Source organism: Panicum virgatum, chromosome 5N (assembly GCF_016808335.1).
Source record: "Panicum virgatum strain AP13 chromosome 5N, P.virgatum_v5, whole genome shotgun sequence".
Lineage (NCBI taxonomy): Eukaryota > Viridiplantae > Streptophyta > Magnoliopsida > Poales > Poaceae > Panicum > Panicum virgatum.
Window position 1 is genome coordinate 24,848,464 of NC_053149.1, and position 143,002 is coordinate 24,991,465.

At 45.1% G+C, this 143,002-nt stretch overlaps 8 protein-coding genes, 1 long non-coding RNA gene and 1 pseudogene across 18 annotated transcripts; 5 read left to right on the forward strand and 5 right to left on the reverse strand.

The window, feature by feature from the left end:
* Positions 1-32,695: 32,695 nt before the first annotated feature.
* Positions 32,696-33,315, forward strand: LOC120676968 (glutaredoxin-C1-like). The gene has a single exon (XM_039958314.1). The coding sequence runs from the start codon at positions 32,806-32,808 to the stop codon at positions 33,115-33,117; it is 312 nt and encodes a 103-aa protein (XP_039814248.1). The 5' UTR covers positions 32,696-32,805; the 3' UTR covers positions 33,118-33,315.
* A 7,708-nt stretch (positions 33,316-41,023) lies between these two features.
* On the forward strand, positions 41,024-41,990 carry LOC120675957 (glutaredoxin-C1). The gene is made up of 2 exons (XM_039957159.1): positions 41,024-41,602; positions 41,745-41,990. Exon 1 carries the CDS (start codon positions 41,183-41,185, stop codon positions 41,492-41,494), a length of 312 nt encoding a protein of 103 aa, XP_039813093.1. The 5' UTR covers positions 41,024-41,182; the 3' UTR covers positions 41,495-41,602; positions 41,745-41,990.
* An 11,541-nt stretch (positions 41,991-53,531) lies between these two features.
* Positions 53,532-62,671, forward strand: LOC120674367 (cullin-1-like). Of its 3 annotated transcripts, XM_039955549.1 has the most exons (19): positions 53,771-53,910; positions 54,030-54,129; positions 56,299-56,484; positions 56,601-56,648; positions 56,726-56,929; positions 57,008-57,085; positions 57,208-57,297; positions 57,377-57,457; positions 57,533-57,595; positions 59,933-59,968; positions 60,051-60,137; positions 60,238-60,387; positions 60,480-60,535; positions 60,623-60,905; positions 61,023-61,166; positions 61,248-61,466; positions 61,550-61,717; positions 62,111-62,191; positions 62,314-62,671. In XM_039955549.1, exons 1-19 carry the CDS (start codon positions 53,771-53,773, stop codon positions 62,320-62,322), a joined length of 2,223 nt encoding a protein of 740 aa, XP_039811483.1. In that variant the 3' UTR covers positions 62,323-62,671. The 3 variants fall into 3 exon arrangements, with proteins under 3 accessions (XP_039811482.1, XP_039811484.1, XP_039811483.1); XM_039955548.1 differs by having other exon boundaries at positions 53,532-53,910; positions 62,111-62,671; XM_039955550.1 differs by having other exon boundaries at positions 53,758-53,914; positions 62,111-62,671.
* A 1,491-nt stretch (positions 62,672-64,162) lies between these two features.
* LOC120674369 lies at positions 64,163-67,188 on the reverse strand. 2 transcript variants are annotated; one of them, XR_005675069.1, is made up of 3 exons: positions 66,314-67,186; positions 64,810-64,912; positions 64,163-64,556 (listed from the first exon to the last, which is right to left on the reverse strand). It is a non-coding gene; the product is annotated as an uncharacterized LOC120674369 (long non-coding RNA). The 2 variants fall into 2 exon arrangements; XR_005675068.1 differs by having other exon boundaries at positions 64,163-64,912; positions 66,314-67,188.
* A 1,331-nt stretch (positions 67,189-68,519) lies between these two features.
* LOC120674436 lies at positions 68,520-73,317 on the forward strand (annotated as a pseudogene).
* Positions 73,318-85,735: 12,418 nt separating this feature from the next.
* LOC120672247 (probable potassium transporter 3) lies at positions 85,736-89,187 on the reverse strand. The gene is made up of 4 exons (XM_039952562.1): positions 88,967-89,187; positions 87,681-88,479; positions 87,380-87,550; positions 85,736-87,287 (listed from the first exon to the last, which is right to left on the reverse strand). Exons 1-4 carry the CDS (start codon positions 89,039-89,041, stop codon positions 85,894-85,896), a joined length of 2,439 nt encoding a protein of 812 aa, XP_039808496.1. The 5' UTR covers positions 89,042-89,187; the 3' UTR covers positions 85,736-85,893.
* Positions 89,188-107,146: 17,959 nt separating this feature from the next.
* LOC120675755 (protein SRC2-like) lies at positions 107,147-108,828 on the forward strand. Its single transcript, XM_039956964.1, has one exon. It carries the CDS (start codon positions 107,255-107,257, stop codon positions 108,125-108,127), a length of 873 nt encoding a protein of 290 aa, XP_039812898.1. The 5' UTR covers positions 107,147-107,254; the 3' UTR covers positions 108,128-108,828.
* A 51-nt stretch (positions 108,829-108,879) lies between these two features.
* On the reverse strand, positions 108,880-111,036 carry LOC120675757 (glutathione S-transferase 4-like). The gene is made up of 6 exons (XM_039956970.1): positions 110,912-111,036; positions 110,307-110,385; positions 110,034-110,169; positions 109,688-109,885; positions 109,563-109,611; positions 108,880-109,466 (listed from the first exon to the last, which is right to left on the reverse strand). The coding sequence occupies exons 4-6, from the start codon at positions 109,835-109,837 to the stop codon at positions 108,997-108,999; spliced, it is 669 nt and encodes a 222-aa protein (XP_039812904.1). The 5' UTR covers positions 109,838-109,885; positions 110,034-110,169; positions 110,307-110,385; positions 110,912-111,036; the 3' UTR covers positions 108,880-108,996.
* On the reverse strand, positions 110,714-118,926 carry LOC120675756 (NU+ prion formation protein 1-like). Of its 7 annotated transcripts, none has more exons than XM_039956967.1 (13): positions 118,542-118,926; positions 117,699-117,747; positions 115,438-115,482; positions 115,274-115,331; positions 114,196-114,271; positions 113,890-113,991; positions 113,744-113,806; positions 113,590-113,658; positions 113,074-113,118; positions 112,553-112,681; positions 112,375-112,482; positions 112,239-112,305; positions 110,714-111,674 (listed from the first exon to the last, which is right to left on the reverse strand). In XM_039956967.1, exons 4-12 carry the CDS (start codon positions 115,306-115,308, stop codon positions 112,270-112,272), a joined length of 663 nt encoding a protein of 220 aa, XP_039812901.1. In that variant the 5' UTR covers positions 115,309-115,331; positions 115,438-115,482; positions 117,699-117,747; positions 118,542-118,926; the 3' UTR covers positions 110,714-111,674; positions 112,239-112,269. The 7 variants fall into 7 exon arrangements, 4 of the variants coding, with proteins under 4 accessions (XP_039812901.1, XP_039812902.1, XP_039812903.1 ...); XM_039956968.1 differs by lacking the exon at positions 118,542-118,926 and adding an exon at positions 114,659-114,745 and having other exon boundaries at positions 117,699-117,719; XR_005675473.1 differs by lacking the exons at positions 115,274-115,331; positions 115,438-115,482; positions 117,699-117,747; positions 118,542-118,926 and having other exon boundaries at positions 110,714-111,533; positions 111,612-111,674; positions 114,196-114,392.
* Positions 118,927-132,430: 13,504 nt separating this feature from the next.
* Positions 132,431-132,811, reverse strand: LOC120674686 (NADH-quinone oxidoreductase subunit I 2-like). The gene has a single exon (XM_039955824.1). It carries the CDS (start codon positions 132,809-132,811, stop codon positions 132,431-132,433), a length of 381 nt encoding a protein of 126 aa, XP_039811758.1.
* Positions 132,812-143,002: the final 10,191 nt, after the last annotated feature.

A 143,002-nucleotide genomic window follows, 5' to 3' on the forward strand; every position in this document is an offset into this window, starting at 1 on the left:
GAAACGTTTTGACTCTTTAAGAAAGTTGGAATGACTTACCACTTGGAAGAGAAAATAATGTTATAACTAATTGGCAGAAAAATCATGTTTAGTTCGTTCAGACTCTGAATCAAAGAACTTTCCTAATGAAAGAGTAAAGGAGCAATTTTGCCGTTTTAAATCCTGTCACAGGTGTTGCTATTTTACTATATCGTAGCTAGCATACTTGTTCGGTTGGCTGTGGCTGATGGCTAGTGCTGATTTGTTATGAGAGAACAGTACTACTGACTGGCTGGTAGCTGGTAGCTGGTGGCTGGTGCTGACCTATTATGAGAGAACAGTACTGCTGGCTGGTTGGCTGACAAGCCAAGCGAACACCACGTATGTTTGAGGGTCTCTGTGTTTTATCATACAAGTACTTAATTTAGATTAAGTGAACGATATTCTAGTTACTGGTTACGTGTGAACCAAACGTTTCCCATGCCGAAGGAGATCAACTTAGGGCCTGTTTAGGTACCAAATTTTTTTGGGCAAAAAATTTTGGCAACTTTTACAACACTAATTAGGAGTATTAAACGTAGACTAATTATGAATTGAGCAAAATATTTCAGAGGTTTAGTTACCCATTGCTTATAATTATGGACACATGCATATGAATGATTAAGTGTCATCTGCTGCTTGACCTAGCACAGAATGGGTTCAGAAACTCTTCACCTCTCTCAATTCTTACAACTCGTCGAGTCAAAACCTCAGTTCTTCCAGACACATGCATACTGTTGTGTGCTTATGAATGATTTGACAAAAGCAGGGAATGACATGTCAGCGAACCATTGAAACTTCTTGAAATGGAATTGATTTTCTGCCTGTGTGTGTGTGTATATATATATATATATATATATATATCTCATAACCATGTGTCACATGGTTCTTTTTCGAGTAGCAAGTTAATTATAAGCTGCTACATATCGAACCTCTTGATCATGGCCGGTCCTGTGTTTATGGGGCTCAGGGCGAGAACCTAAAGTATGAGGCCCCTACTAAAATAAATATCAAGTTTATTTTTAATTATTTGGTGAAACTGTTGTATGAATAGAGACATAGTACTATAACAACAAGCCAGGATTAGTAGCAATTTTAAAGAATCAATATTAAAATTGTATTCGAATAAAGAAGGTAAGAATGAAGTAAACGTACCATAATAAGGAACTAAAAGCTAATCAATTGGAGACTAATCTAGCCATTAAGGGGTGCACACGTTTTAGGTGGGCAATTGTGAAAAGCACGCAGACAATGCATGATGGAAGAAAAAGAATGGATTAGTAGTGATATGAGCAATAGAAAGGGTGATTGGGTGAATTTGTACCGGCTATTTGCTTGTTGAAGTTGGATATTTATATGTATGTATATATATACTAGTAGAAGTATACTGGATTGGGGGCTCTTGACAGTTGACATGGGGCCCTGGGCGGTTGCACTGGATGGTTATACTCTTGATACTCTGCCTGGAATCGGTACCCTCTTTGAGATGCTCCTTATCCAAACAAAAGGCCAACTCTATATAGCAAGTATCGAGATTTAGCAAAAAAAAAAGTTAAATTATAAAAGGCGACTTTGGAGCGTGGCATCGCATACCAGGCGTATCTGATGAGGTGTGAGGGCGGCCTTTTGGTGTGGTTCTGGACATATAGGATAAGATCTAGTCATTGAGGCCACTGGCACGCGATATATATGCTAGGTATTGTGCCTCTTTATATCGAATTTGTCTCCCTCTTCCATGCTGACTCAAGATTCCATGCATGACTCGGCGCCTGTGGTTTTATCTACCATCATAGAGCTCGCTGACCTTACGAATCCGTACGGTGATGTTAACACTTAACGGTGATATCCGGTTTATACTAATAAATTACCAATACTACACTAAAAAACCCCCATAGTTTTATTTCAATTGAAATTTAGTTCATTCCACACTTTCATAGACGTGCCGCACAAAGGACTGAAAGATTAGGAGTGAATAGTCCAACCACTACGTGTCAATATGCAGTGAGATTGGCATCAAAAGCTGGCTGAAAGCAATGAAACTACTTCAACTTAATTAGACACCACTACTCCAAACTGTTACTTTAACAAAATTCTGTCCTCATCTCTACTCTAATAACCTAAGAGCAACTCCAACAGATTCGCTAAATGGACTTGGTTAGGTAAGAAAACAAAAATACGGTGAAAAGGTCATTCAACAGACTCGCTTTCATCTCCGCCAATGTATCTCCTTCGACATCCCCGGACGCTTGCTAGCCATATTTGCCGAGCCCGGCAACTCGGCATCCTCCCCAATCCCGCGCTCCTGATCCTCATCACCAAACTTATGCTAGTTGTTCCCAGCTCCCACCCTCGCCCTCGCGCCTCGTCCTGCTCATCATCATTTTCCTCCCACGCCGCCATCGGCTTCACCCACGACCGCTGCCCCCGCCGCCGGATCCTACCGCCCTTGTTGCGCTCGTCGTCCTCATCGCGGTGGCCGCTGCCCCCGCGTACTACCTCACGCGCTGGAGAGGCACCGGGCCACCTGCGCTGTCGCGCATCGAACATGCGCTTTCTTCCACCTCGGGCTCTAACTCCAGTTCTACCTGTCCGGAGTTGTCCGAGTGCAAGGGCAAGCCTGGGGCCAATGCGAATCGGGTCTCCGGCACCACCGCCAATGTCAGTGTTTACCGCCAAGCCTGGTCAGGGATACTCTTAGCAGTGGGATTGTAGGTAGGGTTCGACTGCTCTGGAACTCGATGGTACAAGGAACACAAAGATTTAGACAGGTTGGGGCCGCGAGTTGCGTAATACCCTATGTCCTGTGTGATTGCTTGTATTGCCTTAGGTGCTGATGTGTTTTGGAGGGGTCCCTGCCCGCCCTTATATATCCGGGGGATAGGGTTACATAGAAAGTCCTAGCCGAGTACAGTTGGAGTCCTACTACAACACAATCGGTTAGTTTCCTTTGTACTGCAGCTAGTTTTACGCCTATTCGAATAGTTATAAGAGAGGTAAGGTACATCCATGAGTTATCCCTTACTCTAGAACATTCTATGCCTATAAGCAGTCCCACTGCCCCGGGTCTGACAAGCCCCTGAGCTCTTCGTAGCCGAGTCCTACAGGCGTCGAGTACTTGGCAGGGCGTCTTCGAGGACTCCAAGTAGTCAGAACATCTTTGTTGTTGCTTCTAGGCCTTCCTTCGGGTATGTCGAGTAGTTCTACAAGTACTTGTGGTTGCTCTGAGGCTGTGAGGTGCTCATGCCCCCGGAATCTTGACCATATATGGTGCGCGAAGTACTCGCGCTCCATATGGAGTAGCCCCCGAGCCTTAGGTTGAATCGCAGAATCAGGCTGAGGGTCACTTCAGTCTTTTTCCTTTATTATTTTTCAAAAAATTTGAAAAATAAATCTCTGATGCACATATCCCGTAGCCCCCGAGCCTTAAATCAAAATCCCGTATCTTGCGGGTAGCCCCCGAGCAGAAATTTGGAATTAAGGATCTAAGACGTGGCATCAGATTTTATTTCTAAGAATATCTACAGGTTTAATCACATCAATATCCGAAAAGACCCATTTTTCGGGTAGAATCCCAGAAAAATGATAAGATTGGATATGCCACACTGATTGCACCCATAATATCCTCAAAAAATAAAACCCAGGATGTTTATCTCTTTACTGTACGCTCACATGGGACTTCACTGTTCGGAGAATTTGCATTATTGCACCCATGAATGCTGCCACTGTAGCATCATAGGTTGTCCTCCAGTAAGGCCCCATGCGGCTATAAAAGGTGGGTGAGAGGTCTTTGCCAGAAGCACCAGCACTCTGAAGCTATGACTTACATTTGGTGTTCTTGCTATCGCCCTCGTGAAATTTTGTGTAGTGCTTTCCAGCAAAAGATGCTAGAAGAGAGCTTGTGAGTGACAAGAGAAGTCCCTGCTACCTCATCCTACAACCCTGCTTCTCTTAGTGGATCTATGCTGGACATCATATCCTTGCATATTCCAATAAGGCAGGTTCTCTGTAGACAGGTTGCATCTAGTTATGTCATACTCTTGGGGTTCCCAGGTTGTGAGTACCCAAGAATTGACATCTCTGGTAGAGAGACTTAATCTTATCACAATGTATTCAGGGAGAAGGAGAAATTCCTTTGCAGGATGCTACAAGAGATCTTGCGAGGCGATTACTATAATCTGCCTCCTTACTCTTGAAACTTTTCTCCCAGAATACAAGTATCATTATTCCCTTGATGGGAATAACAAGTTTGTACTTTGTCACGGCCTCGGGCCGATCTAGCTGCAGCAGACTTCGCTCAGGAAGCCAAGAAGTTTGCACACAGACCCGAGTCGTTGTACAGCTTTTCGAAGAAAGTACTCGAGTTGTAATATCGACTAGTTGTATTGTATCGAGTACTTTTCCTTTATTCTGGAATGTAATCTCAGTAGAAGGAAGTTAAGGCGAGTAGTTGTCAAGGGATGTGAGTGTTTTCTTTTTCCGGAATGTAATATCAGAAAATAGAAATGTCTCAAAAAATCCCTCTTTTACCGCAATTGGTAACTGACTATTACTCTTCTGGGTATTTACCGCTATGCCACCGCTGCTATTATAAAATAAAATGGTAAACTAGGTTTTACCCCACCGGCCGCCATTCCTAAATTTTTACTATTTTTAGATCTGTTTTTGCTCGTTCCTCCAAGTCTCCAGATCTAAAGCTCCTTGCTCTCCCTCAATCCCAAATCCTTTAGGGTTAAGCCATTACATGCGCGTGAAGCGCTCTGTAGACTTCCGGATGGCCCCCAAGAAATCGAGCAAGTGCAAGGGAGTGTCCGCAGAGCCAACCCACGCAGAAGGATGGACACCCAGTAAGTGTTCAAAATCTGATTTGGAGTCCCTTGTTAAGCAGGGTTTTTTATCAGCAAAATCAGTACTCCATTGGCGTCCTGCCTTGGGTGAAGATCATCCGTATGAAAATACGGGCGAAATTGTTGCTTTTGCCCCTTATTTTGAACGGGAATTAGGGCTCCCATGCTCTAATTTCTTTTCTGGGCTCCTGTATTATTATGGGATCCAGCTTCACCATCTCACCCCTAACTCTTTTGTTCATCTTTCTATTTTCGTACACTTGTGCGAAGCATTTTTGGGCATTGAGCCTCATTTTAATCTTTCCCACCACCTCTTCCACCTTAAATCCCAACCTAACTCCACTAGATTGGATGTAGTCGGTGCAGCAGGTATTCAGCTTAGGCAAGGGATGGATAAGGTTTACATCCCCAACAATCTATCGCAGAAAGTAGTTGATTGGAAACCGAAGTGGTTTTATGTTGAAAATCAAGGGAAAACCCTTCCAACAATTGCTCCTGGACCGCCCATTATCCGGGTTGAATGGTTGAAAAAACCCTTGGATACTAGCCAGATTTCAGAATTGCTAAAATTGATAGCAAATCTGAAGCAAAATCGGATAACTGGAGAGGCTGTGGCCTTTGACTGGAAGAAGTGTAGAATCCAGCCCCTCCAAGCTCGAGTACATTTTGGCTTTGAATATCAAGGAACAAGTGATCCATCTCGGTGCTCAGATAAAGAGATCTCTAATGGAGAAGCTCTGCGCCGGGTGCAACAACTTTTTGAGAAGGTGGAGCATGTACCTCACCTACTCGAAACATTCTCAGCTCTGAATCCTCCTAAAGAGGTATGTGAGAAGTAGTCGATGTGATCATTCGAGTACTTTTGTTGTAGATGTAGCATATTTGACAACTTTCTTTTTCCTTTTGCAGGATGATGTAAATGTGTATAGGAGCAGTCCTCCTTTGCCAGGCATATTTCTCCCCTCTCACCTTGTTCCCAGCGCTTATGCCCAGCCCTCGCCTGATTCTGAAGATTCTTCAGAGATTGAAGGCTTTAGTTCTAACAGCGAGACTGATAATGCAGAGGCTGGGGAAGCAGCCAGAGATGATGGCAGGGGGTGTAGTGCCAGCCCAAGCGAAGATACCCAGGTGGGAAACCCGAAGGGTACTCGTTCGGTGGTGAGGAAGCGTCATAGCTCCTCGCAAGCTACCAGCAGCAGGTGAGTAGCTAGTTGATTGTGATTGAGTACATTGTCTCAAGTTTAGCGATTTGCTTTCCTTGATTTGTTTTTGCTTTTTCAAGTCCGGCGGCTAAGATGCCGCGGACTACATCATCTGGGGATGATACTGTGGTGGGAAAGACTGTCCCTTCCACCACAGTGGACTCGTCAAAAGGGACTGGGACTACTCGATCGGCGAGTAGTTCCAATGCTAGTGACGCCGGGAACACGGGTGGCGGTACCGTGATCATCAGGCCGCCCCCTAAGTTTGGCGTAAGAAAGCTTGCCGTCGTAAGGGCATCTACGTAAGTTTTCTTGAAACTTGATTGTAGAGCTGACTATGTATCGAGTGCATTTTAACTGGTTTGTCTTTGCAGTGATGCACTCCTAGAGGCAAGGGGAGAAACTAAAGATGATTCAGCCCCCAAGCCGACAGCGGAGAAGCCCCCGAATACTCCAAAAATGGATGCTCGCGAGGCGGAGGAGATGGTGAATTCTATGATGCGAAGTTCGCCACTCCCAAATGCTGAAAGGAGCGATGAAAAGTTCCCAAAGGAGGATGGAAGCGGAAAGCTTCCAAAGGAGGGAAGAGGCGAGAAGCTTCCTGAGGAAATCCCCACATGTAAGCTTATTATGCCTTGTACTGAGGGAGTACTTCCCTTTGTTTTTTCTCTTGTTTGATTTTGTAACCCAATTTGTCCTCTAGATTCTCAAAATCCAGGGAATATTGTGGGAAGAGTTGAGGATTCGCCGCATACAAAAGCGGTGTCTGTGGTGCAGGAGACTACTTCCCAGATTTCATCGGAAGTGCTCTACCACAGAAAAAGCTGAAACTTGCTCACAAGCTTTTGGGTGTAAGTAGTCGAATGACTTCGAGTACATGTCAGATCGAGTAGTAGAAACTGATCTTTGTTTTTGTATTTTTGGCAGGAGGTGTTGGAGCAGGGGAGTAGCCAGCCCCGGGATGACTCGGAGCTAAATGCTCTGAGAGAGCAGGTGGAGAAGCTCTCGTCCGAGAAGGCTTCTCTCCAGGAGAAGAATAAAAGGCTCTCCATGGCCATAAAAGGTTAGTCTTTAGCATATATAATGCGGTCGACTAGATTGTTCTGCCTGGTATTTATGAGTTCTTTGTTAATCGAGTACACAGCCATCTCAAAATCATTAAAGATTGAGGGAAGCTTGGTACTGGATCTAATGATTCTTATGTACCGAAATGCAGATGAGATCGAGAAGCTTAAGAAGATCAAGGAGGATTCTGACCGGGAGATGGTAACAGTCCTCAAGCAGCTCAAGGACCTGTCAGAATCCCGTGACTTGATGCAGCAAGAGCTTGAAGAGCTAAGAGATCTAAAGGACACTGCTCAAGGTGTGGCGGACCTTGTGGAGATCCAAGAGTGGAATGAAGATGACCCGCTCACATTGGCGAGGTAGCCTCGTAAAGTACTTGAAAGCTTTGAGAGGTACGTCTCCACAACCACCCGATAGTACGTAGGACATATACTCGGGTTGGTGAAGTCCTACTGGCCACGTACTCCACTTGATCCGCTCGGGGAGGGTGCAAAGGCCGATTGTAGTGATGACCAATTTGGTCAGTATCTGAGAGAGACCTCCTCCGTAGCGGATAAGATAGTGGAGACTTTGAATAAGTCCGGATCTCTTTGAGTTTCTTGTAAAATGATTGGCGTTTAGAGCCTCAAGTACTCTGTGTGTGTACAAATGTTTTAATTTGTGTATGGTCGAGTACTTTGTTTATTTGAAAGGATTACGCGATCCTTTGATCTGTCGAGTAGTAGTAGATAGAACTTCCTAGGTTCTGGCGGCATCACGCCTACTCGATCTTGGAAGTAGATACAAAGTGTTGTATCCATTGATGCTATAAGCAGGGTGGACTCAAATTGAGTCGAATAGTTTGGTTCTATTCAGAACTCTAGTGCTGACCGGTTAGGATTGAATCCTATGGGATTAACCAAGTGGGAAAATCACTTTTCAAGTGAGTGGTTAGGCCGTAGCCTATTGCGCATTTCTTTTTGGAAAGAAACATTTAGAGCTAGAGCAGTGCTCTTGTGAATTTGGTTGTCCAAGTAAACGGGGGACTCTCGTTAAGTACTTGGAGAACCAGGAGCTTTATTGTCATTATGCTCCTTGATTGTAGAGTAATTTTCAAAGTTGACTGGTTAGGATATACCTTATCAAGTCACCCAAGTGAGAAAAACTTTTTGAAAATATCCACGATCTACTCAAGCCAGCGAGTAGGGTGTCCTTTACTCAAGGACTGGATTGGTTTCCAAAATAGACCTGTTAGGATGAACTTCGTCGAATTAACCAAGATGAAAATATTTTAGAAATATCCAACACTTACTCGAGCAGGCGAGTAAGGTGTCCTACCCAAGGACTAGAGTAATTACTCGGATAGACCTGTTAGGATTAGCCCCGTCGGGTTACCCAAGATGGAACTATTCTAAAATATCCAAAACTTACTCGAGCGAGCGATTTCTAAGATAGTGTTGTCGGTCGAAACCCACCGGTGAGCAGCGACAGGCAACACGAAGAGCCGGGAGGTCGCTGGGGCGCTGGCAGGCACTGCTCCCTCGTTGACGGCCCGCAATTCCGTCACGCGCCCGGAGGTTCCGTGGAAAACCGGGCGTGCCACCTGACCTATACCCGATCAGGAGGGTGCGAACGTGTTCCAGACAATTTCCTGCATACAAAGACACGTGTAAACATAAGTCCGAGCCGTGGTCGGCTCCCCGGGACGACTCTTGCATCGGCTTTAAAGAGCCGATTGAGTCCCGGTGTCAGATTGGATCTGATTGTATCCAGATATGATAAAAATAAGCAAATAACTGTAAAGCTGCTTCAATTGAATCTAATTAATCTAATCCACGAAGGTAAAAGCTTCACTGCTAGATCGGAACATCCTACACGTAATTGGGCCTAATGAACGTAATAGATAACTAAACCATAACCCAAAACAGAGGCCTAAGAACTTGCAAGAGCCGATTCCCGGAACGATCCCTATTAAGGCTAAGATAAAGCATCTACTACATCACCGGATCATCCAACCCGTTTGCAAGGCCTAACCTAGCAGATATTACGCCAACTCTTAGAGATAAGAGCAAACCATAATAGATTAGATCTACTAAACAGAAAAGAAGCAGAGCGTTGTCTCTGTGCAGCTAATTCTATGCGACAAGAACTAGCATAAGATTGAAACGTGACTACACAGAAACAACATGATATTCGTAGATGATGAGCAATGAAGCACAACAGATCTACTAAAAGCCATGCTACGAACATCAGGATAACTAGCATTACTCTCCATCAAAAATGCTTCAGTACGAGTAATACCAAGGTAAAAGCAAGAATAAGGCTGCCCTGATCGCGAGAAGCGATCAGGGCAGCATGGCGCTTACTTGGATGAAACCCTAGGATTAGGGGTGGCGATGCGCCGAGATTGTTGTTTGCGAGACGTGATGACGTTCTCTCCTTCATGAATAACATAAGGTACATATTTATAGTCCGGAGACTTGGGAAACAATCTAAACTAATATTGTCCCGATCGGACTCTATCTCTAATCTTAAACTAAATCTAAGGATACATGGCCCATATGGCCCAAATGCTCACGCAGGAGCCGATTTACAAGCCTTTTTAACCTTCTGCTTTAAGCCCATCTTGCTTTCGGCCCATAAATTAACCCGGTTAATTTACGGCGATAACACATGCCCCCCTGGTTTTGGCAATGATAGTTCCAAAACCAATCCGTCGCTTCATCTTCCCATTAATGCCCATTAAACACACTGTAACCACCAAGAAAGACGCAACGTCTCTGCAACTGGCTCTTCGTAGAATGTGAAACTGCCGATCCGTCTTCCATCTTTTTGCTATTTAATCTCACCCTGAATCGGCTCTTTTTCACAGCGAACTCCTTCTCCCTCCCAAAGCCAGTAGCGCAGAAACCCCAACCCTTCACCAGCCATGGCCATCTCTTCCTCCTCCGAATCCAACTCCTTTGGAGACTCTTCCTCCCCCTCTTCTCCTTCTTCTTCCCCTCTCCCTGCTTCTTCCATCGACTCCATTCCGGAGAGTCGGGAGCCGACGCCGGAGTGGGACCCAACAGCAGCCTACGAGGCACTGGCTCCTCTGCACTGGGATGCAGAGGAGTTCGACTTCGGGTTCGTCTCTGAAGAGGACGAACCCGAAACTGAAGGAGAAGAAGACCTCCAGTTCCTGTTCCAAGAGGAACTGGAGAGCAGCGAAGACGACGCCTTCTCCTGGGAGGGAGCCGACCCCTCCGAAGAGATCGACACTTCCTCCAGCGACGACACGGCAGCAGGAGGAAACCCCCACCAATTCCTCAAAGCCCCCACGGAGGGGAGCGAAGAAGGAAGTAGCAGCGGCGGCGGACGAAGCAGCAGCAGTGCCGATGACAGCGGCAATGGCAGCAGCGACGACGACGATGACGATGATGACGACGGCGGAGACGCACCGTCGCGAAGCCCGAAGCGCCATAGGCATTCAGATACCTATGACTGGTAGATGTAGGTAGCATCGTAGGGTAGGATCACAAAGCCGAAGGATTGATTCCTTTGTAAAATCGGCTTTCCTTGTAATGCCCTTTCTTCTTATGAAATCGAATTTCCTTCAATTCCATGTGTCTTCGTTTACTTTCCAAAAAGCCGATGGCAACGCATCAGGCTTCTATAAATATCCGAGAGCCAACGAAATTCAAACTAGAAGCAACCCGCACAAGAGTAGAATATCACTTCCAGCTTGAACCGAACTCGACGAACTCTCAAATTCGAGCGTAATTCGAAAACCAAGCTCTACAAATCCGAGCAAGAACTCTCCAAGCAGCCGGAATTCGAATCAGAGCCTACAGCAATCAAACCCTAAGTCAACAGATCTGAACCATGGCAGATTCTGCAGCTCAGACGACAAGCTCTGCAATCGATGATGTGGCAATCTGCGGCCTGAAGGTAATATTCGGCCTAATCCTTTAGTTTTCTTCAGCTTACTAAGCTTCTGAAACTAAAACTCTGAAACATGACACCATACGCATACTTCTGAATTTCTGAACTTCAGGTGTCAGACATCCTTCTGCCGCATCCCTCCAATCCAAAATCTTTCTGTCTTGGCCCACAAACCCATGAAAACCCCATAGATTTGATCTCTTGTGAAGCAAATAGGATCCCTTTTGTGAGTCAAAACATCGATCTGAACCTCTGGGCCGACTACTTGAGGGCCTGGCCTAATCCCCCTGAGAGCTGGATTACATGGTACAGCAATGTAGCAAAAGCTCATATGCCCTTATGGCAGGACTTGAACATAGCCGATACACTTAGTTTATCACTGTCACCCCTTGACAAAGACGAAAATCTTCTAAAAACCATCGGCTATTTCTGGTCTGATGCTCTGAATTGTTTCCTCTTTAGTCATGGACCCATGACCCCTACTCTGCTGGATGTCACCATGATCACTGGCCTAGACATTAGCTCTCCTAATCCTGCTGCTCACAAAATGGCAGAAGTCCCCTTCAAACTTTCTTCCAAGGTTAACTGCACAAACTGAGCCACTTACATGAGTCAGCATATGAAAACAAAAGACCCAGTGACTGAGAAGGAACACACAGCCTTCTTAAATCTTTGGCTAAAATACTTCATCTTCTGTGGTCCTTCTTTAGCTCCAACTAAGAACTATCTCCCCTTGGCCTATCACCTGGCCCATGGCAATCACACCAGCCTAGGCAAACTCTTCCTTGGAGAAACCTACAGATATCTCCATTTGATGACATCCAACCTGCTTAACCACAAGAAACTGAGAACTGGAGGCCCTTGGTGGTTTATTTAGTTGTGGGCACAACTGTACTTCCAGCACCATATTCCCCACTTCCAAGGCCTGGCCAAGAACTCCTTCCCTGATGAAAGTGGCAAACCAATTAGATGTACTAGCTACGACCAAGCTTTATTTAATCTCCCCGGCAGTAAACTGAATTCAGCAGATGCAGCAAACTGGTTCAGAGTCTTCTACAAAGGACTAGATAATCCCCTCTATTTCTCATTTACTGAATCTGAATCCTTTGAAAACCCAACTGCCTTCAGACTAGATAGTTTTGCCGATGACGACAGCACTCGGCATCTGTATTCTCTGATGATTCGACCTGGCTTCCTCCCTGTTGGCATCAGCTCCTCTAATAGAATTATCAAACCAGGTTATGAGTCTTACCAACCAGTCATAGCAGCTCGGCAATTTGGCCTAGGACAGGTCCCTCCCCACTTCCATATTCACCACTTGGTGGAGAGCAGAGCCAATCTGCCTGATGGTCTCACCAGCTCAAGATGCTACAACATGTTCGATAACCTCCACATTCCAATACCAGCCGATCTGTTCTTCACCTCCTCATCAATCGGCTTCAGCACATGGTGGGGAATGTGGAAAACACATGTATTCAGGAAAGCTCTAGGTCCTCGACTGCAACAAATTGATCCTGAATATGTAATCCCCGAGGAAGAGGTACTGAATTTATACATTCATCCTTCTAAGTCCTCCATCCTTTACTTGACTAATCCTGCTCATCCTGTTAGCAGCAACAGGATGGTCCAGAACCTATGACCAGCAACGGGGAACCATTCCACTTTCTTCCAACTGCCCCTGATGTACTCTTCTGCAAGGAATCACCAATAATGAAGGAAGTGATAATGACTGTTCAGCCAGACTTACTTCAGTCGGCTTCCAAACGAAGACAAACTTCAGCAAGCGTTGCCCCCCGAGTCTTGACCAAGAAAAGGAAGATGATCACGAGGCGAGTGATCAAGAAACCAGCACCAGCTTCCCCAAGTCCATCAGAGTCCAACACCAACCAGGTAACTCATCTTTCTAAAACTTCTTTATTTCGTACACATGTACTCTGGTTGACTGTAATTCTATTCCCAGGACGCAGCTGAAGACATCTCCAATGCAGAAAGCCCAGTACAACATGAGATGACTGCAACTCTTACAGAGGCAAACGAGGAACAAGCCGATACAGTCGACATTTTTGACGTCAACACCAGCTCTAACAGGACAGTTGCTCTTGAACCGCCCAACGCTTCTTCTTCAGAACAGGTAACATTACAAAACTAATTTTGAACCAGCCGATAGCTCCATAAATGCATCTTGATCTAACTCCAGATATGTCCATAGGGCTTTGACATTTCAGGTTTGCTTTCCTTTGACCCAGCATCAATGGGTCTGACTGTCCCTGGAGCAAAAGCACCATCTTTGCAGCAATCGGCTAATTTGGCACATCAGCTTCGTTTCATCAAGGATCTACTATCTGCTCCGATTACTGCTCTGGTTGATGATTCCAGCAATATAAAGAACATCTTCGAGCAAATAGAATCCCAACTCCCGGAGCCATTGCAAATCAAGCTTTGGCCAGCCAGCAATCTTCCATTCTTCCGGGTAGAAGTGAATAAAGCACGACAAAGAATAGAAGCACGTCGCTCTCAAGCTTCTCTGAAAGCTGACATTGCTCAAAAGTGCAAGGCCCTCAACCAGAAGAAGGCAGCTCTAGATATCAAAGCTGACGTGTCTGCCAACATGAACCGACTCGACCTCCTGAAGAAAGAACTAGTAGAACTCGAAGAAAAAGTTCGTACCACCAAGAAACTCATCCAGGCCGAGGAAACTTCCATCGCAAACTCCGAACAAGAAACTCAGGAAATAACTGAGCAAATACAAGCAGAGTTTGTAGAGATCAGCACCTTGAGTCGGCAGGTAGTTACAGGCGATGACAAGGATGACGAAGCGATAATTGCAAGAGCTGACGCCGTACGTGCAGAAGCCATCCATGCCATAGAAGAATTCCTGAACTAGTAGAACTATTCAGAACATTTGACGTTGCCTGTAAAACCTGAAACTTGTACTTGTTTAAAAACATCTTAAGTCGATGGTTACACATCGGCTATCTTACTTCTCATATGTATTTTTCTAGCCAACTCAACGTGTTAGCCTCTCATTAATTTTTTTTACCGTCCAACTCAACGTGTTGGCCTATCATAATAATTTTTTTTACTGGCCAACTCAACGTGTTGGCCTGTCTTTTTTTCTTTTTTTTTACCGGCCAACTCAATGTGTTGGCCTTTCTCAGTATAGCCAGATGGGTCTCATCGGCTCGTGTTACTCGCTCTCCCACATGCTCGGGAAATACTTCTTGAGATGTTGGCCATTGACAGCAACAGGAAACTTGACGCCGTCCAATTCTTCGAGCATGTATGCATTCTCAGGCAAAACCTGATCAACCTTGTACGGCCCATGCCAAGTTGGAGACCATTTACCAAACTTTTTATCTTTAGTTCCCAATGGCAATAATGCCTCCCAAACCAAGTCTCCAACCTAGAAATCCTTAGGCTTGACCTTCTTGTTGTATACACGAGCAACTTTAGCCTTATTTTCCTTGATCTTCTCCAGCGACCAAAGCCTTAGCTCTGTCAGGTCCTCCACATTATCGTTCATCAAGGCTGCATACTGTTCAGCAGATAGATCATTCTGAAACTCAACACGCCTTGATCCGGCCGTGATCTCCCATGGTAGCACAACACCCTGGCCGTAGACTAGATGGTACGGCGATGTCTTGGTGGACCCGTGACATGAAATACGATGTCTTCAAGCATAGTGGGCCAGTAATAACCCGATCGCCTAATCAGCCACTTCATCTTATGAGCCGATTGGTGAGTACCACAGGCTCCTTCATGAACCTCATGCAAAAGCCGATTTGACTCTGAAGGTCCCAGACATTTAAGTAGTAACCCTTCCAAGGTCCTGTAGAACATGTCATCCCCTATCAAAACATACTCCATGGCCTTGAGTCTAATCCTTCTGGGTGCCCCCCCCGAGCCAAATCCTTCAAGTAATTGAAGATATCGGCTCTCCAGTCTCCGAGTTCTAGAAACTGAACCTCCACATCGACTCCATCGGCTGTCTCCTTGTAGCCAGAAGCCATTTGTGCCAAATCATTGGCTTCATTGTTCAGAGTCCTGCGTATCCAGTGGAAATTGATGTACCTGAATCATGACATCAACTCACGGCATTGCATCCATATCGGAAAAATAGCCTCGCTCTCGCATCTATATTCTTCCGTGAGCTGAGAAATCACCAACTTTGAATCTCCAAAAATTTCCACCGCTTCTGCTCCAGCTTCAAGGAGTAGTTCCATCCCTTTGCGAACGGCTTCATATTCCACCAAATTATTGGTGCATGGGGCAGTCATCGTGATGGAGAAGGAGTAAGTCGCCCCTTGAGGCGATACCAACAGAATTCCCACACCGCATCCATCATCACAAGCCGATCCGTCAAAGAACATAGCCCAAGCACGAATGAATAGCGCAGCAATATCAGTACTGATCCTGTCTGCAACAAGATCCGCCAGTGCTTGTCCATTGACTGCTTTTGCAGGCTGGTATCGGATATCGAACTCTGACAATGCAAACATCCATTTTCCAAGTCGGCCTATCAGGACAAGAGCCGACGGCATGTGCTTTATGACATCTGATTTGCATATGACAATTGTTTCCGCCGAGAGCAAAATATGACGAAGCTTTGTACATGTAAAGTATAAGCAAAGGCAAAGCTTCTCAATTTCTGGATACCTAGTCTCGGCGTCTAACATGCGCCTGCTGAGGTAGAAAACCACCCTCTCCTGGCCGTCGTACTTCTGGATTGACACTGAAGCAATGGAAGTGTCACCCACGGATAGGTACACGTGGAACGGCCTATCTTGCTGAGGAGGAACCAATACTGGAGGCTTTGACAAATATTCTTTGATTTCATCGAAAGCTTGCTGCTGTTCTGCCCCCCAGCGAAACTCATCATCGGATTTGATCTTCACCAAACCCATGAACGGTTCAATGCGTCCAGACAGATTAGAAATAAATCGTCTGACAAAGTTAATTTTACCGATGAGCTTCTGCAACTCTTTCTTTGTAGTAGGTGGCTTCATCGTCTTCACAGCTTCTTGACTCTTTAGGCCGATCTCGATTCCCCGTTCATGCACCAAGAATCCCAGAAATTGACCGGCCGATTCGCCAAAAGCGCACTTCTTTGGGTTCATTTTGAGCACAAACCTTCGAGTCCGCTCCAAGACTTGACGCAGATCTTCTAGATGCCCCCAGCTGATTTGGATTTGACTACGACATCATCAATGTAGATCTCTACCAATTTGCCGATGAGATCATGAAAAATGTAATTCATGGCACGTTGTACGTTGCACCAGCATTTTTCAGTCCAAAGGTCATTACCAAGTACTCGAACAAGCCGACCGCACCTGGTGCTCTGAACGCGGTTTTGTTCACGTCTTCCGGGGCCATGAAGATCTGGTTATAGCCAGCATTGCCGTCCATAAAACTCATCATTTTGTGGCCAGCAGCTGCGTTGATCAATGTCTCTGCAATAGGCATCGGGTATTCGTCCTTCGGCGTCGCTCTGTTGAGATCTCTAAAATCGACGCAGACACACCATCGGCCATCCTTCTTTTGTACCGGTACCATGCTAGAGATCCATTCTGCATACCGGCATGGCCTGATGAATCCAGCATCCAACATCTTCTCCACCTCTTTCTTGACTTCTTCTAGAACTTCGGCTTTCATCTGACGTGCTCGTTGCTGAAACGGCCGAAACCCTTTCTTGAACGGGAGCCGATGCTCGACGATGCTTCTATCCAGACCGGGCATCTCAGTGTAGTCCCATGCGAAACAATCCCGGTACTCTTTCAGCAGTGCAATCATCTCCTCTCGCAAGACCGGATCCAACTTTTTGCTAATAAATGTCGGCCGTGGCTTATCCCCAGGACCGATGTCAACTTCTTCCAAATCGTCAGCTGACGTGAACCCGTATCCTAGCTTGCCGTCGTCTGAAAAACCAGCTGCGAACGCAGGTGAGTCTTCGTTATCCACAAGATCAGCGGCAAACGCAGGGAGATGACAAGAAAAATTATTTGGCCAACCGCGTGGGCTGGCCGCTTCTATACTTCTATCATCATTCGGCACCAAATAGTCGATGAGTGGCCAACTGCCAGAGCAGGCCATCGTGTGTACATAATGTAACAATTCCAACCCCGAACATGATTTTTCTATTTTTTGGGGCCGGTCGCTGGGACCGGCCTCTCTATCTCTATTACATCCCATGACATGCCAGGATGTGTCTACTCTGTGAGGCCAGTGGATAAGACCAGCCTCAGTCCGTTTTTTGTTGCTTCAATCCGATCACAATCTTCCAGGGCGATCCCTGAGATCGGCTCTTGCCCTTCTGCATCCCAAGTGTTCATATCTGCGAGAGAGACCTCACTGGAGTCATCTGCACGGACCACCTCCACTTCATCGCCATCTCATTGGACGAGATACTGATGAATTGTGGAAGGGATACAACAGTTGGCGTGGATCCAATCCCTCCCAAGCAATACCGTGTATGTACTCTTGCTGTTGACGATGAAGAACGAAGTCGGGATCGTCTTGCGGCCCACCGTCAGCTCCACATTAAGAACCCCCATTGCCCCTTATGGTTGTCCGTTGAAGTCATTGAGCATCACATTGGTCTTGATCAGGTCAGCAGAAGAACGACCCAATCGGTGCAGCACAGAGTATGGTATCAGGTTGACTGCGGCGCCAGTGTCGACCAACATCCTGTTTACAGGCTTGCCGTCGATGAAGCCCTTGAGATACAATCCCTTCAGGTGCTTATAGCTTTTCTCCTTGGGCTTCTCAAAGATGATTGGTTGTGGGCCAAGATCCAGCTGCGCGATGGCCAATTCTTCCGGTTGGGGTGCCCGAAACTCCGATGGGAGCATGAACACCATGTTCACATCAGCCGATGGCTTCTCATCGGCTTTTGTCTGCTTGGGGCGCCACTCTTTTCTTAGGGGGCGCCTTTCCTCCCTTCGCGGTCTCCTGACTTGCTCCGCGAGATCCGGACGTGCCTTCCTCAGCACGTCGAGGTACTTTGCTTCTGCCTCTTCCAGATTGCGCAAACGCTGCACTCTGCGCTTCTGTGAGCGATTAAGCCCGTCAGGACACCACCGTGGGTGATGGTACCTGTCTTCTTCTTCTGGCTCGGAATCACCCCTGGATGGCCACCTTACATGGTCATCTTGACGTGTTTTGGGCCCTAAGCGCTGGAACATCGATGTCTCGTCCTGCTGGCGTCCTCGAGGCCTGCACTCCAAGCAATCATCTATGGTAGGCAATCGGCTCATGCCAGAATTCCAACAGTACCTAAAGAACGGGCAGTGCCAGTGGTCGCGTATAGCCTGGCGTCTCCCCAGTGTCCTTCCTGTGCGGTGCTCGTACTCATCCTCTTCCGATTCGTATCGGCGGCGCAACTTGTACTGGTACTGGTACTTTTCCAGAAGTCGATTAGAAGCTGGAAGCTGGTTGCGGATGTGATGCACTTGCTCTTCAGTCACATGTTGCTGTTCTAGCTTGTGTTCATCCTGCGGCCGTTTGCCAGAAGCGGCCTCTCTCCTCTGCTTGTCATGGCGGCGCATGGGTCCCACCATGTTGATCTGGAATGCCAAATCCTGGCCCTCGGACCCGAAGTCTGACAGCTCCACAACATTAGCTTGTGGGAAGGGCTTTGTGTCAACCTTCATCGTGTGTTGAGCCAGGATTAATCGGCCTTGCTCGATAGCCGATTGGATCTGACGACGTAGCTCCTTGCATTCACCCGTGGCATGAGTGAACGAGTGGTGCCATTTGCAGTACAGCCTCCCCTGCAGCTCTTGTGCCGTCGGTAGCTTGTGATTCTCTGGGAGCTTCAGCTGTTTTTCTTTGAGGAGCAGATCAAATATCTGCTCCACTTTGGTCACGTCGAAATCGAAGCCCTTCACAAGCCCCGGCTGCTTGATCCATTTGCACGGGACGGGGTATGCCCCCCGAGTCCACTCTGCTACGGCCACTTCTTGCTCCTCGCCAGAGTCATCAGATTCCTCCGCCTGGGCCATGTTTACATGGTGCTTGAACTTGTCCTGGTACAGCTCAGGATGGTAGTGTTCATATGCTGTAAGCTTCTGCACCAGGTGCGCCAGAGACGTGAACTCCAACTGAAAAGTCAGATCCTTGATCGGCTTAGCGAGTCCTAGAACAGCCAAATTGACTGCCTCCTTCTCTGTGATGCGCGATGAGTAGCATCGGTTCTTGACTTCTCTGAAACGTTGTATGTACTCCGACACAGTCTCTCCTCGCTTTTGCCTGACCTGGGCGAGGTCGGCAATTCCAGCTTCAGCAGCCTCTGAGTGGTACTAGGTATGGAATTGATCTTCGAGCTGCCTCCAAGTTCGAATTGAATCCGGAGCCAATGACGCATATCATCCAAAAGCTGGGCCTGTAAGGGACTGGCCGAAGAACCGGACCCTCAACGGATCCGACACTGAGATCATCCCAAGCTGCGTTAAGTATCGGCTCACGTGCTCTATGGAGCTGGCTCCTTCTGACCCGTTGAATTTGGTGAACTCAGGGAGCCGATACTTGGGTGGCAATGGGATCAAGTTGTAATCACTTGGATACGGCTTGGAATAGCCGATCGCTTTCCTCTTGGGCAAGATGCCGAACTGGTCTCTCAGTATTGCACTGACCTGCTCCACACTAAGAACTCCTAGGGCCGATGGCTCAGCACTCGGCCCAGTAGCGTACTTTGCCAGCCACGCTTGTTTCTCCGCGTCTGCTCCAGAAGCTCCTGGGTTTACCATCTGCACCGAGCGTGTTGGATTGACGCTGTCAGGGATGTATGCGCACGTGTAGCCGTGCGGGATCTCCTTGGGTGGCTCGGTGAGGAATTGACCTTCTCCAGGATCGCCGCCGATCTTGTGGACGACGTAGATCGGCGAATTTTGTGGTCTTAGGGCCGCAAATGAGAACGGCAATTGCGGCCTAGAATGCAGTGCGTCTTCCTCTGTGTGACTCCCCAGGGTTGGTCCCGATGGAGAGTACTGGTTCTTGATTATCTCCTGGATGACGCGATGCTTCTTCAATTCTGGTGACCACATGCTAGTTGATGAAAAATCGGTTTCACTCACTTTCCTGGCCTCACATGATTACGCCACCTCTGATCTCATCTGACAATGTTGTCGGTCGAAACCCACCGGCGAGCAGCGACAGGCAACACGAAGAGCCGGGAGGTCACCGGAGCGCTGGCAGGCACTGCTCCCTCGTCGATGGCCCGCAATTCCGTCACGCGCCCGGAGGTTCCGTGGAAAACCGGGCGTGCCACCTGACCTATACCCGATCAGGAGGGTGCGAATGTGCTCCAGACAGTTTCCTGCATACAAAGACACGTGTAAACATAAGTCCGAGCCATGGTCGGCTCCCCGGGATGACTCTTGCATCGGCTTTAAAGAGCAGATTGAGTCCCGGTGTCAGATTGGATCTGATTGTATCCAGATATGATAAAAATAAGCAAATAATTGTAAAGCTGCTTCAATTGAATCTAATTAATATAATCCACGAAGGTAAAGCTTCACTGCTAGATCGGAACATCCTACATGTAATTGGGCCTAATGAACGTAACAGATAACTAAACCATAACCCAAAACAGAGGCCTAAGAACTAGCAAGAGCCGATTCCCGGAACGATCCCTATTAAGGCTAAGATAAAGCATCTACTACATCACCGGATCATCCAACCCGTTTGCAAGGCCTAACCTAGCAGATATTACGCCAACTCTTAGAGATAAGAGCAAACCATAACAGATTAGATCTACTATACAGAAAAGAAGCAGAGCGTTGTCTCTGTGCAGCTAATTCTATGCGACAAGAACTAGCATAAGATTGAAACATGACTACACAGAAACAACATGATATTCGTAGATGATGAGCAATGAAGCACAACGGATCTACTAAAAGTCATGCTATGAACATCAGGATAACTAGCATTACTCGCCATCAAAAACGCTTCAGTACGAGTAATACCAAGGTAAAAGCAAGAACAAGGCTGCCCTGATCGCGAGAAGCGATCAGGGCAGCATGGCGCTTACTTGGATGAAACCCTAGGATTAGGAGTGGCGATGCGCCGAGATTGTTGTTTGCGAGACGTGATGACGTTCTCTCCTTCATGAATAACATAAGGTACATATTTATAGTCCGGAGACTTGGGAAACAATCTAAACTAATCTTGTCCCGATCGGACTCTATCTCTAATCTTAAACTAAATCTAAGGATACATGGCCCATGTGGCCCAAATGCTCACGCAGGAGCCGATTTACAAGCCTTCTTAACCTTCTGCTTTAAGCCCATCTTACTTTCGGCTCATAAATTAACCCTGTTAATTTATGGCGATAACAGATAGATGTTGACGCTCACTAACGACCATTTCCAGGCGTCAACTTGATCAGAAAATCATGAGATTTTGCATTTCTTACACGCATCCTTATCCAATAAAGTTCCTAAATCACACTTTACCTTTTAGAATATGCAAGTTGTGTTTTCAAGCTAACATGCAGGTTACAAGCACACTTTGGCCAACACAAAATCACAGAAAATATCAGAGTACTGATTCAGGCTCAAATGGACCAAGTGAAGCCCAAGAACTGAAGCAAACCCTGCTGGGGTAGGCCGTGCCTCAACTTTAGGACAAGGGGAGACCAAGACAAGCCCACTCCAGGAAGTTGGGGGCGGTTGGCGGCCCGGGCAGGCCGACCGACTTACCTGGTCGGCCGGCCAGGCCCGTGGGCCCCACCGCCTCAACCAAGGCATGTGGTGCTTCCCTGTTGGCTCACAACGTCGGTTTGGGGTGCTGCGGCTAGTGGCTCCCTGCTATAAATAGAAGGGGGGTAGAGAATGGAACACACACACACACACACCACACACCTTTCCCTCTCTTGCATTCCTTGCATAGTCTTTAGGCTTAGTGGAGTTTTGGAGAATTCTAGAAGTCATCGAGTCGCCGGAGTTGTTCGAGAGACTGGTATGGGTTCATCTCTAGCTCTCTCTTGTAATATTCGATCATTTGTAATAGAATTAGACTATGGTTACCGATATCTGCTTGAAGTATATTCTGAGTTATCGAGTATATGCTTCTTGTCATGGTTGCGTTATTATTCAATGCTTGCATTGCATGATCGCCTTGTGCTGGAGATGGTTAGTCTTTTGTTCTTAGAACTCTATCAACTGCTCCAGTATTCGTATGATTGCTCTAGTGTGATGTCTGTCCATCCGGAGGGTAGGGGCTCCACGCGGGACACTAGAGTATCCCTTACTAGTGTAGACATGGTGTCTAGATTAGCTAAGAGTTGCTGGATGTCAACTATACCCACGGTTTGTAGAGGTAGCCGGCAGGTGGTGACAGCCCTGTCCGTGCCTTTTAGTAATCCTCCACATTCGATATGGGGGGTAGGAGGTACATAAAGTCGCCGGGGTGTACAGGCTCCTCCTGTTACTTCGATAGCGATCTCCCTGTTGTGTAGTTTAATCTCTGACGAGCTAACTAATGAGAAAGTGTAGATATAGCTAGCCTAGCACAGCTGACTCGAGCCCTGACTTTTACCTTGCTCCCGGCCTAAAGTAACCTTTATTCTTTTATCCAAGAGAGTAGTTTGTGTGTGTGTCACACTACCTCCTACCATGTTATTATCTTACCCCTGTTTATGCATGAGAATATCCAATCTAGATAGAGCTCACCAATTGATCTATATATTCTCTCACTCACCGCCTTCCCTGCGGAAATATAAATGACACCCCGGTATACTCCTGGGTAAAATACTACAGTGGTATTCCGTGCGCTTGCGGACCTATTCATGGTTCATGAAATACTGCCGTCCCAAATTGGCGTCTGCGGGCGTCATCGCTAGGTGACGTTGGTAGGCGCCAACAAGCATTTTTGGCGCCGTTGCCGGGGAAGGCACAGAGTGAAATATATGGACAGAGTTGTGAACAAAATCGAAATTGGTATTCGCTTGCTAAACAGGTTAACTTGGCTTTGTTTTCTTGTCTTCGTTGATATGAAAACAGGGTAGTGTATGACCGGTTTTGACTTGCCGCAAAACTTTCATTCCGATCCAGAGTCACTTTTGAGGAAGACGTGAGCTCGTCTCGTATCACCTCGGAGATCACTCTCGGCAGTTGATCCAGTCATCGCATCATCGTCAGCTCCTAGAGCTATGGCCCAGAAGACACTCCGTGATTACTCTGCTCCGTCTGCTAGCCAGGTCCCGACCGAACCCGAGGTTAACACCGGAGGAGAAAATTTCGAGATCAAGACGGGTCTCATTACGATGGTGCAGGCCAGCCCATTTTGTGGCAGGGCCAATGAGGATGCTAGTGCTCATCTCCAGCAGTTCCTGGATCTCTGCAGTACTTTTGTTATCAAGGGTGTATCGCAAGATGCAATCCGGCTCCGTCTGTTTCCATTTTCTCTCTTGGGGAGAGCGAAGCAATGGTTTTATGCTAACAAGGCTACTGTGGATACTTAGGACAAATATGCCAAGGCGTTCCTCTCGAAGTTCTTCTCGACGGCAAAAACAATGCTCTTCGTGGTAGGATTTCGAACTTCCAGCAGGCATCAAATGAGTCAATTCCGGAAGCTTGGGAGAGGCTTCAGAAGTATATTCTGGCGTGTCCGCACCATGGAATGGATAATTGGCTCATTCTACAGAATTTCTACAATGGGTTGACACAGTCATCTCGTGATCATGTGGATGCCGCTACGGGTGGAGCTTTCTTCGCGCTGACCATTGAAAGAGCTATATCATTGATCAAGAAGATGGTTTCCAACCAAGGTTGGAGCGATGATCGCCTCCAACCGTGCCAGCGAGGTATGCACTCCGTCAAGGAGGCCGACATGCTCGCTATGAAGATTGATCTCCTCCTCAAGAAATTTGAGGATTCTTCAAAAGATAAGGCTCAGATGCAAACACTTCAAGCCTTGGAAACTCGCATGACGTGCGAGGTCTGCGGGAATGTTGGACATTCGGGCGACAATTGCCAAGAAACCCAAGAAGAAGCTCTATTCCTCAATGGCAGCAATGGGTTTCGTCCACAAGGAGGTCAGCGGTGGAATCAACCACGCCCATATTACCAAGGAGGTAATGGGAATTCGAATTCTTTCGGTCCTAACCAGCCTACCTTGAGAGATCTTGTCTACGGCCAAGCGAAGATCAGTGAGTCCCTTCAGAAGAAGTTGGCCGCTATGGACAAATCTATGGATACCATCCATGCCAAGATGGACGGATTCTCCACTGCCATCAAGAATCAGTTTAGTTTCAACAAGATGATTGAGACTCAACTAGCTCAAGTGGCTGCTACCATGCCCCCTGCTTTGGAGAATGTTAAGGCGATAACCACACGAGGAGGTAAAACTACTCAAGACCCGCCTTATCCTAACCATATTAACAGGAAGAAAGCAAGCCCGGTGGCAGAAGAACCACCTCGGGAGGAGGAACCCGAGAAGGTTCATGAAGGGAAGACGGCTCTGCATGAATTTTATGATACCCAAGTATTGTCGTTGCCTATGAGGGCAAGGAAGCCAAGTACAGATGAGCAGTTCAGCCGCTTTGTTAAGATAATACAACAAGTGAACATCAATGTACCCTTGATGGAAGTGATGAAGGTTCCGACCTATCCTCGTTATATCAAGGACATAATCAACAACAAGCTACCACTGCCAACTACCGAAGTAATCAAGCTCACTGAGGCATGCAGTGCAGCTATACTTCAACAATTGCCCTAGAAGAAGAAGGATCCAGGATTCCCAACTATCAGATGTTCGATAGGGGCACAGAACTTCGACAAAGCCTTATGTGATTTGGGAGCCAGTGTTAGTGTGATGCCGAAGGCGGTCTTCGACCAACTCAACTACACAGAGTTGACACTGACACCCATGCAGTTACAATTGGCTGACTTCTCAGTATGGCACCCAGAAGGAATCGCTGAGGATGTCCTCGTGAGAGTACGGGACTGTTTTGTCCCAGTCGATTTTGTGGTACTTGATATGGATAATCAGAAGGAGACTACTCTCATTCTAGGATGGTCGTTCCTCAATACAGCAGATGCACATATTGATGTTGGGGCCGGAGAAATCCGACTCCATATCAATGGTAAAGAGGAGAAATTTGATTTTCGACCCAAGAAAGAGCAATGCTTCATGATCCAGGTCAAATTTGGGCCAAGTCCTCAGAAAATCAAAGAAGTCGAAGTCACAACCTCTCAGAAAGATAGTATTATACCTTTTATGAAGACACTTATGAAAGAAGATCCAGAAAACTCAAAAAGGTCTAAGAAGAAGGGTAAATCAAAGGATCATGTTCCTGCGCCGCCTACGCCACCAAAGAAGACCAAGAAGGTGTGGCGCAAGAAGAACAAGACGTCATCGACCGCTACTACTTCTCCAGGTACGAACGAAACAACCTCAACCTGATCAGGTATGGAGAAAGGTCCTGCTTTTTGATCCTAAACTAAGAGCTAGCTTGGGGAGGTTCCCTCCCCTAAGTCAACTGTATCCCTTTATTTGCTTTTAATAAAAATTTATAAAAACTTCCAAAAATAAAATAAAAATTTATTGCTTTATTTCCCTTTTCCATGATGCGGTAAGAATGTTTTAACTCCCTTTTGATAAGTGGAAAGGATGAGTTTTGCTTTGCTCTATCATGTCTGTTGTGCCCAGTTTGAAAATAAGAGTTCTCTTGAGTTTATATTCGTTGGTTATACAAATATCTTGCCAATAAAACCTGAAAGTTTCGTGGGTTGCATATGCTTGACCCGAGTCTAAGTTGTTGTGAGTTCAGATATGGTAAATAAGGTTATGCTAGCTTGTTCTAGTGATGCTTGAAGTCTGGAGTTGTTTTCGAAAAAAAATTAAAAGGCAAGTTTCCCAGCGATATGCAATGTCCTACCAGAGCCATATGTCATATTCCATGAAAAACCCTTATACATATGCTGCTTAATATTCTGTTGAATTTTGTCAAATTGGGTGACCCTAGTAAGATGCTCTTCATGCTTTCTCGATCATAAGCACGAACACGTCCCATCCATTTGTTATATTCCTACACTGGGAATTAGCACCACCATCCACTTCACATCTATAAATGCTCCATGTCTTGGTGATCTCTCTCGTAGAACATTCCTAAAATAAAATAAAGTCAGATTATGGTTGCCCTAAAAAGAAGAGAAAAGATGGCATGCCAAAGAAGCGTGACCCAAAAAAAAGAGAGAGAAAAAAAGGGGGTAACCATGTCTCAAAAAAAAAGAGAGCGACAGGGATGATTCGAGAGAGAAAAGCCATTACCTCAAGGAGTAAGCCATATTCATCCATCTATCCATCCATTCATACACTTGCACTTTTTGATCGAGATTGCATGACTTGTTTCTCCATGGATCCTCTCTTTGACTTTACAATAAATAGAATATAAGTGTGCTCTGTTCTTATCCTACCTTGAGCTCCACAAAGGCTTGTAGTAGTAGGGAAGATCAAAGGCAAACACTGCCCTGGTAAGGAAATACAAGATGAGTGCCTCGAGAGAGTTATCCTGGAGCTTTGCTATGTTTTCAAAAAATCTTTCAAAAAAAGTGTCTCCAGATGGATTGAGGATCTATGAACAAGTAATGCTTTATGCACCATTCTAACTCTCAACAGCCCAAGACATGGAGACAGCTAAAAAGCCCCATGAGGGAGTAAGGTAATTGAGCAAAGGTATGCGAACCAACTTATTTAAGCTTGTAGATGAATCTCTTTGGTTCAGACTATGACATGACAGGTAAGGTACGAGTCAAAGTGATTTTCTGATCAACAACTTGATTTGTCCTACTTTGCTCGGGACGAGCAAAGGACAGCTTGGGGGATCTTATTGACGCTCACTAATGACCATTTCCAGGCATCAACTTGATCAGAAATCATGAGAGTTTGCATTTCTTACACGCATCCTTATCCAATAAAGTTCCTAAATTACACTTTACCTTTTAGAATATGCAAGTTGTGTTTTCAAGCTAATATGCAGGTTACAAGCACACTTTGGCCCGACACAAAATCACAGAAAATATCAGAGTACCGATTCAGGCTCAAATGGACCAAGTGAAGCCCAAGAACTGAGGCAGGCCGTGCCTCAACTTTAGGATAAGGGGAGACCAAGACAAGCCCACTCCAGGAAGTTGGGGGCGGTTGGCGGCCCGGGCAGGATGACCGACCTATCTGGTCGGCCGGCCAGGTCTGTGGGCCCCACCGCCTCAACCAAGACACGTGGCGCTTCCCTGTTGGCTCACAACGTCGGTTTGGGGTGCTGCGGCTGGTGGCTCCCTACTATAAATAGAAGGGGGTAGAGAATAGAACACACACACACCACATACCTTTTCCTCTCTTGCATTCCTTGCATAGTATTTAGGCTTAGTGGAGTTTAGGAGAAGTCTAGGAGTCATCGAGTCGCCGGAGTTGCTCGAGAGTCTGGTATGGGTTCATCTCTAGCTCTCTCTTGTAATATTCGATCATTTGTAATAGAATTAGACTATGGTTACCGATATCTGCTTGAAGTATATTCTGAGTTATCGAGTATATGCTTCTTGTCATGGTTGCGTTATTATTCAATGCTTGCATTGCATGATCGCCCTGTGCTGGAGATGGTTAGTCTTTTGTTCTTAGAACTCTATCAACTGCTCCAGTATTCGTATGATTGCTCTAGTGTGATGTCTTTCCATCTGGAGGGTGGGGGCTCCGCGCGGGACACTAGAGTATCCCTTACTAGTGTAGACATGTTGTCTAGATTAGCTAAGAGTTGCTGGATGTTAGCTATACCCACGGTTTGTAGAGGTAGCCGGCAAGTGGTGACAGCCCTGTCCGTGCCTTTTAGTAATCCTCCACGTTCGGTATGGAGGGTAGGAGGTACATAAAGTCGCCGGGGTGTACGGGCTCCTCCCGTTACTTCGATAGCGATCTCCCTGTTGTGTAGTTTAATCTCTGATGAGCTAACTAATGAGAAAGTGTAGATATAGCTAGCCTAGCACAGTTGACTCGAGCTCTGACTTTTACCTTGCTCCCGGCCTAAAGTAACCTTTATTCTTTTATCCAAGAGAGTAGTTTGTGTGTGTGTCACACTACCTCCTACTATGTTATTATCTTACCCCTGTTTATGCATGAGAATATCCAATCTAGATAGAGCTCACCAACTGATCTATATATTCTCTCACTCACTGCCTTCCCTACGGAAATATAAATTACACCCCGGTATACTCCCGGGTAAAATGCTACAGCGGTATTCCGTGCGCTTGCGGATCTATTCGTGGTTCATGAAATACTGCCATCTCAAATTGGCGTCTGCGGGCGTCATCGCTAGGTGACGTTGGTTGGCGCCAACAATAGATCTGTTAGGATGAACTCTGTCGGGTTATCCAAGATAAAACTATTCTAGAAATATCCAAAACTTACTCGAGCGAGCGAGTAAGGTGTCCTAAACAAGGACTGGAGTAATTTCTATGATAGATCTGTTAAGATGAACCCCATCGAGTTACCCAAGATGAAACCATCTTAAAAATATCCAAAACCTACTCGTGCCAGCGAGTAGGGTGTCCTAAAAAAGGACTGGAGTAATTTCTAAGATAGATCTGTTAGGATGAACCCCGTCGGGTTACCCAAGATGAAACCATCTTAAAAATACCTAAGACCTACTCGAGCCAGCGAGTAGGCTATCCTAAACAAGGACTAGAGTAATTTCTAAGATAGATCTATTATGATGAACCCCGTCAGGTTACCCAAGATGAAACCATCTTAAAAATACTCCTTGGAGTAAACCACAGCTTAAGGAACTACTCGATTGTTGCTCTATGTTGTGTAAAGCTTGTGGAGTACTGTTAGATATGGGGTATAGGTCTGATGAGTGAGAGCAAAGTAGTCGATTTGTAGGGAAACCAACTTTTATTGAGGACTTGTCGTGATTACAGCAATTGTAAAGTGACAGACTCTGACTCTTACGACCTACCCCTTGCTCGTAGTTATAAGGACGTGACCAATGGTTTACATAGCTGAATATGAAAAAATATTCGGGGGTAATTCTAGTCGTTCTGATAATCGACTAGATTTTGGGTAAAGCTTCATTCACCAAGGGCGCCCCAAAGGCTTTGCGGAGTGAGTTGCACTCGAAGATCATGTGGGAGCTCTTGGGGTGCATGAAGCACTTGCGTAAGAGCATTTTGTTGATCTTGTCTCCTCCCAGAGATGTTTCTCCATGGTGTTGGGTGCGAGGTTTACCCTGAGGGTGGGTGCTTGCCGGCTTACCCTGAGGGTAGGTGCTTGCCGGCTTGCGCTTTTTGAAGGATGCAGAGGCATGCGCTGGGATGCGGTAGTTGGAAGAAGGGCTGTAAGCCTCTATTTCCTCACGCTCCTTTCTTCTTGAGATGATGACATTACATGCGTCGCGACCAATGTTGATCATGTTGCGGAGATCGCTATTGGAGTAGTCGTAATTGTCGCCCTGCTGTTCTTGTTGGCGGTTGGCAACACGCTGGCATCTGAATGCCCTTTTTTGGTTGAGCAGGTGACGACGCTCGTAGAGATCCTCCGCTGCGGGCTGCTCTTCCAGTTGGACAGTTATTGTAACTGCTGGAGGAGGTGTAGGCGGATCTTGCTTGGTAGCAGCTTGGACTTCTGTGACTGCAGGGGGAGTAGTTTCCATATTGTCGGAAAGGTATTCGTCATAGTCATCAGAATTGTAGTCATCGAGGTTTAGACATTCCATCGAGTCACCCTCTGATTCGTGGACTTTAGAGATGCGAACCATGAGGATTTCTCGGCAGAGATCCTGAACTTCTTGGTCTTGTTTGCTTGCTGACGGGTCTATCGGGGTGCCTTGCTGGAAAGGGAGATTTGTTGGCTGAGGGCTGAGAGCCTTGAGAGCTTGGGAGTGTGTCTCTTCTAGGTGCACTGTCCATCCTTGGGGCGTTGCATATATGACCAAGTTTAGGAGGGAGTCCTGATCGGACTTGGAGTTCATAGTCGAGTTGGATTCGACTTCCTTACTGTACTGGATTAGATCATCCAGTTCATCTTCCGAGTTGTAGGAGTACTCGGAGTCAGAATCAGTTAGGCCACCGATTTTGGAATATGTGTGCTTTGGGTGAGCGAAAAGCGGGATGCCCATCTCTACGCGGAGGGCATTCTCGTTCATCCAATGTAGCTATGATTGAGTGGGAGTTAATCCTACTGGCTCTTTAACCTAGGGCTTGTCGAAAATCGACTTGCTGGTTTGTTTAGGAGCTTTGGATTTTCCCTTTTTAAGCTTGACTAGTTCCCAGAGGGTGTCTGCCATCTGGGGTGGATGGGCCATGGCATCCATAAACAAGTCGACGTTGTTTGACCAGTCCTCGAGATCGTCGAATGGTTCAAAGTTGTCGAGACTTTCCATGAACTGATCAAAGTCCTGATCGAAAAGGGGATCATAAGTATCAGTTGGTTCAGGAGTCCACTTGTGAGCAGGTTTCGGTGAAGGACTCTGGGGTTTCTTGGAAGGAGACAGTCCCATCCGAGCAAGCCGGGGGTTTGCCTCTTCGAGTTTTCCGCGGAATTCTCCTCCTGAATTCTTCTTCTTGCTTTGCAGAGTGCTTTCAGCTATCTTGATGCAATCGATGAGTTTAGAATCTACTCGATCGATCGCAGAGAGCATATCTCCTGACCGTTCATGTGGTGGGTTCAATGTTTCTATGTTCTGTTGTGTTTTAGATGAGTTGAGAGCGGATACTGTGAGTTTGATGCACCCCTCTATCAATCGTGAGACCTGATCTAATCCATCGAGTAGTTCTGAGTGGACGATCTTAGGGCGTTTGATTGACTTGAGATAAGCCACGTATTTTTCGAGAGTTTCAAAAAAGTGGAGGTTTTCGGAGTCAGAATTTGTATCGAACTCAGCTAACTCGTGAATTCGAGTTGGAGTTAACACGTTTTCTGCGATATCCGAGTCAAGCTCAAGTGGAGCTTGTTTCCCATCGAGTTCTGCAACCATGCAGGTTTCAGCGGATTGGTTGGTGGTTTTCGATTCAAGTGTTTTAGGCGCGATGAGGTGGCTGGAGAAGCCGCCCGATCCATCGGCCGTGCAGGCCCAGGAATCGAAAACAAGTGTTGTGCCCTCAGGCATGTTGTTGGCGTCACTTGATCCGGCCATCGAATTCGCTGATGAACTCGTCGAAGCCCCTACCTGGCGCGCCAGCTGTCAGTGTTTACCGCCAAGCCTGCTCAGGGATACCCTTAGAAGTGGGATTGTAGGTAGGGATCGACTGCTATGGAACTCGATGGTACAAGGAACACAAAAATTTAGACAAGTTCGGGCCACGAGTTGCGTAATACCCTACATTCTATGTGGTTATTTGTATTGCCTTATGTGTTGATGTGTTTTGGAGTGGTCCATACCCGCCCTTATATATCCGGGGGGACAGTGTTACATGGAAAGTCCTAGCCGAGTACAGTTGGAGCCCTATTACAACACAATCGGGTAGTTTTCTTTGTACTACAGCTGGTTCTACGCCTATTCGAGTAGTTACAAGAGAGGTAAGGTACATCCATGAGCTATCCCTTACTCTAGAATATTCTATGCCTATAAGCAGTCCCGTTGCCCCGGGTCTGACAGCCAGCACCTCCGACGCGCCCAGTTCATCCTCAGCCGTGAGCTCGGTCGAGTCGCTGATAAGAGGAAGTCGGCGGAGGCTGTCAGGGCCGCCGGCCGCCAGCGCCGGCGCGGCGGGGGTGGACATGGGGTGGTGGAGCTGGTATGAGCTAGAGGTCGCACCGAGAACGTGGTCGGGGAGGGAGGCTATGGCACGGTGTACTTGCCAGCGCTGAGGTCATCGCCGTCAAGGACCTGTTTGATCAGAAGTGAGATACGGACGCTGACGTGGACCTCTTTGGAATATGAAGATTCCAGTTTGCTAGTAGGTTGGTTCACCCCTCAGTTTTGGAAGCTTCATATTTTTTTACCTAGCCTCCAACTCTCTATTTTTAGTTAGTATTATGCCTAGCCTCTTGGAGATGCTCAACATTTCATTTTTCTTCAAGTTCTGGGTTTCTTCGGTGTATATGTAACAATCTGAATGCGAAAAGAAAGAGCTCTGTCCCTCAAGCAGAAATAGAGGCTTGGTTTATTTGGACCATTCGAGATGGAGCAGCGGAACTGTTACATTAACTGGGTCATGTTATTCTTGGTATTTTGTTATTGAAGAAGGGGAAAATGGGAAGACTAAAATATCAAATGGATCTAGCAAGTTGCTGTGTACTCCTAGTTACATCTTATTCTGATTCCGTAGCTGTGTTACTACTGTTACAGAACAACTTTGACACTTTGTTGTTTACCCAACTTACATATCTAGCTAGACTACTAAATGAACATGCATGATCTCTTCATTATCTCTCCTCTACAAGACTACATCTCATTCTCTCTTCTGACTTGTGGAATAGGATAGCCTAGAACTCCAGAAAAGTAAGATCCCCAAGCCTTATCAACATCCAAGAACGATCCGCCGCCTCGGTATCAGGTTTCTGCACCGATGTTGACATCCAAATTAATATTCCATATTCCACACTAAACCATCATGTGGGTGTCGCAAGGAAGACGCCTGGCCATTATCCAAACACTTCCTGCACCATCTCTCGCCTGTCGGGTCGCCGCAAAATCCACTCCTGCCATCACATCTCCATGCCTATATAAACCTGGCCTCTCCCTACACCCAGTCATATGCAAAGCAACCAAGCACAATCTCAGATCATCTATCCTACATTTTCAACTGTCCAAGTTTTTTTCCTACAACAAGACCACCTGATCGATGGACCGGGTGACGAGGCTGGCATCGCAGCGTGCAGTGGTGATCTTCACCACGAGCTCCTGCTGCATGTGTCACACAGTGACGCAGCTCTTCCGTGAGCTCGGGGTGAACGCGACAGTGGTGGAGTTGGACGAGGACCCTCGGGGAATGGAGATGGAGAAGGCACTGGCGAGGCTGCTGGGCCGCAGCTCCGGTGTGCCAGCAGTGTTCATCGGCGGCAGGCTCGTCGGGTCCACGGACAAGGTCATGTCGCTCCACCTCAGCAGCAACCTCGTCCCGCTACTGCGCAATGCGGGGGCACTCTGGGTGTAGCTTAATAGGGCCTTGTGCTCTAAGTCAGCTGATGATCCAAATTAAGGGCTTCATCAGTATTTTGTAAGAGTACCTGATAATTTGACGAGTGAGAGTGTTTCCTTCCTGATATGCACTGGCCATGGACAATTGGACATACATGTGACCGATGTAAGAGCTTCGGTATTGCTCGTTGAATCTGGCCTTCAGTTCGTGGCATATTTGTATGTTCTTATTTGTATGTTTATCTGCCATTTTCCCCAAAAACGTCCCATGATCACCGCTGCGAGCAGCGCCAGCGTACCCAGTTAGAGAGCATCTCCACCAGTGACCCAATCCCCAATCCAACTACCGTATTAGGAGAGTAGATAGAAACTAGTACTCTAGCAGTCTCTCAAAACCTTCCCCTTTTCCCAATAGTTATTAAGACATCCCAATAATTCACCTCCTCTCTCCCTAAATAAAGGGGAAGTTGTGACTCTCCCAACAAAGTAGTTGGATTGGGATAAAGTTATTGGGAGACTGCAAAAGCAACTCCCACAATAATCCTAAAAATGTTATTGGGGCATCTCCCAATACCAGTTATTGGGAAAAGATTATTGGGAGACTTCCCAATCCAACTACCGTATTAGAAGAGTAGATAGGAAACTAGTGCTCCAGCAGTCTCCCAAAACCTTCCCCTTTCCCCAATAGTTATTGGGACATCCCAATAATTCACCTCATCTCTCCCTAAATAAAGGGAAAGTTGTGACTCTCCCAATAAGATAGAGTTGGATTGGGAGAAGGTTATTGGGAGACTGCAAAAGCAACTCCCCTAATAATCCTAAAACTGCTATTGGGATATCTCCCGATACCAGTTATTGGAAAAAGATTATTGGAAGACTAGTGGAGATGCTTACAAGTAAAACATACATTTGATCACTTTCGCGACCAGGCACTCTGTACCTATAATTTCTTTCATTCCATATCATCCATTGGATGAGGCTATAGTGAAGGTTAGAACTAGTGGTGAAAATAATTTTCACCAGCGGCTCGTTGTTGGGACCGGCGTTGAAAATGGAATCAGTTATCACCGCCGGTCCTAGTCACGGATCAACATTGACAATGGGCTGGCAGTGATAATCCATTTTCATTGCCGATCTTTTACCGCCGGCATCTAACCGGTGGTGAAAAATAAATATGTAGTAGTGTGGAGCCAGCACCAGGTAGGATCCCCTGCATAGACCCCCCATGGTTGCAAAAGTGTCAACCAGACCTCCCTGCTATATTAACACATCCAAATTAAGTGATCGATGGTTTCCATCTCCAATCAGCATAGCGCGCAGTTGGCGTGGTCCTGCATATTATGTCTACGGAGTCTCTGTTCGCTGTCCAGCACCTTCCATCACATGATCTTGGCCTCAGGAGCGGAATACTGCCCAAAGAAAAATGCTCTGTACACATAGTGCCCAACTTCACGGTGCTGGAAAAGAGTACACCCATTTCAATATTGATGGACATCGCGTGTGGCCGTTGTGATATGGCAGAGATAAGAGGCCATTTCTGTTAGGTGCTGGCCAAATTCTGGGCAAGATATCAGACCATCCTCTACATTGCACAACGGAGGAAATTATGGGAGTGTATAAGTTAGTTGTCTTGCAACAGTTTGCTTCAATATGTGGTTGCACCCCTGTATGGTGGTTGCGAGTAGATAATCATATGCCCCCCTCTTTTTGTGAGCTTTACAAGCCAAAAAGTAAGTAACAGAACCTAGCCTAATATACATATGTTACACAGAAAATATTGGCCTAAACATAATGCTTGCAATAACACGTATCGGCCATCATTGGCTTCATGTCACACGCTGGGGTAGTATTTCTTCAAGTATCTTCCGCTGATAGCCTTGGCAGACATTCTCCTTGTAGCGTCTCCACCATATATGAATTTCTGAAGATAACCTTGATGATCTTGTATGGACCCTCCCAACTTGGCGACCATTTGTCAAACTTATTGCTTTTCATCCCAAGAGGCAATATTGTCTTCCAAACCAGCTCACCAACCTTAAAAGATTTACCTTTTACCTTTTTATTGTACGCCCTTGCCACCCGAAACTTGTCTTTCTCAATCTCCATTAAAGCCTTCAAACACTTGTCGATCACCACATCAATGTTCTCCATCATCACATCATGGTAATCAACAGAGGAAATGTCACTTCGTTTAGCCAATTTATAAGCGTCCAGATTTACCTCAAAGGGTAAAACGGCCTCTTGACCATACACAAACTCAAAAGGAGTGACTTTAGTAGCACCATATCGAGATATACGATAAGCCCATAATGCTTCGGATAACACTTCATGCCACCTCTTAGGATTTTCTTCTTAATAAGTTTGATCAAATCTTGTTACTTGACTCGGTCTGACCATTGGCCTGAGCATAGTGTGGAGATGAATTGAGCAACTTAATCTTATAAGGTTCGGTAATTGCACACACCTCCTTCCATATCTATGAAGAACCTTGATCTGTCATCAAAGTTTGTGGTATAGCGAATCTATGAATAATATGCTCCGTAATAAACTCAATCACCTCTCTATGTGTCATGTTCTTCAAAGGAACTATTTCGGTCAATTTAGTGAAATCATCCATCGCAACTAACATGAAGCGATGTCCCTTTGAAGATGGGGGATCAATTTGTCCAATAAAATCCAACCTCCTACCTTGGAACGAGCATGGCTTAATAATAGGATGCATCAAGACAGTGGGCATCAGCTGCAAATCACCAAACCGCTGACATTCCTCACACCCTTTGTAATATTTCAACCAATCGGTCATCATAGTAGGCCAATAAAAACTGGCTCTTCTAAGCAACCACTTCATCTTGGGAGTAGAATGACGAGTACCACAAATGCCTTCATGAACATCGCCCATGGCAACTCTAGCCTGATCTGAATCTTTGGCAGTTCGATGATAGTAGCCATCATCGATCAAAACATATATGAAGGCTATAAGCCGAATATTTCTCTCTGCGCCTCGACCATGATCTTTTAAATAGGCAATTATAGGAACCCTCCAATCCAGATCTTCGATCTTGATGATTGAACCTTCTTTCTTAGCCGAATTGGTGTCATCATCAGTTCGGGCGGTCATACCGGTCTCCTGACCGGTCAGACCGATCAGGGCGGTCAGACCAGTTTCTGCGATCGGTCGGACCGGCTGGTCTAGAATCTGCAGCTTGGCTTTTGTTTGTGTTGGCTTTCGAATGTGAAAATATTTTCTCACAACAGCACAGCCAGATGCTTGTTGAGCAAGACCATTAGTCTTTCCATTTTTCTTCCCTCGGTATATGTCTTATAACAAACTCATCAAAGGAAGAGATAATATCAATGCCAAATTCTGGCAGTAACTAAAAGTGCAATCTAGGATATAAAATGAATGTTTCTAATCAAATACAAAAAGAGACTTTTAATTATAAGGTACAATAAGCACTAGATTTTTGATTTAACACGCAGACAAAAAATTTCACCAATTAATAAGATCTAAATTAGAAGCCAAAGTATGTATTCATAAGGTCATCACACATGGTCTGCAACAAGCGCTGAAATACATCAATCCAATGTTTCAATTAAACACATATTGAAGAAATGCTATGGTGTATTGTGGAGGGGAAAACTATGAATATGGATAGAAATCAATACAGAGTAATTGGTGAATTTATCACAACTGAAATAGAGCTTAAAGAATACCTATAGGGGTATTGTATTAGAAATTAACAAAAATAGAGGAACATCAAGCAATGTTAATATTTGCACCAACACAAATTAATAGGCTAGGTATTGCATATTGGATTATCCTTTTAGGGCCTTCATGTTAATCGTCACATGACAAGCTAGAAAAGAGACAAATTCTAAAAATTTCTTTCAATATCAATAACATACAACCATCAATTCGGGAGACTGCAATCATCATGGATAATAATTACCAATTGATATATTATATTGTTTTAAAATTATCCACCTCTATCATTAAAAGATAATGTAACATAACCCTCCTAAATCTATATCTAAATTATCCAGCCCCACCACTACAAAAATAATCTAGAAATTTACCACCTAATATGCATCTAAGTATCCATTTCTGCAATTATACATGATAATATAAAATAACCACCTAACCCTAAATTACTGACCTTTATCATTAAGAAACATAATAAATTTGCATATTAATTACCCAAACTGCTATAATTAAAAATAATCTAAGTTAACTTGCTAATTTCCATCTAAATTACCAATACCATTATAAAAAATAACATAAGTACTCCTGCATCTATTTTTTCTAAATCATTCACTGTTACCACTATACTATATCAAAAACTAACTAGTATACATGCGTCCATGAGAAAACTTGTTTTACAAATCTAAATGGTATTTTTTTCTTCGAAGATATATTTTACCATAGTTCAACAACCATGACAAAACTTGTTTTACAAATCTACTAATGACACTAACAATGTATTTTAGACAATATTTGTACTCGGTAACAAATAATATTGTTAATTGATACTTTGGATGAATTTATGCATTTGACTGAAAAATTACAACTTACCTGCATCAGTATATTAATTATATGGAATCATTTATTTTGAGCATTGTAGTGCAGACTACAACACATGGTTTTACCATTCTAGTAACTAAAATTGAAGGATATGACCTAGAATAAATGTTTCTAACAAAATGTGGAAAGAAAACACTAATTTTCTGTGTATTAAAGCTGGTCTAACAGAAAATACAGTTTGGCAAAATAGAATATGAATGCATGGAGAACGACTAGCAATAAAATATATGGACTATGAACACAGCATAGGACATGATGAGTCCATTTGATCGTTCATGTTCTCTCATCGTTCAGGATATCATTTGAGTGAAACCGAGTCCATGTTATCCTAGAATGTTGTGCTAGTGATCGGGTAGACCAGTGCCTTTGCCAGATTCGGCACTTCGAAATATGCGTGGGACAAATGTCACAGCCACGATCACCTGTGGTTTGAGGACTCATCATATCAGAATTCTAGACAGATAAGGTAATTAGGATAACTATTAAAAAGTTCCATCATTTATACGTTTCACAAACATTTTCTAAGATTACTTATGATTGAGACTTGCATTAGGAAGAGACTGATCTTTTTTCTTAATGCGAGTAAGAGGACTGATATCATCTACAATCAACAAAGGATCAGTTAAAGAGAACCCTGTGCCCCTTAAGCCCTTGCATTACACCACTGCTGTAAACCTTCACATGCAACTCACCGCTACTCTATGCTACCATGATTTTGAAGAGATATCTTAACACTTTTTTTGTTTCACTGCAATTCTACAAATCTTAGGTTCAGAGAATTAGCTATCATCAAGAATTGTTCTTGATAAGACCTCCGCATATATGCTTTGTGAATTGTCCCGTCTATGAAGGTTAGGCCACCGAAGTATGCCCTACCTCTTCACTCACTCAAAAAGACGCCTTGAGATATAGCTCATAGATGTGAGGAATACAGAACAAAATCTGTACAAAATGTAAAAGGAAAAATAGAAGAAAAAGGCTCAAAATTTGCGTTCACTTGTTTTCTCCATAGACTATTGTTTAGGTCAATTCAATGTCTACCTCAATGATTTCTTGTGATGCCCGAAAGTCTCTGACTTCGTTTGACAGCAGTTGGCACTTCTCTGCTATTCAGCAGTTGACATTCGAAGGTACATCTGTGAATGTGATATAAAATTAAGTATTGGATCCGATGTGAGAATCTGCTAAACAAGATTGGTAATTTTTATGATGCTCAGTGACAACACGGTTGATACCCGAAAATAAAACGAACATGGTTGAAGGGGTCATTTCAGATGGCTTCTCCCAAAATGGCTTCACCGGTTAAGCCAAAGCTAGTGAATTCACCTAGCTTCTAGTTCATTTTACCACAACTTATAAAACGATTTCGCTCTACAGTACCTCAATTTGTGCAAAACAGGTGAAGCCAAATTAAGTCAGTAAATGCCCTACCAAACGGTTTCGTAGTTTCTATTCTTTCCATATTTGAACATTGCATGCATAAGTCATTTGAGTGAAGTCATTTGAATTACTAATTCCAAGTAAATATTAATTCCTAACTCTGCCAAAAATCTACTTAAATGTTATCTGCGATTTGACCAAGCACAAGCAGTACATGGCTTCAGAACATCTCTCCCCCGGTCCATGTACTCCCTGATGAGTTCAACCGTACAAAAGAAAGTGAATATTTTTTCTACCCCATGATATGGACTCCTACTTTATGCATACAAGTGATTTGACCAAAGCAGCGAATGTCTTTCCGTTGAGATTCTTGAAATTTCTCTGCTACAGAATCGATCTTCAATTTTAAGTACCACTGTTGCCTGTAAATATCAACACCCATGTGCTACTTGGTTCCTTCCTTTCTAGTAGCAAATTACAAGCTGCCACATATCAGATCTCTTGATACCCACTTTGCCTGGAATCCCTACCCTCTTTCAGATGCTCCTTATCCATACAAAATGCCACCTCTATGGCCAGATAGCAAAAACTTTAAAATTAGAAAAGGCGACTTTGTAGCACGGCATTGTATACCTCTCCATGTCTCTGATGAGGTGGGGCTTGGTTAGATGCTGAACAAACAGGATAAGAGCTGGCCTTAGAGGCCATCCCTAGTTTCTTCTCCATTCTGACTTGGCTTGACGCTGACCTGATTCTTGGGATCGATGGGTCACGTACGCAAGACTAGGCAACTGTGGCATTGGCCGTCATATCAATCTCGCTGACGTTACGAATCCATATAGGGCGGATTTTATCTGAATGTGAAGAAACTGAAGTCCACTTGTAAAGTGACATCAGCTTTAGTAAATTACCACAATTTTACATGAAGTATATCAGGCTGTAAGTAGTCGTCAAACAGTACAATTTCTAAAGAACTTCAAATTCACGCATTCCGATCCAGGCTCCACAACCAAAAAGGATGGTTGACAGACAAGTAGTCAAGATCCAAGTACCACGTGCCACATATGCATTCAGATCAATATGAATGAAACTGGCACAAAAATATGGCAGTTTACTCTGAAATGGCACCCGGCATCCTAACAAGGTACGTATTCTGTCCTAGTGTTATGTCACACTCCCTCTGTTCCAAAGACTGTAATACTACCTTTATCCAAGTTAAACCATCTTAAGCGATTGACCAGATTATATAAAATTCCAGTATTTATGATATCAAATATAATATGTATGATTAGATTCATCATGAAATATGGTTTCATAAGATAACTGTTTAGTGTCATAAATATTGACACTGTTTTTATATGGAGGGGGTGCTCTACTATGACAATTGTTGATCTTATCAAAAGGAGTATTGGTATCTTTTGGCTCTTATGCTTATGTGAAAATTGTCTTCATGCTATAATTTTTGGAATTTTGGTATTGAATAAGATGGGAATATAATTGCAAATGTATTGTATCTGTTAATTATTGTGGCGATTAGCTTATTCAGCTTCTGATGGTTATGCCTTATTCTTATATTACTCCATAGCTATAGCTTTCCTTGTATCTTCTACACAGCTCATCCAACCTCACATATGTAAGAAGACTAGATGACCATGATCTGTCACCCGGAATCTCTCTCTCTCTCTCTCTCTCTCTCTCTCTCTCTCTCTCTTCCTACATATATATCCATCTCTTCTTCTCTCTCTTCTTACTTGTCGAATGGGATAGCAGAGAACTAAAAAAACAAGAGCCACATCTCGATCGGTATCAGGTGCATTTCTGTTGCCGCTCAAATATTCCATATTCCGCACCGAACCGATCTGTGGTGTCGCAAGAAAGAGGCTTGGCCATTATCCAGGCACTCCGGTATCACCTTTCGCCAGTCAGATCGCTTCAAACTTCTCTTGCCAATGCACATGTCCACGCCTATATAAACCATCCTCCGTTCACCCAATTCTAAGCAAGTAAGCAAGCACACCTACTACTCAAAGCATCTTATAAGAAGCTCGATCTTCTCGCTCGCCTACATTTTGTTCCTCAACTCTTTCAACTTCCCCGTAGAAGATCACCTTCCTGCTCGATGGACCGGGTGACGAAGCTGGCTTCTCAGCGTGCGGTGGTGATCTTCAGCATGAGCTCCTGCTGCATGTGCCACACGGTGACGCGCCTGTTCCGCGAGCTCGGGGTGAACCCGACGGTGGTGGAGCTAGACGAGGACCAGCGGGGGAAGGAGATGGAGAAGGCGCTGGCGAGGCTGCTGGGCCGCAGCCCCGCCGTGCCGGCGGTGTTCATCGGTGGCAGGCTCGTCGGCTCCACCGACAAGGTCATGTCGCTCCACCTTGGCGGCAACCTCGTCCCGCTGCTGCGCAATGCCGGCGCGCTCTGGGTATAACCTGGCGCCGGCTGCTCTGAGTCACCTCACACACTGGAATAACTGTCGTGTGTGCTTTTTATCAGGAGACGGAGGAAAGTAACTGAGCAGGCCTTTTTTCTGCACTGTAATAATTTAGGGAAAATTCGATTCATGCCACTACAACTCCGTGAAATTGGGTATCACGTTCAAAATCATGCCACTCAATGGCATGATTTTCAACATGAGATCCAATTTCAAGAAATTGGAATGGCATGGATCCAACTGACCCAATAATTTATAGAAGGGGTGAGTGTTGGATCAGGGTCTTTCGTGCTGTATCGATGCATATTTTGATATGTTCTGCCTCTTTTTGTCGTCCGTATCGAAAGTTTCGTCAGATTTAGCAGTTTGATGTGGAAAATAGTATGAAACTGCAGCCTAAAGTGGCAGAGCTAGGATTCCTCCGCGTATGCCCGTGCACTGTTATGGAAAGAATTAGTATAAATATATCGGATACATATAATTATCTGTTTTTGTTAATTTGTAAGGATCTATGTAATCGAGTCATCAACAGGATGCTGCTGACTCGCATACGGACCAAACCAAAAATTTAAATAGAAATTTGTACTTGATTTAGAAATAGATATAGACTAGGAATTACTCTCAGGCCTTGCAACTAGAGGTGCAAACGGATGTCCCTTAGGGTATCTATTGCCCCTTTTTAGTTCAAAAATTTATAGTAGTTTCTCAAAATGAGCTCTCACTTTGAAAAACAGTACAAACTTTTGAACTAAAGAGTGATAGAGGATACCCTACGGGCACCTATTTGCACCCCTAGTTGCTACGGATAGAGTTGGTATAGTATCGGATACGTATAGTAGTCATTTATGGAGGACTAGTCCGACTTACATATAGGGTGGATTAAGTCTCATCTATCAATGACACAAAATTAACCAAACTAATAAGGACCAATGTAGCAGGGTTATGACCACTACTACAATAATCTTTTCTGAGATGGTTGAAAAAGATTTTCCGAGGCTGGCAACCCCAACCGTCTCGGAGCAAACATCGCAATAAATGGAGTACTTTTCGAGACGGTTGCCTGCCCGCCTCAATTAATCGAATAGAAAAAATAAAAAGCCCGACAAGCCCATCGGCCACTGCCGCCGCATCCCTCCATCGTCGTCGCTCGCGCCCCCGCCGTGGGGGCCCCCCTAGCTGGATCTGCCGCCGTGGGGGCTCACCTGGCTGGATCCGCCGCCGTGTCTCGCCGCCACCGCCATTAACGCTGGATCTGCGAGGGAGAGAAGGTGAGCGAAGAATCTGAGAGACGAGAGAGGTGAGGGCATACCAAGGAGGGAGCCTCGCCAGCATCGGATCCGCACCGCAGCGGCGCCGCCCTGTTGCAGCCCCGGATGGAGGGGAGGGACCCGTGCTGCCGCCACCGTGTCCGCCGTCAGTTCCAGCCCCGCGCAGGATGGGAGGGGGAGGGAGAGAGAGAGAGTTTGAAAGCGGCAGGCGGGGCGGAGCGAGGATTTATAGCGTCTCGGTTTAAAGATATATGGCGGACCGTCTGCCCTTACGGGGCGGACCGTCCGCGAGATCGGACATCCGAACCTCTGCATTGTAATTTCAAACGTCCGATCTCGCGGACGGTCTGCACCCTAAGAGCGGACAGTCCGCCACAGGCTTGTATGAGATTCTATTGGGCTCAGTCTATTAACTGATTCGGTTCTTTATAAGGAGTCTGCCTCCGAAAATAGGGATATTAACCGAGGCGATCATATTAATGGTGACCGTCTCGGTTAATGGATTTTGAGAGGCGGTTTTTTAACTGCCTCGATTAATAAGAAATGATCGCCTCGGTTAATGCCTGCCATTAATGGAGACGGTTAGATTTTCTGCCCGCCTCGGAGGGTGTTGACGCTTGTTAACGACCAATTCTGAGCATCAATAATGTCCAAATAATTGGATGAGCTTGCATTTCTTACACTTATGTTGCTAATAAATCACCGAATTCTACATATCCTTGTTGAATTTTTAGTGTAGGTTTTTGGCTGAAATGAAGGGCAACCACACCCTTTGATCCAAGGAGCAAAAGCGTCATCCAATCACGCATCGCCACACAGTCATCACATGGATTGGAGGGCCCACCAGTGAAGAAAACCGACGTTACAAAGGTTCTGGCATGTGTCATTGCAAAGGGAAGCTTCAAGATCACTGCACAAAGGCGGTGTCTAGTGGCTGGGCCCACTGGTCGGCCGACCAGTGAGTGAAGCCACTGACCTTGCTCTTTGGAAAGAAGCTTCTTGGTGATTACCTTATGGCGGTTCAACATGCCACATGCGCAGAATCAAGGCCGAGCTGCTAGTTACTCCCCTCTATAATTTTTTTTTGAAAACGCAGGAGAGCTGCGCTTCATTGCATTAGAGAGAGAAAAAGGTCCCCATACATCTCCCACCTCTCATACGGGGACCAAATAAGAGAGATGGTTACAAAACTAAAAAACCAGACTAGCCTATGGCAAAAAAAAGAACATGACTAGAACACCTTGATCAAGAACCTAGATTACATTAGCCAAACCTAGGCCCTGCAGCTTTTTAGCGCCGGCCGGACACCAAAGGTTATGACGGTAGGCGGCGCAGTGGCGAGGAGCTGCCGTGATCGGTTGGCGCGGGGCAGGGCGAGCAACTACGTTGCGGTCGGCGTCCGGGGCGCAGGCTCGACGGTGGCGTTCCTCGGCTCGTCCTCCTTCTCTGTTCCCGGGGCGCGACGGCGGCTTCGGTACGAGGCCGCGGCTGAGGCTGGCGTGGGTCCTGGCGCGGTGTCTTCGGCATTCGGACCCCGCGGCGGGGACTCCGACGGTGGCGGCCCTGGTACAGGGGCGCGGCTGCGGTGGCTGCACGCGGCACACGCGCGAGGCAGGCGGCGTCGCGGGCCAAGCGCGCAGGGAGGCGGCGCACGCAAGGCGGTCAACGGCGTGCCCTCCCCTTCCGCGACGGCGTGCGTCCCTTCCTCCTCTCTTTCTTCTCCCCAACCTCCGGTTCCCTCTGTTGCTTGCCCCGCTCGGCCCTCTTCTCCAGGTGTGGCGGCGGCTCCAGGGGAGGAAACTCCTAGGCTTCGGCGCAGGGGCTGCGGCGGCTTGAGCTCTTATAGGCGGCGGCGGCGGGTTAGGGTTTTCACGGAGCAGGGCGAGCGGACGGCCGAGAATCGTCGGCGTCCATGCCACGGACACGAGGGCACGAGGCGCGCATCACGGCGCTCGGCGAGGCGCGGTCACTACTACAAAACAAGTCTTTGTTCCTGGCCATTTGTCCCGGCAGCCTTTGGGCCCGGGACAATAGGTGGCTTTTGTCCCGAGTCCAACGGCTAGCCGGGCCAGCGGGGGGGACGGGGGCCTTTTGTCCCGGTTGGAGACACCAACCGGGACAAAATGGGAGCCTTTTGTCCCGGTTGGTGGTTCCAACCGGGACAAAAGGCCCGCGTAGCCTTTTGTCCCGGTTGGAACCACCAACCGGGACAAAAGTCCCCCCTTTTGTCCCGGTTCGTGCCTCCAACCGGGACAAAAGGCCTTGCGCCCCTTATCCCCTTCTCTCTCCCCCCGCCCGAGCCATTCAGCTCACTTGTTTTCTTGCTGTTCTTGGCTCGGGATAGAGGAGTTCTTGCTCATTTCTTCACCACATTTGTGAAGATCTTTGATTCCCCGTCCATCCATCTGCTCTAAAGGTTTGGGGCTTGTTTTTCTCTTCTTCCTTGGCTTGTATAGCTCATTTCATACTTTAGAAATAGAGAAAATGTGTAGCTAGCTCATTTCTTGGACATTTAGCTAGCTAGATTGCATATGTAGGTGTAATTTCTTTTAGATTTAGATGAGTATATGGATAGTAGAAATTTTTAGAATGAGTGTAGATACTTCATGTGATGTACTTGTATATATGACCATATTGTGGATATTGCATATCTTTTAATTATTCATGTTATGTAATTTTCTTTTAGATGTATGATGGATATTGCATATCTTTTAATTATTCATGTTATGTTACATTTAGTTTAATTTAGGTTTGATATATTTTATTTATTCGATACGTGTAAAGAATTCAAATCGATTTATTTAAAATGCAGATGGACCGGCAATGGATGTACAATGCTGACCGACGTTCGAAAGAATTCATTGATGGCCTGCATTATTTTTTGTCTGTGGCTGAGGCAAACAAGCAGAATGGTTTTATGTGCTGCCCGTGTGTTCATTACAACAATAACAAGGATTACTCATCTTCAAGAATCCTACATAGCCACATTTTCGTAAATGGTTTCATGAAAAAGTATGTTTGTTGGACGAAGCACGGAGAACAGGGGGTTACCATGGAAGACAATGAAGAAGAAGATTTTGACGACCACTTTCCCGGGAATGCTGAAATCGGTGCATTCGATGACGATATTCCCATGGAAGAGCCCGAAGTAGATGTAGCAGAAAATGATCCCAGCGACGATCTGGGGCAAGCATTGCACAATGTGCAGGCAGACTGTGAGAGTGAAACAGAGAGGTTGAAGTTCCAGAAGTTGTTAGAGGACCACCATAAGTTGTTGTACCCAGATTGTCAAAATGGATTTAAGAAACTTGGCACCACCTTGGAGTTGCTGCAATGGAAGGCGACAAATGGTGTATCCGATAAGGGATTTGGTGAATTACTCAAACTTGTTAAAAAAATGCTTCCTAAGGACAATGAATTGCCTGCCACAACGTATGAAGCCAAACAACTTGTTTGCCCTTTGGGACTGGAAGTGCAAAAGATACATGCATGCCCCAACGACTGCATCCTCTACCGAGGCGAGTACGAGAATTTGGATGCATGTCCCGTATGCAGTGCATTGTGTTACAAGATTAGAAAAGATGATCCTGGAGATGTCGAGGGGGAGCCTCCCCGGAAGAGAGTTCCTGCGAAGGTCATGTGGTATTTGCCTATAATACCACGTTTGAAGCGTCTGTTTAGAAATAAAGATAATGCTAAGTTGATGCGATGGCACAAAGAGGAACGCAAGAAAGACTCGATGTTGAGACACCCCGCTGATGGGTCGCAGTGGAGAAAAATAGATAGAATGTACCCTAAATTTGATTTGGATGCGAGAAACATAAGGTTCGGTTTGAGTACGGATGGCATGAATCCTTTTGGTGAGATGAGCAGTGGTCATAGCACTTGGCCTGTGACTCTTTGTTTGTACAATCTTCCACCATGGCTCTGCATGAAACGAAAGTTCATCATGATGCCAGTGCTTATCCCGGGTCCAAAGCAGCCCGGAAATGACATTGATGTGTACCTAAGACCATTGGTCGAAGAACTCTTATTGCTCTGGGGCGATTAAGGTGTACGGATGTGGGATGAATACAAATAGAAAAACTTCAACCTACGAGCATTGCTGTTCGTAACGATCAATGACTGGCCTGCTCTTAGTAACTTGTCAGGACATTCGAACAAGGGATACAAAGCATGCACACACTGTTTAGATGATACCGATAATATATAGTTGACTCACTGTAAGAAGGTTGTATACATGGGTCATCGTCGGTTTCTTCCCATCAGGCATGCGGTACGAAAGAAGGGAAAGCATTTCAAAGGCCAAGCGGACCACCGAACAAAACCGATGCACCGTAGTGGTAAAGACGTCTTCAACATGGTAAAAGATCTAGAAGTTGTTTTTGGAAAGGGATCTGGTAGCCAACCTGTTCCGAACGAAAATGGAATGGCGCCCATGTGGAAGAAGAAATCTATATTTTGGGAGCTACCATATTGGGAAGTCTTAGATGTTCGTCATGCAATTGATGTGATGCACCTCACGAAGAATTTTTGCGTCAACCTGATAGCATTCTTGGGAGTGTACGGAAAGACAAAAGATACAGTAGAAGCACGTCAAGAATTGCAACGTATGGAAGAACGAGATGCCTTACATCCACAACAGCGAGATAATGGACGACAATACTTAAGTCCTGCCAGCTATACTCTTAGCAAGGAAGAGAAAGAAACCATGTTTGACTGCTTGAGCAGTATAAAGGTTCCATCTGGATACTCATCCAATATAAAAGGAATCTTAAATTTGGCAGAGAAGAAATTTACAAATCTCAAGTCCCATGACTGCCATGTGCTTATGACCGAACTTCTTCCGGTTGTGCTGCGGGGGATTCTGCCTGATAACATCCGGTTAACCATCGTGAAGATATGTGCCTTCCTCAACGCAGTTTCTCAGAAGATAATTGACCCGGAGAATTTGATAAAGCTGCAAAATGATGTTGTGCAATGTCTTGTTGGCTTTGAGATGATATTTCCACCATCTTTCTTCAACATCATGACACATCTTCTAGTGCACCATGTCAAAGAGATTGATATTCTCGGACGAGTATTTCTACACAACATGTTCCCATTCGAAAGGTTCATGGTTGTATGTATTAAATTTCCAAAAGGCGAATTCTACTATGTAATTAAGAACGAATATACCTATGCAAATATGATGGAGTATGTATGTATTATATATATAAGCACTCCAATAATATATATGTGTATATATATATTTATATAATATTGGTCCTAGACATTTTCATATGTAAAGGAATTCACATGTATAGATATGTGTATACATATATATATATATATAAGTGAATTAATTTATATATGAAAACTATCTAGGACAAATATTATATAAGTAACTATATATATATGTATATATTAGTGGAGATCATACACACTGAATTCCAATACATAAGTTTAATTGAAATGCAAAAGTATAATTGAAATAGAAAAAGAATTGAGAAAAGAAAAACATGAAAAAAAGAGACCTTTTGTCCCGGTTGGTAACACCAACCGGGACAAAAGGGTGCGCCAGCCACGTGGGCACTGGCTGCACCTTTTGTCCCGGTTGCCACACCCGGGACAAAAGGGCACCCCCTTTTGTCCCGGACAGGCGTTCCCGGTTGGGAAACCGGGACAACAGCGGTTTCCCAACCGGGACAAATCAACGTTTTTGTAGTAGTGGGTGCCAGGGTCTGCAGGGCCACAGGCGGGTGCGCGCGCAGGAAAAGCGGGCGGCGGCATGGCTGACGTGAGCAAGAGGCGCGGGCGAGGCCGTTGCCTCAGCTTGTCGCGACGCAGGGGCGGCACGGCGCGCTTTCGAGGAGGAGCAGGGGCGGCGTGCGAGACGTAGGCGAGGCGGAGGGGAAAGGCGTACATGGCAGGGGCGCCAACAGGGCGGGCCCGCCTGTCATAGAGAGGGAAAGAAGAGTGTGAGGGGAGGCGCTGGGTTGGGCTGGCTACTGCGCTGCTGCAGGCTGAACTCGGCCTTTGGCCCTGTTTGGGAAAGCTTTTGGGAGCTTTTGTTTCTCCAAGAAGCTCCAAAAGGTAAAAGCTCCCCCAAAAGGGTCTGCTGTTCCCAAAAGCAAAAGCTGAGAAAGCTCATTTTACATTGGGAATCGAAAAGCTCCTCTGCACCAGCTTCCCGAGCTTCTACGGGCAAACCGTTATTTTCTTCTTTCCCCGTCTCTTCTCCTCCATCTGTCTCCGCCGTGCCGCCGTCGCCGCGCCCACCGCGTCCTCCCTCGCCTGCCGCTGTCGCCGCGTCCTCTCTCGCCTACCACCGTCGCCTGCCACCATCACCGCGCCTCGGCTGCTGTCGCCGCCTCGCCCGCCACGTCCTCCCTCGCCGGCGGGGGCGAGCTCCCTGGGGCACGGTCGGGGCTCGAGGCCGGCGGGGGCGAGCTCCCCTAGGCGGCGCGGCCGGGGCTCGGGTCCGACGAGGGTGAGTTCCCCTGGGGGGCGCGGCCGGGGCTCGGGGCCGGCGGGGGTGAGCTCCCCTGGGGCCGCGTCCTCCCTCACCTGCACCGCATCCTCCCTCGCCCCGAGCCGCGGCCATCGCATCCTCACTCGCCTGCCGACGCGTCCTCCCTCCCCTGGGCGGAGACGACCGCTGCTTGCGGCCAGTGGGGGCGCGCTCCCCTGGGCAGCACGGCCGGGGCTCGTGGTCGGCCGGGGCGAGCTCCCCTAGGCGGCGCGGCCGGAGCTCGTGGCCGGCTGGAGCTCCCTCCCCTGACAGCCATGGCGCCCGAACTCCCTCTCATGCCGATAAGCTCATTTTGATAAGCTCCCCCAAACAAACATGGTCAGCTTTTCTGAAAACAGCTTTCTAGAAAAGCAAGCGGAGCTTTTCGGAGTAGAGCTTTTGGAGAAGCTGCAGCTACCCCAAACAGGGCCTTTGGCTGTTAGGCCGAACTGGGCTGGCGCTGGGCGGCAAGCTAGGCTGGTTTTGGGCCAGGTTAGGGTAGGCTGGGTTAGTTTTGTTAGCTTTTGAGATTGAATTTGAATGGCCCATTCAAATTCAACTCCACTCAATCCAAATAGAGGAGAAATAAATTCAAAGTTAATTCAACTTAAACAAGGCAGATGCGAATTAAAATCCAAATAACTATAATTATTCCACACTAGCAATTTAATTTCTTTAATCAAATTTGTAATTTTTAATTACTAAGAATTTTTAGAAAGGCAGAAATCACCCTTACGTGGATTTAACAACTGCAGCCCAGAATTATTTTTTTGAAATCACAATTTTTGACTTCTTAATATTCCGGAAAAAAATCCAGGATGTTACACCTCCGGCATGAAAACCATGCATAGCGATGGAATATATGGTAGTATAGGATTAACAACTAATGAATTCTACAGATGCTGGTTTGAAAATGTATGCAGGTGAATTTGAGCCAAATTGAAGCTAAGTGGCAGGTCATGGTCCAAGGTACAAATGTTCGACAAACGAAGTGCTACATGTGGTGTCATATGGATCAAAGGGCCCACTAGAGCAAGAAAACCGACATTACAGAGGCTTATGCACGTGCCAAGGCCAATGGGACCCACCTGGAAACTTCCTGGCCAAAGGCGGTGGCCAGAGGTGGAACCCACTAGTCGGTCGACCAGTGGTGCCTCCACCGACCTTCATCTTTGGCCTGTAGCTTCCTAGCAGTTTCCCGACGTCGGTTCCAAATGCCTCCCCTGCTGCAATTGCCACGTGAAGGCCTCATTGCTCCTCCCTATAAATATGAGAGGGGGGCTAGAATAGGACACACGCATCTCACACCCTCACCTCTCATTCTTCACTTGGAGCTTGGGAGTCCTTTCTAGGGGCTTAGGCAGCCTAGGATGTCAGGAGAAATAGGAAGAGAGTGAGGAGAAGTTGAGGAAGTGCCGGGTCTGTCGGCATTCTTCTTTGTGTTTTACCTCAACGAATGCTTATTGGTATGTAAGTTATCGGTCTCTAAGTATTCGTGACTATTTCATTTTCATAAATTAAATTTCAACTTTAGTTAGTAGTTTTATATTGTTTACTGAATTGAGTGTCTACTTAGTATTATAGTAGTTATCTTTAGTGTAAGACTCCTGATAGAGACGGATGTTCTTGTCCAGGACTATATTTAGTAAACGACAGTGTAGGCGTGGTGCCTAGGCTAGAATTTACCGTTCGATTGTTGTGCCTCCCATGGTTTGTAGAGGTAGCATGCAGGTGGTGACAACCCTATTTAGTGCCATCGTAATCCTCCATCTTTGGTTGCATGATAGTATACTATGTCGGAACTTCTGGTTTGACCAAGCGAAGTTGGCGCCCGACGTTTACAGCTTATTCTTAGTATGATCTTACCTTGAATCTGAATAGTTCTCTCTATCCATTGATCCTACTGGTGTTGTGCCCTTGGATGAGCCTGAACCTTAGATATCGTACTCACGTTCTCTTGGATTCGATAACCCTACTCTGAGGTGAAAGATACAACGGTATCCGTACGCTTGCTGATTCTTTTGTGAGATTCAGTATATCAGTGGGCCGCTTTCTGGTGCCATTGCTGGTTAATCTAGTAGCGATGATAAGAAACACCAACATTGTCGCAGTGCTCCTATTCGGCGGGAACTTGTCGTCCGCGCAGCCGCCGGCTGCGGCTATCGCGGTGCACATTGTCGCCATCGCCATTGACAAGGCCAAGAGGAGGATGGTGGGCAGGAGGAGGGCGGCACCATGGTGCTGCGTCAGGGAGGACATCCATTTGGTTCTCGGGAAGACGGGAACGGTGGCGTGCGGAACCAATACGCTGCAAGCCTCGTTGACCACGGCGTGATGAGACTTGCCGACCATGGTGATGTAAAGGAAGTCGACACGGTGGCTGCAACTGCGGCTGAGGACATGGACACATGGTTGATTGGAGAAAGAGAAGGCAAGTGACAAGGATTACGGAAGATATGGAATGCTAGGCATAATTTTTGGCAGCTGAGGTAGAAGATCAGGGGTGGTCTATTGTGAACCAGGTTCAGATACGAAGGGGTACCTGATAGATCTAATCGTGGCCATTGACATTTCATATGAGGGTTACGAGTGCATCTTCTTTACTCGACCGCGATTGCTTGCGGCTGCACCCTCGGAGCTTCATGTTTTGGATGGGCTACTCCCTCCGTATCTTCACTGAACGTTGCCTGCATTTGCTCCATGTACCATCTTCTTCTCTTGGATCTTCTGCAGTAGCAGCCGGCAATGAAGCTCTTCCTTCTTCAGCTGCTTGTATTGCTCTTATGCTTCGGCTTTTGACAGTCTTGTTACCATCTGAGGGGCCGAAGGGTGCACTGCCTCGGCCGCCTAGCGTGCCTTCTCCTTGGCTTCGGCGATGCGAGCCTCAGTCCTTCGCATATATCTTCCTTTCCCAAGTCATCGAGGTTGACTTTGAAATCTCCGTCCGTCACACGTGGTCGATGGACACCTCTACGCTGTTGGGGTTGCCGTTCGCCTACGGCACGGCGGCGAAGTTCGGAGATATCAGGGCCTCCCCTGAAGTTCTGCCGTTGGTCTTCTTCTTCGGTGCTATGTGGTGTGTTGAAATGAATCACGGGTGTGCGCCAAAAACTATTGGTGGAAAGTACTATTTGGGATGAAGGAGCACCACACCGGCCTCGAGAAGCGCTAACATGAACCGTAAAGGCACCATGACAGCTTCGGTACTCTGAACAATGCTCTTTTTGCCTTGTATTCTCCCCTCATCAGTTTCAGTGACTGGGATATTTATAGGGGAGGTTCCCCCTTCAATAGTTACTCCCTCTGTCCCAAAATAAATACAATTCTCTGATTTTTAGAAACTGTGTTTGACCGCTCGTCTTATTCAATTTTTTTTTACAAATATTATCACTTTTGTTATGACTTATTACATCACTAATGATATTTTAATAATATTTTATTTGTCTTATAATTTATATAAAAATTTTGAATAAGACAAGCGGTCAAACATAGTTTCTAAAAATCAAAAAATTGTGTTTATTTTGGGACGGAAGGAGTACACATTTATACCCCTAGATTCTCTTTACACCTCAGCCACCCGCCTACGCCTACTCTTCAGAAGACGCATCGTTTGCCTGCCTTCGGTGGTCTTCACTCTTCAGCAGCACCCTTGTTCAGAACATGCGGTGGCGAGCTCCTTCCTTCACTTGTCCTTCGGCTCCCCTCCGAAGGTGCCCTGGTCCGGTCAAGTCTTTGGTTGTCTTCATCGGCACGGCTCTTCAGTCAAGGTCCGAAACTGATGTTCCCAACATGATTTTTATGTTGCATTAAGTGCTTATTGATGTTGAAAGAAAATCTCTTGTTAAATTCTATGAACTTTGATGTTGCATCTACTGATTTTGGATATTGGTATTTTTTTTTCAATGTCGCACTAAGCAACTTTGCTTGTGGAGATTACATTATTTTCATGTGACAATCGATCAAATTTGATGTTGCAATTACTTGGAATGTGTTGCGGCGAGAATCTTTTCAGCGGAAACGTTGCATAAACATCCATATATTAGCGTGAGTTTTTATATGTTGCCGTGGAAAGTTTTTCACTGAATTGAACTTGTGGCGGAATTTTCTCTCTAAGCATATATTTATCGTATGTTGCGCGCAACATGAATCACATATGGCGTTGTGTCCAGCGGGCGCTAGCATCACCGGAAAAAAAAAACTCCCTGCACACGAATACCGCCGGTCACTTCATTTCTGCAATAATAATAGCAAAATTAAAAAGAAAAGATAAAAGCGGCACAAATCAGAACAGCAATTTCCCATTACCCTCTCCTCTCCCTTCCTCCCCCCTTCGCCCCCCGCTCCTCCGCCTCGCGTCGCGTGGGAAGCCACCGCCCAGGCTGCGAAGCCAGCGAAGCAGCTCGCTACCTTTCTACCTACCTCTCCCGGCGTCCGTCCCCAGCCGCGGATCCGGCTTCCCTCTCCGGCGGAACCCCTTCCTGCGCCGGGCCAGGTGCGGAGGGGGGGAGCGCGATGGCGACGCACGAGCGGAAGACGATCGATCTGGAGCAGGGGTGGGAGTTCATGCAGAAGGGCATCACCAAGCTCAAGAACATCCTCGAGGGCAAGCCCGAGCCCCAATTCAGCTCCGAGGACTACATGATGCTCTACACGTGTGTATGCTGCTGGACCTCTCCCCCCCTCTGTCTTCTCGATCCCCTCCGTACTCAGATTTCGCTTGATTTATTTGCTGCCTCGCTGACCTGATCGGGGCTCTGTTCCGATGTCGTAGGACGATTTACAACATGTGCACGCAGAAGCCGCCGCACGACTACTCGCAGCAGCTCTACGAGAAGTACCGTGAGTCATTTGAGGAGTACATCACGTCCATGGTGAGAGTCCCTTTGAATTGATTCCCGGGTGAATTAGATCGATTCGTCTCTCCATTCTGCCAGCTTAATGTGGTTGTTGAGTTGGAGGGACCAGTTCTAAGATATTCATGGAAATGCTTCTTTTTGTGTATTGCAAACAAAGCAGTGGATGAATAGGCACATCACACAATGAGGGGTTATCTCGATACAGAGGCACTCAATGCCTGGAGCTAGAATCCTACCCCTCTGTAATACAAGAATAGAAATATAGAGTTTGGTACTGTTGCTTGCAAAAATAATGCCATTGTGTATGGTGAGAAACTTTGTTCTGTGGGCTTCTTTTAAAAAAAAAGGAAATTCTGTAGGCTTCTTTGGTTGTGAGAATTATGTACCTTCACTAGTTGGTTGATTTCAATGTGGTAGCCCTATACCATCGTAACCTCACCATTAAGAGACATCTAATGTTTGTTAGAATTTATAAGTAGACAGACTTACTGTCAACTTTGATGGCTAATACAGAAATCATTCATGCATTTTTCAATACACCTCTTATATATATTTACATGAATTTTGATAATCTTTTTAGGTAAACAGGAGGGGACAGAGGAATCTCCTACTCATTCCATTTTTTGTTTATATAATAAAATAAAAAAAGTTATGTACATGCTGATCTTGGTCAGCAAAAGGAAAAGGACAAAAAGACCGTACAAAAGGATAAAACAGAATTACAAAATAGCGGCAACCCAATCTCTAAGAAGAGGTTTCTTAGTGGGCTTGGCCTTTACAATATTCAGCTCCATTTCATCGCGAAAAGACATGTTCCAACACCCCAGAGAACGTTGCAGCCCATCAAAGTCAATTTCATATCTATGGGTCTACATTGTCCAGTCTGTGATCATCATAATCTCTTTGAAAATTGGCCACTGCATTCTTGATCGGCATGACTCAATCCTTTCCAGCACAGTGGCTTCCGAGTCCCACCTCATGCCAACAAAACACCAAACACCAAAAGGGCACTTGAAGAACAAGTTTTCAAGTGTTTCCTCAACATTATGTGTGCACAAAACATAATCATAGGAGTTAACTGTGAATAGTTTCCTTCTCAGCAAGTTTCGTGTGTGTTCAACCCGCCAACTTGAATTTTGGTACTAAACCAGCGGTAAGATTAAGCGTTAGTCTTCGTGGGGCTGTTTTCACATTTGAGAGTTTAGCGGTTTGACTCGAAGAATATGCTGTATATGTTCTTTGGTGTGGTAATCACAATTCACTGAAACGAAATGCTATTTTTCTTTGGTTTCATTGATATCTTTTTTTTAAAAAGCTGTTTCATTGATATCTCGTAACACAACTTTCACAACTCAAAGAATGTAGTATTGATGTGATTGCTTCAAAGTTTGTTAGGTCTGCATTAGATTTAAGTACTACACTACTACTAGATTTGTTGAGTACTTGGGTGGAACGTTCAATAGTAATATTTTTATGCCTTTTTACTAGCAATACCATGAAAATTATGGTCATAGTTGCCTATTGCCTATCGGAGACCATATTCAGTCCAAGGTGTCATATATTCTTTGAATGAAATATGAGTTTTGTCCATTTAGCGGGTTGCGATAAAAGATATTTTCCTGGTACTGCCACTGTTGTTGATTGTATGTGTTTGTTACATTCTAAACATTTAATATGTGGGCCTGTATTAAGTTTTTTATTATGCTTGCTTTTGGAAGTAATGTGTTACAATTTACAAAATACAATGCTGAGATATACCTTATTCTACCTAGTTTTGGATATCCCTGCTTTCTGCAATTTCCATTAGGTTTTAATGCATGACAATGTACACCTTAATTAGTATTTTTGTCTAGCTATCATGCTGAGGGATACTTACATTTGATGCCTTTCCAGCACTCAAATTCAGATAACTTATTGCCCGTACTGAAGTGTTGGCTCTACGAAGAGCATTTGAGTCTGGATCTAACAGTTCGACTTGTCAATAGTAAACTTTGCATTTGTATGAGATAAATGTACTTCTTTGATATGCAAACATCCTTTCTTTTAACACTGGTTGGAGGAAATTCCTCTGTTATTAAAATTTAATCACCTGTATTATTTAACCCCATTAATTTTTCTTTCTAAATTTGCACATGTCCTCTATCAATAATCAGTCATTGTTAATGCGGGTCCAATTTCATGCAGGTCTTACCTTCCTTAAGGGAGAAACATGATGAATTTATGTTGAGAGAGCTAGTAAAAAGGTGGTCAAACCATAAAGTAATGGTTCGGTGGCTATCACGCTTCTTCCATTATCTTGATCGGTACTTCATTTCCCGAAGATCACTACCGCCGCTTAGAGAAGTTGGGCTTAGTTGTTTCAGAGACTTGGTAACACAACTTTTTAATGTGGATTATAATCTTGCTCATTTTATCAAACCAAGCTACTAGGTCTCTGTATCATTTCAATGATTCAGTATTTTAACCATTTTCACTTCTGGTAACAGGTATATCAAGAGATCAAAGGAAAAGTAAAAAGTGCAGTCATATCTTTGGTGAGTCTTCACCTTGCATCGACTGTGAACTTATTTGGTCATGTATGATTGGTAATGGAAATTTCTTCCGTCAACAGATTGACCGAGAACGTGAAGGTGAACAAATAGATAGGGCCCTGTTGAAGAATGTTCTGGATATATTTGTTGAAATTGGTTTGGGTAGTATGGAGTGCTATGAAAATGATTTTGAAGATTTCCTGCTTAAAGATACTGCCGATTACTACTCTATCAAGGCCCAAACCTGGATCCTTGAGGATTCTTGTCCGGATTATATGTTAAAGGTATCTTCATCTGAGGAGACTTTTGCAAACATTTCTATCTGTGGGTGAGCACTTTCTGATGGAAATTTTCTTCGTTAGGCTGAAGAATGCCTGAAAAGGGAAAAGGAGCGAGTTGCCCATTATTTGCATTCTAGCAGTGAGCAGAAGTTATTGGAGGTTAGTGAAAAGCCATATTTTATTGTCGTATATATATGAAGTGCCCATAGGATTCCTGATAGAGAACAAGTCATGATATCTTTCTCCTATATGACATGATTTTCATGCTTTGACTTTGGCAGAAAGTGCAGCATGAACTGCTAACTCAGTATGCAAGCCAACTCTTGGAGAAGGAGCATTCTGGGTGTCATGCACTACTTTGTGATGACAAGGTTCAATGCCTCAGTGGGAGATCTGTCTTCATTAATTGCATATTTGTGTTATACGACGTATGTTAACATAATATTGCAGGTTGAGGATCTGTCTAGGATGTATAGACTCTTTTCCAGAATAACTCGTGGCCTAGAACCTGTTTCTCAGATATTTAAGCAGGTACTTTTTGCTTCAAACATGTACCATTCTTCATAAATATGTTTAATGTTGTAATCTAACTGTACTTCACTGCAGCATGTTACTAACGAGGGCACAGCTTTAGTCAAGCAAGCAGAAGATGCTGCTAGCAATAAAAAGGTGCAGCATTGTTTTTATGCATTAAATAATTGATTTTTGTGCATATTAGTAGCATGCACCATGCAGTGCATTAAACCTTTAGAGTGTGTACTTTACTCATGTTGGAATGTCTATACTCTCTCATATATAAAATATCATGCTGTTTTTTTTTGCTGCCACGCTTAAGTTTATTTTCTATACTATTCTTTTGCTAGCACTTGGTAAGAGTTAGATGCATATGCGTTAATGTAGATTGAACATTTTTTATGCCACAAGAGGACATATCTGCCATAGTTGTTTTCAGTAGTTGCTATCTTACTAGAAGATTTAGTGCGTTTCGTGCGCCCTATCACAATTTTAACAATATAAACAAATGTGTATTTCAAAAGAGACAGGACCAAACAGTTATGTGACTGTACAATCTAAATTAAAATAGGCAAATGAAATGATATAGATATAGCACATCTTATTTCAGTGCTAAAATTTAAAGATAGACATAGGAAATCATGTACAGACACCGTGGCTAGCGAATTGGGAGAATACCTGGAATTCATTATGAATTTATTGTGCCATACAGATATTTTGGGAAAATACAAATGTGCAACTCTTATACCAAGTTTTTTCTTGCTCTAGTAATGAAGTAAATCTAGATGGATATTATGAATACTTCAAATCACCACGAGCAGCCTGACCACGAGCTTGTTCTCTCTGGGCTAAAGCTGTGAAAGCAAATGCGGCTCGGCAAAATGAGTAGATTGATTAACAAGAGTACACAGGGGTACAATATATATAGGCAAGGATCGTCTAGGGTTTATAGAATACACCTAATCAACGGAAATCCTTGCCTATCCTGAATCAACTACCATAAAACCCAAGAGGCAACCCTAGCCGCCAGGCTGGGCGCCTAAGCCCAAAGGGCCAGGCCACTAATGGCCTTGCTAACACACCCCCGCAGTCTTATCGTCAGCCATTGTGCACGTTCAGACTGGACCTGAACTCCGTGAACACTGAAGAAGGAAGGCCTTTGGTGAAGATGTTTGCATATTGAGACGAATTTGGCACATGCAGGACACGTAAGGTCACCAACAACAACTCGCTCTTGAACGAAGTGGAGGTCAATCTTGATGTGTTTGGTGCATTGATGCTGAACAGGGTTGGAGGACATGTAGACTGAACTGATGTTGTCGCTGTATACCATTGTGGCACGGCGAAGAGGGGCATGAAGCTCCTGCAAGAGCTGGCACAGCCAAAAGGCCTCAGCAACACCATTAGCCACTGCACGATACTCGGCTTCAGCACTTGATCTAGAGACGATGTTCTGACTCTTGGAGGACTAGGAGATAAGGTTATCACCGAGGAACACAGCATAGCCCGAGGTGGATTTGTGATTGTGAGTGTCCGGACAACCAGCTCAATCAACATCATTCAGGTCCTCCAGGGTGTAGAGTTTTGGTTGACTGGGAGTGTGACGGGCTTGTGAAAATTTGGCCACGAACACCATCTCGATTGGGCGCACGAAAAGAGCGAAGTAGTTCCGCTGCATAATGCTTGTGAGTCTCTCTGCAGTATTACAAAGGAGACTCATCTGCGAAAAGATTGGGTGCTGGTTTGGACCACTGTTGGAGCAAAACAGATGTTTAGGCTCAAGAGGGAAGGCTGTTGCGCTCTTTTCTCACAGCGAACCCTCCACCTTCACGCTAAGCTGGGACCACATGTTCGCTGGATGACCCGGCACAGGAAGTGTAGACGAAGCACTGTGCGTGCTGCAAGTCTGGATGACTGCGCGCAGCTTGGCACGCGGGCAAGGACAGGACCCACGCACATCAGCGGGCACACGCCATCCGAGCCCCGAGTGAACCATGCTATTGTTTTTTTAGGTGCCCAGTCCCCATTGGTTGCAGCGCTTGCTCAGTGCACACCATCGTCCCATTGGTTGCAGTGTTCTTGCAACTCATGCAAAAGCGCAGGGCGCAACGTGTTGCGGGACGTGCGGAGAGAGCTTCAAAGAGCTGCAAGTTTTAAGAAACCTGATTATGTGATGATGATTTGGATGTAGAATAATGTATAAATCATGCTTGCATGAGATCACCATTTTATTGTTATTATTGAACAACACATTAGTTATTAGCCAAATGCCTTCTTTTTTCTTTTGTTGTTTTATGCCTTATTTGTTATATGCTTCTTTTACTTTTAGAGTCTGTTACTTTTTTTTTAAATTTTGACAGATGTTTGTAGTTTATTCGTTCACATTGGTGTGCTTTTGCACCATCTTTCAACATGATTATTTATGTTTAGTTCTCTGCGTCCTTTGATTTCTCTCCATCTTGAGTTTATTTAAGATTATCCATTGTGTTACAGCCAGAGAAGAAGGACATGGTTGGTTTGCAAGAACAGGTTGGTGTCTTGATAGGATATTGTTTCTGGCATTCAATTTTCTAGTGGCTTCTATTACCCACTGATCTTTTCTTGATTTTAGATCTTTGTCCGGAAAATCATTGAGCTGCATGACAAGTATGTAGCATATGTTACAGAGTGTTTCCAGGGCCACACACTCTTTCATAAGGTTTGTAGCTTGATATACCTACCTGAGACTTGCAGCTTGCTACATTCTTTTGACCGTGACATTGAAATGTTTGCTCCTATTTTTTCTTGTGTTTGTACAGGCCCTTAAAGAGGCTTTTGAGGTTTTCTGCAACAAAGGTGTTTCTGGTAGTTCAAGTGCTGAATTGCTAGCCACATTTTGTGACAATATTTTAAAGAAAGGTGGCAGTGAAAAGCTTAGTGATGAAGCAATTGAAGATACCCTTGAGAAGGTATGACCATCAATTTGATGTGTTTGTACTGCTATCACCCTTTTGAAATATCAAGATCTAGGAACCTAATCCTTCAATCGTACGCTTACCAGGTGGTCAGGCTGCTTGCATACATCAGCGATAAGGACTTGTTTGCTGAATTTTACAGGTAATTTTTGTAGGCTAACTTTTATTGTCTTTAAGCTCTGGGATAAATTGGATTATGCATTCATTGTCTTCTGTTGCTAATTTGCAGAAAGAAGCTTGCGAGGAGATTACTTTTTGACAAGAGTGCTAATGATGAGCATGAAAGAAGCATCCTGACCAAACTAAAACAGCAATGCGGAGGGCAATTCACTTCAAAAATGGAGGGCATGGTTACCGATTTGACTGTTGCAAGAGACCATCAAACGAAATTTGAAGAGTTCATAAGCAGCCATCCGGAGCTGAATCCTGGAATAGACTTAGCTGTTACTGTTCTGACAACAGGATTCTGGCCAAGCTACAAATCTTTTGATATTAATCTACCTTCTGAAATGGCAAGTTTTTTTCCCTCTTCATGTTTAAGTTACACATGGCTTGCCTTACTTTCTTGACTATTTATATCCGATAACTTGCTCTGCTCAGGATAATTATTTGGATTCTCAATTTTTCAGGTTAAATGCGTCGAGGTTTTCAAAGAGTTTTACCAAACAAGAACAAAGCACAGGAAGCTTACCTGGATATATTCCCTGGGAACCTGTAATATCAGTGCTAAGTTTGAGGCCAAAACTATTGAGCTCATTGTTACAACTTATCAGGTATTCTAACTGCATTTCGATAGACATTTGCTCCATGTGTTACATGCTTTCTGATATGATGCCTTCATTTTATGTTGGTAGGCTGCATTGCTGCTGCTATTTAATGGAGCTGACAGGCTTAGCTATTCTGAGATTGTGACACAGCTAAACCTCTCAGATGATGATGTTGTTCGCCTTCTCCATTCTCTTTCTTGTGCAAAGTACAAGATTCTTAACAAAGAACCTAGTAATAAATCTATTTCACCAAATGATGTCTTTGAGTATAATTCAAAATTTACTGACAAGATGCGGAGAATAAAGGTATCTTCTTATTTCTTCTCGATTGGCCATTTACCTTCCTGTTCTGTTGTTTTTACTGTATTGTTCTTTCATGCCATTTTTAGGTACCTCTTCCTCCAGTTGATGAGAAGAAGAAAGTAGTTGAAGATGTTGACAAGGATCGTAGGTATGCAATTGATGCATCCATTGTGCGCATTATGAAGAGCAGGAAAGTTTTGGGTCATCAACAACTTGTAATGGAATGCGTGGAACAGCTTGGTCGCATGTTCAAGGTACGAAGCATTTGTTCAACACAGTATTTAAAGATGTTAGCAGTGAAAAACTTTACTGGCCCTTTTAAGTCCTCATGCAATCAATTAGCCCATGTTGTGAATTTTGTTGTTTACTGAAAGACTTGTCACAAACGTAGTTTGTTAGAGTTGAGATATTAGGTCTGTTTACCTGTGTTGTCTTCCATTACATAGCATAGATCCTCTTAAGCACCATTTTGTGTAGCTCTCTGCATGGCTTACTACCTCTGGCTGGCCAGCCGCACCAACTTTCTGTTTTGTTCAATACAATTTTGTATATATGTTTCAAGGAGTATTCATGAATGAAGTCACTTGTTTATTCAATTTTCTTATAATGACTTAACATGATAAAAAGTGCCATTCTTTTATCTGTAGCCGGACTTCAAGGCAATAAAGAAGCGGATTGAGGATCTTATTACAAGGGATTACTTGGAGAGGGACAAAGATAACCCAAATGTGTATAGATACCTGGCTTGATGAATCCACTGTCTGGTCCTGCGGTGTTTGCCTGAGACTGATTTCTTTTGTTGTGTGGTGTTGCCACAATTATTGGCAATGCTACTCTGTTGTACATCCAGCTGGGCTAGTGCTTGGCATGCCTTAAACGGAGAGGACAGCGATGAAGATTGACAGATGGGCCAGTGGTTGGCCAGTGCCAGGCATGCGGCCGTGATGTAAGCTGTAGCGCCATCTATTTGATCTTGTACTATTTGTTGTATTTTCTCCCCAATATGTATAGCATTATTTTATTTCAATCGGTTAGATAAATGTTTAGATTGTCATGCGATGGCAGCACACCGTTCTGCTCGGAGTGCAGTAAGATGCCAATCTTGTATTTGTTGTGAATCGTGTCTTGTACAGTTGCCGGAGATGCCGGTTGTAATGGTCACAAGTATGGCTTTTCTTGTATATCAAATTTCCTTAATCCTTACCATACGAGTAGAGAACAAGCCAGGAGCTGTTTGTGCATGTAATTCGCACATTAAGCTTTCATTGTTTAAATAAATTTGTGGAAGAAAGGACATGGGCAAAATGTAAACCAGTTTGCGGAAACAAATTTAGGGAAGTAACAATAAAGATCATTAAATCGATTTATCTGCACCACCTCGACTGGAATGTATAGTAAATAATATAATATAAGGGAGGATTATGTCCTCCTGGGTCCCATCGTATCTAAGGTTACTGTTGAAAGGGAGTTTGTCACAAATACAGGGCCTGCACACAAGCACAACACAAGACATCACAAGTAGTTTGTGGTCGACGTGACCACACTGGCCCTCGTTGTTTTCTGATTTATACGAGTACTTTGCGCGCCCTTGTTTTTCCCCAAAAAATAACTAAATTCAAGAAATATTTGTTTATAATAGACTGGTAAATATGCAGTATTTTTTTCTTTGAAAATAGAAGATTAACTATTAAAATACATACATGCAGGCAATAGTATGGAAGCTAACATCTATTTGTTTTTTACCATACGAATCTATTAGCAGAAACACATTGTTATAAAATAGTTCTTTATAAATATTTTATTGCTCAGTGGCATATAGTTACAGAGTCACTACACTTAAACATTCTATTGGTCATTGACAAATTGAGCCAAAAATCTTTTGGATCCTCTTGTTGCTTTCACACAGCAAGAGCTGGATAAGATCTCCTACAGGAAATTTCAGTATCAATTCAGCTGATATTTATGAAATAGGAACCAGAATAATCTTGGTACTTATTTGTGGTAGAGTTAATTCTGTTAATATTCTAGGATGTGACATGATTCTGCTTCTGTTTTCTGGCATCAAATAGTGGAAGCACATTGCTCCTTGATCTAAAATTAAGAAGTATACTATGCTGCGTAGAAATTTTCTGGCAGCATTTGAATCGAAAAGTTGCTTGCAAGCATTCCAAGCCTTATAAACCATTGAAGTGCAATATAAAGCATAGGGCATTAGCAATTGCAGTATAAAGGAGTTTTTGGCTCCTAAACTAAAAGATCCTCGCAGGCTTGGTACAGACAACCAAAGTATAATAGTCTATATTGTTGTTGGTGAAAGCAAGGTGGCTAATAACCTCCTCTATAAGTAAATATGTAGAAGATGGGCTATTTTCTTCCTGAATGCCATTTGTTGGGTAGGGCCTTTGCAGTTATTTTAGTAATATAATGATAGTATTATTAGCTTTATAAAGTCATATCTCCACACATGAGACGTGAAACAATTTATGGAAAATCATGGATAGTAAATAATCATCCATTATTAGCAGCTCCTTAAATATGTAAGATAAATCTGGGAGAAGCGAATCAATGACAAAAAAAAAACTAAAGGGAGCAAATGAATGCCTAATAATTTCTGTAGTCTGAAATATGACTGCACTGAGATTTGTAACCAGATAAGCTCGTAACAGGCCTCAGTTTGTGCAAAACAGCCCAGGCAACAGTTGCAGCCTAAGTATTGAGGATCCAATTAGAGGATGTAGTACAAGCATTAAGGAGTACAAATGTAACCCAATATTACAACGAAACATAAGAGTTACTGGTTAGGAGTTCTATCACTTGCAGTTGTATTAATATTTACACATGATATCTGCTAAGAATAGCTATCCGAATTTATAGTAAAAAGAGGAATCAATCATAAATTAGCTTGCCTTGTTGCAAATACGACAAAAAAAGGTATTCTAGGTTGAAATTGCACTTTTATAATGAAGAAGAGATAAAAATGGATGTAGTCTAATTTTTGTATCTTCTCAATTACAATAAGTGATGCTCTTGCTTACTTCATGTCATAAACCACAACCAGTGTTGTCGATATGATAAGTCACGTTGCAACTTAAGCTGCACATACCAAGTGAGAATAAGATGTGACAATAAGAAAACAAAACTCATAGTTTACAGAAATTGTTGGTTGTTGGTTTCTACGTAGCATTGCTTTGATTACTGGCATCATTCTTTAAAAAAAGATTCATAAATAGTTTAAAATTGTTCGAAGTTGACTCTGTTCTACACTAAATTAAATAGCATATAACAAAATAATAATCTGTAACTGCTTCCAAAGTAATGAAAAGATGAGAGGGGGAAACTTATGTACTTTATCATCTGCGATGAGAAGGATAAAGTGCACCAACTTCACCATATTCCATTTGGTCGGTTATATTCCAATAGTCCATATCAAAGGAAAATATGCTGAAAACCTGCACCAAAATGGAAAATAATCAGACTGCATTTAGAAACTACTATTTTAAACTTTTGTAACTACTTCGGATATGATCATAAGAAACTGCCGTGTAAGTCTAAACTGGGGCTTCTGTTTCGTATATGAAATTTTGTTTTAGCCAATTAGAGTATGTGGTAGAACAGCAATTGACAAATTTTGCTTCAGCCAGTTAGAGTCTGTGGTAGAACAGCAATCGACAACATGTAGATGCATTTGTCAAAAGAACATTTTCCCTGTTATGCAATTTTCACAAATTGGTCAACATTCAGAGCAATTGCTTGGAGCTAAACTGAAAATACAATTTCGTCAACAGGAACAATCAGATATTTAAATTTCAATAGGATTGCTAAAAAGTGGTCTTCATTCAGTGATATTTCAGGTGGAACCTCACCAGTCAAGGTCCATATCATGTTCCCTGACTTAAAAAGGTCAATCATTTTGCCTAGAACAAAATTTGTATAGAAAAATGACCCTACAAAGTAACTCTCCACTCAATCCCACTTGCATTGGTAATGGAAGGTTAACCAGACTTTGATTGAGGTTGTGAATCCTTTTAGCTTAAGTTGAGCATAAGATACAGGAAAAAGATCCATTAAGATAAAGTGGGAACATGTCATGCATATGTGAGTATATTACATAATGGATATAAGATGGACATAGCAACAGATTGTTTAGGAGCTTGGAATATTCAACAACAGCTTGGAACATAGCAACATATTATTTTTGGACATATAAATACATTTTTTTCATTTTAAAGTTTCATTTCAATTCTTTAGGAGCTTGGAATATTCAACAACAGTGTATCAGTAATAAGAATCCAATGGCGCAGGTAGGAAACCTGCTTGCTTAGATGCCTATGTTCTCTTTCATCATAATAAATTTATCTCCAACATCAAAGGACATGGTACCCACAGTCCAACCCTATTGGAGGTGCATACGTGAGGCAGCATGTTTAATGTTCATACTTTTGGCTATAAGATAAATATTCAGATATTCAGATGTCACGAATATTTTGAGTACCAATCAATTCTAAACATACAGAACTATCAGATCATCTCAAAATAGCATTAAATGTGAACCTTGCTTAACACGGGCAACACATGAATAGCAAGAACCTATTTCAGGAGGAAGTAAATATGCAGTGTTACTGAGATGCCATCTCTCTAGACATAATTTTTCGATAATAATAGCTGCTAATGCAAAGGTAGGTCAAGATCTGCAAGGTAGTCAAAAGAAACTGAAAGGGAGCAAATTAACAACTAAATCCTGCACTTCAAATACCAAATTTTGAAATTCGACAGCAATTACATAGTAGTACACAGGTGAACTATCTGTGAAGTTAGACAAAGGGAATATGAAACAAATGTCCAGGGATTACCTATATAGTAGTGCAGCCTTAAGATTCCTTCCGTAAAAGGCTAATAACCACGCCGCAGCATTGAATTGGAGCGGCAACGGAAAAGGAATTAGCACCTAGCAAGAAGGAGAACACTAAATATGCGCAATCAACTCACCCTAGCAGGAAGAGAGGAGGAGCAAATAATCCATTGATCAGTTTGACCTCCTAATTGAGGAGCATAGCGGTTAGCAATGAGGGGAGCGTGTGCAGGGCGGTGCCCGCCGCGGGCTTGTCGGCACAGAAGTGCGGACGACGCCCTTCTTGCGGTGAGGAGGGCGTCGTCGCAGTGGAGGGGGGGAGGGGGGGGGGGGGGGGAGGAAGGTCGCCAGCAACGGAGATCTGACTTGAGCGGATTGCCGGAGGAGAGGCGCAGGAGGTGGACCACGCGGCGGCGGCGGCCGGGGCGTGGGTGGGGCAAGGGTGAAGTCAGTCACGTGGAAGTCGGCGATGGAGGCCGGCGCAACGGTAGGTGAGGAGATGGGGAGTCGCGGCCATCTAAGGTGCGCGAGGGCCGGCGCACTGCAGCCCCAGCTACGTGCGCGAGCCGGTGCTCCGCCGCCGCTACCGGCGTGCGCCGGCGTGCGCGGGCCTGCGAAGCACCGCTGCCAGCGCTGGCCAGATCTGTGGGAAAACAAGAGAGAGGTGTGTCGGCTACAGGTGCGGTCGCCTCCTGGTGTGCTGGGCCGGTTATGGTTGAAGGCGAGGGCCGTCGCGGCCACGAGCCTCCTAGCTGTCGAGCCGCAGGAGCTGCCTGTCCGTCGCCGCCGGCATCGCCATGGTGGCCGCCGCCTTTCCTTCGACGGGTGGAGCGTCAGGACTGCTGGAGGTTTCGAGATTTTTTTCTTTACAACAGTAGGTGAACTAGCAGGGACAATAGCCACCGTAAGATGTAGATCAGACGGACTAAATCTTTTTTTGCTATCGTGGATAGTCTGGCTGTCCGTTCAGCGGTGCGCAAATGACATATAGAAATGTACCTGATACAGCCATACAGGGTTATACAGTGCTCGTGAGATCCTAGCGCTAGTAACAATGAACCAATACGTCTAGCCTGGACGCAATAAGTTTCTAATAGCAAAGATTAATGCTAATGCATTCTCTAATCATATTATACCCAAAGAGAGGTAAGGCGAGCCCCACTGTCTTATCGTCTAGGTTGGCTAAGGCGGACTAAGGCGGACTAAGGTGACACTATAATGTATTTGTGACTAGCAAATTTAACTGTACATTGCTATAGAACTTATATGTATTTTCACACTATAATGCTTTCAGCTTCACGTAATATATTATTCATGCATAACCTTTTTATGATATTATATGGACAATAAAAGATAAATAATTATAGTCGTTTGATTTTACACGATGATTAACAGATTGAGATATACCTTTCTTCTCTTCGTGATGGTCATCTAAAGAAAACATACAAGTTATCAAAATATGACCAATACATTATTTAAAAATAAACATTTATGAAAGCATACTATACTAAACGATAGCACTCTCCGTTATAATTGTGCAAATGCAAGAATAGAAAAAAAATGGAGGTAAGATGTAGAGATATGAGCTTCTAAATGGAGAAAGGGCTTACATATAAATGGAGAAAAAGGCTTCTAAATGGTGGGAATAATAGAGCTATGAGCATGCATCTGCGGGAAGTGGCAGTTGACTCCTTTGATGGTCGTGTTTTTTGTTTGCACCAGTTTTACAGTGGTTTTCCTTCGGTCCTAAACCTTGAGCATCGGTTTTCATGGTTTCTATCCGGTTAACCGCAACTTTTCTGCTGCTGTGTTTGGACGGGAAAACATTATTTGCTTTAGAAATGGGTAGAGATAGAGATAAAATAATAACATATTGTGGTAGTAAAACAAATATTTAATAAAGTTACCATCGGAACAAGATGGGTTACCGGTGTTGCTTTAATATTCCCGCATGCATTTACCTCCTACCTCTTTAGAGATCCAACTTTGCGGAGACCCAACCGTACCCATGGAGAGGTCCCGGCCCAAATAAACCTTCGCCTCCCTCCCTCCTATTTAATTCCCATCTCGATCGCCAACGCCAGAGCCCTAAACCCCTCGGCTCGCGTCGACGCACACGTCGCCTCTCGACTTCTTCTTCCTCCCATCGCCTGCTCCCCTTCCTTGGCTTCCTCCTCAGGCGAAGGCAATCCGGCGGGGGCGGCATCATGACGCAAATCCGCGAGCCGGTCCTCCTCGAGGTGGGGTTGAAACAAATGGTCGCCGGCATCAACAAGCTAAAGCGCATCCTCGCCGACGAGCCCGGCGTCGCCTTCAAGCCCGAGGAGTACATTAAGCTCTACACGTACGAGATCTCTCCTGTTGGTCCGGCCTGGTTGTTTAGTTTTTTTAGGGTTCTTTCAATATGATCATCCCTTCCGATCTTGTCGGCCGGCGTCCATGCATGCGACCTGCTGATTGACTGCCTCGTCGTTGTGGCCGGCAGGACGATATACGACATGTGCACGCAGAAGGCGCCGCACGACTACTCGCAGGAGCTCTACGAGAGGTACAAGATGGTCTTGGACGAATACATCACAAACACCGGTCCGTGATTAATTACTAGCTAGTTCCTCCCTCTTCTCTTCGGTCGATCAGTTTTACTCGTTGGGAAGCTGTTGATTTCTCGCCGTACGTGCTTTCAGATTGCATCTCTTGTCAATTTGTTATATACATAAAATGTGCATGGTTGGTTGGTTGGTTCATTATGCTGTAACTGCTCGAGTTTAGATTGAATGAAGGGTCTTCCAAGAAATTTTAGAATTTGGGTTTCAATTCGTTAGCCATTCAGGATTTGATATCCTGATCCACGTGTCGTCAATGACTCAAATGGACCCCACATGTCAGTGTGATATATGTGTCAAATCCTGAAAAGCTTACGAATTGGAACAAAAATTCTGATTTAGTGGTGGAAGTTCAGAATCAGATCCATCGTGCATGGTCCTGGGTTTTCGGGATCGACGGTTCAAGATCATTGACCGTGTCGTATGCTGAAGTTTATTTTGTGCGCGTATAGGTGTTGCCCTCCCTGAGGGAGAAGCACGGCGAGTTCCTGCTTAGGGAACTGGTGCTCAGGTGGAAAAACCATAAGGTAATGGTCAAGTGGCTAAGCAGGTTCTTCAACTACCTTGACCGTTACTACATTTCACGGAGGTCACTTCTGAAGCTCAAAGCAGTTGGCTGGAGGTCCTTCGAAACTCTGGTAATCTGTTCGTCCGGCATATGGTTGAGTTTTTACATGTGTACTGCATCTGAAGAAGCTTATCAATTTCTTGCTTGAGTTGTCAATATCTTGGTTTTCATGCTTTTGGTAACAGGTCTACGGCGAGCTCAAAGCAACAGTGACATCGATTGTGATTGCCATGGTTAGCCTTGTACTTTATATGCTCCTAATTTTTTCTGTATTTCACAGAGATGGCATTGCAATCATTTTTATTCTTGTGGAATTTCTCGGTTTGACAGATAGGAAAGGGATGGCCAGATTATAGACCGTACTCTTGTCAAGAATGTTCTTGATACCTATATTGAACTTGGCCAGGATCTAACAGCAGATCATGATCGACCCAGGCCCGATTCCGGGTCAAAGCTTTACAGCGAGGACTTTCAAGATGCATTTCGTCAGGGTACAGTAGATTATTATTCTAAGAAGGCCCAAACCTGGATCGTGGAGGATACTTGCCCTGAGTACATGCTTAAGGTAACTCATAAGGGGCTCTCGAAAATTCCATTCCATGGTGCAAGGACATCTTCTGACTCTCTGTTCCATAGGCTGAGGAGTGCTTACAAAAAGAGAAGGAACGAGTTGCACATTATTTACATTCATCTACTGAACCGACGCTAATGGAGGTTTGTGTCAGGCTGTTAGTTATTGGTCTCACTTTGATGATTACATTGAATGGTTCTTCTAACCAGATAAACAAGTGCAGTAAATTTCTCTGACTCTGAAATTAGTACATCTTTCTAACATTGCTTCCAGGCTGCACAAGAAGAATTGCTAGCTAAGCACATCGACCGAATCCTGAAGAAAGAGAATTCTGGCTGCAAAGTTTTACTTTGTGATGAAAAGGTTTGTTAGATGGAAACTCATGTCTATACATGCCAAGAACTCATGGACGGCAAGTTTACTGAAAACTTTCAGTATATATTTGTCACTGCAGGTTGAAGATCTGTCAAGGATGTTTAGGCTGTTCTCTAGGATTATAGATGGTCTGCCTCCAGTATCTAAAACATTCCAGGAGGTATTGTATTACTCACACTGCTGTATTGCATTGCACTTTTGATCAAGCTCCATTTTTTTAATAAGTTCACTTCTCTGCAGCATGTCAACGAAGTAGGCATGTCATTGTTGAAACAAGCTGTAGATGCTGCCACCAGCAAGAAGGTGATTCGTCTTGTGTTTTCAGTCATTGCCTGCTGTCTTTTCTATTCACTTAGCATTGTAACTACAATTCACAAGTTGAAAATTTTCTGGGTGATTTTTGTACCATATTTAAAATGTTCTGGGTGATGTGTTTTCTACCATAACTCCTTTTCTTGAATTATCTATGCATTGTTCAGATGAAACCATTTCACATGGATTTCATGATGCCAAGAATCCAAAGCCTTTCATAAATTTTTCATAGACATAATAGTAAATTCTGTTTCCTTCTGTGAAATTTCATTATGTGATGAACGAAGTTTGTTTAAACTTACTGTTAGTAGGATCATTATTTCTTTCCCAGTTAATAAATATTTGTGTCAACTTGTATTGTAGTCATTTTTTCCAATTGAAGTTGATTTAATCCTGTTACTTTTCATTTGTATACTGATTGTTGTCATAACTTTTATAATCACACTCTCATAAATCTTTTATTTTCCATATGTGCAGAACGAGAAAAAGGATGTAGTGAGTGCGCTGGAGCTGGTAAGCATTTTACATACCTCTATGTGCTGGCAGATTGTCCCTTTTTTTTGTTTCTAAAATTTCACTGCTTATTACAGGACTATGTGCGGAAAATCATAGATCTCCATGACAAATACATGGCACACGTCCTCAATTGTTTCCAGAGCCATACACTATTTCACAAGGTTAGCTGGCTCAAATATATCTATTATCATACAATGTCTGCCTCTCCTGCTAACACTAATTGTTCCCAGGCACTTAAGGAGGCCTTTGAAGTTGTTTGTAGTAAAAATGTTGCTGGCTGCACCAGTGCCGAATTGTTCGCATCTTATTGCGATAGTATTCTTAGAAAAGGCGGAATCGAAAGACTTAGTGATGAAGCAATTGAAGAGAACCTTGATAAGGCATGTTTACTGCAAAACTATTTGAACACTAGAGTTTATATGCTCATTTTCTCATCCTTCTAAACTTATTGCCAGGTTGTGAAGCTTCTGACATACATCAGTGATAAGGATCTATTTATTGAGTTTCATAGGTTTGTGGTTTTTATTGTCTTTGATGTTAAATTATTTGCAGGATATTACATATAGTTGAAGCTTGATACATCTTACATTTTTTAATTTACTGCACAGGAAGAAGCTAGGGAGGAGATTGCTCTTCGATAAGAGTGGCAATGATGAACAAGAGAGAAGCTTGCTTTCCAAGCTAAAGCAGCATTTTGGAGGGCAGTTTACTTCAAAAATGGAGGGCATGCTAACTGATATTTGTGTTGCAAAAGAAAATCAAACAAAATATGATGAGTACATCAGCACGAACCCAGAGTTGCATCCTTCGGTAGATCTGAGTGTTCAGGTTTTGACCACAGGATTTTGGCCAACATACAAAAGAAGTGATATAAATCTTCCTTCAGAGATGGTATGCCAATCAGTTCCTTGATCATTTCTACTGCTGGGCTCTTTTTGTTCAATTACTTGAGCTCAACTGTATTTCCAGGTTAAATGCGTAGAGGCGTTCAAGGAGTTTTATCAATCATTCAAGAAGCACAGAAAGATTAACTGGATTTTTTCCTTGGGAAATTGCAACATCGTTGGGAAGTTCGATGTGAAACCCATTGAGCTCATTCTTACAACTTATCAGGTGCATTTCAAATAACAGAACAAGTCCACAGTTTTGCGTGCGCCTTAACTCCATTTTGCCAATCTCCACATTGCCAGGGGGCACTACTGTTGCTATTCAACGAAGCTGAGAAACTAAGTTTCTCTGAGATCGCAACGCAACTAAATCTTTCCGAAGATGATACGGCACGTGTGCTCCATTCTCTCTCATGTGGGAAGTACAAGATTCTCAACAAAGAGCCATGTAGCAGAACGATCTCCCCAAATGACATCTTTGAGTTCAACCGCAAGTTTACTGATAAGATGCGGAGGATAAAGGTGCTATTTATAGTTTCAAACTGCAATGCTTTCTTTGCTCTGGATCTGTTGCTTCTTCTGGAGACCTGACAATAAATGTATTTTGCAGGTGCAACTTCCTCCATCCGACGAGAAGAAAAAGGTCATTGATGATGTCAACAAGGACAGGAGGTTTGCAATTGACGCATCTCTGGTGCGTATCATGAAGAGCCGCAAGATCATGACCCATCAGAATCTCGTTGCGGCGTGTGTGGAACAGCTCAGCCGCATGTTCAAGGTACTTACACTATTCTGTTTCTATCACATTTGTGTGATCTGTTTGTTTTGTTTGTACAATCGTTCATGCTTATCTCTTGACTTTCTTTTCTGAGAAAATACTATGATGTATTGACACTGGGTTGTTTCTCTCTGCTGCAGCCTGACATCAAAATGATCAAGAGAAGGATTGAGGACCTTATCACGAGAGAATACCAGGAGCGCGATGTAGATGATGCCAACTCGTACCAATACTTGGCTTGATTGGTCGATGCTGACTGACTGCTGCTAGCCTCACGGCAGTGTTTCCACTTGTACATTTTTTTGAATCTGGATAGCTTAGGTTGGGATATACAGTGGAAATGTGGAATTATTCATGCTGTTTATTATATGGTTATGGTTACTTCTGATTTGTTTCGAAATATGTTTGATTTCTCTACTATTTTTCTTTGATATTCTCGTCATCGCTTTAATCATAATCATGATGCATGCTGTGTGGTCCGATCAAGCAATTAACCAACCGTATTGAATAATATCTTCTCGTCAGAGAAGACATGAAGTATGTTAAGCTCTGGGGTAGTTTTTGGTGCGTACATCTTGGAGGCATCTCCAGGCTTCGTAATAGTGAATGGTAAAGTCTAAATGGAGAGGCCTCTCCATTTAGTCATAAAAGGAGAGTTCTCAAACTTCCACTGTATTGGATATCTTTGAAGAGACAATGCAAGCTAGCACTTCCTTGCCATGTGCACTTTTCTTTGATTGCAGTAGTCAAATGGGTTTGATGTGATCTTCAGGTCTGAATCCCGAAATTAACTATTGATATTCATTGAGGCAACTTAAGGTAGTTGAAGTTAAATCCGAAAAGATTGGTGAAACCGTTCTGAGAATCCTGAGGATCGTAAGTACAATTTCTATATTTTTTCTAGCTAGTGAATGTTTACAGGGCTCAAGCTGTTTCATGATATATCTTGCCCATTCTTGTACTTCACTTCCTGTGATGTTGAACGAAAACAAGGTCAGCCTAATGGATCCAAAATTCAGTGTTGATTTAGGTCAAACTTTCAAAATAGAGTTCCGTGCTTTTATAGAATGTTAAACTCTTGAGCGTTGGAAAAAAAAGGTACTGGCGTGACATGTGACCGAGGTTGAAATCCAGTACACTAAAAGGGGCGTAACTTCATTCAGTTACTAGCGCGACATGTGACATGCAGCTACTTCAGTTAAAAAGGATTTCATCGTAAATGCCAGTTGATTTGTTCTCTTGTTGTAAGAAACATGGTCTCATTAAGCAATAGTTCATAACTTTGGTGATTGTATGACAACATAATCATGGGACTAACAAGTGTGTCAAGTGAATGTTATTAGGTTCTAAGGATGAAGTACAAAACCCTAGCAAAACAAGAAGTGAAGAAAGAACTCAAAGAAATGTAGAATTGTTTGCGTCAAGTGAATATTATTAGGTTCTAAGGATGAAGTACAAAACCCTAGCAAAACAAGAAGTGAAGAAAGAACTCAAAGAAATGCAGAATTGTTCAGCAGGATCTACAGAGTCGGTTAAACCGACGGCATGAAAGGTGCACGCATTGGTGTATTGACCGGTGCAACGCCGGATAGTCACAAGAAACAATAGTATGGCCGGTTTAACTGACAGGGTGAAAATTGAGAGCATTGGTGCAATACTCCGTGCAACACTGATTCAAGTGAAGAAATCCAAGACACACCGGTTCAACCGATGTGTTGGTTACAAGCGTTGGTGCAATGGTGATGCCATTGTCCAGAGAGCCTGTTAGGGGTGCTGCAGAAGCCCTTCAACCACTGCTTAAACCAATGGTACAAATAAAGAGGTGTCGGTGCATCTATGTTGGTATTGTCCAAAGAGCATGTCAAGCGGCCAGGAGCAAAGTCTTCAACAATGTTTGAACTGACAGTGCGTCCGTTCATTGCATCGGTGCATCCACGTCAGCAGCAGGCGGCTGTTAGAAGTCCAACTGCTAGTAACAGATTGTGAGTAACCGGTTAAACCGACCGACTTGGCCAGTTGAACCAACACTATGTGCATTTTTGGCATAACGGCTAGCAATGGCTCCTCTGAGTAGTTGAGCTATATAAGGGCTTTACCCCGAGTCTTTTGAGGTAGCTGGACTATTGGGTAACCCCATACACACCAGAAAACATCTTTAAGCCACCTTTGAGCTTAGTGATCACATATATAGGTTTTAGCACAATTTTATGAGTGTTGGTGCTAGCTTAGCTCTTGCGAGAGTGAGAGAGCAAGGTGTTGTTGTCTTGTGTGCTGGGTTTGAGTGAAACTCAAGCTTGTATCTTTGTGATCTGGCTCCTTGGAGTCTTAAACTCATCGGCACGTCTTCGACCCTCTGGTTTGGTGTGGAGCGGCGTCAACATTTTTGTACGGGGGACGTGGAGACCCCAATCCTTCATGGAGAAGCTCCTCAGTGAAAAGCGGGATCAAGTTGACCGGAACTTGGTGTGAGCTTTGGTGGCCTAGCCTTTGTGGCAATTCAAGGTTCCTCGGAAGAGATTTGATTGCCGAGAAGCCACACTCTTAGTGAGTTCTTGAACAACATGCACTAAGGGTGTCTTAGTGCCCACCGTTACCACGTGATACATCATTGCGTCAAGGGTTCGCTTCCCTTCATCCCCTTTTTACGTTTCCATGTTTCATACTTGATACTTGTGTGCTTTTACTTTTTTAGAGTAGCATCAATCTAGGATTGGTATAGGTTGCAAAACTTATTTTGGGATGGGGGGTTTCACACTAGATGAAGTGTAGTTGCATATCCAGATAGCATGTTTTAGTTTATATTTTGTGGAAACTAGTTTAAGCCATAGGTAAGGTTTTTAAGTTTGTCTAATTCAGCCCCTCCCCCTCTTAGGCTACGAGCACCGATTCCTTTCAATTGGTATCAGAGATGGGGCTCCCATCTTTCACAAAGAAACGCCAATTCCATTGGCAAATTGTGAAAACCGGCTCATAGGAATGGTTAGGCTTCACCGCTTTAGGACCTTCTCCATGTTCATCCTAACAGATCTGTCCTAAGAATTACTCCAGTCCTTGGTTAGGATACCCTACTCGCTGGTTTGAGTAGGTTTTGGATATTCTTACGACAGTTTTGTCTTGGGAAACCCGATGGGGTTCATCCTAACAGATCTGTCCTAAGAATTACTCCAGTCCTTGGTTAGGACACCCTACTCGCTGGCTCGAGTAGGTTTTGGATATTCTTACGACGGTTTCGTCTTGGGTAACCCGACGGGGTTCATCCTAATAGATCTGTCCTAAGAATTACTCCAGTCCTTGGTTAGGACACCCTACTCTCTAGCTCGAGTAGGTCTTGGATATTTTTAAGATGGTTTCATCTTGGGTAACTCAGCGAGGTTCATCCTAACAGATCCATCTTAGAAATTACTCCAGTCCTTGGTTAGGACACCTTACTCGCCTTGCTCGAGTAAGTTTGGGATATTTCTAAAATATTTTCGTCTCGGGTAACTCGACGGAGTTCATCCTAACAGGTCTATTTTAGAAATCAATCCAGTCCTTGTGTAGGACACACTACTCGCTGGATCGAGTAGTTTGGGGATATTTTCATAAAAAGTTTTTCCCACTTGGGTGACCAAATGAGGTCTATCCTAACCGGTCCACTTTGAAAATTATTCCAAGGAGCATAAAACAAGTTCTTGGTACTCTAAATAGGTCGACACGAGTCTCCTGCTTGCTTGGACGTCCGAGAGAATTACATTACGGAGCTTGTTGTCTCGAGTACTTGACGGGTTTTACCTGCTTGCTCGAGACACCAAAAGTGCTCTATTTTCCCTTGGTACCCTGAGTAGTTGTCGAGAGCCTTCTGTTCACCTATGTATCAAAGAACATCATCCAAGCTCCTAATTCTCCAAATACTCAATAAGGGTTCTCCCTGTTTCATTGGACAATCAAGTCCATAAGAGCACCGCTCTAACCTAAGCATTTCTTTTCAAAATAAATTTGAATTAAGCCATGGCTTAAAAACTCCCTCATGCAAAGTGCTTTTCCCACTTGGTTAATCCTGCGGGATTCAATCCTAACCGGTCAGCACTAGAGTTCTGATTAAGAACCATATCTCTCGACCCTACTCGAGAATACTTTGCCTCTCAAGGCACCAATGGATACAACTCTTTGTATCCATTATCAAGATTGAGTTGGCGCGATGCCGCCAGAACTCATGCCTTTTGAGTATCATTACTCGATATATCAAAGGATCATGTAATCCTTCCATTAAACAAGTACTCGACATTACACAAATTTAAACATTTGTACAAAGTACTTGTGGCTCACACACCAAACAGTTCACAGAAAACTCAAGGTGACCCGGACTTGTTCAAAGTCTCCACTATCTTGTCTGCTATGGGGGAGGTCTCTCTCAGATATTGACCAAATTGGTCATCGGTGCAATCGGCCTTTGCACCTTCCCCAAGCACATCCAGTGGAGTACGTGGCCAATAGGACTTCACCAACTCGAGTACATGTCCCACGTACTGTCGGGTGGTTGTGGAGACATACCTTTCAAAGCTTTCGGGTACTTTCCGAAGCCTCCCCGCCAACGTGAGCGGTTCGTCTTCATTCCCTTCTGGGATCTCCACAAGTCCTGCCACGTCTTGAGCAGCATCCTTCACATCTCTAAGCTCTTCGAGCTCCTGGTGCATCAAGTCCCGACAAGGTTTTGAGCTGTTGAAGAACCGTCGCCACCTCCCGGTCAGAGTCCTCCTTGATCTTCTTGAGCTTTTCAATCTCCTCTGCATTTTGGTACATAAGAATATTTAGATCCAGTACCAAACTTTCCTCAATCTTTAATGATTTTGAGCAAGTTGTGTACTCGATTAAAAGAAAAGCTTATAAACACCAGGCAGAATAATCTAGTCGACTGCACCATATATGCTAAAGACTAACCTTTTTTGGCCTTGGAGAGTTTCTTGATCTTCTCGTGAAGGGCAGCCTTTTCGGACGAGAGCGTTTTCACTCGTTCTCTCAGAACATTTAGTCTTGAATCGCCCTAGGCCTGGCTACCCTCCTGCTCTAACACCTCCTGCCAAAAAGTATAAAACAAAAGGATCGGTATACACTACTCGATCTAAGAAAACAAGTACTCGAGATACTCGACTACTTACCCCCAACAGCTTGTAAGCAAGTTTCACCTTCTCTTGTGGTAAGACACTTCCCGATGAGACCTGGGAAGTAGTCGCCCGCACCACAGAGATTGCCTTTTGTGGCATATCTTCAGTTTTCTCCTCATCATTCCTTGGATTTTGGGAATCTAGAGGAACAACAGATTACAAGACCAAACTAATAGAAAATGAAAGTACTTTATCAGTACAAGGCATTATAAGTTTACCTGTAGGGGTTTCCTCAGGCAGTTTCTCGCCGCCTTCCTCCTCAGGAAGCTTCTAGCCGTCTCCCTCCTCCGAAAGCTTCTCGCTTCCATCGCCCTCCGGGAGCCTTTCATCACTCCTATTAGCATCAGGAAGTGGAGAATTTGGAAGCATGGAATTCGTCATTTCCTCCGCCTGATGAGCATCCATCTCTGGAGTACTCGGGGGATTCTCGGCTGTCGATTTGGGGGCTGAATCATCTTCAGTTTCTCCTCTAGCCTCCAGGAGTGCATTGCTGCAACGACAAGTCAGTAACGATGTACTCGATACAAAGGCAAGTCTACATTTACAAGTTTTGAGGAACTTACGTAGGTGTCCTTGTCAAGGCAAGCTTCCTTGCGCCGAATTTAGAGAGCGGCCTAATGATCATGGCCTTGCCACCCGAACATCTGGCATCACCTATACTGGAACTACTCGCTGGTCGAGTAGTAACAGTCCCCTTTGATGGGTCCGCTGTGATGGAAGGGACAGTTTGTCCCACCACAGCATCATCCCCAGATGGTGTAGTCCGTGGCATCTTAGCCGCCGGACTTAAAAAGCAAAAGATTCAGGTCAAAACAAGCAAATCGACAAACTTATCAAAATACTCGATTGCAACCAATAAGCTACTTACCTATTGCTTGTAGCTTGTGAGGAGCTACTACACTTCCTCATAGTCGAATGAGTACCCTTTGGATGACCAGCATGGGTATCTTCGCTTGGGCTGGCACTATGCGCCCTGCCATCATCCCCGGCTGATTCCCCAGCTTCTGCATCAGTAGTTTCATCATCAGAACTAAAGCCTTCAATTTTTGAAGAATCTTCAAAACCAGTCAAAGGTTCGGCATGAGCACTGGGAACAAGGTATGATGGGCGAAATGTGCTTGGCAGAGGAGGACTACTCCTATATACATTCACATCATCCTACAAAAGGATCGGAAAGTTGTCAGTTACACTACAATAACAAGTACTCGAAATTGAAAATTGACTACTTGTCACTTACCTTCTTTGGAGGATTCAACACTGAAAATGTGTTGAGGAGGTGAGGAACATGTTCCATCTTCTCAAAAAGTCGCTGCACTCGACGAAGAACTTCTCTGTTGGAGATTTCTTTTTCTGAGCATCGCGATAGATCATTTATTCCTTGATACTCGAAGCCAAAAGTTACTCGAGCTTGGAGAGGCTGGATTCTACGCTTCATCCACTCAAAGGCCATAGCCTCTCCACTTATTCCTTTTTGCTTTAAACTTGCAATCATTTCTAGTAATTCTGGAATTTGGCTTGTATCAAGAGGCTTCTTCAGCCATTCAGCTCTGTGAATCGGGGGGCCAGCTAGGATGGATGGAAGGCTATTTCCATGATTTTCGACATAAAACCATCTTGGTTTCTGGTCGGTTACTTTTTGTGATAATTTATAAGGGATGTAAACCCTATCCATCCTTTGGCTCAGCTGAATCCCTGCCCCACCAACTACATCTTGTCTAGTCGAATTAGGCTGGGGCTTAAGAGGAAAAAAGTGGCGGAAAAAGTCGAAATGGGGATCGATGCCCAGAAAAGCTTCGCATAAATGTACGACGACAGATATATGAACAAAAGAGTTGGGGGGTGAGATGATGAAGTTGGATCTCATAATAATACAGGAGCCCAGAAAAGAAATTAGAGCAAGGAAGACCTAACCCTCGCTCAAAATAAGGAAGAAATCCAACAATCTCGCCCGTATTTTCATACGGACGGGCGTCGCCTAGTGCAGGACGCCATTGGATTATGGATTTCGATGGAAAAAAGCCCTGCTTAACAAGGGATTCCAAGTCAGATTTGGAACACTTACTTGATTCCCAACCCTCATCGCGGGATGGCTCAGCAGCTACGCCTTTGCCCTTGCTTGACTTCTTCGGAGCCATTCGGAAATCCACAGAGCGCTTCACACGCATACACTGGCTAAAGCCCTAATGGATTCAGGAAGTAAGGGAAAGCAAGGAATTTTAGATCTGGAAGCTTGAGGGTAAGGGCAAGAACAGATCTAAACAGTAAAAGGAGAATGGTGGCCAGTGGGGTAAAACCTAGCTACCGTTCTATTTTATAGTGGCGGTGGCAACATGGTAAAAAACCCAAAAGGCTAACAGTCAGTTGCAAATTACGGAAAAAACGGGATTTTTTCTGAGACAAAGTACTTGTTTTGACTGACTTATTACGAGCCTATTTCTTTCTTCTGAGATTACATTCTGGAAAAAGAAAACACTCACATCCCTTGACAACTACTCGACTATACTTCCTTCTACTAGGATTACATTCCAAAGTAAAGGAAAAGTACTCGACACAGTACAACTACTCGATATTACAATTCGAGTACTTTCTTCTAAAAACTTTACAATGACTCGGGTCTGCACGCACACTTCTTGGCTTCCAGAGCAAAGCCTGCTGCAGCTAGATCGATCCGAGGCCGTGACAAAGTACAAACTAGTTATTCCCATCAAGGGAATAATGATATTCATATTCTGGGAGAAAAGTTACAAGAGTTTGGAGGCAGATTACAATAATCGCCTCGCAAGATCTCTTGTAGCATCTTGCAAAGGAATTTCTCCTTCTTCCTGAATATGTTGTGACAAGATTAAGTCTCCTTACCAGAGATGTCAGTTCTTGTGCACCTAGAAACAGGCAACCCCAAGGATGTGACACAACAAGACCCAACCCATCGACAAAGAACCCGCCTCATTGGAATATGCAAGGACATGATGTCCAGCGTGGATCCGTCAAGAGAAGCAAGGTTGCAGGGTTTGGTAGCAGAGACTTCTCTTGTTACTCGCAAGTTCTCTTCTAGCATCTTTTGTTGGAAAACACTACACAAACTTCTGGAGGGCGAGAGCAAGAACACCAAATGCAAGCCAAATGCAAGCCATAGCTTCAGAATACTGGTGCTTCTGGCAAATGCCTTTCACCCACCTTTTATAGCCGCAAGGGATCTTACTGGAGGACAATCCGTGACGCTACAGTGGCAGCATTCACGAATGCAATAATGCAGATTCTCCACACAGTACAGTCCCATGTGAGCGTACAGTAAAGAGATAAACATCTCAGGTTTTATTTCTGAGGATATTTCGGGTGCAATCAGTGTGGCATATCCAATCGAATCATTTTTCTGGGATTTTACCCGAAAAAGAGATCTTTTCGGATATCGGATCTGATTAAACCTACAGATATTCCGAAGAATAAAATCTGATGCCATGTCTTAGATCCTTAATTCCAAATCTTTGCTCGGGGGGCTACCCGCAGAATAAGAGATTTTGATTTAAGACTTGAGACATGTGCATCAGAGATTTATTTTTCAATTTTTTTGGAAAATAATAAAGTAAAAAGTCTGAAGTGACCCTCAGCCTGATTCTGCGATTCAACCTAAGGCTCGGGGGCTACTCCATATGGAGTGCGAGTACTTCGTGCACCATATATTATCAAGATTTTGGGGCTTGAGCACCTCACAGCCTCGGAGCAACCGGAAGTACTTGGAGGACTACTCGTCGTATCTGAAGGAAGGCCTAGAAGCAACCAGAAGGACGTTCTGACTACTTGAAGTACTCGAAGACGCCCTGCCAAGTACTCGACGCCTGCAGGACTCGGCTATGAAGAGCTCGGGGGATTGTTAGACCCAGGACAACGGGATTGCTTATAGGCATAGAATGTTCTAGAGTAAGGGATAGCTCATGGATGTACCTTACCTCTCTTGTAACTATCCGATTAGGCACAGAACTAGCTGCAGTACAAAGAAAACTACCCGATTGTGTTGTAGTAGGACTCCAATTGTACTCAACTAGGACTTTCCATGTAACCCTGTCCCCCCGGATATAAAGGCGGGCAGGGACACCCTCCAAACATTATCAACATCTAAGGCAATACAAACAACCACACAGGACGTAGGGTATTACGCAACTTGCGGCTCGAACCTGTCTAAATCTTTGTGTTCCTTGTACCATCGAGTTCCAGAACAGTCGATCCCTACCTACAAACCTTACTGCTAAGGGTATCCCTGAGCAGGCTTGGCGGTAAACACCAACAAACTTGGCAAGATTGAAGGGCAAGAGCATTGTGCAACCTTCTCAAGATAACCGTGAAGACATGGCGAAGAAGCTTGAGAAGGGTGTAACCATTACTTGCTTCAAGTGTCATCAAGAAGCCCACAGGTCCTTCAAGTGCCCTCAACCTAAGAAGAAGATTTCGAATAAGCCCAATTGGAGGAACAAAAGCAAAAGCACCTCCTATGTCATAAAAAGAAGAGCAATGGTAAGGCGGTTGCTCACAAGGTTAGGATGAAGGATTGAATTTGGAACTGATCCATTTGGGTGCAAAAGGAAGTCACCATCAACATGAAGGGGCCTCAAATGGTGTGCGTTCCAAAGCATACTTGAAGACCAAGATTGGCTTTGTGGGATTTGGAGACTTGGCTGACAAGATGATGTGAAGTGTCAAGCAAAGAAGCCAAGTACACAAGATTGGACGTATGTTGCCCAAGTCACCCATAAGGTACATAAGGTAATGATAGTTAGATTTCAATTCATGTATCATGTAGCTCCATTGCTTTGTCTAGGATGTTTGCATTTGTTGCATATCCTAGTGTTCTTACATATGGTGGGTTGTTTATGTCTCTAACTCTAACCCATGATCAATCTGCATGGTTTGATAAGTGTGTAGAAAGCTACAAGTAGTTCGCTTTTATAGTACATGGACTTCATGAGGTATGTGTTTCATTTGTGTACCATGAACAGAAGCTATATGGTAAACTTCCCATTATTGTCATAAACAACGTGCGTACTTTAGTTTTTTATTCAAACACTAAATGCACACATTTAGGGGGAGTTTACCCTACGGTTTGTAATTTTAGAGACTAACAAGTTTGCAAGCTTATCTTTTGTAGTCTCTTAACAGTGCAATCACTCTTAGAGGATGTTATTCGCTCTCAATGTGAACTAACAACTCTGCAAGTGTGATAAGAGAAAATAGTGTGCTTTCATGCATGTTGAGTCATGCTCTATTGAACTTAAATTTTCATATCTAAGTTGGGCTATTTGCTCATACATTTACTTATCTTGGTGTACCAAGTGCTCATCGCTCAACTTCTTTCAATCGGTTTCACTCAAACCTCATTCAAGTGGTACAATCAAGGTAACTAGTCAATCATCCCCTAGAGGAATGCAAGGCTCGAATCTTTTCAATTGGTAATTTTCAATTCTTTAATCTTTTAGAGCTATCTCTGTGCTTGATATGATATAAGCTTTCTTATTCAAAATATAGTTGTGCACTTGATTTTCACATTATCAATTCGTGCACATACTTTGTGGAAAGTTTAGCTCATGTCATGCTAGTTTCATGAACTTGTGATCCACCTTAATAAGTTTCAAAGTGGTATCTTCATTGATTTCATACAATTTGGATCATGATTTAGGGTACTACTCCCTAGGCTACTAACTTTTCCCATTAAGCTATATTATTTTAAGGCCTTTTTAGGTGATTTGATTTCCAAAGGGGGATAAATGTGGATCAAAGCAAGTGAATCAAGCTAATATGGGGGAGAAGCTGCAAATTGTCATAAATATGTGGAAGAAACAAGGGGGAAATCATGGACTAAAGGAGAGGCCAAGTTAAGAATGGATAGTGGTAAGCATCCAAGCAAGTGCAAATGGTTCAATTTGTCAATTCTTGCAAATTTATGCTTTGCTTTGATTGTGTTGTCCCAATCACCAAAAAACGGAGAGATTGTAAGGAACATGGCCTCATTATGCCATTGTTCATGATTTTGGTGATTGCGTGACAACATAATCATGGAACTAACAAGTGCATCAAGTGAATGATATTAGATCATAAGGATGAAGTACAAAGCCCTAGCAAAACAAAAAGTGAAGAAAGAACTCAAAGAAATGCAGAATTGGATGAGTTCAACATGATCTATAGAGTCGGTTAAACTGATGGCATGAAAGTTGCATGCATCGATGTATTGACCGGTGCAACGCTGGACAGTCACAAGAAACAATAGTATGACCGGTTCAACCGACTGGGTGAAAACTTGGAGCATCGGTGCAATAGTGAGTGCAACAATGATTCATGTGAAAACCCAAGACGCACCGGTTCAACCAACGTGTTGGTTACAAGCGTCGGTACAATGGTGATGCCAATGTCCAGAGAGCTTGTTAGAGGGGGCTGCAAAAGCCCTTCAACCACTGGTTAAACCGATGGTACAAACAAAGAGGTGTCGGTTCATCTATGTTGGCATTGTCGGAAGAGCATATCAAGCAGCCAGGAGCAAAGTCTTCAGCACCACTTGAACCAACGGTGCATCCATGCGTTGTGTCGGTGCATCCATGTTAACAACTGGCGGCTATCAGAAGTCCAACAGGTAGTAACAGACTGTGAACGATCGGTTAAACCGACCGATTGACCAATTGAACCGACACTACGTCCATTTTTGGCATTATGGCTAGCAACGACTCCTTTGAGTTGTTGAGCTATATAAGGGCTTTACCCCGGGTCTTTTGAGATTGCTGCAGTCTTGAGTAACCCCATACACACCAGAGAATGTCTCCAAGCCACCTTTGATCTTAGTGATCACATCTATAGGTTTTTTATCACAAGCTTTGTTAGTGTTCATGCTAGCTTAGCTGTTGAGAGAGTGAGAGAGCAAGGAATTGCTACCCTGTGTGCTGTGCTTGAGTGAAACTCAAGCTTGTATCTTGGCGAGCCGGCCCCTTGGAGTCTTGGACTCGTCAGCACGTCTTCGACCCTCCGGCTTGGTGTGGAGTGGTGTCGACATCTTTGTGTGCCGGACTTGAAGACTCCCATCCTTCATGAAGAAGCTCTTTAGTTAAAAGTGGGATCAAGGTGACCGAGAACTTGGCGTGAGGCTTGGTGGCCTAGCCTTTGTGGTAAGTCAAGGTTTCCCTGAAGAGACTTAATTGCCGAGATATTCTAGTGAGTGCTTCAACAACGTGAATTTGGGGTGGCTTAATGTCTACTAATACCACGGGATACAATCTCGTATGAAGAGTAACATTTCATAAATGCAACTTGTGTGCTTGTACTTTCTGAGTGTAGCGTCAAGCTACGATTGGCTAAAGGTTGCAAAACTTGTTTTGGGATGAGAGTTCCACACTAGATGAATCGTAGTTGCACATCTAGATAGTATATTTTAGTTTATATTTTGTGCAAAATAGTTTGAGCCATAGATTAAGGTTTTTGAGTTTGCGTAATTCACCCCTCCCCCTCTTAGGCTACGAGCACCGAGTCCTTTCACTTGTTCATTCATCTTAGGAAAGATTAACGGCATCAGGACTACAACTTAACTTTGATATCGGCATGCATTTTTGGTAATAACCTCTGTCCTGTTGCAGTAAGCAATGGATGAACTGGGATTGGATCATAAATGTTACTCGCAAGGATGCCCTAAATAAAAGAAGAATGGCAAGGATATAAACGCTGCTTTTATTCACACTGAAGAACCCATCCTACGTTGTGCAGAGTTGATCAAACATTAATTCCCGAACGAACCTAATTAATAAAGTGGCCGGTCTGAGGTCGATGACTTGAACAATCGAGGAAGAAGAAACAGAAAAACTGCTAGACGTAGTAGATCATGCCAACTTCGATGAGGCTGATGTGCGGAATGTTGAGCGCCACGGCGGGTCCCCTGCAGTTCTTGCGCAGGAAGGTGTAGGCGACGTCGATGGCCAACTTCTTGAGCAGCGACGAGCTCTTCCTTGCCTTGATGTACGAGTGGCCCATGATGTAGGCCACACCGGCGTGCTTGGCCTCCACGAGAACGCTGAGCTCCTCCTTCACCGCCGGGTCCATGCTCTCACTGCTGGCGTCGTCGATTTCGAACCGGATGCGCCGCCGGATGGCGAACCCCGGCGACTCGGCCTCGTACATGGCCTGCAGCGACTGGATCGTCTCCGCCTTGCTGCTGTCCGTGGTCGCCGTGGCGGCGGCGGCGGCCGCGCGCACGACGGCGCTGTCTTCCGGGTTGGGCAGCGGTGCCGTCATGAGCAGGCCCGTCCGGGACAGGTCGTAGGGGCGGCTGACGACGGCCATGCGGCCCTCGACGGAGGCGTCGCTTTCGCGCGGGGCGTCGGCGCTGCCGGCGGCGGCCTCCATGTGCACGAACTCGGCGATGCGGACGACGAGGTCGTTCTCGAAGTCGTTGTCGTCGCCGGGAACGTCCTTGTAGCCGTGCCTGACGACGCAGCGGTACATGCGGAACTCGCGCGGGCCGATGCGGCCGATGAGGTGGCGCTCGTAGTAGCGGACGTGCGGGATGGGCACGGCCTTGACGCAGACGAAGACGAGCACCTGGTGGAACGCCGGCAGGTTGGTGACGAAGTGGGAGAAGATGGCCGGCACGCCGGTGGCGAGCTCGGAGTAGATGAGGCCGATGCCCGGGACGCGCACGATGCCGAGGCTGGGGCCGAGCGCGTGCAGCCACCTGAGCGACACCTTGTTCTGGACGTCGAACATGTGGCGGCGGCGGGTGCCGTAGTGCCAGACGTACATGACGGCGACGATGACGAGCGAGAGCGCGAGCGGCAGCCACCCGCCCTGCGGTACCTTGATGAGCGCGGCGGAGAGGTAGACGGACTCGACGGAGCCGAAGGCGAGCAGGAACATGGCGGCCAGGAGGAAGCCCTGCTGCCAGACGAAGACCATGACGAGCGCCATGAGGAGCGTGGTGACCACCATGACCCCCGCGCAGGCCATGCCGTAGGCGTGGCCGATGAGGGTGGTGTCGCGGAAGCCGACGGTGACGCCGAGGCAGACGAGCATGAGGATCCAGTTGATCTCGGGGCTGTAGATCTGGCCGTGGATGCGGTTGGAGGTGTGCACGATCTTGACGCGCGGGAAGCAGCCCAGCGCGGTGCACTGCCGCACGATGGAGAAGGTGGCCGAGATCACGGCCTGGCTGCCGACGATGGCCGCCAGCGTCGCGATCACCAGCACCGGCCAGAAGATGGGGCCTGCAGTAATGCAAGCAACAACATGATGTATATCTTCATCATTGATCACATTGCTTGCTTGCTGCACCATACACACAGTGCATCGTACATACGTGGAATGGACTCGAAGAAGATGAAGTGGATGTTGCAGTTGGGAGACTTGGACAGGAAGGCCGCCTGCCCCATGTACTGCAGCACCAGGCAGGGGTAGATGAGGCCCACGAACGCGACCCTGATGGACGCCGCAGTGAAGTGGCCAAGGTCTGCGTACATAGCTTCGGTCCCTGCAGATCGAATGAATTGACGTACTAGTAGTAGGCAGGACTGGATCGATGTGCGAGCAGAGTCACCGGGAACATTGTTCCTGGGTACATTTTCATCCCAATAGTATTAAAATTACGTTAAACTACGTACCTGTCATGGAGAGCAGCACCCCTCCGAGCGAGATCCAGCCTTCCTTGCCGGTCCGCTGGAAGAAGCTGACGACGTAGTAGGGCGAGAGCGCGCGCAGGATCCTGGGGTTCCACACCACGATGTTGTAGACGCCGAGCGCCGCGAGCAGGAGCAGCCAGAGCACGACGACGGGCGCGAAGAGGAAGGCCACCCGGCGCGTGCCCCAGTGCTGCAGGGTGAAGAGGCCCACCAGCACGGCGCACGAGAGCAGCACCACCTCGCCGTGCGTGAGCGCGCTCGAGTGCACCTGGAGGCCGGAGAAGGACGAGAGCACCGACATGGCCGGCGTGAGGACGCCGTCGCCGATGACGAGCGAGGCGCCGAAGAGGACCATGACCAGCAGGCAGGTGCGCGACTTGCGGTGCCTCTCGAGGAAGCTCCGGAGCGCCCGGAGCATGGGCGTGTCCTCCGTCGAGTACCCGGGCCGGTAGTAGGCCGACAGCTGCTCGTCGGCGGCCTGCTGGTTGGGCATCAGGCTGAACTTGGCGTGCCGCACCAGCAGCGAGTAGAGCGCGAACGTGCCGCCCTCGCCGTTGTCGTCGGCGCTGAGCACGATGAACACGTACTTGAGCAGCGGGATCAGCGTCACGGTCCAGAACACCACGGAGAAGACGCCGAACACGACGGCCTCCTCGCCCAGGAACCGGTGCAGCGACCCCGAGAAGGTACCCTTGTACACGTACAGCGGCGACGTGCTCAGGTCGCCGTACACCACGCCGCAGCTCTGGTACGCCAGCACCAGGAGGCTCGTCCAGTGCAGCTGCATTCACCAATTTGTCAGTGGTCAGTACCATGATCGACGACGTACGGGTACTAATTAATAGCTAGTTCAGTGAATTAACAGTGTCACATGTTCATGGATCTTGAGTCAGTATACTTCTAACTCGATCCATTAATTAGTCACCAGCCATCTTTAGTAGGGTCTGTTAGGAATCGTTGGTGGGAATAAAATGCTTGTAAAAGCTCCATGCATGTTAATGTTTCCCCTTCAAGCTCTAATTAAAAGGCTTAACCATCCTTTTTGGCATCGCCGAATTCAATGAAGAAAAATCGTCCATGCTGTTATACTGACGTATAGATGAGCAATAAAAACCTTTATCAACCACATACATGCAGGGCAATTCAGCAATTCAGAGGGTCAACACGGAAACGGACATGGAATTTCACGTAGATCTGTTCATCATCAGGATCAATGAACAGGAACGAATCGTTGAGCAATCCGGGGGAGGTGGGGAGGCGAGACTCACCGGTGGAGGATTGTAGACGTCGATGCCGAGGGTGTTCTTGGGCGAGAGGCCATTCTCGGGGTCCGTTGGCCACATTTTATTGCTTCGGCCGGAGTTGATGTGAAGGGACCGGCGGCGATCGGAGGCAGATTACGATGGCATCTAGTTTATTTGTACGGATCGGGTGAGCGACGACCGGCGTTTCTGGATCGGAGCCCGGCTGATGGGTTTGTTTTCTTGGAGAGAAATGTGGCCAGAGAGAGAGAAGAGAGTGGGGGGGGGGGGGGGGGCAGGGAGAGACGGTTTCTTGGGCGAGGTCGCGTTGACAGTTGTATGCTGGTGACGTGGACAGGTGCGGAGACAAGTATACGAAGAAACTCGACGACATAGCTCGAAAAGAAAAAAAAAGGAAACATCATCGGTACGTTTAATTTCAGTGGTAGGCTATTGTTTGCATGCACAAGTGAGTTCACGCCGCTAAAAATCTAAGCTGACTGAAAAATATGGAAATTCACCTATAGCATGGAAATAGGAGTCAGCTACAATATTTTATTAAATCGTTGACAATTCCAACCAGAGGCTTTTAATGTTGATAGAATATCAAGTTGCATATACCATCCAGATCAACCTAAATGTTTAATCTGATAGACGAAGTTGCGCAACTTATTAGTGTGTGACCAAGTTTGTGACGAGTTAGTCTGTCTCAAGATCTGATGGACCAAATTAATTACTTTGATGTGCTCATAGGGATAGATGTATATATGTATGTATTCATTGAAGTGTGTGTATTTATCGGGCCAATCTCTTATTGGTAAGGATGATGCACCGCATCCGGTGTCATTTGGATCGGAGCTAGCTACACACGGATGACGATGGCTAGGATGTTGATGTACTAATGTTATATCCTATATGTGACACCTCTGGTGTCTGTACACTTAAATATAGAACACTGTATCCAAATAAAACTTAAAGGAAAAATTGGGGAATTATTCGAAAAGGAAAGGTCAAATAAAAGTCAAACTACACAAAAGAAATTAAAATGAGAAGGAAAAAGGGGTGAAAACCTACTCAAAATCCAATTCAAAAAGGTGCACAAAAATAAGTTTGGCTCATAAAGGGTACCTTAAATGACATGTGCTCATTGGAACTTTCAGCCAAAACCATCCAAAAACTAAATGAAACTCAAAGCCCTTTTGTGTAAATTTGAAAATTCAAAATAGTTCAAAATGTCGGTTTCAAATGAAAATTTTCATAAAACAAAAGTTGTAGATCTTGAAAAGTTATGCAAGATTGGTATTCAACACTTTTTCATTTGAGCCCCGAAAAATAGAGAAAATTTTAGTTTACCGAGATGTCCCTGAACTTTTAGAAATTGCAAGTGAGCCCCTATCTTCATCTCCCCCTCCCCTACTCTCTGCCGCGGCGCACCACTCGCCGCCGGCGTACGGTAGACGCCGTCCACGACCATCTGGGCCCCCAACAGACCTCAAACACGCCGCCTGGCATGCTAGCTGGCTCCCCCATCACTTGCCACGTGCCCTTGGCCTGCTGGTGACGCGCCACGCCGCCCCGCCATACGCAGCACCACCCCTCTGTCCGCCACCTCACCGTCGAGCACGTCCCGGGCCAGACCGACCTCCCCCAGGCACCATTAGCTTCAACCTGGAGCCCTCCCGCCTATAAATAGGACCAGAGCCCCCGCCGTCGCGCGACCCCTCTCTCCTTCCCCTTCCTCCGCCACCCGCCATTGCCGGCGAGCTTGAGCGGGCAGGCCAACCCAGACCCACATTGCCTCACCCAACCACACCAGCAGCCTCGCAACACCCCAGGGAAGCTCACACGCGCGCTGAATCCCACCAGAACCCACCCAGGCACCGTTGCCCTTTCGCGCCGCCGCCGGCGAGCTCGAGGCTCGCCGCGGACCGGCCAAATCCGGGGGAGTCCGAGCATGACAGCTACCCCAGGAGCTTCCTCACGCTCTCGCGGTGCTCGTGCGCACGACGTTCGACTATCCCGAGCTCTCCTTCACCTACACCAACGACGACCCGAGCACCGCCGCCTCCATCGTCGCCGACGAGCCCGTTTCCGGCAACCATCCACCCGAACATCGACCTGGGTAGGTAGTTCTCGAACTCCTCTCTCCAATGAGCCTCCCCGTTGCAGCCCCGGTAAGCACTGCCTAGCAGAACACCACCGGCAAGATGCAACGACGGAGAAGGCTGGCGAAGGACCCAGTTGTAATTTATTTTTTTCGATTAAAGGTTTGGTTGCAAGTTTTCCAGAGTTTGGCAGTGAACTTCAAAAATGCATAATAAATAACAGAAAAATCATAAAAATGCAAACTCAACTGATCTGGAATCCTGGTAACAAGATCTACATGTTTTGTAACAACCAAATCTGCAGAAACTGTATCTATTTTAATCTATGAAAAAGAATAAGAAAATCAACTAATGGATTTTCTAGAAGTTTTGTTCACTAAATGATCATGGTTTTTGGATATGTTGATTTTGTTGGAATTTTAGGCTTATGGTAAAAAGATAGAACTCTACTAAAACTGTTAACTTGTTAGAACAATCAAGATTCTCAAATCTGTTGATGCACTTCATGATTTAATGCTGGAAAACATGGACCTGATCTTGCTCTGAAATTTTTCCTACATGCATGTGTAACTGAAACCTTGCTAATCTATTAATTTCAAGACTGTTAGAGTTAGTTTTCTATATACCACGTTTAATACTTGTTTAATCAATTTAATTCATCTTATATAGTTGTTATGCTCAGAAAAATCTATATTTATTTGTGAAGTCTTATTTTGGATCTATCATCATGCCAGCAAAGTTTGAACTATAGATTCTGAGTATTGCTTCAGTTAAAAATCATGTTTAGTATATCATGGTTAGGATTACTATTTTTGTTCAGAGTAAAATAAACCATATTTGATCATGATTTTCAGATATGTTCGTGGTAACAGCACATATTTTCTATGATAAAAAGTTTTACATGCAGTACTGGTCATCTTGAATCTTGAATTAATATGCTAGCCCATGTATATTTAAATGCATATATAATTTATCTCGTAAAGATAAGGCTTGATAATTTTTCTGGAACATTTTTAGCTCATATCTAGTCTCTGGTGTAATTTTGATAACCATATCCCTGGTATAAATCTCTGTAAAATTAATCTTATTTAATAGCTTACTATTTTTGTTCATTTTATAACCTCTGATGTTTAAGGAAATAAAATCTGCAAATTTTACAGTACTGAGTAAATCCTACATAGATGTTCCTGTAAAATTTGTAGCACCATAACCCATGTTAATATTTCTGTGCAAAATCGTGAAGTATTCATAGTAATCTGTTTGCATTAATTTTCATGATTAAATGCTCTACAGTTAGATGCTGAAAATTACTCAGTAGATGCAAGATTACCTGAACTATTCTACATTAATTTTTCATCACTAGCTTGTGAGTAGATTTGCTGTTATGAAATTGTGAAAACATGCTATGTTTTAATGTTGAAAATGAAAACCAACCCACACACTCATTCATGAAGAAACATAATAATAATTACTACTCCATAAATGACTGCCCAGTAAATAATATCACAAAGATTATCTCTAAGTTATTTTTGTTGGACTAGAACTTTATCGTGAAGAAAAGAAATCAATTATCATGTTGTAACTCATCATCTTGCACTGCATATAGAAACGGTTAATCTTGCTGACAGAGAATACGAATTGGTGCCCGCGGACTCTCATGTTGATCAGGAGGTTAATTTGAACTGCATTAACTTAGCTCAAGATCTGGGCCAAGCCCCAGAAGTTTCTCTATCTGACAGTGCCCAAGAAGGCAAGCTCCGGTGCATAATCCCATTATTTTCAGAGTTATTATGCATCTAACTATTCATAATGTGTTGTAATAATTTTATTTCCTACATTAAAGTTTTTCTAGGCGTTGATGAAAAACCTTAGGTGCATGACCCCTAGTACCTATGTTTAACTTTCGGATCTTTTTATTGACTAGTTGCCCTGCTAATTAGGAACGGTAGAAGTCGAGTGGTTTCCTGCCTCTCGCGAGCATATAGGAATTTACTGACTTTAAATTTTTGTTGAAATATAAGGACAACGGGCGGGGTTGTGTAGTTGTGATACCCTGCTGGTGTAGTCAAATTGGTTAAGGTCATGGTATGTGGCTCATTTTGTTAAGCGTTTGGAAGTACTAGCCACATACCGAGAAATATGGTAATTTGTAAGCTTAAGTACCTGATTGGACCAGCAAGTGGAACGATCTCACACCCCCTTGGTAGTAGTAGGTTTATTTTTGTCCGGACGTACGGGTGCAGAGTGGTCGGACTCTGTAGTGGGGGGGTGTTCCGAATCCACAACCTGGAAAGAAAGGGGAAAAGTAGCATGGATGAGAGCGAAGTCGATCCCCGTGCGTGTGGTCTAGGTTCCCCTGGCCAAGTTGAAATTCGATTCAGAAACGTCCGCCTCTCATGGCATGAGATTGCTTAATGTTTTCGGTCACACAGAGTAACAAGTGGAACATGATGATAATACTGCTGTATGATTAAATGATTGCTCTACCATGTTTGAGTAGAGATAGTTGCAAACTTAGAATGATTAATTCAACTAGAAAGTGGCTAAAATAAAATATGAAAGTAAGGATCAACACATAAGTGGCATTTTTGGCAAAGCAAACCCACAAACCAAAAAGCCTTGCATGTCTAGTTATCGGACTATGTTATATCCGGTGACGGGTAAGTCTTACTGAGTATTAGTATACTCAGGCTTGCTTGTGGCACTATTTTCAGGTACTAACTTCGAGGATATGATTGCCTTACTTGGCTGTGTACTTTGCCTCCGGGCTAGTCTATAGAGTGGGATGGTCCTTCAGCCGATGCTGACCACCCTCCCGCTGAGTGACGCTTTCGTACGGGCTTTATCGATGCGTCACATCCTTTCGCTAGTTATCTTTTACTGCTTACGCTAAAACAATGAGACTTGAATAATTTGAGTAGTTGAACTCTATAGTACTTGACTATTCTGAACTCGGTTTGTAATAAATTTATCTTCCGCTGCAATCACTCTGAGATGTATGAGATGTTTTGTGTTGTAATCTCTGGGCTCACCTTCGTGTGAGTGTTGTCTACGCGATCCTGGAATAGCTTGGCTCTTATCGAGGCTTCACTCGAGGAACTACCGGTGCGTGCCGATTTGGGTCCGAGTTGCTTAGCAACAAAGATTAGTGCACCCGGGCCCGGTCTTTTGGGTGGTTCCGCCACACTATAGCACCCTAAAATTCACGTTTAGAATGTTTATCTTGATTTTATAAGTTTTAGGCTTCAAATAATCAATTTGGGTTATTTAAACACATCATAGGCTCCAATTTGTTTGCTTGCATTCATGCCGTTGCATATTCTATTTTTGTTTGATTGTGTTTGAGCTCTAGAGTTTTTATAGAATTTTCCCAAAAATTTTCGGGCCTAATTCTAATTAATTTCTAAGTTTTTGTTTTATTTCTAAGCAAAGAAATCCCTATTTTCTTTTTTTCTTCTTTTTGTTTTTATGTTTTTTCCTTCTTCCCGGCCTGCCGGCCCCACTACTACAATAATCTTTTCTGAGGCGGTTGAAAAATATTTTCAGAGGCAGGCAAACGCAACCACCTAGCAAACGCTTCTGTAAACGAAGCAATTTCAGAGGCGGTTGCCTGCCCGCCTCTATTAATTGAACAGAAAAAAAGACAAGGAAGAGCCCGCTGAGCCCATCACAGGATCGCCGAGCCCATCTATGCCGCCGCTGCTGCCCTCCGCGTCCGCCGCTCGCGCTGCCGCCAGCCAGATCCGTGCCACCGGGGCTGCCATCACTCGAGCCGCCGCCGCTCGCGCCACCACCGGCCGGATCCGCGCCGCCGGGCCCGCCGCTCGTCGGATCCGCGGACGCTCACGCCACTGCTGGCCAGATCCGCGCCGTCGGCCCGCGACCGCCGCTGCCCGTGGCCAACGCACTCGCCTCTCCCTCACCGTCGCCGCCGCCGCAGCGGCCGCTAGCCCCGCGCCCGCCATCGCCGCCGCACTATGCTATGGGAGGGGAGGGAGGGAGGGAGGGGGGGGGGGGGAGAGAGAGAGAGAGAGTGGAGGGAGGGAGAAGTGTGGGAGGGGAGGGCGAGAGGGAGAGGGAGTTGAGGGAGGAGTGCGGCTGGAGAGGGTTAGGGTTAGGGTTATTTGGGTTTTTATTGGGCTGGTCCATTAACTGAGGCGGCCATCTTAGTAGTGACCGCCTCTGCTAACCGATTTTGCGAGGCGGTTTTCTTAACTGTCTCGGTTAATAAAAAATGACCGTCTCGGTTAATGCTGAGCATTAACAGAGGGGGACAATTTTCTTAACTGTCTCGGTTAATAAGAAATGACCGTCTCGGTTAATGCTGAGTATTAACAGAGGCGATTATTTTTTATGCCCGCCTCAGAGCTGCTAAAAAAAGTCATTGTTAATCAGTTTTTATAGCAGTGCCCACCTTTCTCCTTCTCTTCGCCCCCCCCCCCCCCGTCGGCCCTTTTCCTTTTTCCTCCTCTCCCTATCTTTCCCACCCAAGCTAGCCCGTCCCGCAGCTCTCTCTCTCTCACTACTTCCCTCTCTTCCTCTCTCACCGATAAGTGGCCTCGTTTGTCTCCCTATCCTCAAGCCAAACTCTAGCTTGGGGCACGAGTCTGACCATGGCAACTTGCACGCCAAGGCCACGATGGCCCACATGCTCCGCCACTTTTTCTTCTGCAACGCACGGCCCCGCAACGCACGCTCGCTCGCGGCGCTTTCGTTACCCTAGTTGCGCGCACACGTGCCCAGTGGCGGACCCAATGGATAGTCCAGGTAGGCCCAGGACTACCCAAAAATTCAGCCCAAAAAGCTTTTAGCGCTTAAAAATTAAAGCCCAGGCTTAACTAATGGCCCAACAATCAATCCTAGCCCAACAAATAGCCTCTTCCTCAGCCCAAGTTCCCCGCGTTTTTTTTATTTTTGTATTTTTCAAAAAAAAAATTACAGAAATATATTTTTGGTTTTAGCTTTTACAGTTCTATACCCCTACCGCCCGGCAGGGAGGCGGTAGGGACCTATATGTAAATAAAAATAAATTTAATTTGCGCAGAGGTCCTTGGAGGGAGCCTGCCGCCCCTCTGCCGGGCGGCAGGCCCCCTGCCGCCCCACCAGTTGGCGGCAGGGTGCCTGCCGCCCGGCAGGGGGGCGGCAGGCTCCCTCCTCAAATATAAAACTCCGCCCCTTCCCTATGCGCCCTCATTTTTTGCCCAAGAGATCCAGAGAGGGGAGAGGGAGAGAGGAGGGGTGAGGGAGGTAAAAAAACCGGCGAAGCCCTGCAGGATTTTGGATCCGAACCGCAGGTAACCAATATTTCTCAACTGTTATAGACTTGTTTCTAAAATAATTATGAATTAGAATAGATTTAGTTTTTGGATAGTGAAATATAGAATAGTAAACTTAGAATGGCAGTACCTTATTGTTATTGCAGCATAAGGCAATGGCTGTCTCCAATTCTGTTGGATTTTCATGGACCGAAGAAAAATCTAGTATATTTCTTGAGATCATGACACATCTTGTAATCAGTAAGAAGTTGGATCCATTAGCGGATGGTAGATAGAGATGTTGTTGTCCAAATTAGTTGAGTTTAAAGATTTGACATTGTTTCGAGGTATTACAATGCAAGATTTAAAGGAACGCCTGCTAGAACGTCGGAAGATATACATGAGGGTATGTGAACTAACGAATCATCCTTATGTTATTGGATTCTTACAAACTAATTGTAAGATATGGATGCAGCCAGAGGTGTATGAGATGCACATTAAGGTAACTCTTATTCAGTTCTAATGACTTAGTATGTCCAAATTCGAGACAAATACATAATATACTTAGTTTCGTACACACAAATCCACTGTGAAAATGACTTAGTATGTCCAACTAATGAATCTGTAGAACGTCTCCTGCTGGATGATGAGGCCTGACTCTTAAGCAATTCAGCGCTCATGTCATCAATTATACCCCACAAAGTACCAAACTTTCTCTGCTGATTCTGAGTGCACAATCGCTTGAACAAATTCATCAGATCCTTATTCTTGAACCGCACATAAAAGTTAGCAGCCATATGCCTCACACACCACCTATTGACAACATCTGGCCATATAGGAGGTGAAGATTGACTACCTTCTTGGAGCTGCCTTATAGCTGCAAGTAGACCTGCATGCCTATCACTGATAAGGCAAACATTAGGCCTTCCAGCAACAACGTGAATCTTCGGACGTTCAAGAAACCAGTACCAGCTTTCTGTGTTCTCATTCTCAACAAAGGCAAAGGTGATGGGAACTATCTGCTTGTTGCAATCAATTCCAATTGCCGTCAATATTGTTCCCTTATATTTCCCTGTCAGGAAAGTGCCGTCAATACACAGAACAGGAAGACAGCAAATGAATGCCCTCACACATGCTCCAATGCCAACTGGTGGGGCGGCAGGGGGCCTGCCGCCCGGCAGGGGGGCGGCAGGCTCCCTCCAAAGACCTCTGCCCAAATTAAATTTATTTTTATTTACATATATGCCCCTACCGCCTCCCTGCCGGGCAGTAGGCCCCCTGCCGCCCCCCCTGCCAGGCGGAAGGGGTACAAAACTGTAAAACCTAAAACCAAAAATATATTTTTGTAAATTTTTTTTTGAAAAATATAAAAATAAAAAAGACGCCAAGTTCCCCCGTCTCCCAATCTCGGGCTCCCTCCGACTCCCCTTCCGCCTCAACGCCTTGGCATTCCGGCACCGGGCGCCGCCACCCGCGGTCGCGCGCCGGCCAGTTGCCACTGCCCGCCTGACCCCAGACGCCCGGCCTCCCGCGGTCCCTGCAGCCTGCTTCCTTGCTAGGTAAGCGCGGCGCGCGCGCCTCCCGCCAGCGTCGTGCGCAAGTCTGCACGGATGGCAGCAGCAGCTTCCCTGCTGGGCAAGCGCGGCGCGCGCACCTCCCGCCTGCTGCGGGCCTGCACGGCTGGCAGCCACGGCAAACCAACACACCTGCGCCAACAGCCTCCCTCACACCCGCGCGGCCGCCCCGATCGTCCGGCGCCTCTGCAGCTGGCTGCCTAACTCGATTGCACAATTGCACTCCCCTCAATGGTCAGTACTCTATTCCTGTATTCCACGAGACTATGATTCTGTGATTTCATCTCAATCTCACTTAATGGAACCATGGTTCTTAACTAATTTGTTGAATTGAATGATTATGAGGCCTTTATACTTATGTTATTGTAAATTTTGATCATTATATACTGTAATTTTGCCAAAGTGCTATTAGAGTATACCGAATTACACTTTGAAATTTTTTTGCTAGGACTACCCTAGTTTCAATTCCTGGGTCCTCCACTGCACGTGCCCATGACGGCCATTAAGACCCTACCGCCACTCGCCATTGTTTCACCATTCCCAACCCCCTCTAGCTGCCTCGTCACTCGCCCGAGTAAGCTGGTGGGCTTCCCAGTCCCCCTCCCCTCCATTCCCACCACGAGAGCTTGCTTCGGACGCGCTAGACTGCCGCCGCCGCCACCGCAAGCCACCGGCGGCCGCATCTATCGCGTGTTCCCGCTATCGGCGGTCGCATTAAATTGATGAGTCCCACTTTGTCCATATTTATTATCTATGTCAAAACATCTTGCAATGTACATGCTTTATTTAATGAGAATGATATTGTTCACAATCTTGTTCATCATTGACCATCATTGTATTATTTGAGAAGGCGATATTTAGAGATGGGGGTTGAGGCAACACCAGAGTCAAATTTACAGTCTTACCACCAATGTTTTGGCTATTGGTTACATGTACAATCTGCAAATTAAATTTGATTATTGTGTAACAAGTTGGATTATATTATTGGGAAGGCAATAAATCACGCACAAGCCTACACGGCGCGGCTATACACTGCAGAGCCATGCCATATGTTGTGAATGAAAGGAATGAGAGAGAGAACTATTATATTGATAGGGAGAGGTTTCTACATATATACTCTGCCAACAGGCATGGAAGTGGCCCTTTCGAGGCACCCCTTCGGGGTGGCAGTTCCCCTTTGTATTTACCCACTAATTACTAAATTAAATAAATGATTACAATATTGATCACTAATTAATCTAATTTTTCTTCAACACTCCCCCTTGATCAATTTATTCTTATGCAGTCTGTAATTTGTGTAATAACTCATTGAAAAACCTATGGAAAAAATCAGGAGATGTATATATATACATATATATACATATATATATATATACATATATATATGTCATGGGAAAAACTCCTTAAACCCTTTTGGGAAAATAGGAGAAAATGTTGATATGACATATATGTATTGGTATTCCATTAAAACTCCTTTAAAACCCAGTGGGACAAATATAAGAAGAAAATGATATGGAATATCATTAGTTGCAAATTTATATGAGGAAAAACTTTTGAAAGGAAAACTCATAAATAAGTTTGAATGTCTTATGATCTAGAGATCATATCTGAACTAATTCTCCCCCAAAACCGGATGGGAAAAATATGAGGAGAAATAATATCTCGAATATCTTCCCAAAAACTCTATTGAGAAAGCAGAAGATATGATAGATGAAATATGTCCTGAATACCTCTTTAAAACCCCGGTGGGGAAAATTAGATATATGACATAAAATATTGCCTCATTAAAAACCTATATGAGAAAAACCTTGATAGGAAAACTCATTTAGGAAAAGAATACAATATATAATTAGAAGATTATAAATGTGTTATATTAAGAATTTACCCCCCGAGACTTGCAAATCTTTAAGTCGTCTCATACCAATTCCAAAAACATATTTTTGGAATAATGATGTAGGTAAAGACTTTGTGAATAAATCTGCAAGATTATCACCTGATTTTGTTTGCAAGATTTCTATCTCACCATTTTTCTGTAATTCGTGAGGATAGAATAATTTTGGGGCAATGTGTTTTGTGATATTGCTCTTAATATAACCTGCATTCATTTGTGCAATGCAAGCTGAATTATCTTCGTAAATAATCGTTGGTTTCGTGATTGCACCAATATCACATGACTGTTGTATGTGATTGATCATTTTGCGAAGCCATACGCATTCACGTGAAGCTTCATATAACGCAATTATTTCAGAATGATTAGTGGATGTGGCTATTAAGGTTTGTTTGGATGATTTCCATGATATAGCCGTTCCACCATATAAAAATACAAATCCTGTCTGAGATCTGGCATTGTGGGGATCTGATAGATAGCCAGCATCTGTATATCCAATTATTGATTTATCTTGGTCAAACTGATAGAATAAACCAAGATCTGTTGTACCTTGGAGATATCTGAAGATATTATTAACTCCCGTCCAATGACGTTTTGTTAGAGCTGCACTATGTCTAGCTAGTAAGTTTACCGCAAATGCAATGTCAGGCCTGGTGCAATTTGCGAGATATATTAGCGCTCTAATGGCACTTAGATATGGAACTTCTGTTCCCAATAATTCTTCATCTTCGTCCTTGGGTCTGAATTGATCCTTATTCATATCAAGTGATCTGATGACCATAGTTGTTTTTGATGGATATGATTTATCCATGTTAAATTTCTAAAGAATTTTCTGGATATATGCAGACTGGTGTAATAATATCCCTGATGGGAGATGTTCAAGCTGAAAGCCTAAACAAAATTTAGTTTTACCCAAATCTTTCATTTCAAATTCCGTCTTTAGATGGTTGTGTGCTTCATCTATATCTCGTGTACTCCCAATGATATTGAGATCATCCACGTACACGGATATAATGAAAAATCCACTTAAGGATTTCTTGATGAATACACATGGGCAATCATCATTATTGGAAAAATCTTTCTGAAGAAGGAATTCCTTTAGTCGGTTGTACCACATTTTTCCCGACTGCTTCAAACCATATAGTGATTTTTGAAACTTTACACAATACATGTTGCGTGAATGATTCTTGTTCGGAATATCAAGCCCTTCAGGAACTTTCATATAAATATCTGAATCTAGTGACCCATAAAGATATGCTGTCACTACGTCCATGAGATGCATGGATAGACCTTTCTGTGCTGCCAATCATATTAGGTATCGGAATGTTATACCACTCATAACCGGAGAATATGTTTCATCGAAATCGATGCCGGGTCTCTGCGTGAACCCTTATGTTACAAGCCTCGCTTTGTATCTCACCACCTCATTATTTTCGTTTCTTTTACGAACAAAAACCCATTTTGATCCCACAGGAAAAATGTTTCGAGGAGTAGGTATAACCGATGAGAATACCTCTCGTTTCTTGAGCGAGTGCAATTCTGCCTTGATTGCTTTCTTCCATTTGATCCAGTCTGAGCGCTTGATGCACTCTGCCATGGTCTTAGGTTCTGGATCAGGTTGGAGGACACTTGCAATCTTGGAGGCGAAATTTGTGTCGACAATTGTAGTCTTTCTATTGAATGATTCTCCAGAATCAATATAATTAGTGGAAATTTCATTTACCCTTTGTGACTCTTCTATATTTCCCAAATTATTAGAGTCTGGGTCTTCCGATGTCATAGCACTTATATTTGTGCGCACATCTATGCTAGGTATATGGTGTATCCGTTGGATATCCATATTATTTGGATTTTCAATATCCAATTGGTGTCTACCAACTTGATGTTGACTTGCATTTACCGTTCTAGAAGTAGTCTTCCTTGGTTTCCGCGGATGCTTATACTTTGTTATCGTACTTCTCCCCCTCTTATTTTGATCTGGGAGATTTTGAGTAGGTACTACTACTCTAGCAGGTTATTTGCAATGTTTACAGCAGGATTATGTGATTTTGTGACACCTTTGTAATCAGTAAATACTTCTAGCAGGTTATTTGCAATGTTTTGCAAATTGATAATCTTTTAAACTTCGCGTTCAGTTTCTATAGTACGTGGATCATAGGACTGAATACCTCAGGCATTCCAATTTATTTCCTGGCATTCGTTTTGGTATATATTATCTCCCCCTAATGCCGAAAAATTGTCCTTATCGAAAATGCAATCAGCGTGATGGGCAGTGAATAAATCCCCTGTAAGAGGCTCGAGGTATTTTATGATTGACGGTGATTTATACCCCACATATATCCCCAATTTTCTATGGGGGCCCATTGTTGTACGCTGCGGTGGTGAAATCGGTACGTATACAACGCAACCGAATTTTCGCAGATGAGAAATACTTGGTTGATTCCCACGTACTAACTGCAACGGGGAAGCCGTATGATATGCAGTAGGTCTTATTTGAATCAAGTCAGCGGCGTGTAAGACCGCATGACCCCAACATGATGTTGGTAATTTGCAATTCTGTAGTAATGGTCTTGCAATTAATTTTACTCTCTTGATAAGAGATTCGGCTAATCCATTTTGTGTATGTACGTAAGGTACCGAATGTTCCACATTAATTTCTAAAGCCATACAATAGTCATTGAAAGCTTTTGAGGAAAACTCAGCAGCATTATCCATCCTGATGGATTTTATTGGATTATCTGGATAATGTGCTCTTAGTTTGATAATTTGAGCTATGAACCTTGCGAAAGCATGGTTTCTAGTGGATAACAAACATACATGGGACCATCTTGTTGATGAATCGATAAGTACCATGAAGTACCTAACTAGCCCAGTTAATGGATGAATAGGACCACAAATATCTCCTTGAATACGTTCAAGAAATGTTAGTGGTTCAGCCTTTATCTTAAGATAAGAGGGTCTTAAGATTAATTTCCCTGTGGCACATGCAGTGCACACAAAATCTGAAGGTTTAGGAAATTTTGATGTATTCATATGAAGACCAAGTGAATTGTTGATAATTTTTCACATCATCCCAATCCCAGGATGGCCTAGGCGATCATGCAAAGTCTTCAAGATATCAAGATTTTGAAAAATTATCTTATATGCAACATGTTGTACGGGTTTGATGTATACGAAATACAATCCAGTTGATAGTGAAGGAATTTTCTCAAGCAATTGCTTGTTATATCCATCATTTTTGGTGACGAAAAGATATTCATCTTTGTTGTCGTTATGTGTTTCGATATGGAAACCATTTCGACGGATATCTTTGTAACTCAATAGGATACGAGTTGAATCGAGATACAGGAGTGCATCCTCGATTATTAATTGCGTACCCATAGGGAGAATTATTATGGCTCGTCCTGAACCAACAATCACGGCATCGCGTCTTGCGATAGTCGTGACTTTTCCTTTACTCTTAGTAAGAGTTTGGAAATATTTAATTTCCCTGAGTATTGTGTTAGTGGTAGCACTATCCACTAAACACAGTTCTTCCACCATTTGGATTGTTTCCGTAGGTTAATCTATAATAATTGAGTCAAATATATTAAGAACAACTCAAAATTATATATAATACATACTTTATTGAATAACTATACAATAATTAATTGTATGTTTTACAATACTTATGACAACAAATATTTACAACACAACATAACTATTTTTTTATAGGAAAACTCTAAGGGAAACCCTCAGAGCATAAAGGTGCGGCACTCAGGATTTGAACCCTGGGTGGGAGCACTACAACCAGTGGCCTTTGACACTGCGCCGTGAGCCCCTTCGCTACACAACATAACTATTACAAGACTATGGCTGAATAATCAAGTTTTAGGGGTGATGGAGATTAGTTGTTGTCTCTGAATATGTCGTTGGATTGGAATTCAACGAGCATATCGTCAGTGCTGAGTTAATCGTCCATCTGCGGAGGAATCTTCTCATCAATGTTTTCCAGAGGAGTATCCTTGGAGCAACTGGCGTCAGTCGGTTGAGTAGTGAAGTGCGCTTCATACTTGTCCCCTTGAACTTGTTTGCCAACAGATTTCTGGTAGAGTTCAACCAAATGCTTGGCAGTGTGGAATTTCTTGGTTATGTGGTTGTGACAACCACACCTTTGACAAACTTGAGAGTTCTCATGGCGGAAATTTTTCTTGGAAATGCCCTTGCCTTTGTGAGAATTCTTATTTTTCTGAAAATGATGCTTATTTTTCTTATCCACTTTCTCTTGAAATTCTTTTTGAATTTCTTGCCACCAAACTTCTTTTGAGAGTTCTGACTATTGTAGTGAACTTCAGGCAGAGGTGCTGCCCCAACCGGGTGCATTTGATGATTCTTTGTTAAGAGCTCATCATGTTTTTCTGCCTGGAGTAAATCATATATCAAGTCAGAATCATATATCAAGTCAGAGTATTTTGCATAGTTATGGCGACAGTATTGCTGCTGCAATAACCTATTTGAAAATAGAAATGTGGACAAAGTCTTTTCAATTTTCTCATCATCATTAACTGGTTGATCACAAAAACGAAGCTTGGAACAAATCTTATGAACAGCAGAGTTATATTCTGCAACAGATTTGAAATCCATGAGACGAAGTAGAGACCATTCCCGTCTAGCTTCGGGCAAAATGATTGCCTTTTGTTGATCATATCGTTCTTTGAGTGCAACCCAAAGTGTTACGTTCGAGGATTCTCCTCCATCATATATTCGTTCTTGAGATCAGGGTGAAGATGATGTCTCAAGAAGAAATATAATGTGGTGTATTTGGCCTCGTCTGTAACAGGGGCTTGTGGATTTGGCTCTTCAATTGTATTGATGTAGCCTTTTGCTGTTAGCATAATTTTAACGTCCATAGCCCAAGTCAGATAGTTGCTACCATCAACAGCAAGTTTAGCGAAATCTTTGTTGACTAAGTGAGCCATTTTTCCTACATGAATGATCATGTATATGATTAATTTATTGTAGTAAATTAAATAAAATGTGTGTGTGAATTTGTACAAAATTTATGAAATCAAGATGATTCTTGAATCATAATTTAAGGTATATTGGTTTAATAGCGTAACTATTTTTATAATATTTCTGCGGGAATTAATGACTTGATAGTCGAAATATACAGATTTAATCGTATAGAAAATTTTGGATATACACATTATAGGTAATCATCATAAGATGTAGACCTTTAGTAATGGGCACATAATTTGCTGCCTAAAAGCATGGTCTCAGGGCAAATAAATTTTAAAAAAATTAATTGCAGTCGATGCCTAGGTCTCCATTACCTTGTGTTTTTCCAAAATTCAAATTTATTATACCTTAATTTAAATTTCACATACCTCTAATAGATGTAGAATATAAATCAATTGATAATTTGTAATGATACAAATATAAAATAAATTAAATTGCACATGAAAAAGATTGTTCAAATTAATATTTGCATAACACAATGTAAGATCTGCGGATCACATATATACAATTACTGCGGTAATCATAGAAATGAAATTACATTGGTGCTAACATAAAAACTTGACAGTCTTGTAGCTATTTACAATAATTATGAAAATTCAGAAAATCTAAGGACTAAAGTAGAACAATCTAAGGTCTTAAACATAAATATTCAGAACTGAATATACTAAAAATTGTAAATATATAAAGTTTTGGGGGCCATAATGCAATTTTGTGAGGGAAAAGGAGGGGGCGGCTCGGCCTGGCCCAGCTAGCCGGCCTGCGGCCGGCCCGGCCGGTGAGCCGGCTTGCGAGCCGGTCTGCGGCGGCCCAATTGGCCCGATTAAAGGGAGGGGGCGGTTAGGGTTGGGCAGCCGCCCTTCCCTGCAACCGCCGCCGCCCTCTGAATAGCCGTCGCCGCCGCCTGTGGATTGCCGCCGCCTTGCCCCTGTCGCCGGCGTAGGTCGCCGACCTTTGGAGCGCCGCCGGCCCCTGATCCGGCGCTGCAGCGCCGCGGCCACGCGCGCCGAAGGGCGCCGTGGGTGACGCGCGCCGGAGGGCGCCGCCATGGTCGCCACCGCCGGGCGTTGAGCGCGCTGGAGGGCACGCTTGTGATGTGCCTTTGGAGCCGTGCGCCGCGGTGCGCCGCGCCAAGCGCCTCCTTGGGCCGAGTCGCGTCCCCATCTCCTCTCCCCCTATTCCCCAAGGCGCTGGCGGCCATGGGGCTTGCGGCCAGAGTAAATCAGCCCCGGCCGGCCCTCGATACAGTGCTTAGAAGCGGCGAAACTCCCCCTCCTTGGAGGAGACGAATCCAGCCCCGAGAGTACTCCCGGATGGGAGGTCGTGGCGGCCATGGAAGACAACGTCGGCGAGGGATCGTGGCAGGAGATGTAGCGGTGGAGGAGGAGGCGCGACGGAGATGTCGTAGGCGAAGCCCGGTGGCCACCTCTCGGCGTCGGCGTCTCTGTTGGGGAACGGAGGTGCTCCATGACATGCAGGCATGGCGCCGCCGCCTCCATTCGTTGGCGGGAACGACATCGACGGCGTCGCTAGTGGCTGCGGCGCCATTCCAGCGCCCCTGATGGGGAGTACAGGGCCTCGTGTGCTCTGCGGTACCTGTGAACGGCACTGGTGATGGTCATTGGAGCGCCGGGGAGGAATCTGCTAGTGGTGGATGTCGCGCAGAGCACGACGAACAGCGCCTTGCACCATGAAGCGACGAACTCCGCCGGATTGGTTGCCGCGGATGATGGTGTTTTCCACTGCGTCCGTGATGGAGTTGACTATGGCATTCATGGAAGGTACGTTGGGGGTCGTCATGTTTCTTTACCTTGCGTGAATTCCGGCGAGGATTCCGGCAAGACTCCCTGTTGATGTCTTTGTTCTGGCCTTCTCTTCTCAGGGAGCGAGAGATGGCCCCTGTTCTTTCTTCTCGTTCTGCTCCACGGAGGGAACCGATGGCCTTCTTGCGCTCAGTGCAGTAGAGCCAGAGTGCGTGATAACGTGTTGTGAATGAAAGGAATGAGAGAGAACTATTGTATTGATAGGGAGAGGTTTCTACATATATACTCTGCCAACAGGCATGGAAGTGGCCCTTTCGAGGCACCCCTTCGGGGTGGCAGTTCCCCTTTGTATTTACCCACTAATTACTAAATTAAATAAATGATTACAATATTGATCACTAATTAATCTAATTTTTCTTCAACACCATACATAGCATTTGCGGTTAACAAATGAGTCCGAAAGAAAATGCGGACCACAGAAAAAGTTGCGCAAAAATCCAAGAAACACCCACTCAAGCTATTTTTGGCGCAAAACTAGAGCGGCGATCACCCGAACACAACCGTTGCCTCCTACAAGCATTTTAACTTGCGCGTTGTGGCTCTTTCCATTGTTGAGGGATTCGAACGTCGTCCTACACAGCCTTTGTCCCTCCTCCACCACCACCACCACCAGCCTACATACCTTTTCTTCCCACGGCCGGCAAACACCTCGCCGGCGGCGCTTGGCAGTTGGCAATGGCGTACCGGGTACTGGAGGTCACCCTAGTCTCCGCGAACGACCTCAAGAAGGTGACGCACTTCTCCCGGTTGCGCGTCTACGCCGTCGCCTCCATCTCCGATGGCGATCCCCGCATACCCACCCACAGCACCCTCACCGACCACGTCAACGGGTGCAACCCCGCCTGGAACGCGACGATCCACTTCCCCATCCCGGCCGCCGCGGACACCCGCGGCCTCGCGCTCCACGTGAGGCTCCGCGCCGAGCGCGCCTACTTCGGCGACCGCGACGTCGGCGAGGTGTTCGTGCCCCTCGACGACCTCCTGGCCGGCGCCGACAAGGGCGGGGTGCCGAGGCCCGTGAGCTACCAGGTCCGCAGGCCGTACTCCGGGCGCGCCCACGGCGTGCTCTACTTCTGCTACAAGTTCACCGACGTCCCCGCCGCCGGCCTCCCGGAGCCGGAGCCGGCCGAAGCCAAACAAGGCCAGTACGCCAAGTACGTGCAGGACTCCGAGAAAGCAGCGGACAGGACGATGTCGCCGCCCACCGCGTACCCGCCGCCGCAGGCCATGGCGTCGGGGTACCCGCCGCCGCAGTACGGGTATGGCTCTCCGTACGCGGCGTACCCGCCGCACGCGCAGCAGCCTTACGCGTACGCTGCTCCGCCATCGTACGGGTACGGTGCTGCTCCCCATCATCAACCGGCGATGTACGGGTACGGCTACGCGCCGGCGCCGGCGCCGGCGAGGCATGGTGGGGGTATGGGGATGGGGCTCGGCCTCGGGCTCCTAGGCGGCGCCGTCGGGGGGATGATGATCGGGGAGATGGTCGGTGACTACGAGGCCGACGCTGCCTACGACGCCGGGTTCAACGACGCGTTGGAATTTTAGATCTTGCCGTGGAGATCGATGATTGTCGCCCTTTGTAAACGGGAAAGCTATATTACACTCGAGTGAAATATTGCCTCCACACACTCGAATTTTTTTGCCAACGACAACGAGCGTGTCTTCCTCAACTCCGGCGAGCTTCAGTGACTTATTATCGTTCGGGGTTTGGGGAGGACCGGAGGAGGCCTACCTGCCTCCGGCGGACCTAGAAGGAGCTTTGGGCTGCAAGGTAGCGGGTGGTGGTGGTGGTTCGAGCCGGCGGTGCGGCAAGGCGGCGGGGGCGCCGCCGGCCGCGGGCGGTTGGTGGACAACCGGATGGTCTGCGGAGGCAGCGGGGGCTAGCACCGGCGACGAGTTAGCGCGGGAGTGGCAGCGGGGTCGAATCCGGCGGCGGGACGCCGCCGGAGACGAGGAAAGAGGGCGGGGCGGGGGCGACAGTGCCATTAGCCTCGCCTGAGTTCAAAAATGGGATGCTGGGGTGGTTCCGGGGTGGAGGCTCGTCGGCGTCCCTTGCTAGATTCGGTGGAGCAAGCTGCGGGCTGTGGAAGGGTGGCGGCGGCGCTTCTGTGGTGGTCATGAGGTTGACGACGATGCAGAGGCCGGTAGGGTTATGAGGTAGGGGATGGACCTGAGCCGTTGGATTAGATGGATGGATGGAAATTCGGGTGTGGGCTGGGCTGTAAAATGCTCGAGTGAGCTCTAGACAAGCCCGTTGTAAATCCCTGATTCGTACATCCAAAATTGAAGAAATAGAATTTGCAAGCTCTGCTCATCTTCATCGCAACCGGAGCGGACTTCGCATTTGCCAATAACACCAAATATCTGACGATTTATTTGTGAAATGTAAAACATGGCGTAGATATACTCATATACTACGGTATGTTGCCGCTGGCGTAGCCGAAGTCCGGCGGCATGCCGGCGATGACCTTCTTGACCGACGGCCTCGCCAGCAGCGCGTGCCACCACGCCTTGACGTGCGGGTACGCGTCCACGATGGCGGCGTACTCGGTTTCCATGAAGTAGCGCATGAAGCCGAAGTGGCAGAGGTCCGCGGCGGTGACGTCGTCGCCGGCGAGGTACCAGCACGCCGACAGGCGCGCCTCGTACGCCGGGAGCAGCGCCCTCAGCTTGGCGAGGCTCTCGTCGACGGCGGCCTGGTCGCGCTCGCGGCCGACGTACGGGCCGATGATGCAGTGCCGGATGATGGGCCACAGGGTCGGCTCCACGTGGTGGGCCTCCACCTCCATCCATACGTCCACCATCGCTGATCCCTCCAGGTCCCCTTCCTTGAGAAGCTCGGGCCTGTACTTGCGGAGGACGTACCTCGCGATGGCGCGTGATTCTGGAAGCAACGAGAAAATCAAACAGCTCCGATTAATAGCAATTGCTGCGATGATCGAAGGAAAAATATTTGCAACAAGCAGTGAAGCTGGCTTACGGTAGAGCGTTAGATCACCGTCCTCCAGAACTGGGATTTCACCGAACGGCTGCAGAACGGGAAACAGTTACGTCGACAAGGTGGAAAATTCTAACGTTGGCGGAGGGAGGGAGGGAGATGCGTACGTTTCTGGCGAGGTGGTCGGGGCGGCGGTGGTCGCCGCCGCACCTGCTCATGGGGACGATCTCGTACTCGGCGCCGGCCTCCTCCAGGCACACCAGCGCGCTCGCCATCCACGGCGACACGGCCCACCCGTAGACCTTCATCGGCGCCATTATTGCTGTGTTCTTAGCCTAGCTTTGGGATGATTTCTGTGTGCGCCTCTGCATACGGATTTATGCAGATGATTGATCCGTGTTACTTTTCTCCAGTGCTCTAAATTATTTCAATTGTGGGTTAGGTGACGGAGGCGGCTTTCCTCCCACCAGTTTGTTAACTATTAGGAGAGGACGACAAAGCAAGGCGGCTTACGATCATGTTCGGTGTAGTATCTACTACTTATTCGTTTGCTACTGTAATGGCGTGGTGGCAAACCCAGGTGGAGGAGGTGTCATCTGTGTGTCGTCGTCATTGCTTGCGCTCGCAGTCGCAGATGAGATGTCAGCGTCTGCAGGAACGGGAGACAACTAAAGAAGAGTACTAAAGCATATATATAAAATACCAGGTGCAAGCACCCCATCCATTTTGGAAGACAGCAGGTAGCTTTCATGCATGAAAGAGAGAAAGAAAGCTTTCAAAACTTACCTAGCCAATAATCCATCAATGTTTGCTGGCATATAACCACGGTTGGTGACTCACTTCCTCTCATATCAAATATCATGAGCTGAAGAAAAAATGAAAGAAAATATTTAGTTAGCTAACAAGTAATATTGATTATCACAACAATGAGCCTAGCCAAGTATGTATTTATTGTTGAAATGTCAGTTTAGCAAGACAGCCGTTGCACTGCATGGTGGTATGCAGTGTTATGGATGCCACATTTTTGGAAAATGGGATCTGCAGAGACCAATTTAAAACAAGAAATGATTTTACCTATAAGCACTGGATACACTGAAATAGTGGAATATTTGCCCTACTTTCTGCTTATTAGCCTCCCACTGAAATTAAAATGGGACGATTCTATTTCCATGGTTTCCATGTCCTATTGCCAGTTTTTTTTTTTTTTGCATTCGATCATGTAACTGGTGGTAGTTGTACATCTACATCTAAGAGGCTATACATGGCATGCAAGTTCTATTTCATGAAGCTAATAGAAATTGATAGCTTAATACAAAAGGATTAGAGCAGTTAGAGTAATACAAAACATAGAGACACAATGTAATCTATGGTTATTGTATGGTCACACTTACCTTAAGAGATGGCCATCCAATATGAATATAGTCCGCTGAACTTGAGCAACAACGGTGAGACCTTGAGCCAATCCCGACCATCTTAGGCAAGAGAGGGACCTCTCTTTAATAGTAAAATGGTCTGCACTATTGGCATGCCTAGAACAAAAAGATACGATTATTTTGTATGAAGGTTAAATTAAAATGCTTCACCATTTCAGCTGTCGTATATGGACCATTGGTTATTCAGTTCACAGTTCAATACTTGAATACAAGTGATGTATAAGTTGAACCAAATCCCATACTGCATTCAGAAGCATTTTGTAGACTTCAATGCAACCAAGCAAGGTAATCATCATATCAGAACCACCCTCAAATGACAAACCTGTACACCTGATCAACTTATTGCATCGACTCAGGGAAGCGGCCAGGCCCCTTCCGCTGAGGTGCGATCACCACCCTTTCTCCCACGCTGCGCCGCCCTTGCTGCAGCACCGGAGCAGGTGATTTGTGCCGGAGTCCATCCGAGCCACCACCGGAGGAGAGGAACGAGACCTGGGCGCTGCTCCAACACCGTGGAAGGAGTGGGAGGGCCGCTGCTGGGACTCGGCGTCAACTCCGTGGAGGAGGCAGACATCCCGCACTACCTAACGCATACAGTAAAAGAGAAACATTTTTTGAATTGCAAAATAATAACATGGAGGACTGTGAGAAAACATACCTTGATTCTTGATTGAACAAGCGATACTCTCTTTGCATTGTACCGGAACTTGTCAACGAATGCCTACAGAGAAAGTAAACAATTGAACTTCACCATTGGTCCTTGAGGAAATAGATAGCAGCACTTACTACCCTCAGCAGTTTCAAGAAAAATTCTATTCTTTCATTTGAACTTATATCAGATAGATTTTGTCTCGAGTGTTTTGTTCCACTAAGACACTGCAAGCTGGGCCAGCCCACGTTGCACAAGCTTCAGCAGCTGCCTACAGAGTAGCTAGCCATGTTCAAGACAAAGACATATGCAGTCTATTATTATTCAACAACATTAATGACAACAAAGCCTTTAAATCCTGAGCAAGTTGGATAGGCTTAGAGATGGCCATGTATGATCAATTCAGACAAACATCAGTACTAAACATCTAGCAGAGCCATATTGTGAATTTAAAATGGGCTAACAAGGGGCTTGCTTGCATGCTTTTGAAAAAAAAGTTTATTAACCCATACAAAAACATGGATGAACTAATGCATCAACTTCCAATTCATTGTTTGCTACAGAAACAGCATAGTTTTCTTGAAACCACTAAAGCACTCTCAGGGCTAATGATACTTGCTAGAAATACAAACTAACCTGCATATGGGATCTGGCTTTCTCATTCGTTTCATCTACCATGCAGATGAAGAATGTCGGTGACAACCTAAAAAGATCTGGTCATCAGTTATCCAGTTAAAACCAACACAGGAAAAACATATGCCGGCATGCATACCGTATTCAAAAACTCCCTAGCCTGTGATACAACAATAAATGTCTTTGGCCACTTCAGGAGATATGTTTCTAGCCATACCCATAACACAGCATGAAGATCAAGATGGTTCTGCAAAGTGATAGGTTGTTAGCATATAAGCCAGTAAGTGAAGAAAAAGAACTTCTTATTTCCAACTTACTGTCAGCTCATCAAGTAGTAGTAAATCAGGCTCAATGAACAAAGCACGTGCTAGAGCTATTCTCATGCACCATCCACCAGAAAACTCTTTTGTACGTTTGCGTTGCATTTCTGGAGTGAAACTAAGACCCTGTAAAGAGTTCCACCATTCAAAACAGTACAATGTAAGTATGCAGCATGTGCAAATTTTATGATATTTCTGAGATCAACATGCACAAATCCTACCTTCCTAATTTATGATGAACACTAAACACAAAACTTCATGAAATGTCATGACGACTACTTATTTTAGACAGGTATTGGTGCTTGAAAGAATCAAGTACTGCATTTTAAACGGGAGCAAAATTAGTTCTTCTTGATCAGTTCACCGTAATTTCATTGTGGCACAAATCGGTCGGAACTGCAGATGTACAGTTCACGAAAAAGTAAATCCATATGTGCAAAACAAAATAAAATGACTAATACTGCAATCATTATATTAGAACATTGGAAGGAAAACTGACTACTGAAAATTGCAATTACATTGGAAGGCATCGCAGAGCACCTTGGAGGCCTCCCCAGAAGGGTCTGTTCACCATGGCGAGATCAGCCTGTGTCTTGATCAAATAATTTAATCTAACCAGTGCGGGAATATAACCGATGTCAATTCTCTTTGAAACATGGGACGTATTGTGAATCAGATAAATATGTACACTCAAAGCAAAAGAGCCATGCTCGGATTCGCAAGCCAGTTCATCGCAATGAATCATGCTATCTCAAAAATTCGGCTAGCATTGATGTTTGATGACCTCGTGGCATGGGTGTTGCAAATGGAATATGTCGATGATCATCAACATATACTGCAAGCCTGCAATAATCTTATGAGCCAAGTAAACTACTTTTCAGAGTCACCGGATGTAGCTTCTAACAAATGATGTTTCTCCGATGCAACTTTAACTGTCTGAACTCGGCCGGACCAGATGAACCAAGCTAAATTAGGAGACTATATGAGAAATGAGATAATGTCTGCAATGAAATCATCTTTCCAGATTTAAGTACCTGAGACTTTGGAGATGGGAACGCGTTCCAAAACCAGTGTGTTTCATCACCAGCACCAGTAACAATGGTCCGTTGATACCAATAGTGGAAGCCAGTGAGAACAAAATATGCTAGGTATATCAAAACACAACTCGGGACAAGTCATCAGACTCACCTGTCCATCAGGGGAAATAGCTAGATACAATACTCTGTATGTATGGCCTGTCAAAGTGGCAAGCTGCAAATAGCAAAGGGGAATGGGATTGATACAGGCATAACAGGTATAGAATAACTTAATTTCAGAATAAGCTTGCACCATACCTTAGACATTGTTGGATATCTCCAAACAATTATTTGGTTTTGAGAGTATCTGTGGGTACTAACAAGCTCATTTACATTCTTTGACCACCCAAGATTACAGACCTGTTAAGTCATTTAGCTCCGTCAGTATTTGTAAGCAAACAAGATGTTCAACCCAACCTTGCCCCCAATTCTATACAAACAATTCCCTGCTTTCACAGTGGTCTGAGATATGTCTGAGAACTCCTCAAGAAAATCATTTCCCTGCTGGCCAACATAACAAATTTATAGAGTGACATAACAGAGTGCTATAGGATCATGGGTTACCTTGGATATGTGTACTCCAAGACTTCTATGAGCTCCTGAACACTTGATGCAAATGAAAACACCAAAAGTCATTGATCTGCAAATATCAAAACCATTTGAGGAGTTAGTAACAAGCATTACTCAGGTTGTTCATTGTGGCAGTAAGAAAGAAGATATTTCTAGCACGAAAAGATCAGTAACACAAAACATTATCAAATTGTCACATTGCCCTATTTGTGAATAACAGAATGGCTAGGAGGATATTGGCACCCAAGCAAAGCAGGTTGATACATGGCTGCTCACCTATGACACGGCTGATTTCACGGTGTATATGAACAAAGAAACAAAATGTTGGCCAGTAAAGAAATAGTGGTTCGCAAGGTGGTTGAGTGCCAAACTTGAATTAGAAACAAGGGGGGATCTACTACTAAGTATTTCATAAACATGCAGCACTGTCAAAGGTCAATGAAGTAATTTATCCAACCTGGTAGAGATCTAGTGCGTTTCTGTAATACTCCAGGGATTTTTTGTGTTGTTGCTCTGCTTCACCCATTAAAAAATAAACAGAAGCCTGTGACAACAAATTTGACATTAAAATAGGATATGAATAAATATCAAATACATCAATACTGATGATATATTTATTATGGTGCCTAGAAAACAAAAAATATCAAAGCTTGTTTATCAGCATCTATTATGGTGGCCAGAATACAAGTTGGCCTGTCACTGTAACAGCAGCACACTGCATCCATACTCTATGTTAAGGCCTGATTGGTTGATTAGCAGTTATCTTGCCCGTGCTAACGCTACGGGTGACACTTTGATGCCTATAGATGATACTTTTATCGTCTGACTCAAAGGCATAGACCGAAAGAGCATCCATCCAGTCATCCAAATGAACATGAAAACACTACATAGCTATATCTACATAGGTAAAATGATGTTGATCATAGCAAATATATTTTCTGAGGTTAATTTATTTACAAAGGCTCCAAAGTTCAGCATGATTTCAAAGGCTCCAGGTTGGATCATACACATACTTGTATGCCTCTGTAAATAATGGTATAGTACTTCTAGCTGAGTAGCTGGCTAACCATACCTTAGAAAGATAGAGTGATATTCAACATCTCCCATGTAAGTTCCAAACTGATCCTGACCTGTAAAGAATCCAAAAGGTAGGAAGATAATTAGAGAATGCAATATTTAAATGCATTAATTGTCTGAAATGGTACCATGCTCTAGCAATCTCATGAGCAAACCAACCTTGAAATTAACCATCTCCCAGATAAGCCTTTAACTTGAATGTTACTGCATGAGAATCACATTTTGTCAAATTTGCCAAAGCTTTTCATAAAGCCGTTAATGATAATTGCCGGTGCATAATACAGCTTGCCAGTGCTGAACAGGTAGCCAGAAAAGTGGAACCTCTATGTTAAAGGCTCCAGCAAATTCAGAATATGGCAACAAGCTGAAACATTCACTTTCATTCGAATGCTCACAGAAAATGTAGCTCTAACTCTATTAAACTTAATATTTATAGTTTGATCTCATGTAAAGTTTTCTGAAGTTAAGCAGAACAATATTTCACTAAGCACATCTTGTGTTCAAAGAAAACCATCCTCCAAAGTTTTTTTTTCAAGGCTACATCAATAAATGGGAAGCCGACGGATGCGGCGGCCAACAGGCGCGACCTGGACGACGTTGGTGTTGATGGGCATGGGAAGCGGGGGAATAAGAGCATCTCTAAGAGACCCTTTAAAAATAGTTGGATAGGTAAAAATGGATAAGTTCCTTTAAAATCAGCATCCAACAGCCGCTTCATAGTGCTCCCCTCGCCATCCCAATCGTCATCCCACCTCCCGCGCTCTGCATCTTTGCCGTGCGGGCCTTTCTCGCTATCTCGCCTCTCGCCTGCACCCTACCCTCTGATTCGCCACTCCCACGCCCATCCCTCGCCGCGTGTCGTCTCTCTTCACCGGTCGGCGGCGTGGCTCCTCCGTGGCGAGAGCTTCCCGGCGCGGCTCCCCGGCGTGGCTTCCCCACTCCCCCTGGCGCAAGCTCCCCGGCAAGACGACCGGCAAGAAGGCGCACCTGTCCACGCGAGATGGAGAGGCACGCGGCAGCAGCAGCGCCACGGATGACGATGCTCGATGCTCGCCCCATCGCCGCCAGTCCGCCACCGGACACCACCAGTGATCCACTACTCGCTGGCTCCATTCAGCTTGGTGCTCCCGTGGCTGTCCACCTCATCCGAGAAGCACTTCAGCTGCTGCTGCTCGATCGCGCCACAGCCGCCATGGTGGTGCTGGTGGGACTGGCGGACTGCTGCGGCAGCGGCGGCGGCGTGGTGAAGTGGATGGGATCGACCACATCCTTGCGATCTGGGTACAGGTGCTCCTGGTTATGTCCTTCTTTGCTGAGCGACATGAACTTGGTCGCGGGAAAGAGAAACACCACTGAGCTATCAGGTAGTACAAGCTGGAAAGATGCGGCTGCGACAGCAAGAGTGAAGGGGAGAGCTTGTGTCCCAAGAGCTGAGCACGGGCAGCGGCAAGTGGCGATGGCAGTGTCAAGGGTGCTCAGGCGGCTGATGGGTGGATGGAGAAGGGAATGGATGGAGAAACTGTTGGATTTGCCATCCTTTGAATAGCTAAATGGAATTTGGATAGTGTGATTTGGAAAAGCTCTTGGAGATGCTCGGACCCAGAAATTGAAACTAGAGTAGTCCTATCAAAAAAAAATTCTAAGTGTAATTCGGTATACTCTAATAGCACTTTGGCAAAATTACGGTATATAATGATCAAAATTTACAATAACATAAGTATAAAGGCCACATAATCATTCAATTCAACAAATTACCACATAATCATTCAATTCAACAAATTAGTTAAGAAACATGGTTCCATTAAGTGAGGTTGAGATGAAATCACAGAATCATAGTCTCGTGGAATATAGGAACATGGTACTGACTATTGAGGGGAGTCAATTGTGCAATTGAGTTAGACAGGCAGCTGCAGAGGCGCCGGACGATCGGGGCGGCCGCGCGGGTGTGCGGGAGGCTGTTGGCGCAGGTGTGCTGGTTTGCCGTGGCTGCCAGCCGCGCAGGCCCGCAGCAGGCGGGAGGTGCGCGCGCCGCGCTTGCCCAGCAGGGAAGCTGCTGCTGCCATCCGTGCAGACTTGCGCACGACGCCGGCGGGAGGCGCACACGCCGCGCTTACCTAGCAAGGAAGCAGGCAGCAGGGACCGCGGGAGGCCGGGCGTCTGGGGTCAGGCGGGCAGTGGCAACTGGCCGGCGCGCGACCGCGGGTGGCGGCACCCGGTGCCGGAACGCCAAGGCGCTGAGGCGGAAGGGGAGTCGGAGGGAGCCCGAGATTGGGAGACGGGGGAACTTGGGCTGAGGAAGAGGCTATTTGAGACTATTTGTTGGATTAGGATTGATTGTTGGGCCATTAGTTAAGCCTGGGCTTTAATCTTTAAGCGCTAAAAGATTTTTGGGCTGAATTTTTGGGTAGTCCTGGGCCAACCTGGTCCGCCACTGGCGCCTCGAGGCTGACTTCAGCCTGGCCGCTGGCTAAGAATGGATCCGGATGTCTGAACATCCGAATTATCCGTATTCGTATCCGCTTAAAACGTAAATATGGATATCCGTATTCGTATTCGATTTTAATATGATGTCATATGGATGCATCCGAATCCGATTTTAAGAACTTTTCTCTATCCGATTCCATATTCGTATTCGAGGAATATCCGATCACATCCGTATCCGTCCGTATCCGCAAAGAAAAAGTGACTAGTGAGACAATGTTAAACTTATCTTTATACCTAATTACTTGATGATGCACACTATTTAAATTACTTAGAAAGCTAGATAACTAATAATATATTTATTAAAATTAGTAATGATATAAAAATTAACTTTAACTATTTAATATATTTATTTCATGATTAAAATTATTTAATACGAGTCAAATTAATTATTTATTTAATGATAAAATCTTTTTTATATATCTTAATTATTAAGTATTTAAATATTTATTTATTTTACATTTATAATTAGTATTATATATTTAATATAAAAGCTATGCATAGATAATTATATTTTTTTCTATTAGTTATCTTCTAATCTTTTACTCACTACTTGTATAATGATTTTGATTTACTATAAAATTGTTGACAAAATAAACTGATACTCATGGTATCTCTATGTTTCAAATCGAGAAGGTATCCGGATCCGAATTCGGATTCAAACTATCTGTTTTGTATTCGTATCCGATGAGATCCGCATTCGCATTCGTATCCGGATTAAAATGTAGTAAAAAGTGACATCCGGATCCGATTTCATCTGTATCCAATCCGAATCCATCCTTGCCGCCGGCGCCTCCGGGATGGGTACCTCTCGAATTCCAGCAAGGCGTTGTTGCTCCAGGCCGCCGGAGATAGATGGGCGGGGGCGCACGTTGCTGGAGCTTGTCCGACCGGCGCTCTGTTTGCCGCCGGAGATGGATGGCCGGGGCGGGCGCAGGTCGCGGGGGCTCGTACTGCGGGCGCCCTGCAGGCTGGTGGAGCAGGCCGGTGGAGATGGCTACGCGCCGGAGAGGACTGGGAAGAGGAAGAGCCTGCCTAGCGGTCGCGCGTGGGGGCGCGCGACGTCTCAGCTTTGGGAGAAGGCGCGGCATTGCGCCGCAGATCGAGAGGGCCAGACGCCCAGACGGGAAAGGAAGCGGGGGATTGATTGAATGGCTGATTTCACGGTAGCGACGCGCGGAAATTCGGGTGGGTACATGTGGGCGGGTAGCCAGACATTTGGTGACAAAAAATTTAGACGATGGGTGGAATTGTATGGCGCGAGTGACGAAAAGAAAAATGAGTTTGCCCTCAGGTTTCGCCAAAGGATACATGTGGGCTTTAAAGAGGTGATTTGTGAGGAGTAGGACTAGGTTAGTTTTGGTACATGCTAATTTCAATTGTTTTGAATCGGAGCGCAAATATTTTTGTCCACACAAATCCAAGTATCCTTTCTCAAAGTGGTAAATCCTCAAATTTTCTTAAGCGAAGTGGCATGGATATATAGCAAAGCAGTAATTAACATGCATGTAAATATACCTTTTAAATGTCAAAATTAATTCTTGCTACACGATGACATACTACAGCTAGAAAATATTAGTTACTCTCCAAAAGATCCAGCAAACGTTTTATATACTTCCATTTGGCAATTATTTATAGCAGTACGTGCTGCAATATATACTTTTTTTTTGATACAGCTGCAATATATACTAGTAGTACTAACACATACTCCAGGGTACAAAACATATGATAGCGACGATGTTCGAGCTGAAATTCGGCCGCCGCCGGCCTCCATTTGTCGTCGCAGCAGGGGCGGCGGCCATGGTGCTGATCATCATGATGATCACCGGGGGCACAGAAGCCTCGCCAAGTCGGAAGATGAGCAACGGCGGCGGACTGGTACGCTTCTTTCCGCCCATTATTCCGACGGATCCAATGCCGCCACCGCCCAGGACACCGCCTCGCCACCACCTGCAGATAAATCCGCCGCCCGCGCACGAGATCGACGAGCAGGACGGCATGGCTGCACCCTGAAACCGCACGGAATGGAAGAGTATCGGAGATTTGGAAGTGCTCGCTGTAGTGCTTGGAGCCGAGCTGAATTAATGTGTGCATGATGGGGGTATTTGGTAGGTATACTCCAGGCTATTCGATCTCGAGGTATCAATCCATTTGTTTTATCAATAAATAGTACCGTAAGAGAAACGATGATAAGGAGAATAAAGATCATGAATGAATAAGAATAATTATGCATGGAAGGGTGCACTATATAATTGTTCAATCACTCTTCCTAGAGCGTGTTGTGCGGGGCGACTGATGAAATTCTGAAAATCTTTGGCCAATTGGCCGATGCCATTAGGCTGTTTGAATACATACTAATCCTCTTTCTGGAGCGTGTTTGCGTACATTGTGGGATATGATCGTAGGAAATAATCCCAGTTCCATCTGGGGTATTAAAAATGTTGGTGCAATCTAACTTTAACAAGTACTTAGAGCATCTCCAGGAGTTCTCAATCTCACCTCCCCATCCTTATTTTTTTTGGGAAAAGAGAAAAAAAAAATATCTCCAATAGTTCCCTATCCTAACTCCCCATCTCCTAACAATTGGCAAATCTCTCTCCCTTACGTAAAAATACGCAACGCCATCGCTCCTCCCGATCACCCCTTCTCACGCCGTTTTTTTTTTGTCGCGGGCTTCTTCCTCTCCGTTTTTTTTTGTCGCAGCGGTGCGGTGCGGGCTGCTGGACTGCAGCCGCGGCCTCGAGAGCAGCTACAGCGCGCTTCTGCCTGCAGCCGCGCGGCGACTCCTTCATGCCCCGCTCCTCCATCGACGACAACATGGGCGGGTGCATCCCCGTCTTCTTCCACCGAGCCTTCCCTGGAGGTGCAGTACCACCGGTGGCACGAGCGGCAGGGCGGCAGGTACTACGTGCTGATGCTCAACCTCCGACAACGAGCTGGAAGGGAGGGTGGACATCGAGGAGGAGCTGAGCAAGTACACGGACAAGCAGGTGGCCGCCATGAGGGAGGAGCTGATCAGATGATCCTTAGGTTCCTGTACAGGACCCAAGGTTGAGGTTCGACGGGGAGACGAAACATCACCATGGATGGGGTCATGAACAGGATGAGGATGTGACATTGAAGGGCTGCATCGTCGACTGGAATCCTGCGCCATGGAGGGTCTGCGCCGCCCTGCTGGCTGCCTGCGCAAGGGAGGGGCACTGCCATGGCTGCCTGCGTCGTCGTTTTGGCACAACGGGGAAAGGAATTGTGGGAGCAGAGGCACCGTGAGTCCACAATTTTTGATTGTTGGGAAGAAAAAATGAGAAACTATTGCAGATGGACACGTTTTTCTCTTCCTATATCTATTTGGGGAGTTGGCAAATATCAAATTTTAGGAACAAAATATAAGGAACTGTTGGAGATGCTCTTACAAAGAACAATTTACATTGATCATATTTTTGTTTCCAAAAGATTGATGACGAACTTTTCAAGAATTTGTCGTAAGAAACAAATTTTAACACCTTTTTCATTTAAAAAGAATTATTAAACTATAGTAATAATTTGGTCCTTTCGCTTGCTCCAACGTGGTTCCTAAGAGGTGATTCGAGCAGATTCGAGACATCCCTGCCATGGTCCCTCTCACCCTCACTAGTACCTTGCCGCTGCTAGAGCAGTTGCTAGAAGTTCCGGCAGATGCGAGGATGGTGGCCGGGGGTGGGGTGGGGAAGGGGCACCTCCCCCCTCACCCCCACTCTCGCGGCATAGGCGGGATCCGTCTCACGCCACCGGTCCCCTCGCAATGTCAGACGACCGTGTGATTGCTAGGCGGCGGCGGCGTGCCTGCTGGTGCTCCCGCTCCGAAGGAGGCGGTGCCAGATCCAAGACTGGTGATGCCACATCCAGCCTCACCTGAGGAGCCAGCGCAACAGCAGGATGGGGACTGCCCCATTGGTGTGAAAAAGTTATAATTTGAATGGAAATATTTTTCTTTTATTAAAAAATAGATCACCACCTTCTTTCGCCACATTTTAAGGTCTAGAAAGTAAAGGTCTCCGTGAGGAATACAGTCGATCTAATTTTAGTGAGGAAGAGTTTCAATTAAAGTTAAATACACCAGCGGCCCTCGAACTTATCCTGAGATGCCACATAGGTCCACGAACTCGCAAAATCGAAATTTGGCATCCTAAACTTGGTAAATTGTGCCACTTAGCTCCATATCCTTGATGTGGCGCCACATGGCCTGATTATATGCAAAAAAAAATTCTTGAGTTTTATCATCTTCTATATCTACATCCTCCTCACCTATTTCATCTCCACGTATGGCCCGCGCCGCCGCCACTGCTCCCACCACCGCGAGCAACTGCCCTCCATGCCGCGCGCCGGCCTCCGGCGAGCTGCCGACCTCCACGCCGCACGCCCGCATCTGCACGCCACCCCGCGCAAGCAGCCTTGCTGCCTTCTCGCCACCAACATGCGCCGCCGCTGCATGTGCCGCCACCGTCCTCTACATGCCGCCTGCGCTGAGCCCACGGAACCTCCGCTCCGCACGCCCGCCAGGCCCCTCGATGCCGCCCGCACGCCAAGCCCGCGTTGCCGGCCTTCAGCCAATCACATCGTCCGCCACCCCACAGATCCGGCCGGCCACCGTCTCCCCGCGCGCGGATCTAGGACGGGAGCATGGTTGGGGGGAGGACACAGGGAGCCACCCCAGCCACCGCCACCTCGAGAGCAAGTGGCTCGCCGCCGCCATCCACGTGGTCTCGTTCTAATCCAGCGGTCCGATCCGGCAATGGTAGGAGCTCGGCATCATCGACAACGTCTACGAGGACGACCATGAGGAGGAGGACGACGAAGAGGAGCAGCGCTTCGACTCGCCCACCATGTCGTCCTCGGCGGTCACCACACGCTCGTGCTCTTGGGAGGAGGAGGAGGAGGACGCCGCGGTGGCGCACCCCTCCCCGCCGTCGGCGCTCAGGCGCGCCATTCCTCCTCTCTCTATCTCTCCCACAAGGATGTAAAGGTAGAAGATGATAAAACTCAAGGGTTTTTTTTTTTTGCATATATTCAAACCTTGTGGCACCACGTCAAGGGATATGGAGTTAAGTGGCACAACTTAACAAGTTTATGGTGCCAAATTTTGATTTTGCGAGTTCGTGGATCTAAGTGGCAGCTCGGAACAAGTTTAAAGACCGTCCGTGTATTTAACTTTTTTAATTATTTCAATTTTTATAGTTCAAGTTTTATATTACAGATAGCATAGATAATCTATCCAGAGCAGGCCCTTGCTTGCTTTCTCCGTGATTTTGTCCGCTATGGCTCATTGGGTGCGTATTGGCCACGTTTAGAGGCCCATCATAACCTTTTGTCGGTTACGGCCCACTGGGAACATATTGGCCACGTTTAGAGGCCCAGCATAACCTTTTGGGCTGCTCCGGGCTATGCTCCTGACACTGGAGAAATGGGCATGAGAAATCTTATCGTAGTGGAGAGGAGACTTGCGGCAGCAGGCTTTTCATCCATGTTGGGCTATAGAATTGACTCATTTGGTAATATGCGATGCTTCGTAATTTTTCAAGTGATATTCAGCAATTAGTTGCTGAGCATTTAGCGGTTTTTCGATGGAAGAAAGAAAAGGACACTTTGGAATCTTGTCACTGCCAAAATGTTTTGGGCAAGACAATAGAGGCCCCACCACTATTGCAATTTCGCAAACAAATCCGCACGCACGCGGAACAGTTGGGAGTCCCACAGAGCAGAAACGCATCAGATTCGATTCCTATCGTCGGTGAGAAGGTAGGATTGACCCCCCGCCATTGCCAGTTTTGTTGCCTTATCAATTGCTGCCTGCCCGCATAAAAAACCAAAAAAAAATATAGTCGTTGACAGAAATTGGCGTCTGAGATGTCACGTTGTCATTGTCAACCAGAGCCAAAGACTAGAAAAGAGAAGCAGAGAGAGAGAGGGCTGATCCGTCTCCACTCAGGGGAAGCGATCGCGAGAATCAACCAACTCAGCACCAAGAAATCAGGGCAAAAAACAGTAGCTTTTTGAGATTAGAATAATAAATTTGTTGAATTTCTGTACTACAAGCACGCGTGTCGACCGCCGGTCATATTATGAAAGGCAAAATAGGCAAAGACATCTCTAAACTCTTGCTAAAGGGTCAACTTCGTCCTCGTACTTTTCCATAGGCCAAATTAGTCCTCCAACTGTTGGTTTTGGGGTCTGTTACGTCCTTCGACCCGTTTTGCCGTCCAAGCAGTTAGTTTAGTGCTGACGGGCTGCATGAAAATACCAAACTGACCCTGTTCTTTCCAGCCCCAACCCCATCCGCCCGCATCCTACCGCTTCGCCGCAGATCCTGGGCGCCAGCACCGACGGCTGGCCGGTCCTCCATCCTTGGCGGTGCCTTAGCAGGGGCCAGAGCTCCTCCCGCCGCTCCCTCCCACTGCTCTGGTCGTCGCTCCTCCCGCCGATCTGCTCGCCGCAGCAGCCCGGTCGTCACTTCCCCGAGGTGGTCCGACCAGCGCATCAACGCGAGGTTCCTGGTGGACGTGCACCGTGTCGGCATCCGCGCTCCGACGCCGTTGACGAGGGACGCCCTGCGCGAGCGCGTCGAGGAGGCGATTGGCGGGTTCGAGGCCGCGGCGATGGCGCGACGGGCGGCCGGCTGGAAGGAGAAAGCGCGAGCGGCGTTGCGCGGCGGCGGCTAGTCGGACCGCGGCGTCCAGGTGTTCGTTGACCAGATAAGGCACGCGGGAGCCCGGCACTGACTTGCTCGCTGCGCGGTCGTGCATGCAGCTCCCGTCGCGTCGCTGCTGTGCAGCAAAATCATCGCGGGTTGCATGTATGGTCTTGCTTAAAGAAGAAAGATCTTTCCATGTGTGTTTTGTTCGTTTGTGTGCACTCGTAGCAGGATCTACCACAACCAGGCTACGAATCGATTTTGTTTTCATTCTGCGCATGGGGCTGCTGCGGCGAGCATGGAGGACCGGCCTGCCGTCGGTGCTGGCGCCCAGGATCGGCGGCAAAGCGGTAGGATGCGGACGGATGGGATTGGGGCTGGAAAGAACAGGGTCAGTTTAGTATTTTCATGCGGCCCGTGGGCACTAAACTGACGGCGTGGACGGCAAAACGGGCTAAAGGATGTAACAGATCCCAAAACTAACAGTTGGAGGACTAATTTGGCATGTGGGAAAGTACGAGGACGAAGTTGACTTTTTGCCAAGAGTTCAGGGATGTCTTTGCCTATTTTGCCATTATGAAATACTCCTAGTACATGAGCAATTAGCGTGTTTCAAGTGCTCTCTGCTTTTCTGATGGCTCATACATCCGTCAATCTAGAAAAGTGAAGCTTCAAGCATTTGTTTTGATATATATTTGTAAAATGAATTGATAATTACCTAGTCTACGGGAATCCCACAGGTGGTTTCAGTGCGGATTCTACAGATTAGACAATAGAAAATGTTACTTTCCAGGATGGCACAATCTCCGAAGCATGCCTTTGACCGTTATTATATTCCAGGATGTGTTTGTAATAAAATCTTCCAGGATGTGTTTGTAATAAAATCTTCCAGGATGTGTTTCTAATAAAATCTAGTAACTTTGTTGTATTGTAAAATACGTACCTTCCGAGAAAAAATTATGTTTGAAAAGTACTATTGTGCGTTCCATGTCTTCGAACAAGGTATTCTAGAAATTATTCATAACCTATGTTTGAAAAGTTGAGCTGATTTTGTCTAAAAGATGCATGCACCGATGGAACTTCACCACACCAGAACAAAAACAAGTTGCATAATTAAAACCTAGATGCAAAGGCTAGTTTAGTTACTCCATGCAAAAGCCTTTCAAAATCTGAGTATGATCTTCTTCTATAATAACTCCAATCATGCTGGTTTGCTTTGCCTGTCACTGATGCTTCCTTCAGTAATAGAAACTGAAACAGCCTTGTGCATACAAATTGTGAACATGCATGGGTGGTTTAAGCCTGCAAGGATTGAACAACCAGCCACATAACAGTGATATCTATAATCTGCCAATGTTCCTGCCGTTTGTCACTCCAAAAAGACAATGTTTCTCAAAAGGAAAAAATAATTTATTGCATGGTGCAGAGCATGTGAGGGCATCCGCAATGGTTAGCTATTTGACTAGCTAGATCTGATGTGGCAACAAAAAAGTAGAAGAGATAGTAGTCACTAGAGACGAGCAAATAGCTGATCTATTTCACATAGCCCAAGAACATGAGAGAGGAGCGTATGGGTCTGATAATATTAAATAGTCTTTTCTTTTCTCTCACTGCTGGAGAAAGGCACATCAGTGCCGGTCACAGGACGGCTTCGTGCCGCTCCTTGTGGCCGGCACTAAATGGCCGGCACTAACGTGACAGACGTTAGTGCCGACTACTCTGACCGGCACTAATGTGCACATGTTAATGCCGGCTCGAAATACCAGCCGGCACTAACGTGCCCGACCCCGCCCGGCTTCTGGCAGCAAGGTTAGTGCCGGCTGGTATAACTAGCCGGCACTAAATATTTTTTTCTTCTTTATGTTTTTTTTCTTTTTCATTTTTATATGTATGGCTATGCGTATTTCTACCATATGTGACTACGTAGTCGTATTTTTTGCATTGCACAGTAATATTAGGACCGCATATCACACTAATATTATATATATATATATATATATATATATATATATATATATATATATATATATATATATATATATATATATATATATATATATATATATATATATATATATATTCGTCATGTATGGAACACTTAGGAGTTCAAAAGTACTTGAGATATTACAAATTATTAAGCATCAACTATATATAGTAACGTATCAGCTTCCTCATCATAGGATCTTCTTTGGCGACGCTTGTACGGAGATCGCCATGAAATTTGCCCTTACGATTTATGACTTCATCGAGCAGGAATCCGCACATAGCTTCTTGAATTTCCCTGACCCGAGCCATTTCAATGAGTTATTCTTTCATCCACCAACGCTGTCACATTTTTCGATAAAAACATAAGAATAAAAAATAATGAATTAAAATAATGTGCAGATGTGATTGTGCTCACGTACATTGAATGCCTCCACTGTCATTTGCCCTTTTTCACTTGCAAAAGAGTTGATCCACTCGCATACGTAGCATCCACATAAGTTGTTTTCTTGGTCCTATCTCCAACACTATGGACAAATGTGGGTTACGATATAGATTTTTCCTGATGTTTATTATGAATGACATTAGTTGCGAGAGTATATTCATACTGGAAAATCAGTGAACCAAAGAAGAGGTTCGATTTCACCTTTGGGCAAGTCTATGTGTTTGCGGAGGTAGCGACTCCATGCAATATTTACCACCTCGATGAGATCTTGTTACTTTGATTTATCTTGCCTTAACGAGTCGTACACCAAGACCTTGTGCTCCTCAATTCGAATACAAAGCAATATCCAATGAAAACTGTGCATATACATACGCACAACTAATTAATGTTGATTATAATAGTTATTAAATAGTATTATTAATACGAAGGGATTGAAAAAAAGAGGTTAACGAAGAACGACTCACTGATGGTTGTATGGCAAGTGAATGAAGGAACACATGCTATTCTTACGCAACCCCCTGTATATAAGATTGACTACGTCTTCAGGCTTTTGCGCTACCGATTGCTCGTGTATAACATCGGGGTTGAAGAACCCGACGTTATGGAAGTTCTTCTTTCGGCAAATTTGAATTTTTGACCTATGGGACACAAGAAAAGCGGAGATCAGTCAACACACAAGGCTAAAATAATGAAACGAGAGACAATACTTACATGCACCATACACTGATGAGGGACTTGTGAAGGGCATCTTGATGGTATAAATCGTAAAGTGCTGCAAACTCGATATATACATCATCTGCCCCCGCCAGAAATGCTCATCTTTAATCCGAGCTGGGAACATCTCTAATTCAGTAGCTTTAGATTGCACGGCATACCATTTGTGTAACTCAGCCATTCTCGTTGGTAGGAATGGTAGCAACTCTTGCCATATCAAAGGTTCACCAAGTACAAACTTTTTCTTGCCGCAAGCATTCTGTAGGGACTCCCCAAGAAATTGAGCCCTTGTTAGATTAGTTTGCAATATCATCCCAGCCATGGTCAATGGATCTCTTGATTCATCGAGACATTCTTCACGCGGCACTATCAACGGAGGGATCGATTGTTTGGACTGCTCTCCGAGCTAGGGAACGGTCTTTGCATTAATCCGCCGATTCTTGGGGTTGTTGTAGCACTTTCTGATCTGCCGATCATAATCCGACTCCCTTTCTCTCTCCTTGGTGGGATCTTTAATGAAGTGTTTAATGAAGTGTGCCTTTGCAACCGGATCTATTTCTGGCTTCTTGTTCGCAGCCTCCCTCAGTAGCTTGTGCTTAAGCAAGAAGGTTTGAAACGATTCTTCTGCCTCTTCCTCTTCTGGAGTCTTCGCTTTCTTCTTTCTTTGCTGCTTATGAGATGGCTGGGCCGAAGGTACCGTGTATGCCCTCTGTCGCTAACTCTGATTCTGTTGTGCGGCTGGTGATGATGCCAAAATTGGCTCGCTTTGTGCGGCTGGTGAAGGCAGATCCATGCTGGGGTCCCGTGCAGGCGGTGGAGAAGGTGGACCAACACTAGGATTCATGTCAGCTGGCGTTGGTGATCTTTGCCTTGAGCACCGAGTGGAATTTGTGGCTGCTTGCACCAATCTTATGTCGCGCTTTGGCCATGCGATCCATGTGTGTACGGCATGTTGTAGTTCTGTTTCTTCAGGACCTATAGGGATCGGGAGGTCCATGTCTTCCCAGCGTTCTTCAGTAATTCGGTCAACAAAGACTCTGGCGAATCCTTCAGGAATCGGCTGGCAATGTACTGTCCCGCCTTCTTCTTCGACTTCCGCATAACCCTCAGCACAAACTTTGAGCTTTTTCCCATAAAGAACCAGAAGCTCACATTGGGTCCTAACGGTGATGTTGTCAATGGGGTCCCTCGGCCTGTCGGCACCCAAATTAGGGTGCTCCGTGGAAGCAACACTGCTACGATACTGAGAGGGGGGGGGGCTGATCTCCACATTGGCATCTGGTTGGTCCGAGCATTACCCAACTGTTGCCTCAAGTGACATTATCCGGTTTTCTAGGCTATGGATCTTCTCTGCCACTACTGCCTTGCTTCTGCATCGGCTTCGGTAGGTTTCGAGATCTCCGAAAAAGCCATATTTCCATGGAACTATGCCCATGCCTGGGGTCCGTCCAGTGTGTTCCGCATTCCCAAGAGCGTAAGTCAGCTCGTCATTCTCTCTATTGGGCTGTAAGGTTCCTTCTTCTGTACACCTCATTGCGTCATCGAGTCTTTGGGCAGCCTCTCTTAGTACGTCACTAGTCACAAACATTCCAGTGTCGGGGTCTAGTGTGCCTCCATGAGCATAGAAGTAATACCTTGCTCGTTTGGGCCAACTCAAGGTTTGTGGTACGATTCCTTTTGCAATTAAATTATTTTCCATCTTTTTCCATTTCGGAACAGCAACCTTATAACCTCCAGGCCCAAGTCTATGGAAGTTTGTCTTTTTGCTAGCATTCATTTTACCTTAAATCGAGGCTGCCATGCTGTCAGCACTGTGCTTGTAGTTCACGAATTCATTCCACCACTCTCGTTGCTTCTTCCAGACTTTATCAAAATCTGGTGTGAGGCCCTTGTTGATAAAATTTGCCACCAATTTTTTCTTGAACGAGCTGAATTGAATTGCCATCTTCTTAAATGCCCATCCCTTTACTTTGTCAGCTTTGCCTGGGGGAAAGTTGAAGTGCAACGACACCTCTTTCCATAACAAATCTTTCTCTGAATCTGGCATGATATCTTCAAGTCAATCAGAGACTTTATTTCTCTTCCAATGCTTGTACTTTATGGGGACGCTTTTCCTAACAAGATATCCCAATTGATTTACAAATGTCGTCTTAATTTGACCAGGGGCTATTGGCTCGCCGGTTGCTTCGTCGATCTCCGTGATGGTCGTACATCCTACCATCTTCCTCTTGGAGCCATGTTTCCATTTAGGATTCGTCGATCCTGATGCCTGAAAGAATATCTAAAAATTAATACAAGTTGTCCACGTTTCCGTATAGGCCACCACGCTTGCCGCAAATTAATCAAGCGGGTTCGCGGACAATTAAGTATATGCCACCACATTTCCGTATGTTGAACAATTAAGTAAACATTCAAAGATGGATATCTCTTTGGACAAGGGTTCCAGATCAAAAATTATCATGATATTAGGTAACTTATTGACTAAAACATTCATGAGAATTTTTTTCTGGAGCACGACTACTTACACAAGGACTGAAATCATCAACAAAGCTAGCAACATAACACAAATAGTTCGCAGCTGGGCCGCATGTGTCACAAACAAGAATTTTGCGGGGCGGGTTTGCGGGCTCGTATAAGAACCCACCCCACCTGCAATCTGAATAAATTCTAATCACTTATATATTGACAAAATGTTTATCCTGATGCCTGAAAGAATATCTAAACTTTTATACCTCGGCTTCCTCGACATTTTGTTCTTCATCCCCACTAATATCTTGCTCCTCGTCGCCATGATAATGCAAGTTTAAAAATTGGCTGCCATCGTTCTCGTCCTCATCAAACTCTGGAGCAATGTACCCAGTACTACCACGAATGAGCTCGTGCATTAACTTGTCTTGGTTGTCCGTGGGATCCATTTCCACTACCTGAAATAATAAAAAAACATTAAGTATTTTCTATTACTAGTAAAATGTGCATGCGGCACACATGTATTTAAAAAAATATTGTACACTTTTTTATATTCATTAATGGTCATAGGATTTTTTTATTCAATCCGCAGAGAACTACTAATTTGTAATTGAAATGAACCAATTCTCCTAACTTTTTTGGTATACACAAAGATGGAAGCCAGGTACAAGACTGAATTATCTTGACCGAGGTGAGCAAGGAGGATCTCAAGATTCAAACAGACTAAGGCTTATTTCAAATTTCAAGCAATTTATTGATTCCAACTAGTTCACATTACAACAATGGACCAATAATCAATAAACATAAGCAAATATTGCAAGTAGCTGAAACAGCAAAAATTTCCCTACATGTGAAGCAGCACTTAGATTCACACTAGGTTCTCCAACCTCTCACCTCTGCAAGCACCCTATCAAGGGCTTTATGCTGCAAACATCAGAATCATGAACAAAAATTTAAAACTTGCAAGAGAAAGTCGTTCAGCAAACAGGACTAGGATTTTAAGTACAAAGAAAAGCATAATATTATCCAAAATTAAGTATGGACTGCCATAGGAGTTCTTTTAGCCATGGCAATCCATTTTCTGACCATAAAAGGCCAACTGACCACACTTTCAAATTGGAAACTGCATAGTTAGCATAGTTTTTTTTTTAGCCATGGCAATCCATTTTCTGACCATAAAAGGCCAGTGAAGGGCATACGTTTTTTTTGGCAAAAAGCAAAGTTAGCAGGCATAGTACAGGTTAATTGGAAACTGCAAGGGGCATGAAAATATTACTGTTAGCTACTTAGCTATATATAAACAAACGACTATATGCACTGGTACTACAGGTAAGAATCCAAATATCTTAACTGGAGAGAACATATACAAGCAGAGGACGCTTCATAAGTTTGCTAATGGCTAGCTTTGATTGCCCAGAAATGAATAGACATAGTGTCCAGGTGAATGCCGCTCATTATTGTTCAAAACCCAGACATAATTCTATCCCTGCCCACTAACCCAGACATTATCGCTCAAAACATAACTGAGCATCCAATAATTCTATCCCTGCCCAAAAACACAATCTATCATCTTCCTCCAGAAATCCACCAAGGCTTGCCCACTAACAACTCTAGAATATAGCTAGCAATCCAAAGATAGAAGCACAGAGTTTCAGCTTCAAACCAGTCGATAATAGAACATAACAAAAATTTCGCATCTGAAACTTGCAGGCCGATAGGACCTCTGAATTTCTTATAGAAAATATCTAAACAATACATTTTCTGTCACATTGGGAAATCATTGCTGCCTGAGTACCATTTATAGCTACCATGGAGTTTTCCTAGCCCATCTCCTTGCTACTTATACTTAGCCATGGCAAAACTTTGGTTCACAGATTCCAAATACCCTAAGGGACGCAGGGAAAGAAATTTTCCAGGAACAAAACATCAAAGCATCAAACCAAGGCAAGAAAAGGAAACCAATTCAAAGCTACCGGCAGGTTGCAACTAAAACTTTAATTACCGAGCAGTAGCAAATGGACAGTTTATCCAACTTTTTGATGATTACCATGTTGGAAACATCATCACATCAAGTTCAGATCACTATGCCATTCTAATATCAATCAATATTGATGTGATAATTGCCAGAGGAATGATGATCCATCAACTGCAAATGGTCAAATGGAAAGCTAGCATTTGCTTATTGTTTGGTGGTCAATCAACCATTTTGGAAGCATTTTGGAAGCAAAAGAAATTAGCATCTTCGGTTTCCTACTGGATTAGTGAGGGCAAGAGTCAGTTCGGATCAAAATACCTAGAGGTCGGGGCGGCGCATGGGGCCGGGGGGCAGGGCGGCGTCGGGGTGCCGAGGATGACGAGGTTGGGGCGCGGCCTTGGACGGCGGGGGCAGGGCGGCGTCAGGGACGAGGCGGAGGTCGCACCGGCGCGGCGGCCTGGGGTCTCGCGAGGGCTGCGCGGCTGGCACAGCGTGCCGGGCCGGGGAGGTCGACAGGGACCCGCGGCAGTGCACGCAGGCGAGGGCTGGCCGGGGATCCACGCGCGGCCGCGGGGGCGGGGGCGGCGGCGCACGGGGCCGGTGCAGGGCGGCGTCGGGGGGCGCCGCGCTGGAGACGAGGTTGTGGCGGCATGCGCACGGGGCCGGGGCAGGGCGTCAGGGTGCCGAGGACGACGAGGTCGGGGCGGCGGGGGCAGGGCCGCGCTGGGGATGAGGCGCCGGAGAATGTTGTGCCGGCACGGCGGTCGGAGTAGGGGCGAGGGCGGCTCGGCCGGCACGGCATGCCGGGCCGGGGAGGTCAACGGCGAACCGCGGCGGTCCACGCGGGCGAGGGCCGGCCGGGGATCCATGCGTGGCCGGGGGCGGGGGCGGGGGCGGCGCGGTGGCGCACGAGCGCGGGCGAGCGAGCAGGGGGCGCGGGCGGGGCAACGTCGATCTAAATTTTGTGATTTGGGGGAGAGAAGGAAAGGGCTTTGTTGGGGGCAATGCTAGGTTAGTGCCGGCTGGACTTACCAGCCAGCCCCAGCCGGCACTAACGTGCGCACGTTAGTGCTGGCTAGGGTTACCAGCCGGCACTAACTTGTCCAAACTGGCGGGAAAGAAAATTTGACCGCGCCAATTATCTTTTACACAAAATTTTTAATAGTAGTAAATGTATTCATAATTGCCTTAATAAATAGATTAATAAATTGAAAATTGATTTCATAATTTTTTAAGCATATTGTTAATTATATTAACACAATAATAATAGTAATTGAAGTAAATTAACGAATATGCAACCATTATCAATTATGTGTAGCGTATAAGGTTTATATGTGCATATGTTTCTGTTATTCATAATAAATCAAAAACATTTCATTTTGATCCATGCAAAAATATTCAAAAACTTTTCAATAGTAGCCTATACAATGATGTAATCAATTCACATATTACTTGATTATTTGTTTGTAATTTAATGTTTCAATGCTTCTAGTAATGCAAAATTAGTGAACATAAATAATATTTATACCATGCAAAAATATAATATTATCTGAAGATGATTTTGTGTCATAATTGGACAAATAGTATCAAGAATTGAGATAAATACGATGCGTGCGTTACATTACATCACTGATTGAGAGAATTCAATATATAACTTATATAAAACTTCTACTCATTATCATTATCTACTGGAACATTGATAATCTTTCTTTTGACGAAAGTGCCTTGAACGTGATCACGGCGTAAGTAAGGTGTGTCCTCTTTGGATAAGAGGATGCTAGGGTCAACGTCAACTGAGAATGGAGGAAGGTCGTCAATCTGGTCATAATCTTCTGAATTGTCCGAAATATCCTCAACTCCAACAACTTTTCTTTTTCCTGGAAGAACTATGTGCCATTTCGGCTCATTTCCAGCCTTGTCTGCATCAGGCGTCTTATTCGACTTCTTCTTCAGTTTGCTCAACATGTCCTTCACATAGAACACTTGTGTCACATCCTTGTCTAGAACGAATGGTTCATCTTTATATCCAATCTTTTTAAAGTCAACTATGGTCATCCCATACCGGTCCTTCGTTACGCCTCTTCCAGCCACCCATTCGTAACGAAACAAAGGTACTACTATGGGTCCATATTCAAGTTCCCATATCTCCTCTATGACACCATAGTAGTTGTTCTTTTCTCCATTACTATTTACTATACACATATGGACACCACTGTTTTGGTTGGTGCTTTTTTTGTCTTGAGCTCTCGTATAAAATGTATACCCATTGATTTGATACCCTTGGTATTGCTGGATGGTGATTGATGGTCCCCTAGCCAGCCATTGAAGTTCTTGATCAACTGTGTTGTTGCCCAATAATTTTTGTCTGAACCAGCCGTCAAAAGTTTTTATATATTGGCGTGTAATCCAAGCAAGATTCTTCTGTGGATTTTCAGACTGTATAATATTCATGTGCTCATCAATATATGGAGCCACCTTGGATGAATTCTGAAGAACCGTGAAGTTTTCTTGGCTGATTTCACTACAAGGGATGTTCACATTGCATTTCTTTCCTAGTGTGCCTTTTCCCTTTAGTCGCCCCTCATGGTGTGATACGGGGAGCCCAATCGGATTGAGATCAGAAAGATAGTCAATGCAAAACTCAATGACCTCCTCTGTTCCATAGCCCTTAGCAATGCATCCTTCTGGGCGAGAACGTTTACGCACGTACTTCTTCAATACTGCCATGAACCTCTCGAAAGAAAACATATTGTGTAGAAAAACAGGACCCAGGATAGTTATTTCTGTCACAATATGAACTAGAAGGTGTGTCATAATGTTGAAGAAGGAAGGTGGGAAGACCTTCTCGAAGCTGACAAGACATTCGACAATGTCTTTCTGCAGCTTTATTAGATTATTTGGATTAATTACTTTCTGCGAAATTTCATTCATGTACGCACAAAGCTTTACAACTACCAATCTCACATTTTCCGGTAGAACACCCCTCAGTATAACCGGAAGTAATTGTGTCATCAGAACGTGGCAGTCATGGGACTTCAAGTTTTGGATTTTCTTTTCTTTCACATTTATTATGCCCTGTATATTTGAGGAGTACCCAGACGGGACCTTGATACTGTTCAAGCAATCGAACATACTTTCTGTGATACCTCAGGTGTCAGTACACTTAAATACAATCACTGTACCCCATTTAAACTTAAAAGAAAAATGTGGGAAATTAATTCAAAGAGGAGAGGTCAAATAAAAGTCAAAGTATATAAAAGAAATTAAAGGAGAAAGAAAAAGGAGTGAAAAGCTACTCAAATTTCAATTCAAAAATGTGCACAAATTTTTAGTTGGCTCATGAGAGGTACTTCAATTGACATGTGCTCAATTGAACTTCAGCAAAAAATCAATCAAAAACAGAATAAAACTAAAGCCCTTTTGTGCAAGTTTGAAATTTTACAAATAGTTCAAAATGTGAGTTTCAAATGAAAATTTGCATAACACAAAAGTTGTAATTCTTGAAAAGTTATGCAAAATTGGTATTCAACACCTTTTTATTTGAGCCCTCTAAATAGGAGATATTTTTAGTTTACCGAGAGGTCCCTGGATTTTCAGAAATCGCAGATATGCCCTCGCCTCCATCTCTCTCCTCTCGGCTTGCTCTGTTTCGCCCGCCGCCCACCGTAAGCCGCCGGTGGACCTTGTCCACGGCGCGTCCGCGGCCAAGTGGACCAGGGAACCACTCCAGCGCCACCTGGCCTGCCCCTTGGCACCTCCCCACGCTCACACGCGTCCCAGACGCTCTCCCGAGCTGCCACGCCGCCCCGCCATGCGCAGCGCCGCCCGCTCGCTCCGCCAGCCCGCCGTCGAGCCACCCCGGATCGAATCAGCCTTCCCCAGACGCTACTCCACTCGCCCAGGTGCTCTCTGGCCTATAAATACCCCCAGAGCCCCGCCGTTGCGCGGTTTCTCCTCTTTCTTCCTCCTCCCGCCGTCTGCCATGGCCGGCGAGATCTAGCTCGCGCGGACCGGCCACCACAGCCCTGCATTGCTCCATCCAACCACCCCAGAAGCTTCTCCACCTTCCAGTTGAGCTCCATGCACGCGGAATCGAACCCAAACCCTTTACCGACGTCGTTCCCCTTCTGCGCCGCCGCCGGTGAGCTCGGGCTCACCGCGGACCGGCCAGCCCAGAGCGAGAACGTGCACGAGAGCTACCCCAAGAGCATCCTCACACTCTCGCGGTGCTCGTGCGCGCCACGTTCCCCTACCCCGAACCTTCCTTCGCCTACAACGCCGGCGACCCGAACATCTTCTCCGGCGACCTCGCCTCCGACCTTCCTCCACCCGAACGGCTACAAGGGTAGGTGTTCCTCGATCTCTACTCTCCCACGCGCCTCCCCGTGGCAGCCCCGGTAAGCACTGCCTAGCAGAATACCACCGGCAAGATGCCACGGCGGAGAAGGCCGGCGAAGGGCCCGGTTGTAATTTCTTTTTTTCGTTCATGGGTGTGTGTGCAAGAATTCCAGTGTTTGTCAGGGAACTTCTAAAATGCCAAACAAATCACAGAAAAACTATAAAAGTGCAAACTCAACTGATCTGGAATCCTTATTACAAGATCTACAAGTTTTGTAACAGTCAAATCTGCAGAAACTCTACCAAAATTAATCTAGTAAAAAGAATAAGAAAATCGACCTATGCATGTTCAGGAAGTTCTACTCAGCAAATGACCTTGAGTTTTTAATATGTTATCACTAATGGAATTTTAAGCTCACAGTAAAAAGATGGCACCCAACCAAAACATTTATCATGTTGGAACAATCAAGATTCTCTAATCTGTTGTTGGCTTTCTCGATTTAATACTGGAAAATATGTACATGAACTTGCTCTGGAATGTCTACTGCATGCATGTATAACTGAAACCCTGTTAATCCATAAATTTCAGATTTATTAGAGTTCATTTGCTATATACCATGATTTATGCTTGTTTAATCAACTTAATTCATCATATATATTTCTTTTGCTCAGAAAAATCTATATTTATTTATGAAGTCTCTTTTTGGTTTTGTGATCCTGCCAAAAAAGTTTGAGCTGCAGTTACTGAGTTTTTCTCTAGTTAAAAAATCATGCTTAGTATGTCATGGTTAGTTTTACCATTTTTGTGCTGAGTAAATTAAGCCGAATATGATCATGATTTTTCTACATGTTCTTTTTTAGAGTATGTTATGTCTGTAATAAAAAGGTCACATGCAGTACTGGTCAAATGAACTTTGAGAAATTTATGCTAACTCATGTTAAGTTAAAAGCATAACTAATTTATCTAGTGTATATAAAGCTTGATAATTTTTCTGGAGTATATTTAGCTCATGAGTAGGCTCTAGTAAAAATTTTAGAACCATATCCCTAGTACAACTCTCTGTAGAATTAATCTAACTTAATGGCTTGCTGATTTTGTTATTTTTGTCACCTCTGCTGTATAGGTGAATAAAATCTGGATAAATTACAGTACTGAGTAGATGCTTGGTAGATGCTCCCGTAAAATTTGTAGCACCAGAAACCATGTCAAACATTCTGTGCAAAAATGTGAAGCAACTAGAATAATCTACTTACATGAATAGTTGGTAATTGCTTATGGTTAGATGCTGAAATTTATACCATAGATGCTAAAATTTGGATCTGTTTTACTTTAATTTTTCCATCACTAGCTCATGAGTAGATTTGTTGTTATGAAATAATGAAAGCATACTATGTTTTAAATTTGAAAATGAAAACCAAACCCCCACTCATTCATGAAGAAACATTGTTGTGTTTACTACTCTATAAATGACTGCCCATGAAATGAAATGTTGAAATCATCACTAAATTAACTTTTGTTGAACTACAACTTTATCGTGAAGAAAAGAAAATCGTTATCCATAAGTAACTCATAATCTCGCATTGCATATAGAAGCGGTTAATCTCGCGGACGGGGACTACGAATTGGTGCCCGCGGACTCTCGTGTGGATCAGGAGGTCATTTTGAACTGTGCTAACTTGTCTCAAGACCTGGGCCAAGCCCCAGAAGCTTTTCTGCCTGACAGTGCCCAAGAAGGCAAGCCCCGGTGCATTATGCATTATTTTCCGAGTTATTATTCATTTAGCTATTTATAATGTATTGTAATATTTTTGTTTCTGCATTTAAGTTTTCTAGGCGTTGATCGAAAACCTTAGATGCATGATCCCTAGGTACCTATATTTGATACCAGATCTTTTTATCGACTAGATGCCATGCTAATTAGGTACGGTAGAAGTCGAGGGGTTTCCTGCCTCTCGCGAGCAAATAGGAATTTGACTGACTTTAATTCCTGCTGAAATATAAGGACAATGGGCGGGGTTGTGTAGTTGTGATACCCCGCCGGTGTAGTCAAAAATGGCTAAGGTCGCGGTGTGTGGCTCATTTCGTTAAGCGTTTGAAAGTACTAGCCACATGCCGAGAAATATGGTAATCGGTAAGCTTAAGTACCTAATTGGACCGGCGAGTGGAACGACCCTTCACCCTCCTGGCAGAAGTAGGTTTTATTTTTGTCGCGACATACGGGTGCAGAGACGTCAGGCTCTGTAGTCGGGGAGGGTGACCCAGATCCACGGACTGGAAAGAAAGGGGAACTGTAGCATGGGCGGGAGCGAAGTCGATCCCCATGCGTGTGGTCTAGGTTCCCCTGGCCAGGTTGAAATTCGATTCGGAATCGTCCGCCTCTCACGGCATGAGATTGCTTAATGTTTTCGGTCACACAGAGTAACAAGTGGAACATGATGATGATAATACTGCTGGTTGATTAAATGGTCGCTCTATCATGTTTGTATAGAGTTAGATGCAAACTTAGAATGGTTAATCCAACTGGAAGATGGCTAAATAAAATCTGAAAATAAGGATCAACTCTTAGTGGCGTTTTTGGCAAAACAACCCCACCAACCAAAAAGCCTTGCATGTCTAGTTATCAGACTATGTTATATCCGGAGACGGGTCAGTCTTGCTGAGTATTAGTTGGCACTGTTTTTCAGGTACTAACTTCGAGGATCTGTTTGCAAGTCTTACTTGGCCGTGTACCTTGCCTCCGGGTTGGTCTGTTGAGTGGGATGGCCCTTTAGCTGGTGCTGACCACCCTCCCCCTGAGTGACGCTTTCGTATGGGCTTTATCGATGCGTCACTTTATTTCGATAGTTATCTTTTAATGCTTTCGCTGAACAATGAGACTTGAATAATTTGAGTAGATGGAACTCTGTAGTACTTTACTATTCTGAACCTGGTTTGTAATAAATTTCCTTTTCCGCTGCAATCACTCTGAGATGTATGAAATGTTCTGTGTTGTAATCTCTGGGCTCACCTTCGTGTGAGTGTTGTCTGCTGATCCTGGAATATCGTGGCTTTTATCGATGCTTCACTCGAGGAACTACCGGTGAGTGCCAATTTGGGTCAGAGTTGCTTAGCAACAAAGATCAGTGCACCCGGGCCCAATAGTTTTGGGTGGTTCCGCCACAGCTGACATCAGAGCTCGCAGACAGCCTACCAGAGATGGCAGCCTCTATTTTGAAAACAACAAATTAAAACTTGACTTCAAAACTACTAAAGTTTTTGAAAGAGTTTAGGATCTCCAAGGACAAGTCTAGGACGTAAAGCTCTAGGGGATCTTATGGGTATAATCAGGTGGCTTATATTGTATGGCTAACTTCCAGCACTTTACTTTTCGGTATTTAAATTCTGCAACTACATCGTCGCCACGGAGGTATGCTTACTCAGTCAGCTGAGGGAGTCTGACCTTCCCGTCGGTGATGCGAGCCGAACGCTGGAGCTCAAGCAGTGGCCTACTTGAGCTGCTGCCCATATACCAACTTTGGTTGATTATATGGGGAGTAATGGTTCGAAATTGGAATTCAATTCCCCGTCAAAGACGGTACTCAGTTAATACGTTGTTTCGATGACATATGATTAACGTTGTCCATACGGCGGTAATTGTATGGGTGCCGGTTCTATAGTGATCGGTAATGTATGGGAACGCTTTCGTGAGTACTGGCACGGAAGGTTCAATTTATATATTGTCAATTTTCTGCAGGTACGCTAACTCGAAATCAAATTCTAGGCTATCTAGCTATATCGAGTAGCTACATAGTGAGAGACGTATTATGTATGCCACCAAAGTCATTTGCGTAAGACCAAGGTTACTTGACAATTCTTTTCCTTGGTGAGGACGGATAGGTTCTGCATTCATCCTCAAAATGGTTAACAAAGAAATCTTTGGAAGAAATCCCAATCAAATCGGCTAAAAACCTATCTTAAGGAGCATCTAGATAGTCTGCAAATTCCGGGAAATTGGTTTCCACAAATTTTAACCCTCTGTTAAATTATTCAAATCGACTTGGTGTAGTAATAATAAATGATGTTCCCTAAGTTATCAAACTCTTGTAAAATTTTGAGAATTTTTGAAGCCTTCTAGCTTGGTATTTGTGATTTTGGATCAACCCGGTGTAAAACTATCAACTCTGAACAGTCGGTACAAATGAAATTTTTAGACCTTCATAAGTTGCTCAAACGAAAAATCTTTAAACATGAAAGTTGTAGACAACTAAGTTACGATCTTACTATAAAAATTTGAATAATTTTTGACAACTGGTTTGAGAGTTATGGTCAAAATACACCCTCTCTGGACACCCAGTTTTCCTGGTTGACGTCATTCTGAAAATTTGAGCATATCACCCCCCTGGATTCCGAATTGATCTTAGTGTTGACTAGATGAATCGTTCCTTGTTATCATAGGGATCTTGTGTAAATTTTTGAGAATTTTAGGAGCATATTATCTATCACTTTTGGCAATTTGTTTCACTGTCCAGAGTTAGATATTCCTTGTTACCATCAGCTGATCCATCGGTCTTTTGTTGGGACAGATGGAGGAGCTGCTGGTTGTTGACGCGCAGGGGCACATGCACTCCGCTTGCTTGCACTGGGACGGGTTTCCTTGCCGTCTTTGGGAGCTTTTGAGTGCAGCCGGTTACCTCCAGCCACCGATTTACGATGGCCACGAGTTTGTGGAGGACGGAGTTCGTCGCTGCAGTATGACGATGGTGATCCCGTAGCACCCGCTCAACGGGTGGGAGCCGATCGTGACTCAGATGGTCGGTCACTATGTGCTGGACACTTGGGAGCTTACCGCCATGAGGGCGATGACCACTTTTTGCTCTTCGCACCCTCTGGAGGTGGTTCTGACCGCGTTCGGGTTGTTTCCTGCGCCTGACCCGACAGACCCGCTTTGGCTCGACCGGATGGCACACGTGGACGTGGTCGCTACCCTAGAGCCGGTCGGGGCACTTTGGACGACAGCGATGTGATTGGACGGTCTCTACAGACTTCACACTTACCAGAGTTACGCCGTCGCTCAGTTGGTGTACCATGCTCAGGCCTTGCACCTGGCAGCCCAGCTGAGAGATGAGCAGCTTCAGGAGGCTAGTACCGAGCTCGAGAGCAGGGCTACCCTTATCACCCAGCTCCATGGCCAGGTTCACGAGCTTCAGGACACGGTGATGGATCGTGACGCTACGATCAACTTCCTGGAGGACCAGTTTCACGACCTGCAGCTTGAGTTGGACGAGGCCCAGGGGCAACTCCACGAGATACAGCACACGCAGGATGCCCTTCACGCACCACCCGACGAGATGCAGGTGGACGGTGAGGACGAGCCTCAGGAGATCTAGTGCGTTTCGGAGATGGACTCCGAGGACCAGGCGCCGCAGCCCGCACCGGTTGAGGTTCACACTCCCGCGGCGAGTGAGGCATCGGTCAATATGTAGACCGAGGCGCTGTTTTCTTAGCTTTTGTAGACTCCTCTTAGTGTAGCCTACTTTTGGATCATGGCTACTAGGCTAACTTAGAGTTGAGTAACCCCCGTAGTACTGATGTTAGAAGTAACCAAGTAGAAATGAGGGGATGATGAATGTAATGAACCTCTAATGCTACTAATGTGATATATCGGTGATCTGTGAAAAGCTGAATGCAGCAGCTAGTTCGAATTTTTATCCTCTTTTCCTTTCTGATTTAGCTCCAGAGTTGAATACTAAAGTTGTTCCAAATTTCATCATGGAAATTCTCACAAAATTTCAGCTCAAACGGATGAGTATCGCAGGAGATAATCGCAAATTACAGAAGCTCTGTTTCCTGTAAAACAGAAAAACCAGAGGATGAGTAAATGAATTTTTCGACTAAACTACTCTTGGAATATGACTTTGTGATGACTACCAAAGTTGTAGCTCATGAAATTATCTATCTCCTGTAAAAGTTTCAAGTTTATATCATGTACAAAACTCCAGTTATGAGCGCTTTCGTATCACTGGTTTTTCTGCACAACATGATTTAAGCGATTCCTATTACTTCCATGTCATTTTGAGTTGTATGTTCCATTTGAAATGATGATAATGTTGAGCATAATGCAAAAGTAATCACATTTCAGATGGTTGGATCAACTCGAGGCACCCCTAGTGGTTTTGGAACCGGGGGGGAATGGCGATCCACCTCCACCTCCTCCACCACTGGGTATCGCTGAGGTTCTTGCCGCCCAGACGGAAATTTTGCGGTAGTTGGTTCAAGCTCAGCAACAACCGCGGGGTGGGCATCATGCTCACCAAGCACAAGAAGCGAGCTACCAAGATTTCCTTAGTACTCAGCCTCTGCTGTTCAATAAAGCGGATGAGCCTCTAGACGCGGACGCTTGGATTCGCACAATCGAGTCCAAGTTTTCTCTATTGACTACTCCTTGTTCCGAAGCAAACAAGACTCGGTACGCCGCACAGCAGCTTCGTGGATCAGCTCGTATGTGGTGGGATCATTACCACGGGATGCTACCGGCTGATCATGTGGTGAATTGGAATGAGTTCAAAATAGCATTTCGGGATCATCATATTCCAGCTGGACTTCTTGACCGTAAGCTCAATGAGTTCTTGGCCTTAACTCAGGGCACTCGTACTGTGGTGCAGTATGCCCAAGTAT

Excerpts from the sequence above, each read along its gene's own strand:
- LOC120675756 (XM_039956965.1), bottom strand. The coding sequence starts at position 114,312 with ATGCTTGTTACTAACTCCTCAAATGGTTTTGATATTTGCAGATCAATG. Across the intron at positions 113,659-113,743 it reads CTATTTCCCCTGATGGACAG|ACCATTGTTACTGGTGCTGG; the intron begins GTGAGTCTGATG and ends TGGTATCAACGG. Across the intron at positions 113,119-113,589 it reads TCCCATCTCCAAAGTCTCAG|ACCCTTCTGGGGAGGCCTCC; the intron begins GTACTTAAATCT and ends CATGGTGAACAG.
- LOC120675755 (XM_039956964.1), top strand. The coding sequence starts at position 107,255 with ATGGCGTACCGGGTACTGGAGGTCACCCTAGTCTCCGCGAACGACCTC.
- LOC120672247 (XM_039952562.1), bottom strand. The coding sequence starts at position 89,041 with ATGTGGCCAACGGACCCCGAGAATGGCCTCTCGCCCAAGAACACCCTC. Across the intron at positions 88,480-88,966 it reads ACGTCTACAATCCTCCACCG|CTGCACTGGACGAGCCTCCT; the intron begins GTGAGTCTCGCC and ends TGGTGAATGCAG. Across the intron at positions 87,551-87,680 it reads GGTGCTGCTCTCCATGACAG|GGACCGAAGCTATGTACGCA; the intron begins GTACGTAGTTTA and ends TTCGATCTGCAG.
- LOC120676968 (XM_039958314.1), top strand. The coding sequence starts at position 32,806 with ATGGACCGGGTGACGAGGCTGGCATCGCAGCGTGCAGTGGTGATCTTC.
- LOC120674367 (XM_039955548.1), top strand. The coding sequence starts at position 53,771 with ATGGCGACGCACGAGCGGAAGACGATCGATCTGGAGCAGGGGTGGGAG. Across the intron at positions 57,086-57,207 it reads GTGAGCAGAAGTTATTGGAG|AAAGTGCAGCATGAACTGCT; the intron begins GTTAGTGAAAAG and ends TGACTTTGGCAG. Across the intron at positions 60,536-60,622 it reads TTGTTTGCTGAATTTTACAG|AAAGAAGCTTGCGAGGAGAT; the intron begins GTAATTTTTGTA and ends GCTAATTTGCAG.
- LOC120675757 (XM_039956970.1), bottom strand. The coding sequence starts at position 109,837 with ATGGCGCCGATGAAGGTCTACGGGTGGGCCGTGTCGCCGTGGATGGCG. Across the intron at positions 109,612-109,687 it reads CCGACCACCTCGCCAGAAAC|CCGTTCGGTGAAATCCCAGT; the intron begins GTACGCATCTCC and ends CCCGTTCTGCAG. Across the intron at positions 109,467-109,562 it reads CGGTGATCTAACGCTCTACC|AATCACGCGCCATCGCGAGG; the intron begins GTAAGCCAGCTT and ends CGTTGCTTCCAG.
- LOC120674686 (XM_039955824.1), bottom strand. The coding sequence starts at position 132,811 with ATGCCGTGCCGGCCGAGCCGCCCTCGCCCCTACTCCGACCGCCGTGCC.
- LOC120675957 (XM_039957159.1), top strand. The coding sequence starts at position 41,183 with ATGGACCGGGTGACGAAGCTGGCTTCTCAGCGTGCGGTGGTGATCTTC.